This window comes from Coenobita brevimanus, chromosome 90, assembly GCF_032717465.1.
Source record: "Coenobita brevimanus isolate Jiangsu-jjx chromosome 90, ASM3271746v2, whole genome shotgun sequence".
Taxonomy (NCBI): domain Eukaryota; kingdom Metazoa; phylum Arthropoda; class Malacostraca; order Decapoda; family Coenobitidae; genus Coenobita; species Coenobita brevimanus.
Window position 1 is genome coordinate 34,421,519 of NC_137043.1, and position 128,863 is coordinate 34,550,381.

The 128,863-nt window shown below is 40.1% G+C and overlaps 2 protein-coding genes across 5 annotated transcripts in view; both read left to right on the forward strand.

Moving 5' to 3' along the window:
- LOC145411564 (galactosylceramide sulfotransferase-like) overlaps window positions 1-5,465 on the forward strand; it is a 48,266-nt gene extending 42,801 nt beyond the window's left edge. Inside the window, exons 3-6 of the mRNA XM_080281571.1 lie at window positions 381-483; window positions 1,753-1,842; window positions 3,792-4,019; window positions 4,402-5,465. Coding sequence (XP_080137697.1) covers window positions 381-483; window positions 1,753-1,842; window positions 3,792-4,019; window positions 4,402-5,010 — 1,030 coding nt within the window. The 3' untranslated portion in view covers window positions 5,011-5,465. The remainder of the gene's footprint in view (window positions 1-380; window positions 484-1,752; window positions 1,843-3,791; window positions 4,020-4,401) is intronic.
- A 27,077-nt stretch (window positions 5,466-32,542) lies between these two features.
- On the forward strand, window positions 32,543-120,849 carry Dhc64C (dynein heavy chain, cytoplasmic). Of its 4 annotated transcripts, XM_080281692.1 has the most exons (64): window positions 32,543-32,569; window positions 36,480-36,615; window positions 37,496-37,581; window positions 39,234-39,324; window positions 40,016-40,189; window positions 42,450-42,576; window positions 42,980-43,108; window positions 45,125-45,311; window positions 45,776-45,996; window positions 46,344-46,465; window positions 46,949-47,192; window positions 49,508-49,624; window positions 54,076-54,264; window positions 54,951-55,193; window positions 55,532-55,663; window positions 55,995-56,129; window positions 57,551-57,601; window positions 65,466-65,537; window positions 66,087-66,170; window positions 66,867-67,046; window positions 69,084-69,236; window positions 69,581-69,733; window positions 70,260-70,468; window positions 71,222-71,423; window positions 71,756-71,922; window positions 73,696-74,808; window positions 75,145-75,312; window positions 76,156-76,321; window positions 77,047-77,274; window positions 77,551-77,697; window positions 79,414-79,696; window positions 79,982-80,115; window positions 80,816-80,948; window positions 81,248-81,482; window positions 83,036-83,222; window positions 84,982-85,128; window positions 85,727-85,792; window positions 88,555-88,587; window positions 91,404-91,639; window positions 92,518-92,695; window positions 93,078-93,284; window positions 93,717-93,940; window positions 94,288-94,438; window positions 94,822-95,296; window positions 95,560-95,758; window positions 96,865-97,008; window positions 98,367-98,502; window positions 99,081-99,206; window positions 99,720-102,026; window positions 102,458-102,662; window positions 103,718-103,929; window positions 104,672-104,848; window positions 108,337-108,560; window positions 109,717-109,927; window positions 110,376-110,617; window positions 111,397-111,610; window positions 112,022-112,216; window positions 113,859-114,042; window positions 116,443-116,586; window positions 117,087-117,193; window positions 117,424-117,627; window positions 118,408-118,605; window positions 118,865-119,033; window positions 119,589-120,849. In XM_080281692.1, the coding sequence occupies exons 1-64, from the start codon at window positions 32,551-32,553 to the stop codon at window positions 119,846-119,848; spliced, it is 13,992 nt and encodes a 4,663-aa protein (XP_080137818.1). In that variant the 5' UTR covers window positions 32,543-32,550; the 3' UTR covers window positions 119,849-120,849. The 4 variants fall into 4 exon arrangements, with proteins under 4 accessions (XP_080137818.1, XP_080137819.1, XP_080137820.1 ...); XM_080281693.1 differs by lacking the exon at window positions 88,555-88,587; XM_080281694.1 differs by lacking the exon at window positions 57,551-57,601.
- Window positions 120,850-128,863: the final 8,014 nt, after the last annotated feature.

The window sequence follows — 128,863 nt, forward strand, 5'->3', positions numbered from 1 at the left end:
ACAGGGGTACGTCAGCATCAAAGCAAAAGTCACCACCTCGATTCCCTTTTTACCTGCAGCAACAAGGTATACGAGAGCAACGCGTGCTTGTTCTACTTGTTGTTGATTTTGTTCATGGAGAAAACTTTTATTTAAACCCTCGTCACATCCATACCAAGCTTCCCACCTTTCCTCAACTTCCCTCACTCCATTCCTTCACTTCTCTCTCGTCTTTCTCCCACTTCTCTCCCCTCTTCCATTTCCCTCCTTTCTTCCACTTTCCTCCACTTCTTGACCCTCTTTCCTCCACCTCTCCTTTCTTTCCTCCACTTCTCTCCCCGCTTTCCTCCACTTCTCTCCCCTCTCCTCCACTTCTAAACCCTCTCCCTTTCTCCCTACAGCGGTGAGTCTCTGTGGGGGGGTACCCCCAGGGCCCCCCAGTGCTCCCCCGTCAATCATGTCTTCTTCCTCAAAACTCACAAGTGTGCCTCATCCACCGTCCAGGTAGGTGAGAGAGAGAGAGATTTGTGTATTTTGTGTAGGTGTCTGTGTGTAAAGGTTATAGCTATTATTGTGTGTGTGTGTGTGTGTGTGTGTGTGCGCTCCATCTAAATGTCATGCGTTGTAATTCTAGAGCTGTGTTGTGTGTATTTTGTTGGAATATTAGTTAGATCATTTGAGCCATTGTAAAAAGACATGTTAGGTCAATATCCATATGACGTTTAAACGAAGAGTTAGACGGATAGAATTCTTTGGTGCCTAATAATAATAATAATGATAATTCGTACTGAGATTGTTGTACTTTGAATAACAGGATAACCAAAAGCAGATAAGTGTTTGACGGCTGTTCAAAAAGGGAAGGATTTTTATTTTTTTTATTTTTTTATTTTTTTGCTTAAGTTTTCTCAAGTTCATTCATTTATTATTGCTTCTTAATAACTCCTGAATTTAATGAAACGATATATGACTGAATCCGTAAGTAAATGATCAATTGCCTTTTTTTTTCTTTTCTTAAGTCAGAGGAAAAGGTGTGGGCACTGGTTCTTCAGGCCCTCTGCTCTAATCTTAATATTGATGATAAAAATAGAGATAAAAGTAATGAATAAAGGAGTGAAAGTAATGAATAAAGGAATGAAATTAAAGACTGGAGATAATAATGTAAACCCTTTAATACGATGACACTTTTTTGTATATTGTTCTCGCCATCTCCAGACGATTTTATTCAGCTTAGGGTAGACTTTTCGAACTAGAGGGGTTAGATGTAGCCTTCACTAACTCCCCCACCACAACGGGGTCTCTCCTAAGCTGAATAAAATCGTCTGGTGGTGTCAGGAGTAAGATAATGTAACTTCGTCGTACTAAAGTGGTTAAGGACGATTTTAATCATGATAGTTTTTAAGCTTTAGGTGGATAGGATTTCTCTCAGCTGAATAAAATCATCTGATGGTGTCAAGTAAACCAAGAGACGTCATTATTTCCAAGTGATTACAGATGGTATTAATCATGACATTTTTGAAGTTTTGAAGCTGAATAAAATCGTCTGTCAATCGTTTACAATCTCCTCCTTCGCCTACAGCTGAATAAAATCGTCTGTCAATCGTCTACAATCTCCTCCTTCGCCTACAGCTGAATAAAATCGTCTGTTAATCGTCTAACAACCCCCTTCCCGTACAGCTGAATAAAATCGTCTTTCAGTCTAACAACCCCCTTCTTCCCCGACAGCTGAATAAAGTCGTCTGCCAATCGTCTAACACTCCCCTTCTTCCCCACCAGAACATCTTCCTGCGCTACGGCTACCGACACAACCTGACCTTCGCCCTCCCCACCGCCGGCAACTACCTCGGCAACCCACAGCCCTTCCATGTACGTGGGTGGTGACAACTTTTGATTTATTGTGGTGTTTATTTTCTATATTATTAACACCTTCAGCACGGGGATGTCATTTTTAATTTATTGTTTTTTTTTTTTTGTTTGTTTTTTTTTATATTGCCCTCATCTTTAAATGGGTGTACGGGATGACGATGATGATGATGATGATGATGGTGATGATGATGATGAGTAGTAGTAGTAGTAGTAGTATTTTTTTTAATCATTGCCACTGTTATTTCTTATTTAGCTTTACCCGCTACTCTTACCTGCTATTTCGTATCATTTACTGCCGTGAACGCAAATTTAGATGTATTAACTGATTTCATCTTAGACGGGTTCATGGATTTCAATTAATCTTTTCTCTTCCATGACGTATTATGTAGTTTTTTTTTCTTTACCCCAGCCTTTATATGTGGGTATATGGCAATTCTCATTTTAATTTAATTGCTGCTTTTATCTGTTACGTAGAATTATTTTTTGTCGTTACTCTTACTTATATTTAACTGATGCTTCTTTGGATGATCTTAGAATTTATATAAAATCATTTATCGCCGACATTTATTCACCGTTGCTAGATTTACCCGGTATTTTCGTGTACATTTAACGGTAGACTTTTTTTTTTTTTTTTTTTTTTTTTTTTTGTACAGTATCTATCACCGCCACCACAGATATCACAGCCAGCAATTTCTTTTATTCTTTTACCTACGAATAGATGCCGACTTTTCACTTAACATATTGATTCAAAGGATGTTTTGTTTAATTATTTACTTATTTTATTTATATATTTTAGTCATTTATTTACTTATTTCGCAAACGAGCAGATGCCTACTTTACACTTTATATACAGAGTCCTTCTTATCCCCGATGTGTAATACAGCTGTCATGTGTGGGAGGGCTAACCACATGCATATCTTACGTAAACAGGATGAAGACCTTTTGTAAACAGGATGGCGGCAAAGGGGTTTTCTCTCTCTCTCTCTCTCTCTCTCTCTCTCTCTCCATCACATCTTAATTCTCTGCTGATAATCCCACCTAAAAAGTTGCTTAAGAAGAGTAGAGGATTTTTTTTTTTTTTCCTGTTTTCCTTGTACTTTTTCTGTGATGGAGGAGGGAGGCAAAAATTTCCATAGGGTACCGTAAAGTAGAGGAAGAGCAGACAGCCTTTCCTTCTGCCCTCAAAAATAGATTCCCTTTATATTCAGTTGATTTTCTCCTCTTATAAGACGGGCCCAACAGGTGTTGTAGGAGAGGTGATAGAACATGGCTTCATAGGTATAATCAGGTACCACATACGTAATAGATAGATAGATAAATGGGTAGATGGATGGATAGGTAGGTAGATTGATGGATAGATAGAGATAGATTCGGTAGATAGATATTTGTATAATTATTTAGTCTGAATCAGTTAATTATTCTGAATCTAGCGCTTGACTTGCTGACTCAGTACACTGCTCTCACTCCCCAGTTTGTATCCAAACTCGGTGTAGCGTGATGCACCGTGATTAAAATTTCTGCTTAACTTAATGCAGTGGGGTTGATTGCCCTTGTAGCTTAATATAGTGTGGTTAATTCTCTTTATGTAGACCATTTAGGAAAGACCGACTGTCGTGGTTATATACAGGAGTAGAAATTGAATGGTGTCAACTCTTCCAACACTAATACTTGCAATGTCCTGAGAAAGTGGGATGGTGGCAAATTGGTTGGTGTGTTGGCAGTATTGTTAAGATTGTCTGTGTTGTTTCGACAGTCGAGTATGTTGTTGTTTGGGCGGTAGATTAAGTTATTGTTTTGGCAGTAGAGTAAATTATTGTTTAGGCAGTAGAGTAAATTATTGTTTAGGCAATAGAGAAAGCTGTTGTTTAGGCAGTAGAGTATTTTTTTTTTTTAGAGCAAGCTTTAACTGAGATCAGTTCTTCCAACATTAACACTTTTGATGTCCTCAGAGTGGAATGGTGGCGAAGTGGTTGTTACCTGCCAGTGGGAAGGTGGATCTCTTCGTGCTACACACCCGCCTCAACCCCGGCCAGCACAGCACCGTACTGCACAATGACACCTTCTGGATCACCATCGTCAGGGACCCTGCTGCCCTATATGAGTCCCTCTTCAATTTCTTCCACATGAACTACGCCTACGGGATGCAACTCTCAGAATTCAGCGACAGACCCATACAGGTCAGGCACATGGTATTATAGATGGGTACTTTTTATGTTCTGTGCAGCTGAATACGTAATGTTCTGTTTATCAGTGTCAAGGAAATTATGAAACAGAGAGATGTGGGTGGGTGGGTGGAATTGTTTAATGGATATAAATTATGCATATTTTAACTGCGAGTGTTACAGTCAGAACTCTTCCATTGTATTGAATACTGTATGTACTGCCCCCTTGTTCTGTCATTCAAGGAACTGGCTGCTATATTTAAAACTCCTCCATTATTATTGTGACTGCTGCATAATATCTCCTTTGTTCCATATTTCTAGAATCTTGTTACATTCAGAACACGTCCATCTTTATTTTGATCACTGCATAAACTCTCACCCTGTTCTGTCTTTCCAGGACCTGATGGCATTGCCCCGATATGGAGGTAAATTCGGCAGGAACCAGATGCTCTTTGACCTGGGCTACCCTGACAACCTCTCCGTGGTGGACCTGAGACGCGCCATCGATGACCTGGATCGCCAATTCAACCTGGTCATGATCTCTGAACTCATGGACGAATCACTTGTCCTTATGCGGCATCTGCTGTGCTGGACCCCACATGATGTTGTCGTCTTCACCAAGAATGCGCGCCGACAGGAGGTGAAGCCCAAGATGGATCCAAGGACGCTACAGACGCTGCGGGAACTCAATAGCGCTGATGTCTTGCTGTACGATCACTTCCTAGCTCGCCATCGTGAGGCTGTTCACAAATTTGGACAGCAGAGAATGGCGGATGAGGTTGCAGCGTTGCGTAGCCTCAGAGACGAATACTATGAAGACTGCGGTGCTAGGAAAGTAAAGGGAAGGGACGCTTCACTAAAGTTCAAGGAATACTCTGGCCTTGTAAGTGGGTATGTCACGGATAACAACACAGACACCAACTGCCAAATGCTGTCCATGCCAGAACTGCCACTGATTGACACAGTGAGGAGACACCAGAAAATGCTGCTCGGAGTGAATTTATAGTACAGGCTCCACCATTGCCTGTGCCCTGTGGAAACAAGCTCAGGCTCCCAATGTTGGATCCTTGCGCAGTCAAGGCTTACAGTTCATCATTCCTAGGGGACAGTGTAGCATTATCCATAGCTAAGCAGCAAGTGTAAGATTGTTGCAAACATGCACACATGAAGATAATGGTTCTTAATCATTCCTAGGGGACAAAGTAGCAATGCCTATATGCAACAAGTGACCTGTCATTGGTACTGTCGAGGATAATGGCTCTTCATTATTCCCAGGGGAGTGTATCAAACTGGCCTGCAATAACACTTGGAAGAATGCTCATTAAGTTCCAAATACCAGGAAAATGTGAGTGAATCATACCGAAACTGCAAGTGCATTTTGGGTCCAGTGTTTTTGGCCCTCAGCATCCCTACGGGAGTGTAGTGAACCCACCTGGAAACAACTCTTCCCTAAAACAAACCTCAAACTTTTGAAGGCTCGCCTAAGAATATCGAGAGTGTTAGTGAAGTACAGTAAGTCAAGCTCGGCAGTGCAAATCGGCTCATGGGCATTCCGTTCCTTATACCAATGCTGACTCACGTACTTACCGTGCCATGGTTAACTGTAAATGTGACGTGAATTCTGAGACATTGTATATGCAGAAAAAAGATTAATAACAGGTGTTCCTCATTGTAGAGAGATAAAAGTACTATTGACTTGAACATTATAATTTAACTCAAGCTTCAAAGTACAATAGTTCTGTATATAGATTTAGACCAAATTATTATAGGCCAGTGTTCTCGTTGGGTTAGGAGGTTTTCTAGCACTTTTGCCTTAGTATTCTGTCATGCACATAACATCTTTGTATTCTTTTATGTACCGTATTACTTCTAACACTTAAATATCAGCATCATTTATACAAATATTGAAGAGAATATTAACACTTCCGGGATCAGACACACCAGTCTCATTATTTTTTTTTTTTTTTTTTTTTTTTTTAGTTTTTTTTTTTAGTTTCCTCAGGTTCAGAAAAGTCAAAATCGCATTATCTTAATTTCGTGAATAGCGTGGTCGGTTTGCTTCAGATATTGTCACCAGTTTTGTCCTGCCATGTTTCTGACCATAGATCAGGGATTACTGCCAACTTATCAAGGTACAGTGTCCGGAGTGGCTGTAGACTTCAGAGTGAATGAATGACAGCTTCTTGCCTGACTGGTGTATTTCATTACCCAGTCTTGGCGGAGCAACGTCAAAGGTCATTGCCGCCATTTAACGTGAATATAGTTAAAACCAAAAACCCCATACATTGAACAAACACTTTAAAATACATCCCAAGAGTGTATAACGTACTTAATGTAGGAATAAATGAGTAAAGAAAATGTGCAAATAAGGCCTCCTAATACAACGAGAAAGCGACCCCTAGACTCGTCGAGTGGCAAGTGGTGTGCAGTTACCGTGGATATGAAGGGTTTGCTCCTGCTCAGGTTTCCAAACTTCATTCCTACACTGACATTTTCCGTAGTGATAATGACAACTTCTGCCCACTGCATTTTCTTCATAAAGGAGTATGTATCAGAGTAGTGGTGATTGCCATGTTACCCCCTTGAATGTAAAGACGGATTTTATGTCTTATTCTTCCTGCCAGCAGACGACGTGTCAACTTGGGAGAGAGGTCTGGTTGTGGAGGTGTTAGAATTGTCTCCATTAAACCCTTCACTATTCGAGGTCTTTCCACAGCTGAATAAAATCGTTTGGCGGTAGTAAGAGTAAAATAAAAAAAGAGTCGTCATACTGAAGGGGTTAAATCACATAACAAGAAATACAGAAAAATATGATACAGGTGGTCCTCAATATAAGTTGGGCTTGCATTTCAAAATATCTCAACTTTTACCCTACAGGTTTCATGTCAGTTTGAGGAATTGGCTTATCTACTTTACAAGTAGCGATGGAACTTGAGACATTTTTTCTGTGATTATCTGTAGACTTAATACGTGCAATCAGATTACTTTTTTTTTTCTACCAACAGACGGTTTTGCCCAGCTTATCAGGGGCTTTTCAACTTCGTTGAGTAGGGTGTAGTCTTCATTTACCCACACCGCAAGATGTCTTCCCTAAGCTGAGTAAAATAGTCTGGAGGAAGCAAGAATATACCAGTAAAAAAAAGACGTCGCCGTATTCAGGTGGTAATACCAAAAGAAAGTTGGAAAAGAAAAAAGCGACTAGTATCGAAGACTTCCTGTTTTTTTTTTTTTTTTGTCACAAGTCATCAAAATCCCCACATCAGCCCAAGGGATCAGTATCAGTTTAGCAACATATCAGAAGAATTGACAAAAATCCCGAGGAAAAAAAAAAAAAAAACTTTGGAGGCATTTCCACAAACGTTTTACCCTAAGCAAACGATCGTCTCACCAGATTTTTGCCCTGTGATATAAAATGGCTGAATAAAAAAAAAAAAAAAAAGTCTCTGGATTGTCCGAGATCAAAAGAAGCTAAATATGAGTCAAACATTTTCTCATTGTCAGCACTTTACCCCTCCAAATAGTTATCCAAGATCAAAAACAAATTTAAAAAGTGACCCACAGATAGTTTTTACAGGGCCGTTGTTGACCTCTCCAAACGTTTGTCCAAGATTACAAACTGCTGAAAACAAAGTGAGCCACGGACGTGTTCTCGCAGGCAGATGTTCACCTGTCAAACGTTATCTGAGATCGAAAATATATATAAAATAAAGTGTCAGATAAACGTTTTCCCCGAGAAATATTCACCTCCTATCCAAACGGCTATCGGAGATCAAAATTTTTTAGAAAGGACACTAGTGCTTCACGAACGTTTTCTCTTAGTCAGGCATGCACCTCCCAGATGGTGATCAGAAATCCAAAACGTCTAAAGTCAAGAACGTGCCTCACAAACAATGTATCCCAGAATCAGAAAAGTCTTAAAACAGAAACGTGTCTCACAAACGTTTTTCTCCTTGACAAACGTTCACCTCTCCAAACGTTTGCCTCACGCACGCTTCCAGATCTTCACCTAACACCAAGTGACTCTATTTTTGTACACGTTGTTCATGATGTTGTTGTTCTTGTTGTTGTTGCTGTTTGCCGCTGCTGTTGTTTTTCACTACTACAGTATATGGTTGTGAATGAGTGAGAACTGAACCACCACTAAGTGCCTAGTTTAAGGATGCCCCAGGAAATGTAGGTCAGAGTTCAAGAGGATTATTCTTCGACGAATTTTAAAGTTACAAATGCTGTATCAAAATAGGTCAAATTCTCAACCGTAGGGAATTATAATTGTTGGCAACTATACGTAAAAATGGCCTCCTGCATTCTGGGTAATAAAGGCATTCCAACATTATATCATTTCTCAGCCGTTATTTTGTCAGCATTATATCGGTCATTATTTTGCCATCATTATTTCATTTACCAGCCATTACGGAACTACAATTACTGATAACATTATAGGCCAAAAATTGTGCTCCACATAAAGCATCCATAAGGTCATTAGAAACAACAGCTCCGTATCGGATATAATTGGACCCATATTGATACAGAATTTATTGCCCAGAATTTACCCAAAAATAATTTCTTGATTTTTGGCGCTCATTTCCCGGGCTATCCTTTATATCTCTTTAGAATGCAATGTTGTGACTACTAGGGAGATAGAAAGACGATGGATTTATGGATAATGTAAGTTTATTTTCGATTTACAGAATTTTTAGGGGGTGCAAGGAAGGATAAAAAAAAATAACCTGAAAGGGCCATATCCATGTTTAATGACATTTTTTTGTGTGTGAATTATTTCTAGAAAGTTTGGGGAAATGTAAGTGTGTTCTCGATTTACAAGATTTTTTCCAGCAAAGGTGATTTGTTAATATTATAGAAGAGTTCATTCGAGTATGCCGTGCATTTTCCAAAATGTGTTAAAGAAGATATAATGAAAAATTTAGTAGAGAATTCACATTTATTTTTTACTTTGCAGGACTTTTACTTTTAACTTTATAGGAGGGACGGATTATTTAAGAGATTATATTAAGTTTGTTGTTCAGTTTTCCAGGTTGCATTAATGGTTATGCAAGAAGTAATCAAGATGGTTTTGGTTCATGCTGTACAAGCCTAAATTCTCGTAGCCAGGATTTAACTAGTTTTCATTATTATTCTCACATCCTCTACAGACAACCAGGATGCTGATCTACTGTATCATGTTCCAGCCACCGTGTTATCTCTCTTTTGTTTTAGTAGTAATTTGTTTATACATTTTAGGGAGTATTTTCGTATTTATTTTGACCATTAATTTTCTTTCAATCAGACTTTTTTTTTTTATTTCGACTGGTAATTTTGTTGCTGTAATTTATATTGGCCGGCAGATTTGTAAATTTCTGTCGATCAAAAATTTATACCTTCATTTAGTCCAGTAACTTTGTAACAGACAATAACTTTGTTTTTAAATTCAAGCAGTAATTTTGTTTATTTCGACCAGTTTTTTCCGTGCTGTATTTTTTTTCGACTTTTCTATTATATCAGTATGTAGAGTTCGAATAATGAGCCATACATTTTTATATTTTGGTACCGGTACTGTTTTGTGGACCAGTGAAGATTTCTTACAGATATTTCTACCATTCTTTTTATTATTTATTTTATTTATTAATTAATTTATTTATTTTTGAGCAGGAATTTGTTGTGTATGTATATCAGTTACTGGTACCGTATTTTAACTCCAATTGTATGTACATATTTATAATCTTTCCAGTAATATCTTGTTTGAGGGAATTTATTTTAGCGTGTGATTTGTGTTAACCCTTTGAGGACGAAAAGCCTCACATAGCTTTAAAAAAAGATCAGTAAACTCTATGTAGCAAAAATAAAATAGTTAAAATTTCTTACGTTCTGAAAGGATTACTTTCAATAGGGAAGAGTGTAGGGACAAGGGTGTAGTAGGATGTAATATGATCCTCTGTTTCAGACTTTCTGTAAGTCACTCTTCAGCATCACCATCTGAAATTCTCCATCATCGTCATCATCATCATCATCATCATAACCCATTTATATGTAGTTTGGGAGGATCAGTAGGATTCGGCATTAGGAATACAAAATTAGAAGCCATCAACAGAGAGCCCAGGTACTGCGAATGTAAAGAAGTATAGAAATTAATAAGTATACATACATAAATATATGCATACGTAAATCAGTAAATAATATAAAACATTATTGGTGAATAAATAAATAAATGATGGAGCTTTGTAAAGTTGTAAGAACGTGGGATGACGAGGAATATATTAGCCATTTCAGTACGATTAATTTTCCAGAATAAAATTTTGAGGTGTTAGAAATTAAACCAAAATATTGAAGCCTATCTATTTACTTACCTATCTGTCTATAGTCAGACGCCATAATCCCGTAAGGAGTGGCCGTTTGACTTTTGAGTTATTTGTTTTACGGGGAGGGGCACTTACCCTCTGCCATCCCACCTGTTGACACGTAGGGAACACGTATGGGGTGGTTGTTTGGTTTCCACCGTCCGTTGTAAATGGTGAAAGAATTGAAAAGAGAGAAGATGGAAGGGAAGCAGGGAAAGGATACTAGGAATAGAGTGGCAGGGACCGAAGATGACGAGGTCGAGAGTTCGCGCCCTGCTCGGGTGGCTGCCTTTGCTGGGAGGGGCAGCGCACTGCTGTAACCCCAGGTGGGGTATATGATCTGTTTAGGTCTAGCTCATGAAATAATCCCTTAATCTTCTACCTACGTATGTATATAAATAATTAAAACATCAAAGGAGCAGAGCAGAACGTGCCTCATTGATGGCTGGTTAGTCCATTAGTGAATTAATCCTCTTAAGCCTTCATCTCTGAGTGGAGATTTTTGAAATATAATTTTCCTAGGCTGATTTTCTGTAAGTCTGATTTTGAGGTATAATGGAATTTTGGGTTTGCATTTGAATTTTGGTCTTATTCTGAGTGGCATGAGAAGCTTCATAGCACCTTTCTCTTAGCGATTTATTGTTCATTTTTCATCCAGCTTTTCTCTTTTGAGGTGCTGGAGAGTGACGCCTTCACGAGATGGCACCGATATGGCCGGGGGGGTGGGGGAATTACCTGGTTATACAAACGTCCCTTGACTTTCTCCCTGTCCCCAGAAAGGAGGATGGTGGATTGCAGGAAGGAGGGAATTTCAGCCTGCAGTCCACTGGGTTCACATTTAGATGAGCCTGGGTTTGAAACTACTGCTATTTTTTTTTCTCTCTGTTCACATTTCTAGCATCGATGTAATTTCGTCAGTAAGGTACAAAAAGATAAAAACATGTAATTGACAATGAATCTCTGAGGAAGGGATGTTATGAACCCTCCAGTGTGGCTAGAAATAAGGCCTATTGATTAATAATAATAATAATCCGGACAATGTTGATTTTTAAGTATAAAGAATTTTTATAGTATGGGAAGTACAAGTTGAGTTAGCAATTTTCAGGCAATTTTTTTCTTTTCTTTTTACGTTAAGGTATAGAATATGTACTTAGTCAAAACATCATCAATATTGTATCTTAGGGTCGTATTTTGAAACCATAAATCGCTATGCGGAATGGAAACTCACAAAATTTTGGCGGTAATTTGTGAAGCCCTTGAGGAGGATGCAACGTGTTTGGCTGTGCTGTATGGATGCTGTTTGCGCTTCGAATTGTGGCCTGCAGGCTGACCATCTCTACTAACCACAGACATCCCTTATGTAACAAAAGAAAAAATAAATGAAGAAGAAGAAGGAAAGAAAGGAAAGAAGAAGTAAAAGAAGACGAAGAAGAAAACGAAAAATGAAAGAAGAAGAAGAAGAAAAGATGAAGAAAGGAACAAGAGAAAAGAAAAATCAGGGGCTTGCATTCCACTTCGCATATTTCCGTCAGTTGTGGAAGCTCACTAACACTTCTTCCTGACTAGCATATTTCTTTATTTTATTTTATTTTTTTTTTTAATGTCTATGTTATTTATGCAGTAAAAAAAAAAGTTAACATACCACAGCATAAGAAGGTGTAGTTTGCAGAATAAATCGCAAGGGAAGAGGTGCTACAAAGCGTTCTAATCTGACCCAAGTACGAACCTTGATATCAAAGGGAAGATTTATGCCTAAGTTTAGAAAAGCTGTTGAGATATAACCATTTCTGCCCGACTTTGACCCTCTTTACGTATACAGTAAATTGGATCCAAGTCGGGCCGAAATCGTTCTCCCCAGTATATGCATCATCTGTTGCTGGAGATGGATGCCTCCAATATGGCAGGGCGATGGGGCTACCCGGCAAAAAAAACAAAAACAAAAAAAAACATGAGCTTTGAGTTGCAACAAATATTACTATTACTGCTGCCACTATTATTGCCACTACTACTACTACACAGCTTTTCGAAATGAGGTATAAATCTTCCAACAGTCATTTTCTACAGTAATTCATCCTTTTTTTTTTTTCTTCTTCTTTTTTCTTTTTTTTTTCCAGCGGTGGCAGCGGATGGACTTCTTCTCCCGTGTCTTGATTATAGATATATGCAGGTTTTGTATGTATCAACTCTGAATTGTGATATAGCAGAAATAATTGATATTATTTTGTGTGACTAACTCGTGTTTTGTTATCCAAGAAGTGTGTGTGTGTGTGCTATAATTCAGAGTTTTTAATCCCTTATTTGGTGCTAGAGAGTGACGCCTTCACGTGGTGGCACTGATACAACCAGTCGGAGGATCTGCCTAGTTATACAAACGCCCCTTAGCTCCGCCCCTGTCCACCGAAGAGAAGATGGTGGACTGCAGAAGTGAGCCTACAGCCTGCAGTCCACCGGGTTCGCGTCCATGTGAGCCTGGGGCAAACCAAAATAGTCCACCCTTTTACGATGACGTCGTTCATGTATTCTTACTTCTACCAGATTATTTTTCTCAGCTTAGGAGAATGGAGGGATTAGTGAAGGTTTTATCTATCCCCTTCACATAATAATAATAATAAAATCTCTGCTAAGCTGAATCAAATCGTCTGGAGATAGCAAGAATATAATACAAGTGACGTCACTACTAATAAGGGTTGATAAGGAAATGCAAGACAAAACTGTAAAATAGGAGTATAAAGCTAATCAATCTTTTGGCTCTATGAAAAGGAACACAGTGAGCCGAGGACTACTTACTTATTATTTTCTGAAGACATTATATCCTGACCATATCTTGTGTTTTACGAATATTTCATCCCAACCTAATCCAACCACATATTCTATTTTTCTTTATGTATGTTAGGTATATGTGTTACGTTATCTGTTTTGGTATATATATATTTTTTCTTTGTGTTTTAGGTACACATCTGCATCCAGCGCAGTCCAGTCACGCTTATTTTTCTGTTTGCGTTTAGATATACATATCTTCCTAGACACTCATCCTAATCACACTTTTTTATTGTGTTGCAGGCTCTATAATCTGCAACGTAGGCCTATCCAACTACACTAATTTATTCTGCCTGTATTTTAGGTTTACGACTCACACAACTACACTCATTTTTAATACGTTTCAGGCATAGATGACATTTTTGCAGCTCACTCCAGTCACTCTTATTTTACTATAATAAATGTATTATTCAGGCATAGTAATATTCATCACAACACAACCCATCCACAGTTAAAATTATGTTTCAGGAATATTTATCTACATCATAACCCAGCATAATAGTCTTCCTTACAACCCAACCCGCTCACATTTTTTTTATTTTTTAGTACCTGTTTTAGGTCTATTGTCGTAGGTGGGGACGCTCACCATTCACTCACTCGATGTAGCGCTGCCTTCGGGTAGCTCTACACTGAGTGACAAGCCAAATGGTTTCCTGTAAACCAGAAAACCATATACTGCGTTGGATGGTAACCATATAACCAAATGACAGCTGGTGGTTTAATGAATTAACGTGCTCCAACTGGATTGAGCCCACATAATGCCATTCAGGGGCAAGTGAAGCTGGTCATCCTCGCCTTAATGTCGGGACTGAATAACCAAGCCACAGACATGTACGCCTCTCGTGGGGTGTCGGGAATGGATGGTTTTAGGTATATTATCCAAACTCAGCCCCACATAATTTGTATAAGTTTTTAGGCATACTTATCAGTCCAATCACACTTATTTTTCTGTGTATTTTATGTATAACTACCGTATTTATTTCACAACCCAAGTAGTAGTTCAGGCATAATACATTCATCACAACCCCATTCACGCCACATTTATCGTTTTTATGAGTTTTAAGTATGATTATTTTCACCCATCCCCCCCCCAAAAAAAAAAAAATAGTAATAGTGGTCATCGTCAGTAACACTTATTTTTGTGTTTTAGGTATACTTGTATCAATTCCACAGTCGAAACACTTATTTTATTTATTTGCTTTAGGCTTTATCTTACCACACGTGCTTTCAACATGTGTTGTCCTAGATTTTTTTACTTCCTCACAACGCAACCCAGCCACTACTATTTTAATGTGTCTTACGCATGATTATCTCCACCACAACGTTAACCCAACTGCCTTATTTTTTCCCTAGCTCAGAGAAACATCGTGAACTATGTGGTAACAGTACGCAAACAAATTTACCTCCCCCTTTCCACATCATAAAGACTGAATCCACGAAACAAGATTACTATTACTCACTGGTTTTGGCAGAACTCATTAGGGTGGAAGCACTTTCGGAGGAACGTAAAGGAACTATTGACCCCTGCATTACGGTACATGAACCAGTCCAGGCCAAAATGCAATGCTTCTCCGCACGATTTAGGTCCCTATAGTCAACAGTTGAGATTTCAGGCTAACACATTTGGGTCTGTATTCTCTCCAGGTAAGGAAACTCCCTAACACCTATTCTTTAGCGATTTAGTTTTGGATATGGGTGGTTAATATCCTTTTCTACGTTATTTATGTACAGTATGGTGATGTTTGAAGGATATATGTAGCAAAGAGGACAGTATAAGGTGTGATAAAATGAATCGCATAGGAAAAGGTGTTACGGAGCATCCCCTGCCGATGAGAATACGGGCTTGGTTTGTTAGCTACTTTTTATGTATTGAACTCTGGAAATACTTTAGAGAATTTACTCCAAAAGTCCTATCACCTACGACACACCAACAGAGAGCTGATCCCCACAGCCCTCACGTGACACCAGACCATAAGTAACAGCTGAGGGAACCAGAGAAGTGTCTTAAAATTCTCCTTTAGTTACTATGCACTTTTCACATAAACTTTGCTCAGATATTCTACGTTTTGCTAAGTTCGCGTAGCTCAATGGCGGAAAAAGAGTGCTTTGGCTCTACATCCTTTCCAGAGCACTTATGATTTTCACATGCTGATGCCACGTTCTTGTTACGACTCGGCATTTAAGATGGAGCCATGCCAAGTTTGGTCACGTTAGAGTGGAAAGGGTATAGTCCCCAACTGCAAACAGTGCATGCTGTAGGGAGGATAGGGTGGTGTATATTCCGGATGCTGCTGGTTTGGGACCCATTCTTGCTGGAGTAGCGGCCGTATTCTAAGTAGTTTGGGAGATTCCGTAACGCCTCTCCCATTGCGATTTAATTTACATACTACACTTCGACTAAATGAATTAAGGAATGGGTGTTGGGTGCAGTAGCGCAGTAGTAGCACGCTGGACTTGTGATCGGGGGATTGCAAGTTCGAGCCTCGCCCGGGCTGCCGTGCCGGGAGGGGTAGCTCCCTCCTGTAACCCTAGCGGGGCTATATAGTCCAATACAGGGCTTAGGTCGGGGGAACTCCATTTCTCCCATTTCAGCAGTCGACATCACGATCTCTATTCTCGTCGGCTTAATAGATGCTTTAGCACTCGTCCTTAACGATTTATCCCACTTAATACCTTCAGTTCGAGAACGTATTATTTCATTCCTTGTACTTTCAGGCGATTTTTTTTTTATTCATGCTGAAGAGGGGTTTAGAAACCATTAATTTACCCCTTGAGTACAATAAGTCTCTCTAAATAAAAAAAAAATCGTTTGGAGATGGGATAGACATATAAGACGTTCTCAGGTTGGAGATTTTAATATTTTAACGACAACTGCTAATCCATAAGCCATGCACCTTCAAGGTATTTCATGTGTCCATCTTCCTGCATACTATATTATTGACTCATGCCTACCATGTCTCACTCTCAGCTGAATATCTCTCTGATGTCAGGTGGAATAGAATTCTAGAGTTCTCTTGGTCATGAGAGAGTAGCCTAGGTGATGGCAGTATTAACCTTCAGGCTCCTTATGACCTGCTCATAACTGAACTGCTTCCTCGTCTCTCGCAGTTTATCTTTTTCTGTGTTTATTTGTCTATCTCTGTCTATCTATCCTTTTGTCTATCTATCCATCCATCTATAGTCTATTTACCATACTCATCAATTATGTAGGCAGTCGAGCTTGAGCAATATTTACATTAGTTGATGCTAAAGTTATGCTTTCTCTTACTTGCCGTATTCAAAGAAAACTGGTAACTCTACAGAATTACATGAGTAACTGAAACGTTAGCAGATTCCCCTCCACCCCTCTCTCGCTATCTCATCTCAGTCAATTGGTGTTTAATGCTAAAAAAAAAAAAAAAAGCGTCACTCAGAGTTTTATTGAAACAGTGTAGGATGACATCGCTCCATATCTCTTCAACAAAGATTTATTAAAATGACATATATGACAGCTCTCGAGGACGTCACATTTCTATTTTTTGTTGCCAACGGACGATTTTCTTAGACTTTTGTAAGATCCTGGTGATGAAGGAGTTTATATATAGGACCTTACAACCGTAAACAATCAGTCGAGTCAGGACTGGACCACGGAGGGGGTATGTTGCGCTCTGTATTCTTTTGTGTTACTAGGACGGTTCCGCCTGTGGAGTGAAGACTTCTTGGCTGCTTCATGAACTTACTAATCAACCATACTGAGCGGACGTAAAAAGGCAAGTGCTATAAAACATAACAGGTTTTTGGAAGCAGAAAATGATACCAGGGAGAGCCGTTCCCGCAACACACGAGAACTGAGCTACGTAATGTGGCCTGTCTTTTCCCGTCGGTTAAGGAAGTTCCCAAATAGCTCTTCCTAAGCGATTTATTTAGCTTATTACACCTTGCCGTGCTCTTCTATGTTACGAAAGTGATTCTAAACATCGCCTTAGCACACATAACGTAGAAAACGATATTGGCCAGCTGTTTACAAAATAAGTCGGTGACAAACAGGTGCTATGGAGCTTTAACAGTGCGGTGTCTCTCCCAAGCCGAATAAAACCATCAGGAGATAGTACGAATTGATTATAAGACGTCTTCGTATTGAAAGTGTTGATAAGTGAATGAAAACACTACCTAACATTACAGTATAGTTTAGTGCAACCAGTGCTGCATTTGTGATTCCCCAATACGAGAAGATACAGTGTGGTATGGTACGTATTATGAGGGATGGTAGTGTGAGGTGAAAGTGACATTTTAAATCTAGCAGTGTGTAATGTGGCAGAGTGAGGTGTAGTAGTATGTGATGTGTGTGACATGTGGCAGTGTATGGTGTAGCAGTGTGAGGTGTGATAGTGTGTGGTTTGTCAGTGTGAAATATGGCAGTTAAAGGTGTAGCAGCAGTGTGAGGTGCGGTAGTATGTGGCGTTGTAATGTGTGTATGTGTGTGTGAAATATTGCAGTATAAAGCTGCACATTGTGTAGCCTATGTGGCAGTATGGAGTGTGGCGTTGAAACTGTAATCGCTCTGTAAGACAGAAAACTTATATACATTATGCGAACGTAAATAACTAAATGTAAAGAAACACAATTACATACACACTCAACAAATAAACATTGGTAACAAACTTCAGTAAATGATAACGCTCTCCATCTTTATTTAGTGATGACTATAGTTGTAAAAATTCATGATAAAAGAATGTGTAATATTTTCAGGCATTTTATCCCTAAAGTTGACAATTTCCATCACAAGTTAGGAACGGTGTTATTTATTTTTTATATATTTATATATTTACTTGTTGGTAATTGCCTGGTTCTCAAAATTTCTATTTTATGTTACTGTATTCTTTTTCTCATTGTTGTTATGTTAATATTTCTTCTTGCTCTTTTCTTCTTCCACGTCTTCGTGTTCTTTTGCTTCATCATCATCTATCATAATCATCTTGTTCTTCTTCATCACCATCTTCATTTGCATCATCATCATTATAAAAGCCCCCCCCCTCTCTCTCTCCCTCTCTCTCACGGAGCCACACAGTCCTCTCCGCCACCACCATTAGTTCCTTCGTTGTCGGGAAGAAGGCCTCTCTTAACCCTATCTGAAATACAAATACAAAAATAATGGAACAGATGGAGACAATTTTAGTTTCTGTGTTGAGTAGCTAAATTGTGCCTACCTTAGTAACCCCTTAAATACAAGAGCTTTCAAAAACAATTTTAACATCAATGGGCAGTGATAATAATAATAATAATAATAATAATAATGCATTTTATTTATTTCTGGACGATTTTGGCGACCTCTTGTGGTGACGCTGTTTACGAAGGTTACATCATTCACACTTCTCAGCCTCAAAAATCTTTCCTAAGCTGATTAAAATCGTCTTGAGACAGTGGGAAGAAAAAAATACAACGTCCTCGGGCAGAAAGGGCCAAGCACACGAACACACGGAGCATAAGGGAGATAATAACAAGTACTTTCTCGTTGGATAAAGGTCGATTTCTGCTTGGACAGGATTCGCTTCACGCTTTCCTTGTTATTTTCCATATTACGCCGGAATAATGTTTCGCATGTTATGTCGTTTTCATGTAACTCTAGTTTGCATTTGTAACATACAAGAAACTACTGAGATGCTACAATATATCCGAAGCAACTCCGAATCCGATTAAAAGAGTTTGGGTGAGAGGATTCTAGGTTTACAAAGATTCAGACGTTTATTCAGAGGGTAACGCACAATGTTGGGGAAAAGTTGGATAAAATGCAAGTCGATAAACTCCATTCTGTATTGAGCACAAAAACACAAGGAAAATCTCAAGCACTTACTCGGGGATGGAAGCGCCTTATAGAAAGTGAAGGCGTTGATGACATCAGGATTGCAAAGGTCCAGGTGTTTACACAGACTGTCATGCAGGGGTTCAAGGGGTCCAAGGAGGGGCTCAGTTAAGGGGTCAAGCAGGCCTGTAGTACTCGGGATGTCACATGATCGCGGGAAGGTCAAGCACGGGTAGCCGTCTTCTTGCTTGGGCCCCATGGCGAAGTACTTGCAACTCCTTATACTGCATATTGCTGCGCAGTGGATCCTTGTCCGCACCTGTAGATGAGAATTTTTTTTTTTTTTTTTCCCCGTCATATTTTCAGTGAGGGTTGTTTCCTCCTTTTGTCAAGTATTGTCTCATGTCCCCCCCTCCCCTTTGTCCCTTGAATCACCCTGAAATACAGTACAGTGATGGCTGATTGGTTAGGTCGTCAGCTGTTTGAAGTAATGTGAATTCGATCACAGACTGGAGCAGGGAACAACTTGAGGAACTGAATTTCGTTAAAACAGTCTTTATTGACCGTGCTCAAAACCCGCCGACATGTCACAAAAACACCCCCACAAATACCAATATACCAGTCCATTCAGTATGGACGATGGGCATCAGTGTCGAAGTAGTAACTGTGCAGCTGTGTGGCCTTAGGGAAGTGGTCGTAATAAGCCTATGCAGAGATTTAAAAAACAAAAAAGAAAAAACGAGAAAAGAAAAGAAAAGGAAATGGGAACCTGGATGTAACAGCAACGGTTGAATGTCCGTTCCAATTAGGAGACTGCAAATTAACAAAAACTGACTATAACTTCTCACCCACGATACACTATACAGTATTTGCATTCACTCAGTGTGTTCATATTCTCGTGTAAATTTGGTGCAAAATGGTGTGCTGGTAAGATAATGCTCTGAAGGAAAAATGAGTAGCAATCACCAATTTAAAGGAGTGCATGGTCAAGATAAGTACACCCTTCTTCTTCATCCCCTTCCTGTCCCACCTCCTTAACCCTCCAATGCCCTCCTTCTCAAGCCGCATGCCCCCCTCCTCAACCTCCCGTGTCCCCTTCTCATCCCCCATGGCCCCCCGCTCCCAACCTCTCCTTCCCTACCCATCCGCCCCTGGCTATACGTATGGCGCTATACGATGGTTTGGCTAATGACCTGTTTGCCCTCACTGATCGACCCAAGTACTTACAGATACGAACCCTCAGCAGTCGTTTAGAAAAATAAATAGATAAGTAAATTACTACGGGATTTCTGCCCCTAAATAAATATTAGGGTTATTAATTTTTTAAGTCTAATTGTACCATAAGCAGTTTCTTTAGGTCCAAAGATACTGTCCGTACAAAACTACGGGTGTCCGTGGTTTATCAGTACGTGTCAGATGGAGAGGCTGAGCGAGCGGAAATGTTTCAAAGGCTGTCACTGAAGTGGTTTTCAGTTTACCGCTGCAGCTACAGTATCATGATTTGTATGAGATCGGGGTCCATTACAAAGCCTCATCCCCGCCATTTACCACAACCACAACTCCCATAATGCTGTCATAGCACATAAGGCGCTTTGCAAACAGTCTAAACAGGTAAGGGCCAGTTTTTTTTAATTGAACAAACTTTTCAGCAGAAAAAAAATCAGCAAAGAAGTTTCACCATCCTTTCACAAAAATGTTTTTTTTTTTTTTTAATCGGTGTGATTTAAAAGAATCTCATATTCGCGTGATTATTACTTACGTACTTTTAATTGGTCTGGTATAATGTAGCTCTCTTGGGTCTTTTGGGTAAAATTTTCTGTTATGCTTCACAACCAAACGCACTTTAATGAAACGCACGACCAAACTATAATTAATCACTGCTGTTAAGATCCATTTAAGTACTTGTTTGTGTCTGATTATTGTGTTTAATTGTAGGTTTAGTGCTCTGCTCTACTTCATCGTATGCTCTATTGTCGCCGCTATCTTCACCGTGGAAGGCACTGAAGATCATGACTGGTGTTGATATGGTTTTATACCAGGTGAGTTGGACACCGGGGATGGTTACTTAGTTAAATGATTGACGTACTCTAAATCTTTGTAATGAGCATGAGCTTATTAAGCAATTTAAGTTGCTATTTCGGTTATCATATATTAGTGAATCACTGCCTGTCTGTGAAGTGAACAGATTAAATTGATTTCCATAAGTATGGCAAAGATATGTCAGCATATTTTGATGTGCAACTGATCCTTGTCAGGTGTTGGTATTGCCGACGACCTAACAAGACGTTCCCTTCCTGCTTGTGGTTCTGCCCAAGACTGCTGTACCTCTTGCTTGTTTGTACCATTTCCTACCAACACAAGACAGTTCCAGCTTGGTACGTCCTTCTTACTCACAAATGGCCTTGTACATCCACCTGCTGGATAAGAAGGGTCTTTAAGACGGGCCACGGGGGGCTGCGAATGGAAACAACACTGCCGGAGAGGGCAACACCACCTCATACCACAGGGAGACTTTACTTGAGAACTGTACATTATATAGTGAGTAATTTCAAATTCTGTTATATTAAGAGGCTAAGATATTTTCCATTAATAAAATCACGTTTCCCTGTGATTTACAGTGGGAAAAATAATAAAGGTCAGGAGGCAGGAATAGATGTAAGAGATGTGGTTGCATATTTGGTTTGACTATTATTTGTAAACATGTATTAGGTCAAAGATTTTAACCCTTTAACTTCGATGACATTGCTACTCATGAGGAATAATTTTACTTAACTTGAGGTACGTGGTAGAGAAGGGGATAAAAATAAACTACCACTTTCACTGCAATATCTCCCCCCCAAAAAAAATATTAAAACGGTGGCAGTATGTCTTAGTGACTGGGTTAACTTTTTGTATATTTAGTTATTTAGAGTGAAAGATTGTAAATATTTCTGTACACCCATTTAAGTGCAGTGAGCACCACCAGTAGCCAGCTTTATTGCACAAAAGAGGTGCACGTAGTCAGGTTCTGGTGGTTATTTATTTATTTTTTTTTTTTTTGGGGGGGAGGGGCTGTTCTTGTGGTTTTGTTTTTGTGGTTTTCAGGGTTCATTCTGGTTTTGTGTGGTTATATTCTATTTGGAGTTTTGTGGTTTTAATTGAGTATTTGTTTTTTGTCTTTTTTTTTTTTAAGTTGGGCTTTTAGATGTTTGTGGGTTTTCCCGTTTGGAATTTTGTTTTGGATGGTTCGTAATTCACATGATTATTGTGTAGCGGTCACCTTTCAGCATCAGTGTTGGCATCATGACATAACTTTTAAATCTACAATTAGTGGTCAATTTTTCGTTTTTATTTATTTACTTATTTTCTTTTAAGATTGATTCTCAAATGATCATTGCGTCAAAATGGATATGAAGCCTATACCGGGTATACCGCTATACTCAGGTTCCCTTTTTTGTATCTTAACATTATTGTATTAGTGCTGTTTTTTTTCTTCTCGTTTTTAATACTTGAACACAGTTGTATATTATGCACATTAAGAATTGGAAACTTGGTACAAATGTAACTCATGCTTGTTTGTGAAATTGAATGGCTACAGTAATAACATTTTTAGTGTTATGTATTTGACTCTTCTGTTTGCATCAGACTGCATGAAAGATAATTTGAACTCTAGGGAATATTGCATTGATTAAAGAATGGTCAGATGTTACAAGAATGTTTGTTAGTTATTTCTGTGAAAGGGCCATAAAATGTAAGCGTTCCATAAAACAGTTGTTTCTCACAGCGAAGTATGTATAGTATGCCAAACTGTTTCATTCATTGATAATTTTATTAAAGAAGTAGTTAGATGTTTATCAGGCCATAAAATGTAGGCGGTCAATGGAACTGTACTTTGGCACAGTAGTAATGTGCCAGTTTCATTAATTGAAGTTCGCTGTTAAAATAATTGTTGGATGTGTTCATATCGGCAACTGTAAGTGAAATGTTGAAAGGCAAAGTTGCAAAACTACAGGGGAGAAGGGGAGGCCCTAAAGTCTAGGCCTTTTTTTAACTGCGTGTAAAAGGTAATCATAAGCGCAGAGGATTAGTTTTTTTTACGTAATGACTATAAATGGTAAAATTTCATGTACACTTTGGAGCAATTGAGTCTGATAAGGAATACTTAACATTTTTAAATATAATGGTAAACATATATCGTATTGTTCAGTAGTATGCAGATTTTTTTTTTTTTTTTTTTTTTTTTTTTTTGTAATATTGAGATGGCGTGGGAGGTCATCAATTGGTACTGTGGCAGCAACAGGGTACATAACTGTATGCACGTAGTACTGGATTACCAACATAAATGTGGTATGGTGGGCTCTGGTTATATATCAGTTAACTTTTTCGCCTTGCAAGCAATATTCATGCAAAATATCTTGGTTCTTGGAAAGTTCTAATATCAACAGAGGCTGAACGTAAACTACACTGCACAGTTCTGGATATGCTGTTTTATTTACAAAATTCTGGACAGTCTGCATTTTTATACACGGTAGATTGTGAGAATCTAATACATGGCATAACTGCATTCAAATCTGTAACAGTGTCTCTTAAAGCTGAAGCAGAGAAATGTGCCGTGAATGTTGAATCACTGCAATGGTCTCAAACGCTTGCAGAAAATGGACTATATCGTACTTCCACCTGATACATTAAACGAGTGCCTTCTCGTCAGCAAAACTTAACCCCTTTGTAATACGCTTATTTTATTCCTGCCACTCACTGTTGTATTCAGTTTTGGAAAAACAAAGTGTTAAAGCAGCATATATATAACCTGTTACATTAAGCTGAATATAAGCGTTTGGACGAGTAGAAATAAGTCATTGGATTAAAGATGATAATGAGGTGGTTAAAGGGTAGCTGAATTCAGCTAACAGACCATCCTGATCGTTAATTTAGACAGAGAGCTTGTGCAGTTTGCTGTACGTGACAGTGGTGGGTGGTTATCGACCATCATCTCAACTTTTTTTTAGCACATCTCAATGTAGTGCTCTCATACTCCTTCACCTTCATCATTCGTACTTGTCATTTTCTTTTTCCACATCAGTCGGGGTTACACTGAGTTTTTCAATGTTTCCAGTAACACAACGCAGGATGGTAACCATATCACTAGCTCTCGAGTTAGGTGGAGCCTATTATGGCGGCACTGTTAACTGGGTGGAGATCAGGCATTCACCCAGGAACTAAAACATTGATTCATTGCACGAGATGGCCCCGCAGAGGCAGTTGATGGATCTGCTCGACCAGACAGAGTGGGGTTGATTAATAACAACTCTTGGTGACAAGCTACAACACAACCACTTTTATCCATGCTCTAATGCACTTAGCAGGCTGTTCCAGTAACCCTTTAACGATGACAAAATATTTAGTTTTGTTTTGCCACAAAACCAATCAACATACCCTTTATTATGATCCTTGTGCTGTTTATGTAGGTCCTGGTTCAACCTTAGTATAAATTCTTGCAGCTGCTGATGCGCACACGTCAGATTTGTACACACATTAAACGAACACACACACACACACACACACACACACACACACACACACACACACACACACACACACACACACACACTTTCTCTCTCTCTCTCTCTCTCTCTCGCAACCCACAAATTCAGCCACTTATCACAACAATCATGCTAAGTAACTGAACTACTCAACGAAGTATGCATGAAAGCGGGCATTACAGGTCGTTTTCTTTTGCATTTCTTACACACACTGAGGATAATTTTATTTTCCCCCTTTGGTACATAACCCTTTAAGCACGGTGATGCATATTTAGGTCTCTACAGCACGAGGCTTTGTGTGTGTGTGTGTGTGTGTGTGTGTGTGTGTGTGTGTGTGTGTGTGTGTGTGTGTGTGTGTGTGTGACGCCCACCTGTCACGTTCTATCAGATATTTTATGCTAACTTCAAATTTAGTTTAATTTTTGGTTTTCTCGGACAGGACGGGGTTTGGAATAGGGTACATAAACTTCACTATCTACTTTTTCAGTGCAAGGAAGGGGGAACCAAAGGCCAAAAGCCCAATAGGCTGTTCCCTCCCAGAAAAAAAAAAAAATAGGGATGTTATCCTCAGTTCCGATATATTCGTTTGATACCAGCAATATGACTAAAAACTTGTCTAGGCCTGATTATTATTATTTTTTTTTTTTTGGGGGGGAGGGGGCATGTATTTCGCGATTTTGAATCCGATGATATATCGTTATTGGTACTTGTAGACCCTTTGCTTCCGCTCTGGGAAGATCTTGTGTACTGAACGAGTTAAATGATAGCTGCATCTAACTCCTCCAGTTCGAAGTCTGAAGTTAAAATCGTCAGGAATTGGTAGGAATAAGCTAAAAAAAAGAGGGGAGGAGGAAGGAATGCGTCATAAAACAAGAAACTAACGCAAGTAGTGAAAAGGTTAATTACTCGTTTTTTTTTTTTTTTTTTTTTAATCATGACTTCTGACCAGTCTAGTGAGAAAACTCCACACTAACTGAATGAAATTGCAGATTATCGAGAAGTGGGTAAAATGAAAGTATATATATTTTTCTTCTGTACGTTGACTTTTTAATCGAGCATCCATGAGAAGAATTCCAGTAACAAAGGACTTTAATAGTGAATAGGTTAATTTCTTTTCTGTCTAACTCAGTCTCGTTCGAAATAAAAAAATATGGAAGTCAATAGAAGTATACCGCATTGTTTTCCAGACGTGTTTATTCTTTGTTTACCGCGTTGTTATGATTCGCGTGCGCCGTCAAACATACAGGGCAGCTGATAACAAGTCAAACAAACACATTTATCACAAATCATGCATGTTTTAAGCATGCACTCGAGTACAAAGGCTTTAGTTTCGGTTAGAGGGCGCCATTTCATTGATTTATTCATTTATTTTCACCGGGCACACGAATTAGGGAGCTGTAACAGTGAAGAGGTTAATGAAAGCTATAGGGTGAGGAGGTTAATGGTGTGTAGTATGGAGAAAGCAGGAATAAAATGAAATACGTTGCCAGGTGGAAAGGGGTAAATCAGGAATAAAATGCACTATGGCCCTGGATCCTTTTGGTACGGTAGCACTTGGTCGTGACTAGCATCATATTTTAGTGTTAATCGTGCAGTAGCTCACTAATCAAGTAGAGACGACAGTTTTACGCCTAGTTAATGGAGTATAGTAGTAACGAGGACACACACACACACACACACACACACACACACACACACACTTCCTGAAAGAATTAATGCCATGAATGCCATATGTATTTTGATTAAGTTATTACCAGACGATTTTGTTCTACTGGGAAGGACCTCTATAGGGTAAATGAAGGCCGTAACTAACCCCATTTTTTTAATCATTTTTTGATCAAATTCGTCTTTTTGTGCTTTTTTTTTTTATAGTCCTTTTTTAGTCTCTCTCTCTCTCTCTCTCTCTCTCTCTCTCTCTCTCTCTCTCTCTCTCTCTCTCTCTCTCTCTCTCTCTCTCTCTCTACTGTTGTTTCATTTTTACTGCCGTTTCTTCGTAGTATTTTTTATACAGTACATTTTTTTCCCCTGGTTTAAAAGGTTTATTTTTCCATTCACTTCTAACCCTATATCAAGCCAGTTCGATAAGTCACTCCGAAGTTACATAAAAAGTCAAATTGCGATAAGAAAACAGTATAAAAAGACGTAAAACAGCCCGTTAAAGATTCTCTGAGGGCAATTACGGAGTGGAATTCAGAATGGATATAAAACTCTGCGGTGTAGTCTGAAACGCGGCCATAAATAATCCATGTAGCACGAAGCTGCCATATTTTTGTTACTGACATTTTTTTTTTTTTTTTCATTTTAGCTTAGTGGCTTTTTAAAATGTAAGGGTTGGATATAGAATACATTAACACCCTCCTTTTTTTTTTTTTTTTTTTTTATTATTACACTGACTTGCTGCCAAATAATTTTATAGTACCCAGTGAGTAATATGTGAGGCGATTTGTTTGTGGCCACCCCGAACGGGATTGAGGCGTCTGGCAATAGATAGATAGATAGAGTAATATATGAAGTTTATGAAGCCTACCCATCCCAGGGGTAGGCCAGCATGCATCGGCAAAACACGTAATCGAAGTTAACCCCTTCACTCTGATGATGTATAGTAAAACAAGTATATTCCCTGAATTTGACGAATATATAGGGGAAAAGTCGAAACCATATGAGACACGTACTAGTAAAAAATGGGATTCTAGTAGTATTTCACTTGTTGCCCAGTTTTTTTGGACGGATTTACTGGCCACCTTTTATTTTAATCACCCTACCACAAGACGATGTAATGCAACGATTTTATTCGGCATTTATTTTGCACTCAGGCTATAGCTATCCTTTTCAGTTTAAATAGTTTCCCCTAAGCTTTACAAGACGATTTTATTTAGCGAATTTATTTACCCTCTGCAATGGAAAGAGTTAAGGGTATATACTTTTCACATTAAAATACTCACCCCCTAAGCTGAATAAAATCGTCCGGGGATGGAATACGTCATCGGACTGAAAGAGTTAAGAGGTCACCAGTGCTAGTCATCAGTTCGAATAGGACAGTAAGGCGCACTAAGCAGAATAAGTCACTTAGGAAATGGTGTTAAGGAGCCTCCGTAACCGATGAGAATACGGGCCTGGGTGATTGATGTAGGTTATTTCAAGACACGAAGGTAAGGTTTTCATGTTTTATATCAATCCATAAAAACGCTTAATATCTAGTTAGTAAATACCCACAAATACCGACACGTGTGCTGGCTAGAGGTTAATAGTCATGTTCCTGATCGACTGATTGGGAACGGTGTTGGTGTTTGTGGTGCCCCCTTTTTATCGTTTTTGTAATGGCTGGAAATTGTAATCCGTTCCACGGCATTGTTATTTGGTTTTGTGTGTGGTGTGTGTGTGTGTGAGAGAGAGAGAGAGAGAGAGAGAAGCTGAGCAGTTTGAGAGATGAAGACAAGTGACATTAATTATGTTATCTTCAAACCAGTAGGCTTTAGTCAGAACCTTACAATGCAGTACTTATCACAAGCTTATCCATTTAACAATTGCCGTATCATCCGCTCCACAGAAATAATGAAAATACACCTATACGTTTTTAATGGTTTCGGTGACAAATTTTTGAAATTCTAAAAATCTTATAATTTCCAAACTGTGCCAGCACGTAACTGTGGATATTAAAACATATTTAAAAATCATGTTAAGAAAAGAAAAGCATACGAATTTAGAGAACATAAAATATCCATTAATGATTCATACATTAATTCAGACATTATTATTATTATTATTATTATTATTATTATTATTATTATTATTACGGTACCGGTATTTTTCATTTTTTGTTATTCGTGTCTTCTTATGATTTTATTCAGCTTAGGAGGGAGCTTGTACTGAAAGGGTTCATGGCCGCTAAATCTAACATCTTCTAAGGTATCTTGTAAGGTGTATAAAATTGTCAGAGCATCAGGAAATAAGTAAATACGTCATTGGACTGAAGAGGTTAAACAGGCTGGTGACATTCTCGTAATATCTATAGTCATAAAACGTCACTCCTCCACACTTCACCCTGACTTACCGTACATCATTCCACTCCTTGCACCTTCTTACTCTACCCCTTTCATTTCCTGACCCCACCTCTTCCACCACCCTGTTCCAGTTTGTTCCCATTCCCAATTCACTCTACTCCACCACCCCACCTCACCTTATCCTTCACCCCACTTCATCCTTCCACCACCCCACTTCACCTCTTCCACCACCTCGCTGCCTCCCTTCCACGACCCCAGTCCACCTCTTTCACCACCTCAGTGCACCTCTTCCACCATCTCACTCTGCCCCTTTCACCACCCCAGTCCACTTCTTCCACCCTCAATGCATTACTCCCACCACCTTTCCCCACCCTATATTTCACCCCAGTCCACTTCTTCCACCACCTCCACACTCCACCCGTCCATCCCTTTCACCACCTCACTCCACCCTCCCACAACCCCCACACACTCTACCCTAATCCACCCAAAACTAACCTTAATGACCAGATCAGGTAAGTTAGTAGGCACCTCGCTCGTCAGTGCTTCGAATGATGTCACGTTTAGAGGGTACTTTGTCCCGCCTTCCACTCCTCCACTCTGACTCTCCACTGGGTTGCTTGTCACTTGTCCACTGACCGTGTTCGTCTCATTCCACACGTTAACCACCACCGCCGCCACCACCACAACAGAAGTAGTCACCAGCTGTCCGGGGAATTTATATAAAAGGTTGATAAAAACTCCCCTTACCTTTACTCGGGCATAAAATAGTAAATAAGCTTCTCGTGGCTCATTCACCCACCAAGCACTTCACGTTCAAATGGGAGTGAATATTAAAGTGCTAAATACGAGAAACGAAGTGATCTGTGCATGATTATAAGTGTAGATATTTATCGCTGTGGGATTGCAGAAGTGAGGCGTCGCGGGGATTGAATGGCGAGGGTATGTGTGGCTCATTTAGCGGAGAGACTTTGGGTTTCTCCTCTCTCTCTCTCTCTCTCTCTTTCCATAGGTGAGAGAAAAGGTCTAGATGATGATGGTGTTAAATAGTTACGGAGACAACGTTAAAACTAGTTAAGTCCTTAGCAATTTTTTTTTTTTAGCACGAAGAGCAAGAACCACTGGATGATTAGGCGCCCTCCTCTCTATGTTCTAATTACAGGAAACATAACTACAACGTACGATAATTTAACAGGATAATTTGCCTTTCGTTACTAAGATTTTGTTCTTGTAAGAGGGACGGAGGACGTGCGGGGACTCTTCTTTCCTTCCTGCACACACACACACACACACACACACACACAGATTGCTAGAGCCGAATTTTTACGTTCTTCTAAGCTTATAGGTCGTATTATAAGTGACTTGGCTTGTAGTGTTTCATTCTTGACGATTTATTTTCCTGTTACACTTTAGCATGCTCTTGTATGTGATTTATATCGTTATAATGTCAGTTCGCATCTGTAACATAAAAGAGGATGCCTAGGTGTATTGTGCAGAATTAATCACCGAGGAACTGGTGTTACAAAATATTTCTCTCTCTCTCTCTCTCTCTCTCTCTCTCTCTCTCTCTCTCTCTCTCTCTCTCTCTCTCTCTCTCTCTCTCTCTCTCTCTCTCTCTCGTGTATACATCTGTCTTCTCTCATACACCTACCATACACTTCACAGTCAGATTAGAATGAATAATGAAATGACAAAGTATGAAAAAAAGCAAAAGTATATGTGTAGGTGAAATCTTCGGACAAAATGCCAAAGATAAAACGATCTGCGTGTATGAAAATAAGAGAATACCTCAGTGAAAAGTGTGTAAAAGACAAGCTGTGTGTTTAAAATTAGTGAATTTTGGTGACGAAAAAAAGGAAAAACATAAACGGTCTGTTACTGAATTTAGAGTGAATGTTAATGAAAGAAAGTGTACTTAAAATTAGCGTGAATTAAGGCGACAAAAGGCAGAACATTAAACGATCTGTATGAGTTTAAAAAAAATAAAAATAAAAACAAATAATAATGAAGTTCGAGTGAATATTAAAAGGACGAAATACGAAGAAGAAAAAATTTGTGTGATGTGATGTGGAAGTTGTGCTGTACCTTCATGGTGTATAAATGGATGTGAATATATGATGGAAGGGAGGTGGAGAGAAAACAGCCCGCCTAGCTCCTCCAGTGCCTTACCCAGGAGTGGAGTTCGCATTGGACTAGCCCTGAGCCACCACCACCAACACCCTCCACTCTGAACTAAATCTATAATTCATCCGCTTGATTTGACGTTTATTTATTTATTTATTTTAGCTGTCACCACCACCCTCCACCTTGAACCAAATCTGTATTCATTTAAGGATTTCGCCCTTTGGCAAAATTAGACCACTGTAGCCCAGCATCTCTTCCGTAGTACTTATTCGTGACTAGCACCATATTCTAGTGTTAATTTCTTGTTGCAGCTTAGCGTTCGAGATGGAGACATGGCAATTTTACGCCTTGTTAAAGTGAAGCGAGTAACTATCACTACCATCCATCCACTTGGGGAAAGAGAGAGAGAGAGAGAATTTTGAGTTTGCTCGTGCCATTCTCTCCATCTGATGTAAAATGTCCTTGTTGCACTTTTATCGTGTTCTTTTCCTTTTTACTTTGAGGTCGAAAGTAAATTAAAGAGAATTTTGTCATAAGGTTCCATTGTTACGTGTAATTCTCGTTTTTCACCAAATTTAAAGGTCGTTTCGATGGAAAACTTGCATTAAAAAAAAAAGCCTGTTTTCATAGCACTTCTTCCTTAGTGATTTTTCCACATGATACCTCGGTATCCTCTTTAATGCTAGTGCTACTGATGCTATCTTTGTCGATATTACAGCTAAGTGCCATATAAGGGAATATTGAGGTGCGATGTGTATAATAATTGTTTAAAGAAATGTTGCACAGCAGCATCCTGTATTACTTATAACTCCGACCCAGAACGAGTTCTATCTCCCCCATTAAATCTCACATAGTTGGGATAACTCTAGTATTCTCTACCAGTTTAACATCTATCTTTTCATCTGTCAGTCTTTCTGTCTGTCTGTCTAACCTACTTATACTTACCTACCTACCAATCTTACCTACCCACCCACTTGCCCGCCTGCCTACCTGCCTTCTTACCTGTCTGTCTTTCAATCGCAAGGCTTCTTAATCCTGGAAAGGGTGGCTATACTGTACAGTTACACGAAATACTTACATGTCTTTCTCCTTTCTGGCATCAGGCAACTCTTTATCTAACTTACACCTCCTTACTCATATACTTTACTCCATTTGATATTATTTAGCCGATAGTGAGTCAGTAGCCTGAATGTTAACAACTGCTGGATCCATTCCTTTGTATGATAAAAGATTAAGGTTGATACCTGTCAACTTCACGAGGGTAATCATCATCCATACGAACGAGGAATGGGGTGAGGTAAAGGAAGTTCAAAGAGAGAGTGGGGGGGGGGAGAGAAGGAGTAAATGATGTTAAAAAAGTCAGCTAGAGAGAGGGAGAGAGAAATATATGATAGATGTAAGCACTTTCACTACGATAACGTAATTTAGGTTTTTATTCTTTCTGTCACCAGATGATAATACTCAGATTAGGGGAGACTTTATTGGAGATCGAATCGAGATATCGCATTCAGTATATTTACCGTAACCTCTTCAATACGAGACTTCATCCTAAAGTCACAGGCGGTTTTCAGTGACGGATTTCCTTCCTAGACATATTGGTGTCCTGCAAGTGGATTATTTGATTTTCCCGCTGTCTTTGCGCCCTCTATCTCCGGCATTTGTCGACAAACCTCTGGGAACCTCCCTAGTGTAGACGATGTAACATTTATAAATGTTTGCAGCCAGAAACAAAATCACATCGAAGTTTCGTACACAAGACGTTTTAGCTGCTTAATCTTAGTACAGAAACTTCGAATTGTAACACAGAAACTTGTATTGATAGAATCGAGTTCTTTCAAATCCCGTTTTACTTGAAGTTTATAGTGAGTCACCCACCTCTTCTCTCGGGTGACAGGTACGGTAGTTGCAGGGGATTAGCGGTTTTGCAGCTGTTGGTTGCTGACTTGATGCTGCGAGCTTGACGAGCAGCCAAGCAAGATGGATACGGGAGATGAAGGTATGTATGACCACTGATATAATGAAATTAATATACGACAGTTGTTAACAGTGTGATAATTGATTTGCTTTAAAGATGTACCGACGTCATGCAGCCGCAATGCAGTAACAAGCGTAGCTGGATTTTTGATAGGTTTTTAAAGTTACTTAAGCTGTAACATCTTCATGTACCCATTTTAAAGTTCCAAGTGCTGTTTAGTGCAGATTTCTGGAGATTCAGGAAGTTTTGGTTCATATAAAATTGCTGTTAGCCTGGGGTAGAGTATTACTTCAGGGGTGTCACTAGAAAGAACTTGTCTGCTGAGTATAATTTATTTAACGATTGTTTGTAGGATGATATAGTAGGTAATGTTTATTTTTGTTCCAGTTTGCTGATTCTGCCCCTAACAAAGTAGGTTTCATCACAGGTTATTTTTGTCATCAGTTTCATTTCATCGTGAAGTAGTTATTTGCTTATTTATTTTAGTTTATTTTAACTTCACAATATCCCTCCCTAAAGCTGTGCCTCATTGAGAAAGGTAAGACTGCCGTGACATGCTGAAGCAAATGAAATCCGGGAGTGGTCCAAGAAGAAATTAAATGGTGGTACAGATAAATCAACCTTATATGTCTTTGTGGCTCTTTATTATCTTTAGATCACGGGGTTCATGTTCGTATGAGCCTTGAGCTACAAAAATGACAGCAGCAGTCGTGTCCCTTCTCCCCACCAAAAGTTAGGATTATAATCTAGTTTTAACTTTTCAAAGGGAGGGGTTGCTGAGAACAGTGAATCCTGAGCAGAACATCTCAATCTTCATGCTTTTGAAAAAATCCATCACATAATGATTTCTTATTGAGTCATTTATAATGGTCAAGGGTCAGCCACTCTGCGGAGTTTAAAAACAAGCTTCTAGCTCACCAAAACTGGTAATTATTTCTATCTATCTATCTGTTGCCAGATGCCTCAATCCCGTTTGGGATTTATTGGGTGCTTGCAGCTGAAAATCTGTCTGTCTATAGGCCGACGCCCTAATCCCGCAAAGGGTGGCTGCAGACAAAACGCCTTCAAGTCACTCTGTCACCCACCATTTAACTGCTCTCCCCCCAGCTCACTTCCCCTTTCCTCATATACTGCCAAAAAATGGGTATCTGAATTAGTTTCTTACTCACCTAAGCTGGTAATTTCACTTAATTGTACCAGTACTTCACCTGTTGCCCCAGCTCCAAAACTGCACTATTGTTTGATCATTGACACTAACACACACAAAAATGACTGAGTTCAGAGGCCATCATAGAAGAGACAAATGACTGGAAGCTTGCATGTTGGTAATCGTACTTGAAAACTATTGTACATCAGTCATTGAGGCTTTTTACGGGATCATAATGATCATATGTTGGAAAAAAGGTCCTGTTGTTTTAGTCATTGCATAAACAGTTCATTGCACACCAGTTCATTGTAATGCTGGGGTTTGCTGTATTATGGTAGGTAAGTGTACAACTGCCATCCCTAGCCTGCTTTCTGATTAGCTCAGCCTGCAGTCCTGCAGCATTTGTTGGTTTAACAGTTTTTTTTTTTTTTTTCTGAGGATACATATTTTATAAAACCATATTCATATAATATTTACCCAAGTTGGGGGGAGGTAGTACCGTATTTATCACCCTAATCGTGGAGTCCTAATCACTTCAAAAGTGAAGTGGGCTTGGAAAATATGGGAAAGTGAAGGGGGGGAAAAAATGATAAGTGAGGATGGTTTTTCATCATGAAAGCCTATCAATGTTAACCAACCAGTGTTCCATTATAGCCTTAATGTTGATCCGTTAATAGTCCCCCAGTGCTGACCTTTCATGCCCACTAAAGACCCCTCTATGACCTTAATGACTGTAGAGATATGATTTCTGTTGGCCTAGGCAACTGTTTAGAAGTGAAGTAGACAGAAGAAAGTGAGATTGAGGAGTTTGAAATCATAAATTAATGGGAAAGCCCATCTTAACTGACAGTGATGGCTGGCTTGTAGAATAAGGGGGGAAGAGATCCAAGGCCGAGTTGAGACTGGTACTTGCCTCCAGCTGCATGCTGATGGTGCTGGTCCCCAAAGTTGAACCCCTCAATATCACTGGCAAGCATAGAAGGGCAGGCAAGGCAGGTTGGATAGACATTTCAGGTAGGTGAGGCGGGTCGGGCAGGTGAAGAAAGGGGAAGCTGGTGGGTTAGGCTGAAAGTTGGAGGTAATCAGATGTTGAGACTGCATGTTGATAATCCTGTTGAGGTTGGTCTGCACTGAGTGTAAAATGGTGATGATCTTTTCCTCTGACTCTATACAACATGCGACACCAAACAGATGTAGCAGCTGATCCTTGATCATAACTTTACTGGTGTGCAGCCCTGAATCACATTGTGTACCCTTATGATTCTCTCTAAAAGCTGTAGTGATTGATTTGTTCACATAAAGAAATGTAGCAGTGGCACACACAAATGCTCATCATTATCCCAGCACTGTAGCATTTCCTTCTTCACTGCCAGTGACAAGGGCTTATGTTTTCCACCCTCACGTGATGGCATATTTCCAGTCAGCACTTTACACAGGACAATGCAAGAGGTCAGTACTATTGAACAGGGAACACAGTCACCCAGCAAAGGGAAAATAGGGGTCGCTGAGTGGATCATCGTTGGATGAGAGAGCCATTGCATATTCCTGACTGAGTCAGGGAATGAGGATACATAGAGGACTGTGGGAGCATCATGGTAGCTGTAACATCACTGCATAGGCAGCTTAAGGTGTCTGGCAGCCCAGCCAGCCATGGGCATTGGTTTGATTCAGTAGAGACCCATTCACTTTGCAGGCAGTTTCCACTTAGTGATCTTTACTCCCACTCCCCTGCACTGCACGTGGAATTCGTGTGTGCATATCCCACATAAACAGGGAGTTTGTTGTCTTTTCATGATGCTGTAGTATTGGATGGTGGATGGAGGAAATTTGGTGATCTTTACTCCCCCTCCCCTGCACTTCACGTGGAATTCCTGTGTTTATGTTCCACACAAACAGGGAGTTTGTTGTCTTTCCATGATGCTGTAGTATTGGATGGTGGAGGGAGGAAATGTCTTTGCATTCTCTGTAGTGCATGGAATTCTTAGTTTTTATTTTTAGATATGCCAGCTTCTCATGGGGTGGCCTGGTCAGTCAGCCACAGTGTAAAGATATTCACATACAGTGTGCTTCACTAGCAAAGTCCATATCAAAGCACCACATGGCCTAGCATCCATCTACTACACCAGGCCCTCCACATTCATGGGGGTTAGGGGACACAGTCCCCCACGAATGTGGAATTTCTGCTAATGTTTGGTGCACCCTCCCGTAAATGCCTCTACAGCCACAAATCACCCCTTGTGAGCAAGTGTACACATACTGTAGCTACCTAATAAACCATATCTGGGACCTGAAAGCAGCCCACACGTGAGTGTGGGCAAGTCATCAGCTACATATATACCCTACCCCAACTTCTTGCAATCGTACCCATTAAATTCAGTCTAGGCTCCACAGAGGGGCAATCCACGAATCTGTGAGACCCGTGAAAGTGATTCCACGAATGTGGAGGCCCTGATGTACTTTTGGATTTGTTTGTGGTTTGGCAGGGAGGGGGGAGGTTGTAACATATAATGGATTGCATGAATTGCAATGATGGAGACTTGCCTTTTTGCATTTTGGATCCCATTGTTCATAGGCAAGGAAAAAAATATTGGCCTACAGTGCATCCTTTCCATGGCATTTTTTCATTTCCGTGGAATCATGTTCTGCTGTTAATAATTTGTCACAGTTCAGTAGTCAAGGTTAGGTCAGTTTAAATTGGGTAGAGTATTACTTATTACTTTACTGTAGTTGGGTAGAAAAATGCTCTTCCATACCCTGCATGTACACATGAGTGCCGTGTTTCAGGTGATGGGGGAGGGGGGTTGGAGACGGTGGTGGCAGTGGCGGAGGTGGACATAGTCGTGAAGTATCTCCAACGCCTGGCACTTGTTATGTTAGAAGATGACGATCAGCCATCACAAGAACTACAGATGGCCTTCAGGTATAGTAATGCTTTTGCCGATTTCATAGTCACCTGGCAAATTTTTTTTTATATAAATCAGATGAAATGATTGTTTGGTTCTCTGTTATATATCAGCCTCGTACATTTGAATTGACAGTATTTCACAGTGCCAAACATACCTACAGTAATACAGACTTTTCATTGATACAAATGAGGTACTGTACTGGGTTCTGAAACATGACCAGTGTGAACTTCATTTGACAGCATCATTCAGAGGGCTTAACGTTTTATAACCTCATGTGTAGCAGATGTTGAACGCCTGTCAGCTGAATTGTAAAACCCCCAAAGTAAGAAAATTCAAAGTAGCTATGCAGTAATGTAGACTATATAATAATACTCTGAGTATGGGAGAAATAATGCTGTCCACAGTACGTCACAAAAAGGTGAATGGAAGAGGTGGATGTTAAAGACTTGAAGCCAATTTATATTAGTGTTGGGAAATAGCAACCCCTTCCATCTAGCACTAATGTTGCAGGCAGTCTTATACCCTTAAAGTGGTCATTGTATAATGTACAATACCAGTATATGTATAATTTACTTGTTTATGGATGTATTCAGTTGCTTCTTCTGATTTCCTAATCCAAGTTTACTAAGGATGTTGTGATTGATGAATTTTCCCTGAAACATTTGATTGGATCATGACAACATTAGTTGTGCTGTAACTTTTTAGGGAGATGTAACCTTTTGAAAGTGACTGTACAGAGCATGTACTCCGTTACCTGTACCATGTTTTCCATATTTAGGTGGGGGGGGGGGAAGGTCAAGATTGTGATGATAATGATGATGATGACTTTTGTAAGTGTTGATAGTTGAAAATTTTATGCATAAATCTGATGTTAGCCTTTTGTGTCATTTTCAGGGCACCTCAGTATGTGGAAGTTGTACGAAAATTCATTGCTGACCCTCAGACCAAATCGCTTCTTGTCCAGCGCTGTTCCTCTAAGGGTATGTCTTGCTTTATTTTATTTTTGTTTATTTATTTTTAGCCAAAGAGCAGAAGGCACTTAATAGATTATTAAGCCTCCATTATTATGATTTGCTTTAATCCCAGTGTTACATATTTTTTATTTTATTTTTTTTTTTTTTACAGGTACATCAGCAATATACAGTACCCATATTTTAATGCATTGGATATGGTACTGTATGTTTTGTGTATTCTTGCTGCTTCCAGATGGTTTTGTTCAGTTTGTGGGATACTTCTTGTAATGGAAGAGTATTTGAAGACTATATCTAATCTTACCTGTCAAAAACTGAATGAAATTGTCTGATGATAGCAAGAATTCAGTACAGTGAAAAATACTATGTGATATGTTAAAGGGATTAAAAGTTGTCTAATCTTGCTTGATCAGTTGTCACTGTTTCTTTAAACTTGATTTTGTAAAATGCCAAGAAATGAAATCCAGATTGTGTATTTTTAAGAATGTTCATTCATTGGGAACTTATTTTACTTTATAAAATATGTGGTAGGTGGGAGCGCTCGCCATCCACATACTCGATGTAGTGCTGCTCTCAGGTGTGTGCCCTTTCCACTCCTCCCTCCATTCCTTCCTTCCTCTTCTGTCTTCCTTTACTTCATTCTTTCCACTTCTTTCTGCCAACGGATGACTTTACACTCCTTCTTTTGTTTTTCTTTCCTTCATTCTTTCGTCTTACTTCTGCCTGTGGGTGACTCAACACCGAGTCCGAGTGACAAGCCAAATGGTTTCCTGTTCACCAGGAAACCATTTACTGTGCTGGATGGTAACCATATAACCAAATTATGGCACCTGGTGGTTTAGTGGGTAATTACAGCACTCCAGTCGGATTGATCCGGTGAAGGTTTATATCCAAGGGGTGGTTGGGGTTATTTCTCACGTAATGCCACTCAGGGGGCTGAATGAGGCTGGTCACTGTCATCTTAAATGTCAGATCCAACTTGCCTTGCCTCGGGCTTCTACGCTTCTCATGGGGTGACGTGGGATTGGATGATGGATGGATGGATTAAAACATATATGGTCCTATGAATATTTTTTTAAATTTATTTTTAAAGTATTGAACAAGAAAGAATCCTCTTACGTTTGAATGGTAGAGTGATAATTGGACATGTCATTGGGTCGAGTCCATGCTGGGAGTGGACCTTGAATTGGTGCATGGTATGTCTCTTTATCTACCACCACATCGCTATTCAGTTCACACCTTGTCAGTACACCTCTTGCATTCCACGTGGCTACATGAATTAGCCTAACTGAGCACCTTTGTTTTAGGGCAGTGGAATATCCAGTCCCACAGTCATCTCTTCCTGCCCTGTAAACACATGAGTTATACCCATTTTAGCACCAGCTTATGCAACTACAGGGAATACATGGATAGCACACATAGAAATAAAAGTAATACCACATTCCATATTACAGTATTCCTTTCAGAGCATGATGGCCAGAGGCTAGTCTCCCATTCTCTAGAACATTTAAGCACTCAAACGTATGGCAGTGTATTGTTTTTAGAATAAGTGCTTTGCTGGTCCCTCACTGAAGGCTTTTAAGCGTATGGACAGAAAAGTGTTGTGTTTCCCTGGGTAATACAGTCAGCTTGAAAACTTTTTTTTTTTTTTTTTTTTTCAGATGAAAATGAAGAAGGGGGTGAGGAGGAAGAGAAAGAAGTACTGTATCATATATCAAGTGGAATCTACTTTACTTCAGTGAAAATGAACAGGTTTGTATTGAAATAAAAGCATTTTTCTGTAGAACCTAGCAGAGGTATCAACTGCAGCATGTGATCCGTAGAGAATTGTGCATTTAGAACTCCAAAACAAATAGTCCATGTTCATTGGATTGTTCAATGTGGTTGGTAGGTTAACACTAGCAGTTGGCCCAGTGATTTGAGACATAGTCATACATAGATGTGCATTCAGGAGCCCATGATTAACAGATGACATAAAATTGTTTCTGTGCTAGTTTTGATGGTGGACCCAGTCCGCAGGAGGTAATTTTGTGAATACATAGATGAACACTAACCTGGAAAAATTGTTCTCCTCCATCTGTGGTCATAGGCTATGCAGGGATGTAGTCATGTTGCATGTATTAATGGCAGCATTATAAGGTGCAGTCGTTGGTCATGATCTTGAGTTGAAATTAGGAGTCCAAATATATACAGATCATCAATGAAAATTATGAACATAAGTAGAAACCAAAAAAAAATTTTTTTTGTTTGCTTCAAGTAAATTACTGTATTATTAGTTTTTAGGTGCTATTACACTGAAGTACAGCATTTTGTAGTTAAAAAAAAGAAAAAAAAAATGCTTCTCACAAGTTTATATCTAGAAGTTCTTGAGTTAAAAAACAACTATATGTTTCTTTAACATTTGTATTATGTATGTAATAATCTTTCATCTCTGCACCTCCAGCTTGCTGTGCCTGAAGAGAGGGGGTGTGATTGAAGCAGATAAGCCAGTGTCGGCACAAGTTCGAACATGGAGTTTGAGTGAAGGTTCACCATATGAGACCCTCCATGACTATGTGGCAAATGCTTTTGCTCCGTATTTTAAGGCTTATGTAAAGGAGACCGGCAAGATAGAGCGGTAAGTAATTAACCATCTTAAGGAGCCAGTAATGAAGAGTTTGTGTTTTGTCTAGGTGTTCAAATCTGACATATGTTTGCTTATGGTAGCTATTATACTCTGTTGGTCAGTGAATGTTTTGAGTGATAATTTTTATTGTAAAATTGTATCATAAGATCATTCATCATGCCATAATGCTTTCATTTGTAATTTATGAAGCATGCTAATGTTGAAGGTTACTAAAACCAGTGACCTGTGTATCTCTTCCTGATGCCTTGCTCCCTTTTAGGAGTTTCTCTACAGTGGGTGGTTATGAGAGAATATCTTTAATGCCTCCTTCCTCATGGTTATCTTGTGTTCAATTAGGACCTCGTTGTCCTTTTAAAATTATTCAGCTTCTGTGTATCCTGATATCTTCCTCTTGCTACATCACTGATTAACAGAGCTACAATAGTACAAGCCATATTTTATTTTATTGTATTGGTTTATGCATACTACTGTAATGGGTAGGTTTACATTGACTGCATGGGACAGCTCTGTGGGGGCAGTTGCTTGCCTGCATTTGATGGGGCTGCTCAGCCAGAGAGACTAGTAACAACAGCATGCACCAGCAACACTTAACATTTGGAAACCTAAAACATAAAAACTTTTTCAGCTTGCTTATCTTTATGCGAGGTGGTTTTCATCCGTTCCACTATGTCACACTACATACCTTATGCTCTTTTGTCATGTGAGAGCTGGCTTATTTATTTATTATGTACTAGATATATATATAAATGAGATGTATGTCAGTATCTTGATTTTAGTGTGCATTTTAGCTGTTCTGCATCATGTTAGATAGCATGTACCTTCACTGGATTTAAGATGAAAAAAACAAACAAAATAACCATGAGTCCCTTGTTAAGCTGACCTGTCCATAGAAGCCCAAGGCTAGGCTATTTATAAGAAAATGTAAGGGCACAAATATACTTGCTATTGGCTGATATTACCGTGTTACATATTTCATACACAGGCTCGAGCAAAAGTTCACCAATAGTCCATTTCCATTATTGTGTTCTGTTTTCCATGTCTTTTTCTTTGTAATACCTGTATAGCCAAACCGAATGTTCTTTAGAAACGGACTCCCGTGGGAGTTGTTGTATGCTGATGATTTGGTGTTGATTGCAGAGAATGAAAGGGAGGCGGAGGAAAGGTTTAGGAAGTGGAGAGATGGTATGGGGCAAAAGGGTTTAAGGGTAAATGCAGATAAAACAAAAGTGATGATATCTAGGGTTGGTGGCGGTACTGTCAAAGACGAGGAAGAGTGGCCATGTGCAGTTTGCCACAAGGGCGTGGGAAGTAATTCCATCTTGTGCAGTGTGTGTAATAAATGGGTGCATAAGAGATGTAGTGGTATCAGAGGTAGACTGTGAGATAATGCTGATTTTATGTGTACGGCGTGCCGGGGTGAGCAGGTGGAGATCGTCAGGCGTGAAAGGATTGAACTTGCTGGTGAATCTCTTGAGTGTGTGGAAGAGTTTTGTTATTTGGGAGACATGTTGTGTGCTGGAGGTGGGGCCGGAGCTAGCTCTGTGGCTAGGGTGAGAAGTGGTTGGAAGAAGTTCAGGGAGCTCTTGCCTCTCCTGACATTGAGAGGGCTCTCCCTATGTGCTAAGGGGTCTTTGTATGCAGCATGTGTTAGGAGTGTAATGCTGTATGGCAGTGAGACCTGGGCAGTGAAGGAGGAAGACATTCGCCGGCTCAGACGTACAGAAATGACAATGATTAGGTGGATGTGGAGTGCGTCCCTGCGTCCAAGGCCTGGAGGGGCTGGGTTTACTACGGAAGAGTTGAGAGGTAGGATGGGACTGGAGTGTATTGGTGTTGTGATGAGGAGAGGTAGATTGAGGTGGTTTGGACATGTGGAGAGGATGGGGGATGATAATTGGGTGAGGAAGGTGAGAAGTGTTAATATTGGGGGTGGGGTTATGAGGGGTAGACCGAGAAAGACATGGGATGAGGTCATTAAGTGTGACCTTAGGGTTAAGGGACTGAACAGGGAGGCTGCAATGGATCGTGCAGCGTGGAGAGCCGCCATTAGGTGACCAAGGCCGACACATGCAAGCAAGTTGGAGCCTTTAAAAACGAAACGAAACGATATATATATATAGATATATATTTTTTGTCTCATAAATATATGACATGTTACACCTTCCATTAACACAGTAAGCAGAGATATCTGTAAGCTTTTTTTCATAGCTGTGCATATTTGCCCAATTGGTGAACTTGTATAAATCTATAGGGATGGAGACAAGATGGCCCCCTCTGTGGAGAAGAAGATTGCTGAGCTGGAGATGGGTCTGTTACACCTTCAGCAAAACATTGACATTCCAGACATCTCCCTCCCTATCCACCCTACTGTTGCCCAAGTATGGTTACTAACTAGAAGTGTTTGAATTTGTATTGACCTTGAATTATTATTATATTTATTTTTTACATAGGCTCCGTACCTTGACATTAGTTTTTTTTTTTTTTTTTTTTTTTTTTTTTTTTTTCATTACTGTACAGTTGGATGGGGTTCATATTTTGATTTCCATCGTTCTGTCCAGCAGATTAAGAGACACTAATAAGAGGATTATGGTGAAATATTGGGGGCTATTCTTATGGTCCTTAGGATTTTGTTATTAAATACAGTGTTAGTTTCTAGTACATCGTTCATAACTTAATTAACCACTTGCTTGCTTCAGTGTGAGAGTTTATATTTTACTCAGAGTCGCTCCCTCCCCCCAAGTGTTTGTTTTTATTCATATTTACAATGCTCAAAATTTTCAGGTAATTAAGAAATGTGCTGATGAAGGAACCCGGCCCAAGGTGGCTGATTTTGGAGAAAGGGTTGAGGACTCCAACTTCCTCAACCAGTTGCAGAATGGTGTGGCCAGATGGATCAGAGAGATTCAGAAGGTACGTAGTGATAGATAAATTGGCAACAGCTTTAGTTTTCATCAATTCATTTTGATTGATAATTGGAAGATTTGTTTTTCTCTCTATTTATCTGATGGAATTAACTCTTCCAGGAACCCTACTTTATAGAGGACATCCATGGTAAAAGTTTCAAGGCTGTTGTTCCTTTTGCACAAGTGACTAATCTTTTCAGTCATACAGGTTCTGCTACCCACTCCTTACTTATTTGCTTAGATTGTACTGTATATGGTTTTATTTGTTGATTTATATAGCCTGTGTTTGTTTGAGTGATCCACTTTGAGGACAAAATCAGATGGGGAGTTTGACTGGGGTGGTACGCCTGTCAAATGGTAACACAGGTGTCCTAAGGTCAGTTCAGCGTGGACAGAAACCTCGTGTAATACCATACAATATAGGAGTGCAATGTTGTATGGTAGTGAGTCCTAGGCAGTAAAGGAAGAGGATATTTGCAGGCTCAAACATACAGAAATGGCATTGATTTAGTGGATGTGCAGTGCGTCCTTGAGTGCAAGGCCTGGGGGGGGGCTAGGTTTACGATGGAAGAGGTGAGGGGTAGGATAGGACTGGAGTGTATTGTTGTGATGAGAAGAGGTAGATGGAGATGGTTTGGGCATGTGGAGAGGATGGGGGATTATAATTGGGTGCAGAAAGAGAGAACTGTTAATGTTGGGGGTATGGTAACGAGAGGTAGACCAAAAAATACCTGGGACAAGAGCATTGAGTGTGACCTCAGGGTTAAGGGACTAAATAGGGAAGCTGCCAGAGATTGAGCGGCATGGAGAGCCGCCAGTAGGTGACCAAGGCTGACGCATGCAAGCTTCTTGGAGTCTTCAAAAATGGAAAAAAACAAAAACGATGTTCTCCACCAGAAAATCCGCCATAAAAGGTAGACATGGCAAAAGTCCTGAGGTTATTGTTTCATTGTGTGTTCCTTAACCACATACCTCATTCCCAGTCTTTGCCTATTTGATGTACTCTTTATGATCCTTGCATCTTAACATATTTCCCTTGTTATGGTTGTGGTACTTCAGCCCAAGCTTGTGGGAGTTTGATATGGCATAAATATGAATTAATGAGTAAAAGCATTGACTCTGGGACTATTTAGGTGTGTTATGTTGGCATACAATAGAGAAAGTATTGGTATGTATGTAGAGATTTGAGGAGATGAAGTACGGAATTGGTTGATCAGAGGGTTGAAGTGTGTGCGAGCTTAGGTACAGAAAAGATAAATTGATTATGAATAAGATAGTAAAAATGGAATTGAATGGATCTGAAGTTAGGAGGAGACTTGGAAGGCCAGAGTTGAGGTGATACTGTAGATGGAGTGTTAAATAGTGAGATGTGGCAGTTGAGGAAGGAAAAGAATTGTCAAGTGGATGAATGAAACATATACAGTATCTATGGAGTTTGCACAAGAAAATTGTAACTCTTTGCCGACCTGGTATTTGACAGTGACTATCTCTCTTGTATTTGGTGATGATTGTGTAGCCTATTTCACTTGGCACTGTTGGTAGAACTGCTCTTATGATCTCGCTCATTTGTTGGATGTTATCTACCACACTCCATAGTGGAAATTAGTGCTAGGAAGTTGATGTAATTATAATTATGAAACTGCATATTCCTAGTCTGACCTATCGTGATAGCATTTACTGTCCTGTTATGGATGAGTTTTTGATGTCTTACTTTAATTGAAAGTTGATAAAAACTTGGATCAAATTGATAAGGCAAAGCTTGGTCTGTAAACTGCTTTCATTATAACTTTTGTAGCTGTCTAATGTGACTGTTGACAATAATTGAAGACAAGTAGGGTTCACCATGACCCCTCCAGGAACTGAATAAATATGCGACTAGTTAGTGCAGATTTTATGTTCACCATGACCCCTCCAGGAACTGAATAATTATGCGACTAGTTAGTGCAGATTTTATAAGTTTCGTAATCACTTTTTAGATGGCGTTGTGTGTAATGAATGACCAAGAATTCATATTATATTACAGGTGACAAAGCTAGATCGTGACCCCTCTAGTGGAACAGCTCTCCAGGAGATCAGTTTCTGGTTGAACTTGGAGCGTGCCTTACTTAAGATCCAAGACAAACGAGAGAGTTTGGAGGTGTCACTCACTCTTGATGTTCTCAAGCATGGCAAACGCTTCCATGCCACAGTTTCCTTTGACACTGACACAGGTATGTCCAGTATGGAAACCCAGGGCCCAGGAGATAGGAGGTTGTTCGTGGTATGAAAACACCAGGGCCTGGGAACAGGGAGGGGCCCAGAGAGCAAGGAAGGACCTTGCTAATATATAACAAATAGATTTTACTGTTGCCTAGTCTTGGTGTAAGAAGCTTGGTCATCTTTTATTTATAAAGAAAAGAATGTACTGTATATCATCAGAATTACTGTATATTTGTTTGTGGAATGAGGTGGGGAAGCTTCATGTCAGTATGGCTGAAAGTTAAGATCCCTGTAATGTTTCTTAACACCAGAGCCCAAAGGAATCTCTCCCAGGCCCTGTGCAGACCCATAGCTTAAGAACAGACTCTTGTACTGCAGTATGCCTTGACAGCTGCAGTCTGATTTTATAAAAATTATGATTAGATTCATTTTCCATTTTGTGTCCATTGATTCAGACTGTCACATTCTTTCTCAGGTCTGAAGCAGGCTCTGGCAACAGTGAATGACTATGCTCCACTGATGAAAGACTTTCCTTTGAATGACCTTTTGGCTGCTACTGAGCTTGAAAAAATTCGTGCAGCAGTGCAGGCAATTTTCAATCATCTGAGAAAGATTCGCTCTACTAAGTACCCCATCCAGCGTGCTCTTAGGCTGGTTGAGGCCATCTCCAGGGACCTTTCATCACAGATACTGAAGGTGAATAGCTTTGTTTGGTGATATTATTTGTAAAATGAAAAGTTGCTGTATTTTAATGTTACCATCTCTTTACTGTGTAGAACTCACACAAGCAGTATGTCTTCTTAGTGAGGAAGTCAAATATTAATGCAGAAAATAGTGTCGTTTACTACCGGTACCTTTAAATGCATAGAAATTTGTAAAAGAGCAGTGCATAATGAATTATTAATCCTTTATCTGATTTGGATTTCCCTCTACTGAATGGGACAGGAAAAATTCAGAAGTGCATCCATTGTCTGGAAGAATATCATTATGCATCTTAACGATAGGTAGCATCTTTAGCTAACAATTTATTTTTGTCATTCTAGGTTCTGGGGACAAGGCGGTTGATGCACATAGCCTTTGATGAGTTTGAGAAGGTGATGGGTCAATGCTGTGAGGTGTTTGTGACCTGGGATGATGAATATGAGAAGCTTCAGGGATTACTCAGGTAATGATAAGAATGGGAAGTATATAGCTGATAGAATTAAGTACCATGACTGTGGAATATTTGATGTATACTTCTGACATTGTAAGGAGTTGGGATCATCAGCATTGTAAGTTGTTGGAATCTTATGCATCAAACTAGGAGTAAGTCAGCTGTATTGCAATTCATTGCATTTTATGGAACAGGAATTGTCATCAGTTGAAACTGTGAGGATAGATATTTTCAGCATCATATTTTTGTATCACTAATGGAGCAGATTACTTGTAGCACCTATGTTTTGTAAATTGGAAGCATTTGAAAATATAATTTATATACCGGATACATTTAGTTGTGTCCCTCTAAAAACTGATCATATACAGCACCATATTTCAAGATGTAATGAAGTCTTATGCTGTTAGGTTGCTGGTTGCCGTACTTGATGAGGGTTGTTATGCAATTTTCTCCTAGTATATTATTTTATATGCTTAATTTGTTTGTCATGTCCAGAGATATAGTGAAAAAGAAAAGAGATGAGCAGCTGAAGATGGTATGGCGTGTATCTCCTGCGCACAAGAAGCTGCAGACCAGGATGGAACAAATGCGCAAGTTCCGACGTCAGCATGAGCAGCTGCGTACAGTTATAGTGCGGGTGCTGCGGCCCACTGTGGTCAAGACCACCACGTTAGCCGATGGGGATACTGCTGACCTGAAACCAGAGATGGATGCAGCTGACCTTAATGCAATTGAAGAGGTATGTTTATAGCTTACTGTTTTGTATGATTTTGCCGTCTCATCATTTTTTACATTTGTATCATTATCATAAACTGAACAGTATTAATGAATATATGCTGTAATTTATTTGCCCCATCATCAGATGAATCATGCTTATAGACAGTAACCTGACCATAAAGTGTTTATTGGGTGGACCACTGTAAAGGAAAAGTAAGGTAATATATGATAGGCCAAATGATGAAGGTTTGTGAGAGTGAAAGTGAAGTGACTAACAGTTTGTTGTCTTTTGTAGCAGTTGTGGTAAAGCAGAAATATGTGATCTTAAAGGTGTCATACTAGTAATTAGGGTTGTGGAATATAAGCCGGAGTTGTGGAATCATCTGTTTTTGGTTGGAGTCAGTAAAATTCCCACAACTTCAACTCTTGAGCATTTTAATTCAGAAGTGGTATCAATCATATCTTTTCAATACTTTATTCAATTTATTTTTCAACCATGCATAACAGTTTATTTGTTATTATGCAAGCACTCTAAGTAGAGAATTTAGAATAGAGATTTAAGAATTGCATCTATAAAAATTCATGAATATTATTCATTTACCTGCATCATGTTCATGTGCCTTATTATTAGTACAGGATACTGTATACTGAAGTCAGAATTGGAGTTGTACCGTGAACCGGGGTGACTTCGTACGATTTTGAAGGTTATTTCATCCTGACACAATTTATTTTGGCCAAAATACTGATGTTAAGTATTACATACGTACGTGAGCCAATAACCTGTAAGTATCTAACAGCCAGATAATCTCAGTATCTCCATCTAGACGTAGTAAAATATTTTATAGGTGTCCGAGGTCACCCCGGACTGGGGAGACTTCGGACTGCCTTGGGGTGACCCTGGACACTCATTAGAAATGCACTGAAATGGGCCCCTAGTAGCTCAGCTGAATGTTTGGACAGTTCTGGGGGGTCTTCGGACACTGCGCGACTTTTAAAAAAATTGCTGAAAAAAATACAAAAAAATACAGAAAAATTACAAGTAAATAGTAGTGATATATAGCAAAAATAGATGAAAAAATAAATTTTCCATTGACTTACAACCCCAGTTTAGTTGATTATACATATACATTATAGGGAGTACATTCTCACGCTATGCGCAGGTTAAAGGCACGATTGTGACTGACTGACCGGACGGTTTAAAGCATGCCGGCTATTTAAATGCCTAATTAAAGGGAACTTGGAATGGAGGAACAGAAGATAGGAAGGAAAGAGCTAAAGAGTGAAGGAGCTTGGGAAGGAATGAGAGAAGGAGCTTGGGAAGGAGAAACAGGAGTTAGGAATGAGGAACAAGAGGAGGGAGTGGAGACGAACTATAAGGATATCATACCGGTACCGTACCATATGGTAACTTAAATAATATGTGTTCTCACATCATATTTCTTAGCAGCAAAAACAAAGATAAGCATGCAGACTGTGTACATTGTACAAAATATGTTTTATTACATATAAAAAAAGCAAATTAGATATGCTGTCTGACCTCAACCCTTTAAATATCCATTGTCCGAAGTTACCCCTTTAAATCCCAAAAATGCGTACACATTCACTCATGTCATGTTTACATACATTTAAAATGCAGATTTTAACCCTTTCTCTGTTCCAATCTTCAAGTTAGACGTTAAAGTAAACCTCTAAATGTGTATAAGCGTGCGGTTTGTTATGATTCGTTCACACCAGACCAAGTTTTCCCGTTTTCATTTTTTCACCAAAAAATAGCATTGTCTTTATTACAATATATTCACCAGTGGAAAATAATATTTTAAAAAGATAATTATACATAACATTTTACAAAACCTATGGAACATTATCCAGTTTAAAGATATGCGATATCTTTCTTCGTTTAGCAGCTGCGTAGCATTTAATCTTTTTATGCAAATTTCGTCCGAAGCCACCCCGTGTCTGAATTCACCCCGGTTCACGGTACTTGTAAAATTTCTGGAGTTGGAGTCAGAGTCGAGAAATATCATAGACTCCAGAACCTCCTAGTAATGTGAATAGAAGATTTTGATAGAGCAGACTTTCATTAATGGGAATTTTCTGTGTTTGCTGAATTTGGGCGGTAGTAAAAAGATTTATAAGAGTGAGTCTCATAGGTCTTTAGGCCATGTATAGAAGAGGTTTACTGTTTCGTGATTATTCAGGTCCGCAGGTTTTTAAAAATTTAATTGCTGTGCTGATCTTAACCATGGTCATTGTCATAGTGAGAGTACTGGTACTTCTTCAATACAGGCAGTGAGTGTTTTTCTTTTGCCAGTTTATGATTTAATATTTATTTTTCAGGTGAATCTAGCTTATGAGAATGTGAAGGAAGTTGATGGTCTAGACATCAGCAAGGAAGGGACAGAGATGTGGGAGGCTGCATTGAAGCGTTATGATGAGAGAATTGACCGTGTGGAGGTGAGGCTTTAAAAATGTTTGCTTTACAGTTTATTTTGATTTTGTGTGGGAATTATTCATGGTGGACTGATTCCTCTCGTAGCAAAGAACACTTACTGATACTGTAACGTAATTCTTTCGTTCTACGTGTTGGCTATTATTCGATTGACTGTAGAATTAGATTTTGCTTAATTTCCAGTTTTTTTACATTGGTAGAGAAAGAGTGAATATTGATGAGATGCAGTTTGGGTTTATGCCAGGTAGGGGGACCACTGATGCCATATTCATTGTTCGACAGCTTCAGGAAAAATATATTGGCAGGAGAAGGGATCTTTATTTTGTTTTTGTTGATTTGGAAAAGGCCTTTGACAGAGTCCCTAGGGAGGTGGTGAAGTGGGCAATGAGAACGCTTGGCTTGGAGGAGTGGCTGGTTAGGGTGATTATGGCCATGTATGTGGGTGCTCACACCCAGGTAAGAGTGAATGGAGATTTGAATGATGAGTTTTCCGTGAATGTTGGCGTGCATCGGGGGTCAGTCTTGAGTCCCGTGTTGTTTATCATGGTACTTGAAGCCCTTTCACGTGACTTTAGAGATGGACTCCCGTGGGAGTTGTTGTATGCTGATGATCTGGTGTTGATTGCAGAGAACGAAAGGGAGGCGGAGGAAAGGTTTAGGAAGTGGAGAGATGGTATGAGGCAAAAGGATTTAAGGGTAAATGCAGATAAAACAAAAGTGATGATATCTAGGGTTGGTGGCGGTACTGTCAAAGACGAGGGAGAGTGGCCATGTGCAGTTTGCTACAAGGGCGTGGGAAGTAATTCCATCTTGTGCAGTGTGTGTGATAAATGGGTGCATAAGAGATGTTATGGTATCAGAGGTAGACTGCGAGATAATGCTGATTTTATGTGTACGGCGTGTCGGGGTGAGCAGGTGGAGATTGTCAGACGTGAAAGGATTGAACTTGCTGGTAAATCTCTTGAATGTGTGGAAGAGTTTTGTTATTTGGGAGACATGTTGTGTGCTGGAGGTGGGGCTGGAGCTAGCTCTGTGGCTAGGGTGAGAAGTGGTTGGAAGAAGTTCAGGGAGCTCTTGCCTCTCCTGACATTGAGAGGACTCTCCCTATGTGCTAAGGGATCTTTGTATGCAGCATGTGTTAGGAGTGTAATGCTGTATGGTAGTGAGACCTGGGCAGTGAAGGAGGAAGATATTCGCCGGCTCAGACATACAGAAATGACAATGATTAGGTGGATGTGGAGTGCGTCCCTGCGTCCAAGGCCTGGAGGGGCTGGGTTTACGATGGAAGAGTTGAGAGGTAGGATGGGACTGGAGTGTATTGGTGTTGTGATGAGGAGAGGTAGATTGAGGTGGTTTGGACATGTGGAGAGGATGGGGGATGATAATTGGGTGAGGAAGGTGAGAAGTGTTAATATTGGTGGTGGGGTTATGAGGGGTAGACCGAGAAAGACATGGGACGAGGTCATTAAGTGTGACCTTAGGGTTAAGGGACTGAACAGGGAGGCTGCAATGGATCATGCAGCGTGAAAAGCTGCCATTAAGTGACCAAGGCTGACACATGCAAGCATGTTGGAGCCTTTGAAAACGAAACGAAATGTAGCTGGGGGCACTCATCACCCACATATATACTCAGTGTAGTGCTGCTTTCGGGTGACTGCCCATTCCTGTCTTCCTTCCTTCTTTCTTTTCTTCCTCTTGTCTTTCTTTACTTCATTCTTTCATCTTCGTTCTGCCAATGGCTGACTCTATGCTCTTTATTCTGTCTTTTTTCCTTCATTCATTCCTCTTCCTTCTGCCTGTGGGTGACTCTACACTTAGTGACAAGCCAAATGGTTTCCTGTACACCAAGAATCATTTACTCTGCTGGGTGGTAATGATATAACCAAATTATGACGCTTGGTGGTTTAGTGGGTAATTAAGGCACTCCAATTGGATTGAGCCTGTGTAGGTTTATATCCAAGGGGTTGTTGGGGTTTATTTCTCACGTAATGCCACTCAAGGATAAGTTAGGCTGGTCACTCCCATCTTAAATGTCAGGACCAACTTGCCAACCCCAACTTGCCAACCCCTGGGCTTCTACCCTCATGAGGCAACACAGGATTGGATGATGTATATAATGTACTGTATATTAATACCTGTACAGGTAACTCGCACGGAACACGATCTCACGGAACGCGCTCGCAATTATACACGGGAAGGGCTGGGATACATATAAGACAACGTAAGATTAAAAAACCATTATGAAAACTACAAATTAACGCAGGAGAAGCCTTTGAAAGATCAAATCCTCGAATGTCACCGCAGTGCGCGGTTTGTTTTGATTACGTGACGATCTAGGCGGGAAATTAGTGAGTGAGACATTCCCGAGTACAGTAACACAGTATTTGTAAGTTAAATATTTACAGTACTGCACTGTTCTGGTAAGTTTATGTGCAACTTAAAGTACTATTAAATAACGTTAAAGCAAGAAATAAAGTCTTATAACCAGTTTACCTGATAGGCGTCAGAATATTGCCTTTTTTATTTGTTCGTTTTTTCCACAATACTGTACAGTATTTGTAAATTAAATATTTACTGTTCTCGTATGTACTGTACTTGTAAGCACTTAAATAAAGTTAAATCATTAAATAAAGCCTTGTAACCAGTTAACCCGAATTATATGATTACCCATGATCGGCGTCGGAATATTGCCTTTTTTGTTTGTTCGTTAAACTCTTACTGTACTGCTTTTCTACAGTACTGTATTTGTAAGTTAAATATTTACTGTTCTGGTATGTACTTGTAAGCAATTAAAGCATTAAATAAAGCCTTGTAGCCAGTTAACCTGATTTATATGATTACCCTTGATCGGGGTCGGAATATTGCCTTTTTTGTTTGTTCGTTAAAGACTTATAATAAAAGAAAAATACATTTTTGTCTTGGTATCTTTACGTATTTGCTCAGGTTTGCTGTAATGGTTTGGATCATTTGATGCAATGCAACTTGTAGAAAACTGTGAATAAACTTTCGGGAAGTGAACGAAAATCTGGGACATGAGACTGACCTTGACTTCACCCTCGGGCCTCTCATGTATCATCTGTCAGTTGACCACCTGCTATCGTGATGAGTGGATGTACGATTTTTTCGCTCGTGGCCATGCCTAACCACACACAGGTACACCCATTATCTCGACCCAGACAGAAAATACAATCTTTTTCCTCTCTTGCAAAACACAAACAACCACCCTGTTTACGAGACAGCAATATATATTGCGAAAATAACAAGGTAAAATGATAAAGATGAACGTAAAATGATAGAGAAAGATGAACATGTTATGACGGAAGAAGTACGTTTTCCCCGTCTGTAAATGTATTTATTTCTGCTTTGTATCTGTATTCGTAATAATTAGACTTATTGTTAGTTCTGAAACTGCATTACGATTCTATTTTTAGCCATTCTCGTGGTGTGGGAGCTGGAAGTTGTGACACAACTTCTTTATTGCTAATCGGACTGACCCTCCACTGTATTCTCCCGTGGCAGAGTCTAGCCTTGGAAGACGTGCAGTTTTCTCATTTAGGACTGAAAATTCAACTCTTTCGCTCCCTTTTCCAAGCATGGGCACAACGATAACGTAAAAAAATAACTCGAAACTACCATAAATATATATCTAAAAAGTGAAAATGTATTCATAACATTTTCTTTTTTTCAGCCATTCCTACCAGATTATGTACTGAAATCATTCGATATCACAGTACTGCACTTCTAAGTTAAATATGTACTGTTCTGGTATGTACTTGTAAGTTAAAGCACTGGTACCAGTTAACCTGATTTATATGATTACCTATGATTGGCGTCGGAATGTTTCGTTGTGTTTACGTACATTATTTGTGTGTTGAAGTTTTGCTCTGGAGTACTGTATTTGTGAGTTATAACATTAAATAAACCTTCTAACCACTTAAAGTGCTTTCTAGTGATTACCAGTGACAGATAACAGCAAAACAACACCTTTGGGGGGTCTAGGGAGCAAAATACGGAGTAGTTTAAATATACGCGATTTCGCACGGAACACGGCACGGTAGGAACGAAACCCACGTGTTCCGTGCGAGTTACCTGTACTGTAAAGATAATGAGTGAAGGTAAAAGTTGTTACTTTCCAGTAGGGGTATACTAGTATAAATCCAATTTTGTCAGTCATGTGCATTTTTAATGATCGTCATTGTAAACAAATAATAATAATGATATAAAATATACTCTGCATGAAGATAAAACTAAGTGCAGATAATTCCACAGCCTGTTTTTTCCTCCATCCATCCCTCATCCAATTCTTTTTGCCCCATCAGGAAATTTTCAATGCTTGAAAGATGATACCAGATGCACAAAACCTGCAATACTCCCTTACCAAAGCAGGGTAATGGAAGTGAAAGCCAAACTTGATATTTATTCTGAAATTTACCCATGATGTTGCATTCCTTCACAGACACGCATCACAGCACGCCTGAGAGATCAACTGGGAACAGCCAAAAATGCAAATGAGATGTTCCGTATTTTCTCTCGCTTCAATGCGTTGTTTGTTAGGCCACACATCCGAGGTGCCATCAGGGAGTACCAGACTCAGCTCATTCAGCGAGTGAAGGATGATATTGAGAGCCTGCATGAGAAATTTAAGGTAATTTTTTTATATATACTGCATTTATTTACTTATTTACCCTTTATTTATTATTATTATTACAGTATTATTATTATTATTATTTTTTTTTTTTTGAGGGTGAATGACTATCGTGTTATATGATGTTGTGTTCATGGTTGGGTAGTAAAAATGAAGTGGCTCTGAAAACTTTTGAAGGGCCAGTGTAAGGTACCAGAAGTTAGATGGGGTCTTGTGTGTTTGTGATGAACAATATTTTTTTGCATAATTTTACTTGCAGGACATGGAAGGTATTGTCAAATGTGAGCTTCAGTCAGTTTGTGATAATTAAATTGAGCCTTAAATAGTCCACTGGAATTTAATCAGATATTGCAGAGTAATGTTGTTATATTTTAATGGACTGTTCATCCATGGTTAAACCATTTTAAGCTGATTTACATACACCCATGCACCTTGCTTTATTATAATAGGTTATCAGTATATATAGTACAGTAGATGATGCCTACTGCATTACAATCATGTATGCACAACACTGTGCACTTCCTGCTTTAGGAGCTAAGTTGTTGTCCCTGAAAGGAGACCTTTGTTGAAGTGTGTACCTAGTGTATACAGTGTTTTTTATAGGGTGCAGTTTGTAATTCAGTCAGTCATTCAGTTCTTTTCGTCTTTGTACAGTCACCTCATTCATCTTCTCATCATGTTTGCAGGTTCAGTACCCACAGAGCAAGTGCTGCCGTATGAGCCATGTGCGAGACCTTCCACCAGTATCGGGATCTATCATATGGGCCAAACAAATAGATCGGCAGCTGACAGCGTACATGCGGCGAGTGGAGGATGTACTTGGCAAGGGTTGGGAGAGTCATGTGGAGGGGCAGAAGCTGAAGGCCGATGGTGACTCATTCAGGCTCAAGTTGAACACACAAGAAATCTTTGATGACTGGGCCAGAAAGGTATGATTGTAAATTTTGCATTCTCAGATTCACACATTGTTTTTTGGCATATATGACTGAAAAAACTTTGTGTAGAATGAACAGAGATATTATTGATACAGTGCTGGTTTCTGTTTTTCATGTCTGCAGTGTATTAAATTTAAGAGGAACTAATGAGCTTTGAGCAAAATGGAAACGATTGTGTGGATGATGGTATATATACTAGTAATATACAACTACATGTCTTATTCATCTTTTATAAAAGTCATCTGACACCAGTCATATTCCTTTCTGATGAATATTCTTCTGCAGCTGGTTATCAGTAATGAGGTAGACTTCCTCATACTTTTTGTCATCAGGTTCAGCAGAGAAATCTCGGCGTGTCTGGCAGAATTTTTGCCATTGACACACACCGTTCCAAAACAGGGAAAGGCAATGAATGTAAGCTGAGAGTCAACTTCTTGCCTGAGATCATCACTTTGTCCAAGGAGGCAAGTACCTGGAGTGTGTATATAATATAGAACTAACATTGCTTTCTGGATATAGCTTTGTATGTGTGTGTGTGTGTGTGTGTGTGTGTGTGTGTGTGTCTAACTGAAAGAGTGAGTTAATTTTGTGAAAAATAAATTTGACATAACAGGTCTTTAACTAGAGGAGTCAAATGGTTATCTAGAAAAAAAAAGGACTTTCTTAATCTTTCACACTTGAATCCATAAAGGGATATGCAGTTATACTGGAAGCTGATTTGGGCCATGCCAAGTGTCTGAAAAGTAAATAAATTAAGAAAGTGTTTGATATTTCTCTAATAATGAATATGTGCAGGTGCGTAACTTGAAGAACCTGGGCTTCCGTGTGCCGTTAGCCATCGTCAACAAGGCTCACCAGGCCAACCAGCTCTACCCTTTTGCCATCTCCCTGATAGAGAGTGTTCGCACATATGAGAGGACTCTTGAGAAGGTAAGGCTCCCTTCACTGTGCATTTATCAGAATATGTGCCTGGTGTTTTGGCTGCAGTGCCCAGGCATGTGTAAAGTCAAATGCATTTTAGTTAGCCATTTAAAGATGGGAATTAAAGACTTACAAAACACAAGACTGTCTTGTTTTGTTTTGCTCAGTTAAGCACATATCCGGTACTGTCAGATGGTTTTGATATACTTAAATTAGTGATACATTAAAGTATTAGTTCTGAAAAATCCCTCCCAAGCCTTTTGTAATTATATTTATTTTTATTTACCATACAGTCTAATTAGTCTCATCTTTAGAGGGCTTTAAGAAGAGTGTATCTTGGAATATTTCAGTTTTTTATTGCAGTGTTGACAAAAGTATTGTAACAACTTGGAAAGGACACAGCATGGTTTTGCTGTCTTGGAATAAAGTCACTTCAAATTAATTTTTACATTGCTTGAGAGTGGCCCTTTTGAGGAGTTACAGGCATGCTTTTGCTGTATTAAATTGCTACCTACTGGTGTGTGTTTGTGTGTACAGTGTTTGAAGTGGCTTTATTTTCAGCATCAGGAACACTCTTCCTGTGATACTGTATGGTGGAATTACTGTATAGGTAACATTTCTCATACAGACTGGATGTTAATACTGTAGTTTAGCACAAAAGTGTCATAATGATAGTTGATAATGCAGGGCTTACCAGGGAATATTAAATATTAGTAGTGTGTAGTAGCTCTGACAGCCATATTTAATCTTGTTTATATCAGTTTGAACAGTTACAGTTTTAGGAAAGAGATATGCTGATATACATAATGCTTACAACAATATTGGTACTACGTAATGATTAAGTCTATGAGCTTAGACTGTCCTAAACTTTGTAAGAAATAGTAGTAAGTGAGGATGGACTATTAATATTAGGAGTAGGCTACTGGTACCACTAAATTAGTTTTTAGGTTGTAGAATACAGTAATATCAAAAATATGTCTGGGTATGGGGCAATTTTTATTTTTTTCTTTTCACCTGCCCCCTCTCCCTTCCAAAAATATATTTTTAAGAAATTGAATACAGCTAATTTCTGTCACTAGAACCATTACCTGCATTGTTAGCAGTGTGAATGACCTCATTTGAGCATAACGCCTTCAGTCTGGTGATCTGTTTCTTTAGTTTATTCTTACTATCTTCAGGTGATCATGTTCAGAAGAGACTCTCTGAACTGGAGGGGTTAGAAATAGCATTCATTAATCCTTCCAGTACAAGAGCTTTCTCCTAAGCTGAGTAAAATGTTTAGGAAATGCTCCAATAAAATTTATAAAACATGTCACAGTATTGAAGGGTGTCAGCAGTAATGAAGCAGTGTAATGGCACTATTGACCTTGACATACCCGTATCCCCACCCCTGTTTGTTATGACCACTGACAACACTGGTGGCACCACAGCTGTTGTCGCGGGGTGGACCACACAGCCCCGCCATCAAGGCCTCTTCGTTGGTACGTTGTTGTCTTGCCAGCGTCTGTGTGGCTTCATCAATGTAACTTTCGCCATAACTCCCCCTCCTGTCAGGCTCCCTCGCCTCCCCCTCATCTGACACGGCTACACTTGCTCATAACCAGACACTTAACCTATTAGACTGGAATCCTCAAACACTTCCTCATGCCAACTACTCTTGATTTACAATATGACAGAATTGTTCATAGGATTTGTATTCTAGAAAAAATATCTCGGTGAAATAGTACAGTAAATTTTAGTGATAAAACATTATTTAATCATATGAGTCTCAAACTAGTTTACATACATACTAGTATTTTTGAAAACCAAGGCTGTCTGAAAGAAATAGTCAGTTTTAAATTTTATGGAAAACTGTTTTGAAAGAAAGTCCAATTTAGAGTGAGGTAGTGTTTTGTGGCTGACAGGCCCATTGTAAGTGTCTGTGAACATGCCTGTGGTGAATGTGCCTCAAGAGCTGGCAGCATGGTCATAATAACATTAAGGCCTGTATTATAGTCAGCTTAGGAGGTTCTAGCACCCTTTCTTACCAGTTTATTTCTGCATGTGTGTAGTGTAGCCTAGTATAAACTTTAAAGAGTAACCTTTGGGTTGGAAAGAACAAACAAAAGGCTGGGATGATGGTGGTGTTGATGATTATGCAAAATAAATTGCAATGAAGGATGTGCTAGAAAACCTACTAATTGATGAGAATACAAGCCTTGCTGTAGTGGTCGTGTCAGGTGCGTGTCCAGTGTAAGTCCCTTTGGAATTCTCACTGTTTCTTTCCTTGTTAAATCTTTATGAATATCATTCTTTACCTAACATTAACTTTACTGTGGACATTATGTAATGCGCCTATTAGTACTTACTTACACTTCATTGATTTTGATTAAAGTCAAGGAGCAGGTATTTCATGGTAAGGTATCTTGCCTTAGACAGCTAAAGCAAGTGGAATGGTATCTTCAGGTCTTGTTCATTATTTGGTGTTTAGTGTAAGTTATAAAATAAATTACTGTACATATGTATGTCTACATGCAGTATTTACATTTGAGAAATGCATGAGATATTGCTATATGTATATATATCTTAAGAACTTCTTTAAGCAGAAACTTATTTGTTTCCAGACTAGCTGTAAAATTTTGATACAAATGTACTGAATGGCTTATGTATTTTAATTACTAACTGAAAATTTATTAAACAAATTAGCCAGTTTTCATATAGTGTAAACTTAGCTGTTGCTTCCCCCTTCCCCTCTGCTTCCCTGTGTTAAGACCCTGCAGTGTAAGAGACTGGTCAGCTCTGCCTCTATGGCTTGAGATTTACTGAACCATAAGGCTTGTACTCTGAATTTTAACCCCTTCAAGCTGGTGACTTTTCTTGCCACCACCAAACAGTTTATTCAACATAGGAGAGACCTTAAATTGAAAACTCTCTTTATGGTAAACAAAATCATGTGGTCATGTCCTGATTAAGAAAAAGTATATATACATCATCAGATTGAAAGGGTTCATGTATGTCACAAGTCATGCCAAATCTGAGAGTCTGAATGGGGGAATTGCTCAGTTTCTCACAGAGTAGGGTGTTGTCCTCCCAGTGGCTATGATTATCTTGTAGTGTTCCATTCTAGAGTAACTAGCTATTGTATCATGGTATCTGCTATATTGAATTGCAAAATTTTATCAGTGATATTTCCAACCTAGACTTAGAATTCACCCTGTGGACTCTGGAATGGTGAACAGTATTGCTAACTTTTCTACTGCTGCAGTGTGAAGGTGCTGGGTGAAGCACTGAGTGGAGTGATAAGTGCACCTGGTGTGAGGAAAATCTGGGTTATGCAACATGGAAAAGCTATCTTATCACTGGTTTATTAATGTTTAACCCTTTCACCAGAGAGGTTATGCTGTCTCCCACACCCTCGCATCTCCTGTTATTTTATTTTGAGAGTATATATATATAGATAGAGGTCAGTTGACAATATGAGGCTATTTTGCTTTATAGAGGATTAAATATAAGAAGTAATAGAAATCATGGGTCACTAGTTTTCAACAAAGTTCTGAAAAAAAGAAAAAAAAAAATGATAGTGTCTGCTGGTCAAAGGGTTAAGATGGTAGGCACTGGACACAATTTTCTAATATGGTGACCTGCATGACGGTGACCAAACTAACTTGTGCATGCCATACTAGATTCGGGGTCTGAACTGACCACAAAGCACTGATTTCTCACTCCTTGTGAGTGTTGTATGCTTTTGGAACAAATAACATTAACCCATTCTGATGCTGCCTCATCATTTTTTGTCTGACAAGGTGTAGTCTTTTCATATGCCATTCTGATTTAAAGTTAAGGTTGCACCAATACTTAATTCAGATCATCATCATGATCATCCAGACCTCCTTTCCCACTCTAGGGCGGGGTGAGGAGTAGCAGCGTCCAAGTACTTGCAGGATATGTATATACTCAGTGTCAGTTTAGTTATCAGATTGTGTATCTGTGTCAGTAATTAAAAACTGTTCATCTCTGCATCCAGAATTTATCTAATTCTGTTAGTGATCCTAGTTTGCATAGTCACACATTCCTGTCAGTACTTTGGCACTGTTTTTATTGTTTTTCACTAGTACAGTAAAACCTCGATATAGTGGACTTCAATAGACTGGAATTCACTTTTATTGGAATTGAGGAGCTGTCGGACTAAATTCTCATATAGTATGTCGGAAAAAGTCTGATAAAGTCAGAAGCAGTTTGGACTGCCTAACCACTTGAGCTATGTTCACCACACTAAGGTAAATAAAAGATATGTTTATCAGCGTACAGTATAGTATTATTGTATATATTAGATAATTTGATTTTTGTAGTGAATGTATAATATAGTACAGTACTGCAATGGTAGTGAAAACAGTTTAAAAACTGTTGGTATGATCCGGACTAATGTCAGAGATATTGGAAAAAGTCTGGGTTAGCAGAGGGAAGTCCAGATGTCACCTTTTACCAGAGTTTTGCGTTTATTGGAATGGCTTTGGCCCCAATTAGTCCGTTATAGTGAGGTTTTACTGTACTTCATTACTATGCTGTTAAAACAGTAAGCGTGTTGGAGATGAGCTTTAAACACCGTAATTATACAGCTGATAGTGGGTAAACTTATGAGTTGGAGCAACATGAGCCAGAGAATGAAATTTTTTTTTTATTGATATACTGTATTTCTCAGAACAGCATTACTAATGAGGATCTAGATGTTTCATTCTACATTGCATTTTTTAAGATCTTTTGGAATTGTCATACTGTACATGCTGATATTTAGAATACAGTATAGACATAGTTCTCATAACCAGTCCTCAGGTTTATATCATGATTTCAGCATGGATACAGTACATATACAAAAAAATAATAATAATATAAGCTTAAGAAATTCATGTTTTTTGGAGGATGAGTGATCTTTTGTCAAACTTAGTGCAACTGTAATCAGCTACATAAAAGCCTGCATAGCCTGGTTGACAAGTGGAGTGCTGTTAGCTAAGTGGTTGCATCTTGGATTCATCTTGCAGGGCTTGGCTTTGATTGCTGTCTTAGAATGGGATTAATTTGTTTTACTTCATTTCAGTTGATACATTAGTGTCAGTGATTGAATATGAGGTTAGACTTGGTTTCCGTTTTGTCTCAGTACAGTCCATGGGTGAGCTGGCCAATGTCCTTATCTTAACATAGGTTCTGTCACCAGGAAACAGAATCCCTAATGGTGGCCTCCACCACTAGACTGTCATGTTGAATGTGTTGAAAACTCACAGATAAATCACTGGGAGAGAAAACCACGGTATATTGAGCTATATAAAGGCTGTATAACCTGTTAAGTAAATTGATTTAATCTTCTTGGCCCACTGGTTGCCATGCAGATTGAAGTCCCAGGTAACACTGATTCCACTCTACCTCTGACAGTAATGAGTTTCCCAAGCTTCATTTCATTTATTAGATGGACTGGACAGGTGTTATATTAGACTATATCAGCCTTTCAATTAATGAAAGAAATAACCGCACAGTAATTAGATACCAAGGAAAGTATGTGAAAGTGACCTGTGAGGTAACATTGCAAGAGGAAATTCATCTTACTTGGTATTTAGTAGTAGTAGTAGTTGGTGGTGTTGTTTCAGCCCCAGGTTCATCTGACTGAGTCCAGTAGACTGCAGGCTGAAGTTACCCCCTTCCTGCAATCCACCATCCCCCTTTGAGGGAATAGAGAGGGAGTTCGGCATTTGCATAACCAGGCAGCAGAGCTGCCTAGCTGTGTCATTGCCACTGCACAAAGGTGCCCCTTTCCAACACAGTTTGCTTTAAAAAAAAAAGAGCAGAACAGAGATTGGATGATTGTGGAGGAGGAGGAAGCACATTATTGGGCGAGAAATGAGTGAAGATGGTGGAGCCTGTATTTCATCTTACCATGGCAGTCCACAGTTGAAAGGGTCCCAGGAGAAAGTAAAAACATGGAGAGAATGATGATGAAAGAATTGCAACACAGCATAGCTAATCTATGGGTACATTAAAGGCATTGATGCCACTGGCTCATAGTACAGTATACTTATAGCTTTGTTTTGATTGCTGCCCAGTATTCTCAGACTGACTTTAGCTCTCAGTAGTTTAGGCCTTCAGCCTATAGTCAGACCACTGAATTACTTTCATGCATTGTCTTTAACATGTCTTGATAAATATACACCAGGCTTAGATTTCAATGATTGTACTGTGCAACCTCAACTTTAACAGTAGAGAGCAGGGCCTCATCTACTGTACAGTCTTATGTTCTGGCTACTGCCTCACAATTTTATTCAGCTGAGGGAAGCCCCAGCCCTGTAAAAGGCTTAAAGCCATGTGGTGAGGAAATCCCACGATATGAAATAAGTACAGGCGCTGTTGCATAGTAAGAGTAATAGCAAATATAATTAACCCTTTGACCGCTAGAATATACATTGAGCACATGGAGTGGGGAGGTATATGAGAGAAGGGGGTGTGAGGTGGGGGGAGGGCAGTGAAATGGAGGGGGAAAGAGAGACATGAAGGCTATTTGTTTGTGGCCACCCCTTTTGGGATTAAGGCATTTGGCATTAGATAGTTTAATGAAAAAATGTATTTAATTCTGTCCAGTAGAGTGGAAGATATAATAATATAACGTTATAAGTTACTTCTACATCATCGCATGAGTATGTATTATTGATTGTTTCAGTACTGTAATTACTTGATTTTTAACACTTCACATTATCTGGCATTCATTTGATGTCTGATCAGAGTGGGTTAAATTAACAATAATGGGGTGCATTGTATATATTCACTGAGGGTCATTTTTTTAAGCACCTAGAGCAGTCAACACTAGTCATCATTAAAGAACACTTGTTGACTGGTCATCATGCATTTTAAGGAGAATTTACGATTACAGTATATTAGAACAGTTAATTTTAAGTACTGTAAAATAGGGCATATGAAAAAAGATTTGGTGAGGTTGTTTAAAAGAATTACCATATGCTATAGTAGTTAGAGTAGTAACTTCTTGTTTAATGATATAGAAAGTCTGGGGTTAATCTGCCCATGTATTTTTAATTCACACCAGAGAATTATCATATACAGTACTTTTACTCTGCATAATAGAATGTGCAGCAGATGATTGTCTGTGAATGTTGTTTTGTACCATTATCATAAAAAAAAAAAAAAAAAATGACCCATGACATGGAAATGAGAATGTTGCTGCTTTACTGCTTTTGCACTATTATCATAAGAAAAACAAAAAATGACACACATGATATGGAAATGTGAATGTTGCTGCTTTACTGCAGGTATTCGGGAGAATTTTGTATCATATGGAAGGCTTTGACAACTAATGATTTAGCAGGTCATGGTTTCATATTCCTATGGGCTGGAGGCTACAAGGCATCTTTTTCATAACATTTGTTTTGCATATTTTCATTTAGTAATGTCTGTATGTTATTTATGTCCTGGCTTCAACATGGCTTGCATAGATAATGTACAGGAAAATATTAATGTGCATTATTCTGAAATGAATTCTTCGCTGATTCTCCCTAACGATGGCATTTGTATTCTGTTCTTGCTACCTCCAAAGGTTTTGTGTCAGTCTTAGAGATAATTTTTTTTTCACTGGAGAAGTTACGTAGAGCCTTTGTTAACCCCTATGTGCCGGCTTTTATTTTATTTTTTTTTTTTTTTTGCACAGCCACCCTCTCACAACAGAAGTATGTCCCTAAATAGCGTGTTTTCAGACTTTCATATCTGAGAAAATATAGCAGTTAGGGGAACAAATTAAAGACCATTTTATTCATCGACTGTTCTTCTTGCGAATGAAAGTATCACCAGGTCTGCAGCTGGCCGCGTCAGTGAGTTAAAGACGTGAAGGAGATGAGTGACTTCTGGCGCTCAAAGCATGATGTATTAGTGCATGTACGTACAGCCCTTACTTTGGCTTTGCCCTCAACGTGATAACTTCTCCACTGCTAGATAAACTAGACTCAGAAGTGTCCAAGGCATGCCCTGTGGCACAATTACTGGGCCTTCCTAGTATCCTTGGAAAGAGGCATGGCAGGGGTGGATTAGGCAAGAGGTCTGAGTGAGGGGAGAATGGAGTCGGACGAGAAGTCTCGGAAAACATCATTCAGCACCTGGCTGAGTCATAGCGAAGACCAAGGTACACTTGCGTGAAATGCTGGGAGTCTCTCCCTACAATTTGGTGAAGTGTTTAAGTGGCGGCCACTTTGAAGTGTGACAAGAATACGTTTGCGGTTCCTACCGTCACCCGGCGGGCTCTCTCAACCTATTTTGCGTCAGTCCTGACTGATGTCCGGCAGGTAGGGGTTAAAATGGAGAGAAAATATTGTTTGGAAGTATTCCTGTAGTTCAAAAAGAAAAAAAAAAATAAATGACTGAAAATAAAAATGGATTCAAAGGGTTAATTAAAAGATGCCTAGGAGTTTCTTAGTCCACTAGAGTTCAGGTTCAGGGCCGCCTAACAGCAGTCTTTGACGCATCAGTACTATTAACTATCCCAGCCTTGCAGGCCAGCTTATCATATCTGGTTGAGTTGGTTTTTAATCTTTAACCTTTTGGCAGCTAACTTAAAACTAATACTTTATTCTTGCTGTTGGTAGAGTACTATATTGAGTTTTGACAGAGACTGAAGTTCCAATCTCTGTTTTATTTGTGCTATTTCCAGACAGTTTTATTTGGGATAGGAAAGACTTCAAACTAGAGGTGTGTATTTACCCTTCATTAAACCCCCCAGTATGAGAGACTTCTGTCATCAAGTGTCTGAAGATACCAAAACAGTGATAAACAGGGCATATTCAGTCTTAAGTTGTTAAAAGTTGTCACAACCATTTTTCAGTGAATGATGAACTCAGCTGTATTTTGACTCATGTCAGATAATTTTGTCTTTATGAGACCACCTAGCTGCCAAAGGGTTAAGTCTGTCAAGTTGTATATTATGGTGAAGAAAGCACTTATAACCCATAACTTAAAAATTATCAGTGTATTAACTGTTAGCCATTTAGTATTGCTGTAATGTGAATATACCAACATACATGTGGATTGCAGCTTTTTCTTAATGAAATTAATAGATATACGATTTGTTTATAGAGCTGTACATTCATTCCTGTAAAGTTTGAAGTTAAATATGTAGAACTTATAATATGATTGTATAATACTGTGAAGAGTTTAAAGAAACAAATTTTTATAACTGTGCTTAAAGGCAGTTCAGAGAATACTTATAAGTCTACCCTTTTTATAGTGTGAGTGTAATTTAAGTTCAGGTATTCTTTGTAGTCAGGCAGCTAATGTTATATATTCGTAATGGTGCAGAGATTAATTTATGACTTACAACTACTTCAGATGGAGGACAAGACTAACATTCTCTTGCTGGTTGCTGGGATGCGCAAGGAAGTGCAGGGTCTCGTCTCAGAAGTAAGATTTTGTTTTGTCTTGTTAAGTGTTTCATTTGTTACACAGGGAAATCATTATAACTTAGAATTGTTGAACAGAGTTCCTGTTGCATAGAGGAACTTTTTTCTTAAATTTATTTCAGAGTATGTGAAATTAATTTTATTAATGCAGTACTGTACTAATTGCAGATCAGCAATTCAGAAAGTATGGACTTTTGTTTAACATGGCCATATTTCACAGTTTTATGGAAATTTAGAAAACCAAAATAGTTAGAATGATTGAAAGAAAAGTCCTGTATTGGAAAGGCATCCTTATTAATGACGATACAATGACGTATAATAGGTATACTAAGATTTTCGTTATGAATGTGCTTTATCTTAAGGATCTATTTTTATATACAGATTTGGTTTTATCAAGATAACAGAGCCAGTTACTGGTGAATAATCTTTAACTTTTTACTTCTGTAACTTGTAATCTGAATCCTGCTGGAGCCATTGTAAAAGTTCAGTGTAACCACCTTGTTTTTCTGATATTGTTCGTAATTACTGAGCAGTTGATATTATATTGCAGGGTATGTCGCTAGTGTGGGAGTCATACAAATTGGATCCATATGTGCAGAGACTGGCTGAGTGTGTCTTCAGTTTCCAAGAGAAGGTATGTTGCTTACTCATGATATATTGGACATGATTTGTTGTATAGAATTATCCAGTTGTTAAGTCAGTGCAGGTTTTATCCAAGGGCTGGTTGGGGTTTCTTGCCCATGTAATGCCACTTAGGGATGAGTGAGGTTGGTCACTCTCACCTTCAATATAAGGACCAACTTGCTTCTGTGCTTTTCATGGGGCAGCACTGGATGAGATGAATATATGAATGAATGTTAAGAATGGTAACATTGTGTTTGATAATGAAATATTCTGTGGGATGAATTACATGGAGTAGGGCTATTATATTTGTTGTTTATGAGTTGTTTTAAATTAACTCATCCTGAGATAGTGGTATTGCTGAAAAAGCTGTATTAACTAAATTCCAAGACTTCTAGCAAGTGAAAAACCCATCTGTGTTTCCATTAGCTTTTTATAGCTTATTATTACATTGTAAATGTTCAGAATACTGTATTGTTTTATACTTTTTGAGTTCATTATCAAGGAAAATTTAATAACTTATTACAATTGACAGAAATACTTTGGTGATTTATTGGAACATTGCCTTGTGAGTCAGGTATTGACATAGGTTAGTTTTGTACGTTGTAAGTGAATTATTAGAAGAGTCGCACAAAATATTGATATTTGTTGAAAACAAATTCTTGGCTTGATATCAGGCAGTTTCCTTAAACATTTTTGTCCTCAACAGGTTGATGATCTGCTTGTCCTGGAGGAGCAGCTGGATGTGGATGTGAGGTCCCTAGACACATGCCAGTATGCACACTCTACAATTGCTGAGATTCTAAACAAGATCCAGAAGGCTGTGGATGACCTTTCACTTCACCAGTACTCCAACCTCCATATCTGGGTTCAGCGCCTGGATGATCAGGTGAGTTGTTAGGTAAAGTACAGTGAGATGGTAGGCTGGTGAATTAGTCCTAGTCTCATATTGGTCAAGGAGTCAAAATTTAGGTAGAAATTTTTTGATACACTTCATTGGGCTGCCTTTTTATATATTTATTTATTTTTATTTTTTCTTAGATGTGTTCACGTGTAGAAACAAATTCTCAGTTGTCATAGCTCTTGACGAAAATTCAGTGAACCATTTAGGCATGCAGTGTTGTCTCTATCAGTCTGTTGCCAGATGCCTTAATCCTGTTAGGGGTGGCCACAAACATATCTCCATGTCGCCCAGCCCCTGTTTCACTGCCTTTCCCCCAGTTCACACCCCCCTGTCTCATATACAGTATCTCTCCACTCCATCCCTTCATCTCATCCTCATCCTCCCTCTGCCTCCCCTCCCCTCCACTGCACTCACATACACTCTCCTCTTTAGTCTCTCACTCTCCATCCTCTCCACATGGCAAACCACCTCAGTGTATTTCTCCTAACAAACCACCTTGGTGTATTTCTCTTAACGTTTTCTGTCATATCCACATTCAAACCATGAAACTCCTTCACTTCCTCATTTGACAGTCTGTCTCTCCATGTGACTCACATGCACCTCTGAAATAACTTATTTCCACTGCTCTCACTCTTGACTTGTGTCCTTCCAACAGGTTCAAGCTTGACTTCCATACATTGGAGTTGGTATCACAGTACTGTCATGGGGTGACTTCTTAACTTCCATGCTCACTTCCCTGTTTCTTATTATGGCCTTCAAAGAATCAGCGACCTTTCTCCCCTGTTGTACCCTTTCACGCACATCGTCCTTCAAACTTCCATCCTTACTCATCACACTACCCAAGTACTAGCACTCACATTTTCCATTTCCTCACTATCCAACCTCGCTGTACATCCAGTGACTTCATTTCTCTCGAAGACAATAACTTTACTCTTCCATTCATTCACCTTTGGCTTCCACTTTACACACACTCCCAGACTCATTCACCAAGCCTTGCAGTTCCCTTTCATCTTCACTTAATAAAGTATCATATGCAATCAACAATACAGGAAGTTTCCAAATGCTGCCCTCTCGCATTAGGTCTGCACCAGCATCCACTGCTCTACCCTGTATCTCTTTTATAATCCCATTCATATACAAATTGAACAACCATGGAGACATAACACATCCTTGTTTTAATCCAACAATCAAATACAAAAATTTGCTTAGTTCACTATCCATATGCACTGCAGCCCTAGCACCCTCATACATGCTGTTCATGGCATTCAATAGCTTCCCATTTACCCCATGTATTCTTAGTATTTTCCACATTCCTTGTCTGTCCAGTCTATCATATGCTTTCTGCAAATCTATGAAGGCTGCATATAACTCCTTTCTCTTCTCTAGAAACTTTTCCACTAAAGACCTAAGAATTAATATCTGATCTACACAACCTCTTCCTTTTCTTAAACCTCTCTGTTCTTCTCCAACTAATTCCTCTCTTATTTCCAAGAGGAATTTGTTGGAGAAGAACAGGGAGGTTTTAGGAAATGAAGAGGTTGTGTAGATCAGATATTCATTCTTAGGTCTTTAGTGGAAAAGTTTTTAGAGAAGGGAAAAAAGTTATATGCAGTCTTCATGAATTTGGAGAAAGCTTATGATAGAGTGGATAGATAAGTAATGTGGAAAATAATATGTATATATGGAGTAAATGGGAAGTTGCTGAATGCCATAAAGAACATGTATGAGGGTGCTAAGGCTGTAGTGTATATGGATAGTGAACTGGGTGAATTTTTCTTTCCGAATATTGGATTGAAACAGGGATGTGCCATGTCTCCATGGTTGTTCAATCTGTTTATAGGTGGGGTTGTAAAAGAGATACAAGGTAGAGCAGTGGATGCTGGAGCAGCCCTAATGAGTTAGGGCAGCATTTGGAAACTTCCTGTATTGTTGTAATGCCTTTTCTTGTCTTTAAAACCTGTGTATGGATGGAGAGGAAGCTGGTTGGGCATCTGTTCAATGTCATTAAACTTTTGTGTACAGGTGGAGAGGAAGCTGGCTGGACGTCTGCAAGCTGGGCTTCAGGCTTGGACAGCAGCATTGGTGGGTGACAGGCAGAAGGACGAGGACCTGGACATCCCCATGGACACTGACACCCCAGAAAAGCCCACCCACAAGCCAGGTGGTGACCCTAAGGTGAGACTATACTACTGCAGGTTTTTGTTGTCCTTGAATTGTGTACCGTATTGTTAAATTTGTAGTTTTGAGTCATTCACCCTCATGTTAAGGCCTTGAATCTGGTGACAGCTTTATAGGTTATTTTTACATATTTCGAATTATTTTATTGACCTTGGAAAAGTCTTCTGTTGAAGGGGTTATTGGAGATTAACCTCACCATTTAAAAAAGTCAATTGTAAAACTGAATAAAACAATATGAGATAACTAACAGTATTTACTGATTGAAGAGGTTGACCTGTTCAGTCACTTAATTCCTACAGATATGGGCAGTATAATTAATATTATATATTGTGCACCTTCAGATCTCACCAATTGTTCAAGAGGTGCGCATAACCAACCAAACGATGTACATGCACCCTGCCATAGAGCAAGCACGCCACCAAATAATGGAGCAACTGTTCAGCTGGCAGGCCATTGTAACTAGCCAGACTCGCATCCAGAGCACCCGTTACCAGGTTAGTCATGTAGTGGAGCTACTGTTATCAACAGACTGAATATTTCTTACTGTATATTGTATATAAATGGGGTTTGTCTGAACCTTACTGACTCAGTACATGGAATAGTTTTGATAGTAACATGATCTGCATTGTCAGAGTGGAATCCTGAAAAAAAATAATAATAATAATAATAACCCCTCATGGGGCAATGTAGGATTGGATGATGGATAATAAAATTGGTGAAGCAGCTTGACTTATTCTCATAGCATTTTGATAAAGTATGACAAAGATCCATAACCCTCTTTCAGCTGAGTTGATAGCCAGTTGTTGTCTGATTGGAGGATCGATTAAACTGATAACCAAGGAAACTAAATTTTACTTCATGACCAGAATTCACCAAATTTCATTCATCTGTGACTTAGTATTCAAGTTTCAAGAATGGCCCACTTTTGTCATGTGAAAACAAACTGACTGTACTACAGTACTTGTATTTGGTTTTGGTTATAGTTGTGTAATAAAGGTACATTCTCTCTAATCCATGCAGGTAGGGTTGGACCGACCAACAACCCAGGTATACAAAAACCTGCTGACCAAACTCCCTGACAAGCATGAATACATCAAGGCAGCATACGCCGCCATCAACATGGTGGTGGCTGATGTGACCAACTACGTAAAGGAATGGCTGCAGTACCAGGCCTTGTGGGACCTCCAGCCCGACCACCTCTATGGCCAGTTGGGAGATGATGTGGCAAAGTGAGTCTCTCCTTTGATTAGTAAACATGGGATATATATATAAACTGTCTATGGCATATGGCTGTTAACTTCAAATGCAATAACAACATGGGATTGGTTGTTACCATTTCTGACTACGTATGACACTGGTTATGTGTAGGTTGTGTGTGTTCAAAATTAGGTTTAAGTTTAACAACTTCAACAACATGCTTCTGGCCTGTTGTTGAGGGATTAGGAACTGCATAAAACCACATTCTGACTCTCATAAAACTTTACAGTGCTTCATGACTGATGGTAAAGATTATATTGATTCATGAGCAACTTAATAACAGAACTACTTTAAGGAAAACAGTTTTATGTGGCAGCTGTTTAGAGAGATGCAAAAGAGTACTGTGGGTTGGCAAGAGATTTTGCTCAGAAAATGAGAGATGTGTTAAGACACATACAGTACAGTAGTTTGGTGATTTCTGTTGATGCTACTGCCCTCTGCAGCAGAGTTCCATGGAGGAAACAGGTTGTCAGTGATACTCATTGTATTATTGATAGTGAAATTTGTCTGGTTTCTATCTGAGTTGAGTCATTAAAGAGAAGCTTTTCCTGTCTAGGTGAAACCACTTGCCATGCTGAAGCTGTCATTAATGATATACAGAACAGTATGTTTTTAGTACAATTATAGAGTAGCAGTTGCAGCATACTTTAAATGCCATGTTTGTGATTATGTTCAGGCATATGCAGGTACAGGTATTCCTCTAATATAATAACTTTGATGTTCAGGTGGATGAAGTTGCTGCAGGACATCAAGCAGTGCCGTACCACATTTGACACTTCTGACACACGGCGAAACTTTGGACCGATTGTGGTGGATTACACGAAGGTCCAGAGCAAGGTGTCCCTCAAGTATGATTCTTGGCACAAGGATGTACTTAGCAAGTTTGGACAGCTGCTAGGCCAAGAGATGACACAGTTCCATGCTCAGGTCAGAAGTGTGACTTTTAACTACAGTACATCCTTGCTATAAGTAGCCCTTTTTTGATCCTCATTATAATTAGCCCTTTTTGACATTCTTGTTATGCACCTAAGCTCATGGTAAATTACAGAAACATTGGTTATTAAATTTTTATTGCTGCCTGTAATGCTGATTTGTAGGTATTTTCTATCAGCAATGTGTGTGTATGCCTTTGAAGTTGAGAAATAAGTATGGTCTGTTTTGTAATTATTGTAGCAATTAACTTTTACTAGTATTTCATGTTTTTCTGTTTGCCTTGAGAAAAGCTGGTTATAAAAGTATGTTTACGGTATACATTATAGGTGTCAAAGAGCCGCAGTGAATTGGAGCAACAGAGCATTGATGCAGCCAGCACGTCAGATGCAGTGACGTTAATCACATACGTCCAGTCACTAAAACGCAAGATGAAGTCATGGGAAAAACATGTCGAGATGTACAAGGAGGGTCAACGTATCCTAGAGCGACAGAGGTCAGTCAGCTTGCATTGTCCTTATCTCGTATGTATGTAGTAAATGAGTTTAAGTATGAATTGTCATCTATATTGTAGTGTTTCCTTGAATGTTTATACTTAAGTTGATAACACCATGTTCCCTATATAACAATACTGTAGTGCTTGGGATTAACACCCACATCCCCATTTGCAAGAAATTTTGAATGACCCCTTATATTCCAGACTGTAGTATAACTAAATTAAAGTACCGTACTGTAATCCCTCCACTATCCGATGTAATAGAGCCAAAGGCATGTCCGGAAAGTGGTCCCGTCCGGAGTGTTTGCCCCTGACTCCTGGACTGGTACTTAAGGACCCTAACCCAGCCTAACTTTGAAAGCCACCTAAATAACTCCCTACCGGACATGCATAGCACTTATTTAAACCTATTTAAGACCCTATTCACACCAATAATGGACATAAAGCATGAAATAAATGAAAAGGAACCAGAGAATGAGGAATTAGAAGTATGGAAAATACTTAGGCTTAGCAGTGTACAGGGGACTGTACTTACAGCACGTCTGTTGCCGTCGCCTCTAACTCTCTGAGGCTCTGGTAGTTTTGAAAATGCTCTTGAAGCACGTATAGTAATCCAGTGTTGTGCTACACTTAATTCTTTGCACTGTGAGTTATAATTCTTTAACACTGCACATTCTTCTTAATTGCACCATGCCAGTTTCAACCGCCACTTTGCACTCCACACTCACTCCACACTGAATCCTTTGCACTCTAAATTCTAATTTCTTAACACTGCAAAACACTGTAAATTCCCATGTGGTCTAGTGGCAAGGTACTGCAGTTTATTCACTGTTTATTCATAAAAATGAGCACGTGTGGCATCAACTGCAATGGGTGTCTTCCCTGAACAAAGGTTAGGCAGCAACTGGGGATAGAGTTGCCAGATCTGAACTCGGCCACATTACCAAACCTCTCAATTTTCATTACCAAATTTAACTTTTCATTACCAGATTCTTAAAGGAAGCTTTTATTCTTCACTAATTATATGAACAAATGGAAATAATCACTCTCCTTATAATCAGCAGCATGTTTATTTTTACGCTATGTATGCTATCAGATTGGTCAAAGAAAGCAGACAGGCCACCGTCTCCATTCTTTATATCTTCATACATGTGAAAAATCTGTTTGGTAATGGATCATGCTGATTCACTACCAAACGAACTTTTCAGTACCAAATTGGCCTACATTTGGTAATGAAAAATACCAAATGGCAACCGTGACTGGGAAGGGGGGAGGGGGGAAGAAGGAAGGGGTAAAGGGGCCGTGGTGTAAACTGCTGCTTGGCGCCGTGCAGCTTGCGGCAATTTCAAATTATGAGTGGTAACAAATTTGGATTTGGGGGGGGATTTTATTCATTTTTTGGCCATTTTGGGGTTCCGAAGGTCCAGGCCCACAATGTCTGGTAAGTGGAGAGTCCGGAAAGTGGGCGTCCGGAAAGTACAGGGATTACTGTATGTTTTATGGTAATGTAATGCGATAGTCATCTTGAATTACTGAAAGAAAAAAATCAGCTTTGTGAATCTGATATTAATAAGAGTTAAATGATAGAGAAAGTAAATTACAGTACTGTATTATGATATATATTTTTTCTTTTTACAAATGTTTTCTTGTAGATTTAATAATATTGAAGTGAATATTTTTGTGTTTGTATAAGTGTATTTCTGTGTAACATCACAAGCCACATGAATGAATCATAACTGGGTGAACACATTACTAAATCAACCATTATACCAGGTTCCAGTTCCCAAATCAGTGGCTACACGTGGACAACATCGAGGGTGAATGGGGAGCATTCAATGAAATAATCCGCCGCAAGGACTCAAGCATCCAAACTCAGGTAGCATCGCTACAGTTGAAGATTGTAGCAGAGGACAAGGCTGTTGAATCCAGGACCAATGACTTCTTGCAAGACTGGGAGGGTGGAAAACCAGTGGAGGGTCATCTACGCCCAGATGAAGCCCTCCAGCGCCTTACACTGTATGAAAGCAAGTTTACCCGTCTGAAGGATGACAGAGATAATGTAGCCAAAGCCAAAGAAGCCCTGGAATTGCAGGAGCCTGGAGCCCTCAACACTTCAGAGGACAGGATGACTGTGGCTTATGAGGAACTTCAAGATCTCAAGGGAGTTTGGGCTGAACTGGCCAAGATATGGGAGCAGATAGATGAGATGAAGGAGAAGCCTTGGCTGTCCATACAGCCTCGCAAACTGCGCAGTCAGTTAGACCAACTGTTGACCCAACTGAAAGACTTGCCAGCACGACTGCGGCAGTACGCTAGTTATGAGTATGTCAAGCGCCTCCTGCAGGGCTACACAAAGGTCAATATGACGATTGTTGAACTCAAGAGTGATGCTCTCAAGGAGCGTCACTGGAAATCCTTGATGAGACAGTTGCATGTAAACTGGGTGCTGAGTGAACTAAGCCTTGGCCAGGTCTGGGATGTAGACTTACAGAAGAATGAGGCAGTGATTAAGAGTGTCATCATCACAGCTCAGGGAGAGATGGCCTTGGAAGAGTTCCTTAAACAGGTTAGGGAGTCTTGGCAGAGCTACCACCTTGACTTGATAAACTACCAGAACAAGTGTAAGCTGATCCGTGGGTGGGATGATCTCTTCAACAAAGTCAAGGAACACATCAACTCTGTTGCTGCCATGAAGCTGTCACCTTATTACCGTGAGTTTGAAGAAGAAGCTCTGACATGGGAAGAAAAGTTGAACCGCATCAACTCGCTGTTCGATGTATGGATTGATGTCCAGAGACGCTGGGTTTACCTGGAGGGCATCTTTTCAGGTTCATCAGACATCAAGGCTCTCCTCCCAGTGGAAACTTCCCGCTTCAGTAGCATCAGGTTCGTCCTTGATTTGTTTTTTAATTAATTGTAAAGTGGGATTGCATGATAGATAGGCTGATTAGCAGCAGCTGCTTTTTGTACAGACACTGGTTGTTGTTACTTCATTTCAAAATACATTGTGAAGTATTATTCATTTTTGTTGCCCATAAATCAGTATGGTAATGCATCATGTGCTTTAAGTAGTAAGTTTTAGCAAAAGGGAAAAAACTTTCCATTTCATTTTTATAAAATATCAAGGAGTGTCTTCAGCTCGTCACATTTTTAAGTGAGAAAAAGGTTCATGCTGGTAATGATGATATGCATCAACGGCAAAAATATTCATTTCTCTGTTAGCACGGAGTTCCTGAACTTGATGAAGAAGGTGAGCAAGAGCCCGATGGTGATGGACGTGCTGAACATCCAGGGAGTCCAGCGATCTCTGGAGCGCTTGGCTGACCTGCTGGGCAAGATTCAGAAGGCACTTGGTGAATACCTGGAGAGAGAACGATCATCCTTCCCCAGGTTTGAAAAGAGGCTAAGTTGAGACACACAGGGTCATAATTTTGTCAGCTTAGGAGGCTTTGTTATACCTCATTCTTAGTCATGTATTCTGAGTACAGTATTGTAGCACATAGTTCTGTAGTAGTTTCATGATCTCATACATACTGAATTAGATTGCAAAAAAAGAGAGGGGGGAGGGCAGAGTAAGAATATACCAGAATTTATGTAACACATAATTAAAATAAACTGGTACAGAAGAGGTGTCATGGAGCCTCCTTAGCCAACCAGAACATAGGTTACAATCTTACAATGCTGTAATATTGAACTAATGCATTGATGTATTCTGTATTCATAAGAGTAATGATAGTAACCAGGTGTGAAAGTATGCTACGATGAATAAAAAAATAAGTCTGATTTATGTCCTTATTGAAAAAACTAGTTAGTATTGTTTCTTGGCACAGGTGAATGTTGTAATCTCACTTCATGAGTATATTAGCTACTTATTGTTGTTGCTTGGCACAGGTGAATGTTGTGGTCTCACTGTATGAACGTATTTGAGTGGTACTAAAAAATGAAAAAAATTTCATGGTGGTAAAGAGCCTCCATTCAACCTTTCATATTATTCCTTACATTTATTACTGTAATGATTTCATCGTATATATGTACAATATTTTTTATTTATACCAAATCCTCATAGTCTGTGTGAAATAAGGTAGTGTTTGTGTACCTGTGCTGCTTTTGTACAGAAGTTTAGTTTTTGTAAGTTTTTCAGTGTAATTTCCTTCACCTGGTCCACATCTTTATTTTAAGCCTTATCACTGTCTTTGGATATGGAAAGTCGTACTCTAATGAGCAAATATGTAGGTTCTACTTCGTGGGAGACGAGGATCTGCTTGAGATCATTGGCAACAGCAAGAACATCCCACGGCTGCAGAAGCATTTCAAGAAGATGTTTGCTGGTGTGACTGCCATCATCCTGGATGACACAGAAACAATAGTCACAGGCATTGCATCACGAGAGGGTGAAGTGGTATGTCTGAACTGTTAGAAATATATACTGTACTGTAGCATCTCTATTAGAAATGTGTAATATTCCATTATGAGTACAGCTGTTTTCATTATATGTAACTTTTTTTTTTTTTTTTTTTTTTTTTTTTTCAAGACCATGGTAAATCACAGAAAATGCTTATGAAAGTTCCATTTCTATTTATGAAACTGATAAACCAGTTTCACCCAGTTCTGTACCAGTTGGCTGGACAAGGTAGTGATATAATGGAATACTGTATATCCCTTACTTATAATGAGGACTTCCTGTACTTCTGTTGACAAGGACAGAAACGGTTGGATGAAGTATGTGTGGAGCTGATCTAATAGAGGTTTCACCCCTTTATTAACTCGGTAGTTAATAAAGGTTCTTTCCTGCAGGTATTTTTGAAGTGAGCATGAAAGAAAAAATTTGTACTGTACACTCAAGAATGTTTTTTGTTAGTGAGGTGGAACCAAGATTTTGAATGCTGGAATGCAGAATGAATGTCAGTACCGTACTGTCGTTCCGCTTGTTTGATTTCATTCCATTTGGGTATCATACCAATCCCCCTGGAAATAAGAGGTAGAATGATGACTAGTAATACAGTAGTGCCATTGAAAGGCATTTTTTTTTTTTTTTTTCTCCCCAGTCATTGTTCAAAGTTAGTAGTATCATGGAAGAAGTATACATCCATTCATCCATGTACTTATATAACTTATCTGTCACAGGTTCCCTTCAACAAGAATGTCATAACAGTAGACTGCAAAATCAATGAGTGGTTGACCCAGGTGGAACAGGAGATGCGGATGACACTTGCACAGAACCTGGCCTCGGCTGTGGCTGACATTCGGCAGTTCAAGCATGGACCCATCGACACACCCAGCTACCTGGCCTGGTGTGACAAATACCAGGCCCAGCTTGTGGTTCTTGCTGCGCAGATATCGTGGAGTGAAGAGGTGCAGTGTTTATCATCACTAGTTATGTAGTTCTGTGTGGCATAATACAGTAGTAGCTTTAAAAGATCTCTCTCTCTCTCTCTCTCTCTCTCTTACAAATACTTACTTCCAGGAAAGTTACATTTTCTGTGTTTTAAATTACAATCTTTTAATTGTTACTCTGATATTCACAGTGACATATCTGGAATGGCAGTTATGAGTAAACTTGAGAGTAAATATTGCTGTAGTCCATAATTTGTTATTATTATTTATTTAATATTTTTAATCTGTGAACAGGTTGAGGCAGGTCTTGCAGCAGCAGCCAGTGGAGATCACGGGGTGCTTCAACAGACACTAGCTCAGGTGGAGGCAACACTTACTGTGCTGGCTGACTCAGTACTCCAGGAGCAGCCTCTACTGCGTCGCAAGAAGCTGGAGCACTTGGTGAGAAATACTGCTGAATTTGGTGTTTATAGAGGTGAGGTGGACAGTAGGAGGGGATGTAGGAGAATGGAAGGTAGTTTTTGTGAAGTGATATGAGGAGGAGTGGTGGGGTAGATGGTGCTGAGTAGTGATAGCCATGAAGGGAAAGAGGAGGGGCAGTGCTAGTGAGTGTTGGGTGGGTAGAAGCTCGTTTCGTTTTGTTTTCGTTTTTAAAGGCTCCAACATGCTTGCATGTGTCGGCCTTGGTCACCTAATGGCGGCTCTCCACGCTGCACGATCCATTGCAGCCTCCCTGTTCAGTCCCTTGACCCTAAGGTCACACTTAATGACCTCGTCCCATGTCTTTCTTGGTCTACCCCTCCTAACCCCATCCCCAATATTAACACTTCTCACCTTCCTCACCCAATTATCATCCCCCATCCTCTCCACATGTCCAAACCACCTCAATCTACCTCCTCCTCATCACAACACCAATACACTCCAGTCCCATCCTACCTCTCAACTCTTCCATTGTAAACCCAGCCCCTCCAGGCCTTGGACGCAGGGACGCACTGCACATCCACCTAATCATTGTCATTTCTGTACTTCTGAGCCGGCGAATGTCTTCCTCCTTCACTGCCCAGGTCTCACTGCCATACAGCATTACACTCCTAACACATGCTGCATACAAAGACCCCTTAGCACGTAGGGAGAGCCCTCTCAATGTCAGGAGAGGCAAGAGCTCCCTGAACTTCTTCCACCCACTTCTCACCCTAGCCACAGAGCTAGCTTCAGCCCCACCTCCAGCACACAACATGTCTCCCAAATAACAAAACTCTTCCACACACTCAAGAGATTCACCAGCAAGTTCAATCCTTTCATGTCTGACGATCTGTTTAATAGATATGATCCTAGAGGTAGACCATGGATAAAATGAAGTGACATTTCCAGATTGTGCTGTATTGAAACATATCGTCACCCTCATAAAAAAAACTGCCTAAGTCATTTTTTCTACTTTTTGGGAAATTGAAAAAACCTGTTTCATTTTTTACATTTTTGATGACTTAGGCAGAAACTTGAGATGCATATTAGACCACTCACACCCTAGACCTGACAAAGGCAGCTATACCAATAGGTGCACCACATGATGAAGAATTGATTTAGGCAAAAATCCAGAAATCGCCGAATAATGACTTAGGCAGTTTCTTTATGAGGGTGACGATATGCAGAAAAAATACCGTAGTGATGTTAGCCTGTCATAATATATAGGTGATTATAGTGGTAGGTGGGGGCACTCACCATCTGCTCACTAGATGTAGTGCTGCTCTCGGGTGACTGCCCTTACCTCTCTTCCTTCTTTCCATCCTTCCTCCTGTCTTTCTTTCCTTCATTCTTTCCTTTTCCTTCTGTCTATGGGTGACTGTACAGTGAGTGACAAGCCAAATGGTTTCTTGTACACCAGGAAACCATTTACTACGCTGGATAGTAACCATATTACCAACTTATGGTTCCTGGTGGTTTAGTGGGAAATTAAGGCTCTCCAATCAGATTGAGCTTGGACAGGTTTATATCCTACGGGTGATTGGGGTTTATTGCTCCCATAATGCCACTCTAGGAATGAGTGAGGCTAGTCACTCACCTTAAATGTCAGGACCAACTTACCTAGCCCCAGACTCCTACGCTTCTCATGGGGCAATACAGGATTGGATGATGAATGAAAAAAGAAATTTATTTCAGATCAGTGAGTTTGTGCACAAGCGGACAGTGACAAGGAACCTCATCAAGAACAAGATCACCAACCCGAAGTCCTTTGACTGGTTGTGTCAGATGCGTTTCTACTTCGATCCCAAGCAGAATGATCCCCTGAAGCAGCTGAGCATCCACATGGCCAACGCAAAGTTCAACTATGGGTTTGAGTACCTCGGAGTGCAGGACAGGCTAGTTCAGACACCACTGACAGATCGCTGCTACCTCACAATGACACAGGCATTGGAAGCCAGGCTGGGAGGATCACCATTCGGTATGGATGTATAACAGTGTGTCTTCATAACCATTTGTTATTTATAAAGTAGACACAAGCATGCACACACAGACACTGACTGGAAGTACTGTAATTTTAATATCTCAGAAGAAAGTCACTGGATGTAGCTAATAAAAGAATAACATTGTAGTAAAAGGGGTAGCATTTTGAGGGAAATTTTATATATTGCACATGCATATTATCATCATTAGTAGCTACCTGTGGTTGTATGGATGTGATGTTAGTCTCAACACAATTTTAGTGAGAATAATTTATCACCTGCAGGTCCGGCTGGTACAGGCAAAACTGAATCTGTCAAATCTTTGGGCAACCAGTTGGGTCGCTTTGTGCTGGTGTTCAACTGTGATGAGACCTTTGACTTCCAGGCCATGGGGCGCATCTTTGTTGGTCTCTGCCAGGTGAGCCTGTTGTCAGCTACACCTATTAAAATATTATTCAGCATCCCTGGGTGCGATGAGCTTTGAAATGATTCATAGAAATGAAACTAGTCATTTGGTAGTCTTGGTAATTCAGAACCATTGGTCTGTGTGTTACAATGTATCGCACCACAAAGGTGCTAGGTAATTTTTTTTTTTAGTGGGTGTATAATTCATTCTTGTATTTATTTCTCCTGAAGTAGTTCCAGTATTAAGTTGCTGATGGACCAAGAGCTTTGGTTCTCAAGAGTTTCTCATGATTCCTCATGAAGTTATTTTGAATCCAGGAATGTGCTCTTAACCCTCAGGCATAAAACCAGAAATATGTGTCAGTCATTTAACTCGGAATATCATTTTACCAACACCCGTCTTAAATATTGAGGAATGACTGTGGTCTAGCAGTTTGCTGCCTAGTCAGGTGATGATGATGGTGGTGGTGGTGGTGATTTTTTGTTAGCTGATCATGGCTTTTATTATGTCACTGTCATCTTAAATGTCAGGACCAACTTGTGTAGCCCCTTCTATGCTTCTTGTGGGGCAGCACTGGATTAGATGGTGAATGAATGAAAATTGTTGTTATTATTGTTTTTTTTTTTTTTATAAACTGTTGCACATTATATAAAATTGTTTATAAAATTTCCTTATACTCAGTGAAGTTACTATAGCCACATAACACTACTAGGTTGGAGCCTGGGGTTGCTTTGATGAGTTCAACCGGCTGGAAGAGAGAATGCTGTCAGCTGTGTCTCAGCAGGTGCAGACCATCCAGGAGGCTCTCAAGGAGAAGGCTGGTTCCAAGACTGCAAACTCTCAAAGTTAGTATATTGCTGTCCCATCTTGTCCTTACATCTTAAAAGCTTCTCTTGGTAACTCTCCAGCTGGGTGACAATTTCTGAAAGCTGGTAATGTATTTTTTATATATTTTTACTTCAACTGTACCACTGTTTCATCCTACATAGGATAGACTTCAAACTGGAAAATAGGTCCAGCTATCAATAACCTTTCATTAACCTGTAGAATAATAGATATGAAGTAAACAGGGGACTTTCAGCTGAGTGATTTCCTGAGTAGTTGATGTGGACTAGTGCTGTACTGATAAATTATGGTTGTCCAGTGCTGACAGTGGAGCTGGTGGGGAAACAGGTGAAGGTTTCCACTGACATGGCCATCTTCATCACTATGAACCCCACATATGCTGGCCGTTCCAACCTGCCGGATAACCTCAAGAAGCTCTTCCGCTCCCTGGCCATGACCAAGCCTGACCGACAGCTGATTGCAGAAGTGATGCTCTTCAGTCAAGGCTTCCGTTCAGCCGAGAAGCTAGCCAGCAAGATTGTGCCATTCTTCAAGTACGTATTTTTTGTCTATCAGAGCATTGGTTTTAGTAGTAGCAGAATACCTGTCGTTTTTAAGCCCAGTGGTCATACTTGTATAGTTTAGTCCCATATATGTATGCTTGATGTACTGTATTCACCGTGTCTTATTTGAGTGGTTAATGCTTCATTTAAATGGTAACAGTATTAATCAACAACAACATCTCTAATAAGGACATCAGCTGACAAACAAGGAAAAGAATCGATAACTGGTACAACAAAAATGACAGAAACCATAAAAAGAAGGATGACAGACCTTTACTACAGAGACACCTTCTTAACAGCCTGCAAGGAAGATGAAAGAATTATAAAACAAATAGTGAGGTGAAATGTTTAGCCATTAAACCCCCAAAAGAGACATAACCTGGCAGTACGGTATACTGCAAGAGTAAAAAGACCAGTCACCTGCTATTAAAGAACAGCCTCCCCACCAGGAGACACACACACTTCAGGAGTCACTTGTTGTACACAGGTTTACATGTTAACGAGGGAAATGTGAGGCCCTCCTGTCTGCCTGTGTGGGCTTGACAGCCGTGAAATTGTCTTGACACCTGAGTTACTAACTTACATCTGGAGTATCTAAAAACCACCTTAAACAGAACCACGGAATTGCCCATCCATGAAAAATATTGCAAGAAAATACAGAAATTTTAACTATGTGTGAAGATGTAAGATACCTCCCCTTCCTGGAAACATTGCATATCAAAGAACTAAACCCCCAAACTCAATATACAAGCGGAGGATCTCCAAGCCCTCCCAGGCCTACGGTGGGCCACACCCCAATTATAACAACCAGTCAGGATCAAGTACGCGCAGATGTCCGATGCAGGACACTGATTAAATAGTGCCCACCTCACCTACTCAGTGCATTCTCACTTCAGTCACTGAGGAAAAAACATCTATCTATATCAGTGCTGCTAAAGGAGGGTTAAGGGACCTGAAATCGCGATCTAGCAAGAAATGAAATGAATGGAACAAACTATGGCAAAATCATACACAACCTACCATACAAGACTAAGGCACTCCTGAGGTGTAAAGAAAATATTCATTGCAGAACATTCAATCACTGTTAGTGAAATATTTACTGGGTATGTGTATCTATATATATATATGAGAGAGAAGGGTATACTTCTATCTATCTATCTATTGCCAGACGCCTCAATCCCGTTTGGGATGGCCACAAACAAATCACCTCCAAGTCGCCCTGTCCCCTGCCATTTCACTGCCCTGCTCCCAACTCACACCCCCCTCTCTCATATACCTCTCCACCCCATCCCTCCATCTCATCCTCGGCCTCCCCCTCCCTCTTCCCCCCTCCACCTCACTCACATACACTGTCTTCGTCAGTCTTTCACCCTCCATCCTCTCCACATGGCCAAACCACCTCAGGGTATACTTGAGTCCTTCAATTTATGTGTCAAAGAGATCAGAGGTCCTTACAGTGGATGTCTTTATTTACTTTGTACAAACTTGAGAAATTAGCTAAGATGATTCACTTGTACATACTGATTTTTTCACACCATTCCCAGGCTGTGTGATGAGCAACTGTCCAACCAGTCCCATTATGACTTCGGACTGCGAGCATTGAAGTCAGTGTTGGTGTCTGCTGGCAATGTGAAGCGAGACCGCATTCAGAAAATCAAGGAGGATATGAAGGCTCGCCAGGAAGCTGCGATTGATGAAGGCACAATTGCTGAGAACCTTCCTGAGCAGGAGGTACGTCACAGTGAGTTTTTTCTGGGCACAGCTGAGTCGTTTCGTCTTTAAAGGCTCCAACATTCTTGCATGTGTCGGCCTTGGTCACCTAATGGTGGCTGTCCATGCTGCTTGATCTCTGGCAGCTTCCCTCTTCAGTCCCTTATCTGTGAGGTCACACTCAGTGACCTCTTCCCAGGTAATTTTTGGTCTACTTCTCGCAACCCTAGCCCTGACATTAACACTTCTCACTTTCATTACCCAGTTATCATCCTCCCTCCTCTCCACATGCCCAAATGCCCAAACCAATTCAATCTACCTCTCCTCATCACAACACCAATACACTCCAGCCCCATCATACCTCTCAACTCTTCCATCATTAACCTAGCACCCCCCAGGCTTCGAACTCAAGGACGCTGCGCACGTCCACCTAATCATTGTTATTTCTGTACGTATGAGCCTGCAAATATCCTCTTCCATTAGTGCCCAGGTGTCTCTGCTATTCGGCGTTATACACCTAACATATGCTGCATACAGTGATCCCATAGCATGGAGGGAGAGCCCTCTCAGTATCAGGAGAGGCAACAGCTCCCTGAATTTCTTCCAGCCACTCCTTATTCAAGCCACAGCACATAACATGTCTTCCTAATAACAAAACTCTTTCACACACTCAAGACTTACCAGCAAGATCAGTCCTTTCACACCTAACAATCTCCATGTGCTCTCCCCGGCACACTGCACACATGAAATCAGCATTATCTCGCAGTCAGTCTACCTCAAATACCACTACATCTATTATGCACCCACTTATCACAAGCACTGCATAAGATGGAATTACTTCCCCTTCCCTTGTGGCAACTTGCACATGGCCAATCTCCCTCATCGTTGACAGTACCGCCACCAGCCCTCGATACCATCACTTTTGTTTATCTGCATTTACCCTTAAACCCTTGTGCCCCATACCATTTCTCCACTTCCTAAATCTTTCCTCGCCTCTCTTTCATTCTCTCTTTAATCAACAAAAGATCATCAGCATACAACATATCCCATGAGAGTCCATTTCTGAAGTCACATGAGAGGGCTTCAAGTACAGTGATAAACAACAAGGGGCTCAACACTGACCCCTGATGCACACCAACATTAACGGAAAACTCATCACTCAAATCTCTATTCACACTTACCTGGGTGCAAACACCCACATACAGTACATAGCCACAACCACCTTTACCAGCCACTTCTCTATCCCAAGCTTTCTCTTTGCCCACTTCACCACCTCCTTAGGGACACCATCAAAGGCCTTCTCCGAATCAACAAAAACAAAGTTCAGATCTCCATTCTTTTCTGTACTGTATATTTTTCCTGAAGCTGTCGAACAATGAATATGGTATCGGTGGTCCCTTTGCCTGGCATTAACCCAAACTGCATTTCATCAATATTTGTTCTTTCTCTAATCATTCCTTCTGGCACCCTCTTTATTACCTTCATTATCTGGTCCAAAAGCTGCATGTCTCTATAATTTCCTCTTTCCAGGACATCACCCTGAGTCATTTAAATTGATTGTTATGAAGGTTAGTTGCAGCCATATTTGATTCATTCTGAATCATACTATCACCCAGGGTTGTCATATTTTTTGCATGATACTGTATGGTTCTTTGAACACGTACTGAGTTTACTAAAACTCTTGTAGCAAGGAAGACAGCACCTGTGTCCTTCAAGTACTTCTTGTCAGATATCCAAAGTAATGCTTTATGAACTAAGCTAAGCCATCCCTTCCATGCAGATCCTGATCCAGAGTGTGTGTGAGACAATGGTGCCCAAGCTGGTGGCAGAGGACATCCCATTGCTGTTCTCCCTCCTGTCTGATGTGTTCCCTGGCATTGAGTACACCCGAGCTGAGATGACTGGACTCAAGGAGGAGATTAGAAAGGTAGGCCATTCTTTGTTGAAGAAATATGGTTTCTAGGGTATGGAGTGTTGATTTGAGGTTGGTCAGAGAGGAGAAAGACAGGTTCTGGGGCTGGAAATATGACAAAATTATAGCCATGCAGGGCAGGAATGCCATAAGAAATATCCAGGAAGATTTTTACTTGGAAGTGTAAGGCACCAAGTAAGAAAGCTGTATATACTGTTTTATATGTTGATCAAACTGTTTGACAGGCTTAGCAGGCCCATGAACTGCAGGCAAGCTTTTCTCTGGTTAATTGGTTACCACTTAGTGATGTAAATGGTTTCCTGGGTTACAGGAAATCATTACACATGTCACTCATTGTAGAGCTGCCTGAAGTGGAAAGAAGAGTAATAAGTGACTGGAGGAAAGAAAATGATAGGTAGAGAGGAGGGCAGACATTTCTAGGGGGAGTGAACATTGCATGCTTTTTACATGTAGCTGTTCTTTTTAACAGTTCCTAATAGTGGTGGTACTACATTGAAAAGAATGTTAATATTCCCCTTAGGAACTGTTAAGCATTTGACACTAATATAAGCCTTGTATATACAACTACAGTGATATTTTATTTTTTGGCTAGGTGTGTGCTGAGCAGTTCCTGGTGTGTGGTGAGGGCGAAGAACAGGGATCACACTGGATGGACAAGGTAAATAATTTTCATGTTTCTCTTGTGTTTGTTTCACACCTGATATATTATGCTGTAGATATAATTGTTCACTAAGTGCCTAGTTCATCAGTAGCTAGGAAGTGCTGTGATTGCTGATTGGTAGATGATATTTATAAATGTTTACAAATTCAGTTTTATATTCAGTGTAATACCTATAGTATTTTAATTTGCTGGAGAGTGGAGACAGCCATTCCAATTGATGTAGAATTATCATAGACCATGTTTATTGTTGCATCAATAGATACAGTAAGATGATACTAAGTACTAGTAATGAGTCAAGCTCTTTATGTATGCTGGGTTTTTGTTAATATTATGTTTGTATTATATTTTTATTCATTTTTTTAAGTTAGCCAATTTAGTTTTTGTAATCAGTTTTAATTATCTGTTGTGTGGTATTGAAATGATAGTGGTTTTATATATGCAACAGAAGTTGGTTTTTGCCTTACAATGTTACCGTATAAATATAAGTGGTCAGTTTGTGATTGTAGATTGACTACAAGTGTCTGAGAGATCTTAAATCCTGTAAACTTATTGTTTACAACTATATCTACATAGCACTTTAAACAACTTAGAAGGTTAGACACATATCTTAATTCCACTTTATCATATTATTTATAACAGAAGCACTACATAGTACGTCAAGGTGAAGCAGCCTGGAAAATTATGCTTCTAGCAGGTTGTTGTCAGCACTTACTTATTTATAAAGTATTGTATGTTATAGGTTTTAAACTAGATTCAAGATGCAGTTTTAGGTGTCAGGATACACGTGGAACATAGTGTATTTCAACGAGGATATTATGGGCTATATTCCTGTGGGCTTAGGTTCTATAGCACTTTTCCTTGCCAGTATACCTGTATTTTCTTGTCTCTTGTACATTTTTAATACAAACTGTGCCCATGAGAACTGTAATATTAAGGTGCAGTATTGTATGAGTTACTTGAGAGGAGCATGTGGAGTGACGTGGAGGGACAGGTTGACGAATGAAGAAGTGAAGGAACGCTGTGGGGTAGTTGTGGATGTGGTTGAAAAGATTAGGAGAAATACACTGAGGTGGTTTGGACATGTGGAGAGAATGGAGAATGAAAGACTGGCTAAGAGGGTGTATGTAGGTGAGGTGGAGGGAGGGAGAGGGAGGGGTAGACCGAAGATGAGGTGGAGGGAGGGAGTTGAGAGGTATATGAGGGAGGGAGGGGTGAGTTGGGGGGAGGGGAGTCAAATGGTGGGTGACAGAGTGACTTGGAGGCGTTTTGTCTGCGGCCACCCTTTGCGGGATTAGGGCGTCGGGCTATAGATAGATAGATAGATAGATAGTATGGGAAAATTTATTTGCAGAGGAAGCAGAAGAACCTTGTAAGCTCATGAGAATGTACCTTTTTATATCAGTGCCACCAAATAATCAAGATAGAAGCAGCTTTTCTCTTGATAGTAAATAGGTCATTGACTGGATAGTGCACTTCCTTTGGCGCTGAACATCCCACCAATTATGTGATTTTGATTCTTGCTATCATTTAGGCAGGTTCAGTTGTTTTTATGGTAATTCTTATAGTAACATATTTATGTTAGAAGTATCACCTCAAAGGAAGAGATGTATATTGATAATCATCTTTGTTTTGTGATTGAAATTAATTGTCATATTGTACTGAATTTAAAGCATGTATCATGAAAACTTTTGTAATTGGATATTATTGTGTATTCTCTGTTAAACACTAATTCTTATTCAAGTTTTAATTAGCTGAGAAAATGATAAAATCCCTCATTCCTCTTGTATGTTTAGCCAAAAGTACATAGTCGTGTTTTTAAGGAACATTAGGATTTTTTTTTCTTTCTCTCTCTCTAACAGTTCAAAGCCAGTTTAATCAGTTATTCAGTAGTTACCAGCAATGTATAGAACTACTGTTTATACTGTCAGACCTAGAAGTTCACCTTAAAAAATGATATGGTTTATGATTTAGAGTAGTGCATGAACACTCTGAAATGAACATCAAGAGGGCTGTAATAGTTTAGAATGATACTGTATTCATATGTATTCACATTGTGCAAGTAAACCTAAGTCCTCAGTTTGTTGATCAGAAGTATATAATTGGTGCTTTTTATAGTATGGTGGTAATGATGAAGTCTGGCGTGAAGCAAAACACATGAAGATGTATATGTGAAGGGCCAGGGTTTATTGTAGCCACTTTTTATTGAAATAATAGCAGCAATAGTCACAGGTTACAGCCTCCTAGCCTCCCTAAAAGTGCTATGTATATACATAATGCTGTGTAAGAGTGAAGTGTGAGTCAGATATTTATTTTCACACCTCAGAGATCACTCTCAGGTCTGTCCTATAGCACTTTCACTCCCACAGCCCTGTTTAAAGATATTCCAGTGAGGTTGTTAGCCATTAAGCATTGCAGCATGTCAAGCTTGGCACTGCATTTGTTGTACCATGTGATTCTTATTAAATACTGCAATTGAGATGTCAGTTAATGTGAATTTGGGTGACTTGTTAACATTCTGTGATCCACAGTATTTCTTATATTCTGATGATTCATCATTAATTTTACAGCTCTTGCAGGCAATGTTTTATGGTCAACAATACAAATGCTTATCTGTAAACATGGCTGGCATGGACAGTGGTCATGCTGTGTAGCCAGCCACAGTATTATTACCTTTGCACTTATGTTTTGATATCTTTAATAATCTTTGTGGCTGGGTCATATTCATTTATGCCTGACTCTATCCCCATGTCTGCCAAAAGGGGAGTTTCCCAGGGGAGGGCTGGTGCCAGAAGGTAAGGGCGCCCCTGGCCGAAGCTGGGCAGGTCTGCTCCTGAGCTGCTCTCCCACGCTCACTCTTCATGTCCCTGCTTCATGCACTCTTCTCAGGGGTCTCCCTTAACTTAACAGATTTGGTAGCACTGTTGGGGAGGGAAAGGAAGAGATTTTATTTTGGGGGTACCAGCTGGCACAGTCGAGGGAAAAAAAAAAAAAAGTTTACCTACTATACTAATGTTCATTTCACACTTGGGACATGTATGTCACCTTTATTGCTTATGTATTGTATCAGTTAGTCATCAAGGTGTTGAGAAGTATACCACACCTCTCCGTATTTTTCTCCAGCAAAGGAAGCTGAGAAGCAGATTATTTTAACTGGTAGGTGAACTTTTAACTCAGACTGTACCTCATATTTGAGAGCTGAAGGATTTTGCACTTTTCAGAGATCATTAGAAGACACCAAGCATTCTAGCAGTAAAAAGAAAAAAATGTTCTTTAGACAGTATTGAAATACATCATGTTTATTTTGTACATGGCAGATTCAGACCCTTCTACTTTGTGCTGATAGTTGTAGGATGGACATATGGTGCACAGCCTCTGTTATGTTCTTTTGGGAGACCCCTGTTTCTCCCTCAGTAGTGCATTTGGTGCTGTATACTCTTGCAGTCGTTTCAGAAGAGGCTCTTTACTTTTGTGAGAAATTTTGTCATGTCAAGAGACGTTAATTTAACCCCTCGACTGTATTTGGCGTCAGTCATTACAACAGGCCCAGACTGCCTGTGGCAATGATTGATACACCAATACCAAAACTATATGTTAAATCCAAGGGCATTATTGCCGAATTATGTTAACCATTATGTACGTGGGTTAATTTGGATTTTTTTCTGTACCAGTATACCTTTCACCACACTTGAGAAAGTGTGAATTGCCAAAAAGCTATTTTTCCATTTTGAAAAGTCTACTAAATAAATTTAGTGTGAGATGCACAAGATTTCACAAGGGTATAGGCAGTGAAGGGGTTGAATTGTGGCTGCAAAGTTCTTAGCTCCACCCTCACTACTGCTGCAGAAGTTTTCTTGAATAATCACAAATCTATCTTTTAAACTAGTATATTTTAGCTTTTAGCACACTCTTGCACAGTTTTTAAGTTATTTATTGTATGTTTACTAAGTTTATATTGCATATTTACTGAATGTTTAAAACATCTGAAATTGTATTGCCTCCCTTTTCTGGGAAAAAAAAGATATAGGAATATGGGATCCTCTTATCACTGGTTGTTGTAGAATAACTTGATAGCTTTTGTGTGTAAGGAAGATAAAGTATATTGTTTGAAATAATTACTTCCTCTACCTTTATTCTAGATTGTGGAAGGTACAGATCTAGGTAGTAGGAACTGCTTCTTTATTTCTTTTAATTTTTTATGATCTTCATGATTTTTAAGGTGTAGTACTGAGATATTAGGGTAGCTGGAGGGAAAAAAACTTGTGAAATGCACAGTGTTAACTCAAACACTGGTAGTAAGGCCCAGCTTTGTATTGTCAGAATGGGAAGTTATAGATTCATAACTCAATCACAAATAAAAGGGAGTGGGTGCAATGTAAAGCACACAGATTGCATTATATAGCAAAACATATCGGTAGTAGACAATTCCTAAACGGTAGTTTAAGTACAGATGTGAACAGTACCTAATTAGCAGTAATCAGAGCATAACAATAAAGCTCTTTAGCCTCACCCAATTAGTAAAACTGGATTGTTGTAAATAATGGTATACAGTATATATTCAAGGCTGCACACCACTTAGTTGAGTATAAAAAATCTGTTTCTTCAGCATGCAGCCTCCTGTTGTCTATGTATGTACAAAACCATTGATAATTAAATTACTGTGCTAACCTTCTGAAGAGGCACTGAGGAGATGGAGTGAATGTTTCATTATAATGCTTGTCAGACAAAAATTTAGGCAGAAAAACCAGTATGTCATGCAGATTTCAGTGCTCCAGTGCAAAGAGTTAAATGCAGTCTGGATTGTTTACCAGTAACTTGTTGTCACCAGTATTTTATGCTCTGAGTTAATTTACATAGTTCAGAGGGTCTTTTTGCCTCTTGAGCTTCCCTTGTGCAAAGTATTTTTATATTTAGGATTTCGTGGAACTTTATTTATTTGTATTGGAATGGGTAGCTGGGACAATACTAGAGAATATTGTGATTTGTGGCATTGTTTAGATGACATTACCAAAGCTTTGTTTAGATGAAGGATTTTGCTGATTTTGACCAACTGGTAAAAGTCTTTAGTCTGTAGCCACATTTTACCTTCTGATATTACAGCAGAGGTAGTTTTTATAATAATTTTTTTTTGCAACACATTGTATCGCTTGATATTTGTATGCTCTGCTTGCAAAATTTTTAAGGTTTGTGAATATTCTGATTTTCTTAAGGAGTAACCTATAGAAGTAGGGAAAGGATGAGAGAAGAAAGAGAGTACTGTAATTAGAGTCTTGAGCTCTTCTGGAATGTCATAGAGGATGATACTGATAATAGTAATAGCTAATCATGTTAAGTAAATGCTGTTTTGTGATATGGGTAATGTGGTCAGTGATAGATAGTAAAAAGACTAGCAGTACAAGTTCTGTAATGGTAATGGAAAACACAAGATTGTCTTTTGATTTGTAATATAATTATAAATAAGAGAAATGCAAGCAAGAATAATGTAGGAATTGTATTAATAGGAGAGAGAAGTTGAGCCAAAATATTATACTGTACTAGCAGTACATATACTGTAATACAGTAGGGATGATGGTATAGAGGAGAGAAGCTGACTTTTAATTTAATATAACAGGTGCTACAGCTGTACCAGATCAGCAACTTAAACCATGGCTTGATGATGGTGGGTCCAAGTGGCTCAGGCAAGTCCAGCGCCTGGCGGGTGCTGCTGCGGGCGTTGGAGCGGTACGAGGGTATTGAGGGTGTGGCACATGTCATCGACCCCAAGGCCATGAGCAAGGAAGCACTCTATGGTGTGCTGGATCCCAACACGCGTGAATGGACTGATGGGCTCTTCACACACATTCTCAGGTAAGGCTTGCACATGTAGGCTGATTTCTTGATAAATGTTTGAAAATACAGTGTCAGTTCGTACTTACACTAGCAACTGTAAGTTGGAGGAAACTAGCAAACCAGTTTCATATGTTACAGTGAAACTGTATTAATCATTTTTCTTTGTTCTACTGAGGTCTTAACAGCACAAAAAGATGTCAGATGGGGGACATGATTAAGACTTTACTTACTGCAAATCGTTGCTTTTGATCTGATGCTTTCACCCTGAGGAACTCTTATTCTCTCCAAGATGGAGAGCATGTTTTCATCCCTGTTTGTTTGTTAGTTTGTTTGTCTTACCTGGATTACTCAAAAACTGAGAGAGAGATTTGGACCAAATTTGGTGGGTAAGATAGCCCATGTCCCAGGGAACAGTTGATTAACTTTTGGGACCGATCTGTATTGTATCACGGATTGTGGATCCAAAAAACATTTTTTTGTGAAACCCTAATCATTGCTGAGAAAACCTAACCCATTATGAAGAGTGGTTTGGAAATTGTTACCCTTGTCAGAAAGATGTCCTTCACTGAGTGCCCCTCTAGTTTTAGTTTTGCTTTATCCAGATGATTTTATTCAGCTTTAGGTAGACTTTGTAACTGGCTGGGATAGTTATAGTCTCAGTTAACCCATTCATTACTGGAGATCATTCTGAAGTTGAATAATATTATCCATTGGCAACCAAGTATAAGGGAGAACTATGTCTTCAGGCAGATTTTGCTAATGGAATTGACTGAGCAATCAAAGTCCAAGAATATAATTTTTGGTTAAGCACTTGAGTTAGATTGAATGAATAAGGAACATGAATAGTATACATACAGCACATCCCTTATTTTCTCCCTCTCTTCCTGGAACAACAGGAAGATCATTGACAACGTGCGCGGTGAGATCAACAAGCGTCAGTGGATCATCTTTGATGGAGATGTGGATCCCGAGTGGGTGGAGAACCTCAACTCTGTGCTGGATGACAACAAGCTCCTGACACTGCCTAATGGAGAGCGTCTGTCTATCCCGCCCAATGTCCGCATCATGTTTGAGGTCAGTGGTTTTCATAAACAGTACTGCACTCATAATATTTGAGGAAACATTTTCTGGTATCTGAGAGATGCAGAAATCAGAGACAGATAACCAGTTCCAGTTCCTGTAATTTTACTGTTTGTTGGAATTTCCTCTTCCCTGTGTCTGTTTTCTGTATGCTGGATATTGCAGTTAGCTACTCATGACTTTCCCAGTGACCTGTGTTGTTATACTTTCAAATGAGGTACAATAGAGGGGAAAGGAGGTGGAGCTTTGTGGCTGAGAAGAGATTCAGAGTAGAAGTATTTGTAGATGTTAGAATGTTAATACGTGCTGTGAGTAAAGCAGAGTGTATTTATACAGAATATCTGGGGGAAAAAAAAAACAAAATTTACCCCCACAGGTGCAAGACTTGAAGTACGCAACCCTGGCCACAGTATCACGATGCGGCATGGTCTGGTTCTCTGAGGATGTACTGTCAGTGGAGATGATCTTTGAGAACTACCTGTCCCGCCTGTGTAACATACCTGTGGAAGAGACAGAGGAAGATGTGGCTTTCCTGAAGAGCACTGAGAAGAAGAAGGATGATGAGATAACACCAACATTACAGGTGGGTCTGGTAGTATTTCACTGTTCTAGGAAGTGATTCTGATTGGTGGAGTTGTGGTATTTTGAGCTAGAAGAATGAGGCTTTTTTAGAGTCAGGAGAAAGATTGACAGACAAATGAGGCAAAGAAGCAAGCTGTTGGAAGATATGCATGAGAAGACTGAATAACTTGGAAAGATGGAGTAGAAAGAGGGTGGTGGTTACATTTTTGTTTGGATATAAATGTTGTGCTTGTGATTACCCAGAATTAGGCATTTAGCAATAGATACAGTGGTCAACATTGTCTACAGCATACAAGCGGTTTTAAGCTAAAAAGACTTATCATGCTTGGAATGTCATGTGATATTGATTAAAGACTTGACATGACAGTTATAACAAATTTTTAACCACATAGGCTTGTTTACCAAATGTGATTGTACTTCCATCCCCCTTCAGGTGCAGCGAGATGTTGCAGCCATCCTTGCACCACACCTGACTCCTGATGGACTGGTGGTGAAATGCCTGGAGTATGCTGCCAGCAACCTAGAGCACATCATGGACTTCACACGCATGCGAGCCCTGTCGTCACTCTTTGCTCTCCTCAACCAGGCTGTGCGCAACATTGTTCAGTACAACAACACCCACCCAGACTTCCCTATGCAGTCAGACCAGCTGGAGAGGTGTGTATATTTTGGTGTTGTAGGTTATTTCAGCGTAACCTTGGCAGTAGATCATGTTTGAAATTTTCCTGGAAGGAGACTAGGTAGGCCACAAGTGAAGAGGCCTACTTCAGAGAGTTTTAGAAGAGTGCACAGACAAGGGAGTTTGAGGTGAAAGATTGCAGTTGAGTCATAATAAAGCTTTCTCCCCCCCCCCCTCTTGTTTCCCAATATGAAAAGCTGGCATATTGTACTAGGGCACTAGGCAGTAGCTAGATCAGTAAGTATATTGAGTGTGTATTTGTTTAGTTAACATCATGGCATAGTACTTTGAAAGTAACTGTTATATTAATGTTATGCATTATCAGATACATCCCTAAGGCACTGATCCACTCACTGTTGTGGAGCTTTGCTGGTGATGGCAAGTTGAAGGCTCGCAGTGATATGGGTGACTTCATCCGCAACTCCACCACCATCCCTCTACCTCCAGGCACCTCCAATCCCATCATTGACTATGAGGTATGTAGCTTGGTTCCAGTCTTCATCACTGATTTTCAAAAACTGTATCATATCAGTCAGTTCTTTTCCTTTTTAATTTACATAGTTGATGGTAGTTTTCACACTCAGAATGTTTATTATCACGGCAGAGGAACAGTAACTATAATGATTCTCTGTAACATTAAGAAATGTATTTATTTTTCCTCTTAGTTACTTGCAGTATAGATGTTTGCCATTTGATGCAATATAAACTAAATGTATAACTTTATCTTATTTTCTTGTAAACCTGTTAATTAAATGAAGAATACTACAATTAGACCTGGATCTTACCATTGTATATAAGTTTCAGGTTAGGAATTCTGATTGTACTTAGTACTTAATCTTAACTGAATGTCTCTCCTTAGGTGGCAATCAATGGTGAATGGATGCTGTGGTCAACCAAGGTGCCAAGCATGGAAGTTGAGACCCATAAGGTGGCAGCACCCGATGTGGTGGTTCCAACAGTTGACACAGTGCGACATGAAGCCCTGCTGTATACCTGGCTGGCAGAACACAAGCCCTTAGTGCTGTGTGGACCTCCAGGCTCTGGCAAGACCATGACACTCTTCTCTGCATTGAGGGCTCTACCAGACCTTGAAGTTGTGGGGCTTAACTTCTCTAGTGCAACCTCTCCAGAACTACTGTTGAAAACCTTTGATCACTACTGTGAGTACCGCAAGACCCCTAATGGCATCATTCTGTCTCCAGTGCAGCTGGGCAAGTGGTTGGTTGTGTTCTGTGATGAGATCAACCTTCCTGACATGGACAAGTACGGCACTCAGCGCGTCATCAGTTTCCTTAGGCAGATGGTGGAGCATGGTGGCTTCTACAGAGTCTCAGGTTAGACCCTTCATCCTCTTTTATATTAAGTGACATCAATATTTTAAGTTACCATTACCAAACTGTTGCAGTTGTTGCTTTGTGGTTCCTGAAATATGCCAGTAGTTTTCTACGATTTATTGGCCAGTATCTCGTAAATAATATATAAAATGTTAAATTATGCATTGGAAAATTATCGGTAATATGATTTTATTTTCCCAGAGGAAGCTTCTCTCCTTTATCAGCATTGTGTTTTTATATCAAATTATTTTTCATATTTTCAGACCAAGCATGGGTGAAGCTGGAGAGAATCCAATTTGTGGGAGCATGTAATCCTCCAACTGACCCTGGCCGAAAGCCTCTCTCACACCGATTCTTGCGTCATGTGCCAGTGGTGTATGTGGACTACCCAGGGGAGACCTCACTCAAGCAGATCTATGGCACATTCAACAGAGCCATGCTCAGAATCATACCACCACTAAGGTTAGTAGGACTGACGTGGTTGCATTTATTAACTGTTTTTGTTTTTACCTAGTACATGTTTTGTATTTTAGTCCAGAATTACTCGCTGTGGGATAGTAGTGCAAAAATGCATCAGCCACATACATAGAATACCCTAAAAAAAGAGTATAAGACAGAGCCGTAGAATAATTACGAGGTGCAGTTTGAGGAAAGTTTCACACTGTACACTCAGCCACCAGTTTGAACTTCTGAATGTGACAGGTACCTGTGAAGCAGTAACCAAACACCTGCCTGTTTGGTAGCTGTGTGAGAGGCAAGTTATGAGTGGGGGAGGGTTAGGTGAACTAATGGATCCTACCTCATATCCCCACCCCTCCCTCATGTCCGTACCTAGTGTGTGGCTGATGTTTCACCAGCACTAGTCTCACATTCAGTGGGTTGAAGAACTTTCTTCAAGTGTGCGTAGAACACAAATATAAATCAGCTTAAAAGGAGGGGGGGGGGGAATCCTTTCCGTGAAGGATCACATGACATTGAGAGGTACACAGTTCATTGCTTTGACTCAGTATCCAGCCTGTCCTTGTTACTGAATACTGGTATTGCACTACTTTCACCATAAATGGACAACTGAGAAGTATAAGCTGAAATTCTGTACTGTACAAAATACCATAAAAACATCTACCTCATAACACTGCAAATACATGCTAACACAGAGGTACCAGAGCCATCCAAATTCTTCACCCAGATCCATCTCCCTTCTCTGCCTCAGTACCAACAGAAGCTACAACACAGAGGCAGTTCATTCTTCTCTCACTGTAATCCTACCATTCATGCTACTTCATGAACAGTACAGTATTTAGTTTTCATGACATAGGTTTTCAGTGTAACGTCAACAAAATGTCTGAGAGTATCTGACTGAAGTGGCTGAAAATCTGCTGTCCATAGGATACACATTACATTATCTAGAACACCAGTAAGGAATGCACAAAATGTACAGTATGCTGGTACATTGTACATGGTAGAGAATTGGTAATTTGCTGAATCTAATATTTGCCTGTTCATTCAGTGATTGATTGCAACTAAGTTATATCTGTACTCCATTAATAATACAACAATTTACCCTACAGGTCATATGCAGACCCACTGACAAACTCAATGGTGGAGTTCTACTTGCAGTCTCAGGAACGTTTCACTCAGGATATGCAGCCTCATTATGTATATTCACCTCGAGAAATGACACGCTGGGTTCGAGGCATTTGTGAGGCTATCAGGTATGTTCCTTCTGCCTGTGGGTGACTCCACACTGAGTGGCAAGCCGAATGGTTTCCTGTACACCAGGAAACCATTTACTAAGTTGGGTGGTAACCATATAACCAAATTGTGGCACCTGATGGTTTAGTGGGGAATTGTGGGCTCCAATCGGATTGAGCCAGTAAAGGTTTATATCCAGGGGGTGGTTGGGGTTTATTGCTCACGTAATGCCACTCAGGGATGAGTGAGGCTGGTCACTCGTCTTAAATGTCAGGACTGATTTGCCTAGTCCTGGGTTCCTATGCTTCTCATGGGGAAATGTACTGTAGAATTGGATGATGGATTGATGGATCAGGTATGTTGATGCTGTGTTTAATAATACCATTACTGTGTAAGTTTATGAGACTGGGGCAGTTCACTGGGGTTATAACCATGTGAATTGAGGGAGGAGAATAAAAAAATTAAAAAGTCAAGTAAAATGAGGTACAGTACTGGTAGCAATATAATAAGGATAATATGGAAACCTTTGTAAACATACTAGTTAAGATGATTTTATTGAAGTGGTTGGATGCATTGAGTGCATACATTATGAAAGATTAAGAGAGTGTACAGTATTGTATAGAAGCAAATTTCATGGGAAAGTGAAGAGCGAGCTGTATAGAAGCAAATTTCATGGGAAAGTGAAGAGCGAGCAAGCCAGAAATTACACGAATTGCTGTATGTGGTGAAAGAATAGTACAAACCCAAAATTACGTGAAGAACAGCTTTATGTGGTGAGAGAAATTATTGAATTTTGATACCTGTTGGAGGATCACACTTGGGGTGTTTGTCAGGAACCACTTCGGGTGAATCGTGGATAAGTTTTCTTGGCAATAGACAGGTAGATAGCATGAGCCATCTGCCATTGCTGTCACTTGTTGGGGTCGGGGTTGGAATGGAACATGAAGTTGGAGTTACTCTGTCAACTGATGAATCCTGACATTTTAATAATAATATTAATGATAATACAAATGTATGTGAATGTGAAAAGTTTTATTGTACTCTTTTAGTTGTTTTTTAATATATCCGGTGCTGTCTTTAATCCTATGACTTTAAACCGTCATTATTAGAGAGGCATAGTGCATGCTTACCTAAGTAATTTGTCTGTTTTGTTAAAATAGTGTCTTTCTGAACTTCCCTATATATATAGAGTGACCGCGATGGAGGAGTCTCCAGGTTCCTTTAATGTATCTTTTATATGGGTGTAGCATATTACTTTCACACTATCAGCCTTCACCTCCTTCTGGGTGTCTCATCTGGGACATTGAATATCATTAGCTCTTGTAATGCTTCCTGCCATATATATTATCCTCAAGTCTCATTTGTAAACTTTCTACAGACCCCTGGAAAGTCTTGATGTGGAGGGTCTGGTAAGACTGTGGGCTCATGAGGCACTGCGACTCTTCCATGACCGCCTGGTGACTGATGAGGAACGGAAGTGGACCAATGACAATGTGGATGCCATTGCCCTCAAGGTATAATTATTGCTGTTGGTACATTAGCCATTAATTATTAACATTAACCCATTGAGTCTATGGCTGTAGTTTATATTATTTCATGCATCTCCTTGACTATTTTATTCAGCTTGAGAGATGTGGGACTAGAAAAGTTAGATATTCCTTCGTTATAATCGTTCTTAAGCTAGATAAATGTATCCTGTGGTTGCAAGGGTAAAATTCAGTCAACTTGATCAAAAGGAGGAAGTTTAGATCATCATTATCAGTTCCCTCCCTCTAAAAGGTATACCATTGGCTACAGTCGTGTTTTCTGTCTATGATGACAACTACTACTTTTCCCTTGCAGGGTTTGGGGACCATAGTTTAGAACATTTAAGGTGATGTGACTCACCGGCACCTGTAAAGTTTTAATATCCGAGGTTATATCTTGCCAATTAAGGATAAGTTTCTCTTGTTTCTAGATATCTTGTTTTTCGTATATCTGGCATCGTATTTCTTTGTAAGAAGGATATATCTCCCTAGTAAGTTGCAGATCACTGCACATGCATATACTGTTCATTATGCAAGTTTACATACAAATGACCTCTGACCTACAGCACTTCCCGAACATTGATCGTGACCGCGCCCTGCAGCGACCCATCCTTTACTCCAACTGGCTTTCCAAGGACTACCTCCCTGTCAACCAGGAGGAGCTCAGGGACTATGTCAAGGCCAGACTGAAGGTATGTATAGCACTGGGACTTCCACTGTTGGTGTTTAATAAGTAAATGTTATTCTTTTAAAGATAGATGGTATTGAAGAGTCATATAGTGCTTACCATTTGTTCTACCCTTCTGTTATTCACCACTGCAGATTGCAGTTATGAATAGATGTATCTTGTAATGTGGTTGTTAGTTTAGCATTTGTAATAACTAAAACCTAAAAACTTTTATTTTAGGAATTAAAGTAGGCATAAACTAATTTGCAAATGTCAGCACTGGTTGGATGGGGTAAATATTATCTTGGTTTGTTATATAGGTAATTTCATCATTAAAGTGTTTACATTTTAATTTGATCTACAGCCCAGTTAGAGATAGAGCAAGAGAACATTATTGTTTTCATATTGCGCAACACGTTTAAGTAAAGCAGTACTCCAAGGCAGTGCCAAAATAGAATCTCAAGAGTTAATCCAGGTGGTATTTTATGTAGTAAAATTCACGTTACAGTTTTTAATAGCAGTAATGTTTTCCCTGCAGGTGTTCTATGAGGAGGAACTGGATGTGCCACTGGTACTGTTCAATGAGGTGCTCGATCATGTGCTGAGGATTGACCGAATCTTCCGCCAGCCACAGGGTCACCTCTTGCTCATTGGAGCCTCTGGTGCCGGCAAAACAACACTGTCACGCTTTGTGGCTTGGATGAATGGTCTCTCCATCTTCCAGATCAAGGTCCATAACAAGTATACCCCTGAAGACTTTGATGAGGACCTTCGAGCAGTTCTGCGTCGATCTGGATGCAAGGATGAGAAGATCTGCTTCATCTTGGATGAGTCTAATGTCCTGGACTCATCCTTCCTGGAGCGCATGAACACACTGCTGGCTAACGGAGAGGTGCCTGGACTGTTTGAGGGTGACGAGTACACCACCCTCATGACCCAGTGCAAAGAGGGTAGCCAGCGTGAAGGTCTCATGTTGGATTCCAGCGAGGAGTTGTACAAGTGGTTCACTGGCCAGGTCATGCGTAACCTACATGTTGTCTTCACAATGAACCCCTCTGCTGATGGACTCAAGGACCGTGCAGCCACTTCACCGGCGTTGTTCAACAGATGTGTCCTGAACTGGTTCGGTGACTGGTCCAATGGTGCTCTGTTCCAGGTAGGCATGGAGTTCACCAATCGCATTGATTTGGACAAGATGAACTGGACGGCACCAGACTACTTCCCAGTGGCTTATGAGTGTCTCCCAGCACCACCAAACCATCGTCATGCCATCATCAATGCTTTTGTGTATGTCCACCAGACTCTTCATCGTGCCAATACTCGCCTGGCCAAGAGAGGCAGCACTGTCATGGCTATCACACCACGACATTACCTGGACTTCATCAACCACTTTGTCAAGCTGTACAATGAGAAGCGCTCAGAGCTTGAAGAACAGCAGCTTCATCTCAATGTGGGTCTGGGCAAGATTGCTGAGACTGTAGAGCAGGTGGAACAGATGCAGAAGTCACTGGCCATCAAGAACCAGGAGCTCCAGGCCAAGAATGAGGCTGCCAACCTGAAGTTGAAGCAGATGATCAAGGATCAGCAGGAAGCAGAAAAACAGAAAGTGGCCAGCCAGGAACTTCAGGAGCAACTAGAAGCTCAGACTGAGCATATTGCCATCAAGCGAGAGGAGGTGATGAAGGACCTGAGCAAAGTAGAGCCAGCAGTTCAAGATGCACAGAATGCTGTCAAGAGCATCAAGAAGCAGCACTTGGTGGAGGTGCGATCAATGGCCAACCCACCACCCATGGTCAAGCTGGCCTTGGAGTCCATCTGTCTGCTGCTAGGTGAAGCCACTTCAGACTGGAAGGCAATCAAGTCTATCATTATGAAGGACAACTTTATCAACACTGTTGTCAACTTTAACACAGATGACTTGCCTGATGAGATCCGTGAAAAGATGAAGAGCAAGTATCTGAGCAACCCTGACTACAACTTTGAGAAGGTTAATCGTGCATCTTTGGCCTGTGGCCCCATGGTTAAATGGGCCATTGCACAGATTGAGTATGCTGATATGCTGAAGCGAGTTGAGCCTCTGAGGAATGAACTGCGTAGCCTGGAGAATATGGCTGAAGAGAATAAGAAGAAGCACGAGGATGTCAAGTCTCTCATCAGTAGGCTGGAGCGTTCCATTGCTGCTTACAAGGATGAATATGCTGTGCTCATTGCCCAGGCTCAGGCAATCAAGACAGATCTGGAGAATGTGCAGGCCAAAGTAGATCGTTCCATGGCTCTGATTAGGAACCTAAGTATTGAAAAGGACCGCTGGGCTGCTACCTCCGATACCTTCAAGTTCCAGATGTCCACAATCATTGGTGATGTTCTACTGTCCTCTGCCTTCCTGGCATATGGTGGGTACTTTGACCAGCAATTCCGAGAGAATCTGTTCACAAACTGGTGCCACCATCTGCAACAAGCCAGCATTCAGTTCCGTGGAGATATTGCACGTACCGAGTACCTCTCAAACCCAGATGAACGACTGAGATGGCAGGCCAATGCTCTCCCAGCAGATGAACTCTGCACGGAGAATGCCATCATGCTAAACAGATTCAACAGGTACCCCTTGATCATTGATCCTTCAGGACAGGCCACAGAGTTCATCATGAATGAGTTCAAGGACAAGAAGATCACCAAGACCTCCTTCCTTGATGATTCATTCAGGAAGAATTTGGAGTCAGCCTTGCGATTTGGTAATCCTTTGTTGGTGCAGGATGTAGAAAACTATGACCCCATATTGAACCCTGTACTGAACCGAGAGCTACGTCGCACTGGAGGCAGAGTACTCATCACCCTTGGAGACCAGGTGAGGGCTATTGAATCTGGGTAATGTCCTGTTTAATTTATTTTTCCTCCCATTTTCTGCAGCGATTAATAAGGCTACATGCAACCCCACCAGTTCACAAAGAGTATCATAAGGTAAATAAAATATTCTGAACACAAACCCAAAGAGCTAATTCCAGAATGCTGTGATATATAACACAGAATCATGTTTCATGCCTATTTAACAAAGCGTAAAGTAAGTTTTGTCCCTCGAGCTTTTTTTATATAAGGTGTAACCGCAGCGTAATGTAATATTGGAGACATTTGTCATTTACGTAGTAATTTGTAATCTTTTTTTGTGGGCTTTCATTGTCTTTGCTTTTTTTTGTCATATTTCAATCCATCCTAAGGTAGGGAAAGAAAAGGGAATAATAATGATGATGTAATGGTGGACCTTTGTCATTGACTTTACAGGACATTGACTTGTCACCTGCATTCACCATCTTCCTGTCAACTCGAGACCCAACGGTGGAGTTCCCACCTGACATCTGCTCCCGTGTCACCTTCGTCAACTTCACAGTGACCCGGTCATCACTCCAGTCACAGTGCCTCAACCAGGTCCTCAAGGCTGAGCGGCCAGACATAGATGACAAGAGGTCCAACCTTCTGAAACTGCAGGGTAAGAGACTGAAAGACATAAGAGGCCTCATAACACCTCTTCCTTTGTGATTTATTTCGAGGACTGTATCCAAGCTTTCTCTTGTTTGTTATTTACATTGTGGTAGGTGGGAGCACTCGCTGTCCACTCGCTTGATGTAGTGCTGCTCTCGTGTGGCTGCCATTTCCTCTCTTCCCTCTTTCCTTCATTCCTCTCATGTTCTTCCCTTCATTCTTTCCTCTTCCTTCTGTCTGCGGGCTACTGTACGCTGAGTGACAAGCCAAATGGTTTCCTGTACACCAGGAAACCATTAACAATGCCAGATGGTAACCATATAGCGAAACTATGGCACGTACTGGTATAGTGAATAATTAAGGTGCTCCAACCGGATTGAGCCTGTGTCGGTTTATATCCAAGGGGTGGTTGGGTTTTATTGCTCATGTAATGCCACTTGGGGATGAGTGAGGCTGGTCACTCATCTTAATGTCAGGATCAACTTGCCTAGCCCCGGGCTGCTATGCTCCTCATGGGGCAACACAGGATTAGATGATATATGCATGTTTGTGTAAATGTCAGCTTAGTTTGCATGCAGCAGTAACATACAAGAAAATCTCCAAAGCCACATTGAATACAAGCATAAGTTTTATATGCTTTTAACTTTGGTCAAGAATGGGAAGGTAGCCCCATTATTTTTTACAGATATTATTTTAACTATATAATTGATGCATTAAATCTGTCTGGCAAGTACAGTTGAAGCCCATCAGTTAAAGAAAAAAATAAATGTGCTGATGGTTTGACACGTGAGGTAGAACCAGGATCCTGAGGGTTTGAATGGTTGTTGAATGAGTGCCTGGTCCATTTCACTGAGATACCTGGCATCAGTAATAATTCTTCACCTATCCTGCATTGTCTTTGCTTTATTATGTGGATCACTGCCTCACCCTATCCGTAGGTAGGGGAAATAGATCAGGATGACAATGATGAATGAATGACAAAACCTAGATTAGTCCAGATATTTTATATTTAATTTAGGTTTGAGGTAATGTACTTTTGGCTAAATGCACTTCCGCCTGCAGGAGAGTTCCAGTTGCGTCTGCGTCAGCTGGAGAAAAACCTACTGCAGGTGCTGAATGATGCCAAGGGTCAAATCCTGGATGATGACTCAGTTATTACCACTCTGGAGACTTTGAAACAGGAAGCTGCAGACATCTCACTCAAGGTGCAGGAGACTGACAAGACCATGAATGAGATAGAGATGGTGTCCCAGCAGTACTCACCTCTCTCAATGGTGAGTACATAATGAATGAAGGTTGCATTAATATGGGGATTTTACTGATGTTGGTTTGCTAATTGGATAGTGTCGTGGTGACCATACCATTTTTTCCACTTGTATTACAAAAGATTTTCACCATACTTCATCCCTTTTGGGAATATTGCACTTTAGATACTAACTGGTACAGTATTTATAAGTTTATGTATTGATCAAGCATCCTAATGATTGGTAGTTGTTTGTAAATTATGCTTATGTGTTACAAGGATTGTTTAATTTGCTGAGAAATGAAATATTGATATCTGTGAAAACAGTGCCTAATAACTATATGGAAAGTTTTCAAGTTACTAAATTGATACTTAGCCATTTGCATTCACTTGTCTTAATCACTCTAAGACTATGGATAGCTACAGATCCCAGTAAATGAACTAGTAATTATGGTGTGACACCCACTTGCTATCCCAAGAGAGAGTATATGGGATCTAGAGGAGGACTAGGGGGAAGATAAAAATATAACTTTGTTTAATGACATGAGGTGGACTTTCTTTCCCCTCTCTTGAAGTTCAGACAGTTGATATCAGATTAAAAATCAGTTAAACTGAAACTTGGTCATGGAAAATGCTGATCTTCGATTGTCCATTTAACAAAAATGTTATCATGTTAATATGACTGCATTTAAGGTCACCCCACCAGGATTAAGATACTTGGATGTAGATAGATAAAATTAAAGCATAAACTGACTGACTGTGGCTTATCACAGGCCTGTTCCAACATCTACTTCACCCTGGATGCACTGCACCAAGTGTACTTCCTGTATCAGTACTCTCTTCACTTCTTCCTGGATGTGTTCACTGATGTGTTATCCAACAACCCCAACCTCAAGGACCACACTGATCCTGCTACACGCCTTTCCATCATTACTACTGATCTGTTCCAGGTTTGTACAGTCCCTTCACATTTTACTCAGCATTAATCATTCTTCTCTCAGGTAATTACCACTGGTCTTCTCCAAAACAAAAAATATTTATTGCAGCAGATTTTATATAGTGTGGGGAGTATGTAAAAGTAGGCAAATCATTCTCTGAATATTTATATATTTGCATTAACAATGTAGTTTTGATTGAAAGCTGGCATTACAGTACAGCTCAGTCTGATGTTACAATCCATTACAGTAATCACTCTAATATCCGGACGCCCAATAACCGAACATCCCCACTAACCGAACCTTATCGTCCTGGGATCAAACATTCCCAAAATGGTCCGAAAATCCAAAAAAATTGGAAAAAAAACCGATTTTTTGCCGTCCGTAATTTGAACTTGCCGCGCGCGCCGCGTGAGAGCATTGTTTTGGTTCGTCATTCCTCCGACGTCCGATAGAGCGCCGCTGCATCCTCCCCACTTCCCGCCTGTCTCTCACCGCGACTGGACCTGCGCTCTTCGTAATGGCTGCCCACGTGCTCGCTTGTGGTGGTGCCGTACTTGCTGCAAGGCCTCCTGCTGCTCTCTGCCCTACTCTTAGTGTGTGTGATGATGGCCCCGCCTCCTGAGAAAAGGAAGAGAGTGGTGTTGACTCTGGAGAAGAAACGGGAGATATTGGAGAAGGTTGATGCGGGTTGGTCTTCCTCTCGCATTCTCCGCGAGTTCAACCTGGCCCGGTCGACTTTGTTTGATATCAAGCGTTCCCGAGACAAGCTCATGCAGTACACGGCTGACTTCTCGTCGAGAAGCAAACGCAACGTGGAGAGGAAGGTTATGTTTACTCCCAAGTATGCAGAGATCGACCGCTCCACGTTGATTTGGTATCGACAGCAACATGCAGCTGGTGTGATGGTACGTGGAACGGAGCTGAAGGCTGCTGCTGAGAAGTTTGCAAGGCTTCACGACGCCCTAGACTTCAAGGCATCCGAGGGTTGGCTCTTCGTGTTCAAGTTGCGACATGGCCTTACTAACCGTAAAGCACATGGCGAAGCATTGGACGCTAACGAGGATGGAGTGGACGAGCTCGGCACAAGGTGAAAGGCTTGATCGACAGGGAGGGCCTCACTCTCGGTCAAGTCTATAACGCTGACGAAACTGGCCTATTCTATCGCTCGGGTGCCAACGAACACTCTCGCCGATGAGACGGAGAAGCGTGTACCTGGCCGCAAGCTTTCTAAGGAACGGATATCTGCTTTGTGTTGTGCCAATGCTAACGGCATGCACCGGCTTAAGCTCCGTTATTGTTGGCCGTGCAAAGCAGCCTCTCGGTGCCTCTCGTGGGGTGATGGATGTCCTTCCTGTCGTATGGTACCATTCTTTGAAAGCATGGTTCACAGCTGTGATTTTCAAAGACTGGTTTCACCATCACATCGTCCAGGAGGTCATACATTACCAGACGAAGACACTGGGAATACCTCGCGACCAGGTAAACGATCTCCTTCTCCTCGACAAAGCACCTGCCCACCCTTGCGACAAGGACATGGTTGCTGAGTATGGCCGTATTAGGTGCATGTTTCTGCCACCTAATACGACTGATCTCATTCAACCAATGGCCCAAGGTGGGTTGGTGGCTACAAAGCGCCTGTCCCGTCGGAAGTTCCTGGTCGAGGTGATGGTGGTTCTCGAGGACGAGGACGGAGCGCAGGGAAGGACGTGACACTCGAGGCAAGCGGACTTTGGAAAACCTTCGCTACAACATCAAGTCTGCGCTGTACAACTGGGCTAGTGCATGGAAGGAAGTCCCTGTGAAAACTCTTGAAAATGGTTGGTCTCGTCTGCTTCTCGGAACAGATGTGGAGTACGATTTCCTAGGGTTTGACGTGGATGACTTCCATGCACGGCTGCGCACGCACGGCGACGATGTTGATGTGGACGATGTTCGTGAGTGGTTGGACGACGACGAGGGCGATCCTGGGTATCAGACGTTGTCTGATATCGAGATCGCGTCTTCGGTTGCTGGTGTCAGTCCCGAACTTGAAGATTCCGACGACGAAGGCGATGATGATGCAGACTCCGCCCAGCAGGACACTACTCCAGCCATCCCCAAGCTGAGCGCACTGGAACATCTAGAGTTCGTCCTAGACTACCTGGAACACCCGGACTGCGACAGGGAGATGGGGCCCTTGGGACTCGTGGAGGAAGTGCGTGCTTTCCGGCAGCGCATCATCAATCGCCAGAATCGTCGGTCCTTGCGTCAGTCAACGATTGACAGTTTTTTCAGGCCCGTGACCCCGCTGTGCCAAGCCCTGGTTCCACTCCGTTGCCTCCCCAAGACAGGCCCTCATGCTCCGAGCCACAGCCCAGCACATCAGCTACAGTGGAGTCACCGCCGACGTGAGTTTGCGGCTGTCTTCAGAGTCTTCTGTAGTCGGTACGCCATCACCACTACCCACCGATGCACCCCTTGGACGCCTGCCAGTGATACTCTCGGGCTCTGACAGTGAATAAACAGCAAGAACTTCTCCACTAGACCACACGGGAATTTTGAGTGTTGTGCAGTGAAAAACGGTTTGTTGTGTTATGGTTTACTAGTTGGGAGAAATGACTTTGTAGTAAAGAAACTTATCGTAACTAACCTTTCTTTGTTTTGGCTTTGGAAACTTAAAAAAACTTGGGAAAAGTTAATGTGCAACACTTAAATTTAATGGAACATTATTTGGACTAAAGTGAACACTGTGAAAAGAACGGACTTCTGTGTGTTAGTGACTAAGTTCAGTGCAAGACTTCAGGAAGAGTGTAGTGCAAGTGCTTCAGGAAATCGTTCTTACTGTCAGAGTCCGAGAGGAGGCGGTTATTCATCGAGGTGGCCAGGGACTTGCTGTAAGTAGCCAAAATGTTTCATGTTGTACTATTTTCCATACTATATTTACCAGAATGTTTCATATTGTATTTTTTTCCCATACTATACTTACCAGAAAGTGTCATACTGTACTTCTTTCCATACTAAACTTACCTCATGCATGTGCAGTAGGAATGGGTTTTTCAGAGTTCGGTTAGGTTCGGTTAGGTTAGGTTCGGTTAGAGTCCATAAGTACCAGAATGTTTATTAATGTATGAACATACTTCTAAACCCACATTTTATGTGTCTATTGCATTTATTTCAGTCATTTATGTGCCTTATTGGTGTGATTTGGGTGTTAAATAGGTGCTATGCATGTCCGGAGGGAGTTGTATAGGTGTTTCTCTGTGTTAGGGTCCGTAAGTACAAGTCCATAAGCTGGGGCCCAATATCCGGACAAAACCAATATCCGAACCTACCGATGGCTCTATTGATCCGGATATTGGAGTGATTACTGTATATGGTTATGGTCATATACAGCATATACAGTATTACATATATTGAAATTGGTAAAACATACATCCTCACTACTTCCCTAGATAAGAAAAAAATGTTTGGTTGATCAAGTTTGAGAATTTGTCTAACTGTTGTGGTCTTGCGTGGTGCAGCTGACCTTCAAGCGTGTGGCCCGAGGGATGCTTCACACAGACCGCCTGGTGCTGGCAGTGCTGCTGGCACGCATCAAGCTACGTGGGGTGACTTCTGAGCCTTCCCATGATAGCGAATTCCAGTTCCTCCTGAAGAGCAAGGAGGGTCTCCTCAATTCAACCATCTCTGCAATGCCTGGACTGACACCTGAGCAGACTGACTCCATGCTTAGACTCAGCAATAAGTATGTCATAGAAGAGCATTATTCTATTTTGGTATGAATGGCATTCTTAGGGCTTGAGTGATGTGTCATGGTTATATGGTCTGTACTACATCAGGAGCCTTCCTGCTTTCTTAACTTTGTGTTTGACCCATAGTGTAGTTAGATACATTAGTTATAGCCCATCTTATTGCGGTCTTGAAAGGACCATTAGGTACGTTGCTGTTTGCTCTCCTCTTTATTATATATACTTTGATGGTTATACCACTACTGACCATTTATTACTTTTTTTTAGATCCTACCTCATCCCATCCTTAGTTGGGAAAAAGGGTTAGGGTGATGATGATGATGGTAATAAGTAATTATTGTGATGCAGAGGAAATATCTTACTTGTTTAACTAATTTTTGCATTTTCCAGGTAAACTGAATCTCATGCCCTCAAAATCAGTAATGGTTAAACTCTGTACTTACATATATCATAACAGGTTAAGCAGGCAGATAGTGCTGTGATGTTAGTGCATTGAAATTAACAAAATCAGAGTAAGTAATAGTGACCATAAAAGTGTATTATTTACCATTAACTTGCCATTTCCAGCATACCTTACGTTGACCCTGTAATACTTATTAATTTGGAGGGTCAGTGTTGCAACATAAAAACACATTTACCATGTATTATAATAATGCCAATATTTATGTTCACACTGCCTAAAATGCTACCTTTCCAGGCAAGTACTGTACATTGTAATTTAGTCCCATAACTTTGGCAAATTGATTTTTTTTTTTTTTCCTCTGCCACTTTGTTAGAAGTAGTTGAGTGAAATAAAAAGAAGGGATTGAAATAATCTAATTCATATTCGATAATTTGTGAAGAAAATGAATTGTCAATTTGACTAATCAGTTAGAACATAGCCTGTTCATTGACTACTGAAAATATAAAACCATGTGTGGCATGGCCCTAGGCTCTTGCACTTCTGATGAGGCAGTACTGGATTGGATGGTGGATATAGTGATTACTAATCGTCTCGATAGTTTCCGTATTACAGTACTGCATTCTTTCATTTTTAATACCCATGCAGTACACAATCATACTTTGATAAATTGAGATCTGTTATGTATTCTTCAACTTGGATAGTGTATCACTGACATTAAGTACTAATTCTTTCATTTCCCTAATTAACAGAGTGGCAGCCTTTGCCAATGTGGAACAGGTGGTTGGAGGTAAAGACTTCCAGAACTGGCTTGAGTCTGCTTCACCTGAGCTGAATGTACCAACAGTGTGGCACACAGAGAAGCCATTGTCAACAGTTGGCTTGTCCATGTACCAAGTGCTGGCAATACAAGCCTTCAGGCCAGACAGACTCTGTGCTGCTGTCGGCAATTTTGTCAACTCTGTAAGTTGTCACAATGGGCTGGGTTATTAAAATAAATATTCAATATATACTGTATGTGTGTCTATACTTTATATATAAAGTTTATTTAGGTTTAGTAAATTTTTGTCAGTTGATTTTACCAATACTTAAACACTTGGTTTTTCATGTTTTACTGTATACTGTGCAGTTCCTTTCTGAAGGCCTTAGTCATTACGGTACCTCATTTATAAGGCTTTATTAAGGCATGTAGCATTTTGCAAACAGATACCCTTTGTGGCATCATACAATGGATATTGGATAGGATTGACAGTTGAAGGTCGTTAGCTTATATCGAAAATTTCTGAGCTGTATAAGAAGAAGTTGCCTGCATGCCTTTTGATGAATTTTTGTTTTTATTTTTGCATTATACCAGAGATGAAGTCATGAATGGGTTCATGGTTGAATGATGATAATCTTTCCTCCCTTGTAGGTGCTGGGTGAAGGATTCCTTGCCATTGGAGAACGTGAAGTTGACATGGCAGGTATTGTTGAGGGCGAGGTGAAGGCCAACACCCCAGTGTTAATGTGTGCTGTACAGGGTCTTGATGCCTCCTCTAGGATTGATGACCTCGCTGCAGAACTGAACAAGCCCATCACTTCCATCGCCATTGGGTCTGCTGAAGGCTTCAGTGAGGCAGACAAAGCTATCAACTCTGCTGTTAAGAATGGCAGGTGAGTTAGATACAGACTTCAGTTGCTATTGCAATATGTTTTGGCTGGTCACTGGTATATATCTATCTGTATCTATCTATATACTTATTATATATCAGCTATCGGTATGTGTGTGTGTGTGTGTGTACAGTATATATATATATATATATATATATATATCTATATATATATATATATATATATATAAAGTACTTGATGAACTGTTGAACTGTTAATCCCTTTGCCACAGTGACATTAGTATAATTTGTGTATGTTACCTCCAGATTATTTTGTTCAGATTAGAAAATTTAAGGAAAGCATTATATGCTCCTCCACAAAAAGTAATATCTAGCTGGACTGAAATCACCTAGGGATAGCAAGAGTTTTATATAAAAAATTGTCCTCCAGCTGACAGGGATAATGATAGACAGTCATGAATTTGTCATATATTCTGAGGATATCTTGTATCATATACAGCACTATATACACTCCATTTCCTGTCATTAATTGTGCAGAGCATGGTAGACTATATACCATGTTAATTTGACTATGATGGTAGATAATACAGGGGAAGGATTTGGTTGTCAAGATGGAAATAAAAGGTCATGATGATGATAATGATTTGTCAGTCATACACATAAAAGGGTTTGGTGGGCAAAAGTGAGAAAGAAAACAAGGATGATGATGAGATTATCATAATATACAGTATTTGTAAGCCATGCAGAGAAGGAGTTTAAAATGGAGACACACAAAAAATATAACCTTCATGTTAATCGCCAACCATTCTTCACGAATATCAGGTGGGTGATGCTAAAGAACGTACATTTGGCACCTGGGTGGTTAGTTCAACTGGAGAAGAAGCTACACTCGCTACACCCACACCCACAGTTCCGGCTGTTCCTTACCATGGAAATCACACCCCGTCTTCCTGTCAACCTTCTCCGTGCTGGACGGGTCTTCGTCTTTGAGCCACCCCCAGGAGTTAGGGCCAACCTCCTTCGCACTTTCAACACGGTAAGCTGGTGCTTCTTTAATTTAAAATTCCCTTCACAGAGCACTCTGTTGATTGTTAGGTCTGCTACTTCATTATTTTTTTAGTGGAAAATAGAATGAGTTAAGTTATTGACCAGGATTACATGTTTCTTGTGAAAGAAATGAAAAAATGTGTGATGCATGATGATTTTGGTGTGAGTAATGATAGTCCCAGTCAGTATTCCCTCGTGTGTATGCAGCTGTGAATAAAATGAGATTCCAGCCCATGTGATTAATGTTGATTAACAAGCTCTTGTCAGACTGTGATGTGTTTTTGCAACTTTTTAAAGCAACTTTGCAAGTGTATGAGTTGAGCTTATCAGAGTTGAGATTTGGATGATCATTTACCAGAAATATCAGATTTAACCTGTATGTCTCCCATTTATCCTTCAGGTGCCGGCGTCAAGGATGATGCGAGCACCAAGTGAACGAGCACGGCTGTACTTCCTCCTGGCCTGGTTCCATGCCATCACCCAGGAGCGACTGCGCTATGCTCCCCTTGGCTGGGCCAAGTACTATGAGTTCAACGAGTCTGACCTCCGTGTGGCCTGTGACACACTTGACACATGGATTGAGGCCACTGCTATGGTTAGTTAGCACATAAGGGAAGAAGTAGTTAAATGCATAGGGAAGTGGTCTACTGTTTGAAAGGACTGTAGTTTGATCCCAGCCTGAGGCATTTTTATTTTGTTTAAACAGACTTTATGATTTGCAAGACCCACCACCATGTCATAAAAACACCCTTGCCAGTACCATCACAAGTCATGAATGACAACATAGGCATGTACAGTATTGTGTCTGGAAGGTGGGTATGATTGTTGAAGTAGTGAAGTGTGAAAGTACAGCAAGCTCGCCCCGAATGTGTGGGTTTCGTTCCAACCGTGCCGCATTCAGCGCAAAACCGCGTAAGTTTTAACTACTACTTATTTTGCTCCCTAGACCCCCTAAATGTGGTGTTTTGTTGTTATCTGCCATTGGTAATCAATATGAAGCACTTTAAGTGGTTAGAAGGTTTATTTAATGTCATAACTTACAAATACAGTACTGCACAGCAAAACTTCAACATACAAATACATAAAAACAAGGCAACATTCTGATGCCGATTGGTTTCGGGACAACATGCCATCAAGTCAGTTTGCTGTCACGACAATAACAAGATAATTCGCCATCATTAATGAAGACAGCTATGGGTGACGCTAGAATAATATTCAAAGGTGACTACAGCGAGGAAGAAACAAGTTAATTATTAACTAAAGGTGCGAATTTCCCTGACGGGGAATCATCCATGTTTTGACGGGGAATTGTCTCGCGGCAAATTGACGACGGCAAATTGTCTCAGAACCCACCGATCATGGGTATTCATATTAATCATGTTAACTGGTTACAAGGCTTTATTTAATGCTTTAACTTTATTTAAGTGCTTCAACTTACAAGTACATACCAGAACAGTAAATATTTAACTTTCAAATACAGTATTTGGAAAAGCAGTACAACAAATCTTGAACGAACAAATAAAAAAGGCAATATTCCGATGCATATCAGGTAAACTGGTTATAAGACTTTATTTCTTGCTTTAATGTTATTTAATAGTACAGTACTTTAACTTGCACAAAAACTTACCTGAACAGTAATGTAAATATTTAAATTACAAATACAGTACTGTGGAAAAGCAGTACAGCAAACCACGTGATCAAAACAAACCGTGTGTGCTGCGCTGATGTTCGTGGGTTTGGCCTTTCAAAGACCTCTCTTTTGTAAATTTATAGTTTTCGTAATGGTTCTTTAATCTTAACGTTGTCTTATACGTATCCCAGCACTTACCGAGTATAATTGCAAGTGCGTTCGGCGAGAACGTGTTCGGGGCGAGATTACTGTACATGGTGTTGAGGAGGACTCTTGTGCCATAAGGAATGGCCTGTCAGGTCTGTGTTCAGAACCAGACACAAAAGGGGATGGTTGGGAGGAACCTTCTAAGGTTGCTGATGTCTGGATTTAGGATAGAAACTAGAATGGATTAAAGAAGAAAGATTTTTTTGGTGTAAGGCTAGTTGAAACTACAGTATATTTCATTGATACAGTGATGTCTTATTATACTGTTATGGTAAATTGCTACTGGCAGACAATTTTATTAAGCTCTCATACAGTGAAAGGGACTGTTAAAAGCTGTTTAGAGATTTTGAAAAACTTCTGATAATTTTATCATGTATTAATTTAAGCCACCATATCTCAGGGCCGAACCAACCTGCCCCCTGAGAAAGTGCCATGGGATGCTCTGGCTACTCTTATGTCACAATGCATCTATGGTGGCAAGATTGATAATGAGTTTGACCAGCGGCTTCTGACATCATTCCTTAACAAGCTGTTCACTCCTAAGAGCTTCGATCCAGAGTTCCCACTTGTTTCCAGAGTTGATGGTAGGTTGATTTGATGTTGAATAGTTGTTTTTAGTGTCATTGTTGCTCTTGTTTAATTGCTGTTGTTGATCAAGGCATTATTTATATGAAGGAATTGTACACTCACACCAAAAACTATCAGTGCGTTGTGGGTCTGATGCCATCCGGAATGATTCGATCATGTGGCAGTGACAGCCCATTAATACCTGTATATATTATAACAATTACTGCCATTCCCTACTCATTATGGAGGACACAGGAGGTATTTGAAATAACATTCATCTGTCGTCTGGGATGCCTGCGTGTGGGAGGACAGAACTGCAATTTCCAGTTACCTTTGTTCCATGTGTCATAATGTTTAACACGTATTGAGCACCGATACTTTTTGGTGCGAGTGTGCCTATGTTTAGATGTGCCATAACCCATTAGCTCCCAGGGTTTCTGTGTAAGGGACTGTGCTGGAAGGGTACTAAGCATTCTGCCCCTCTGCCTATGGACTCATCATCACAAAGCTCATAGGTCCCTACCCTGGGGTTCCCCTTTTTATTAACTTTTGAAAATGTCCAGTTCTGTCCTATACTGAGGACACTGGATGTAAATAGGATAATGTGGTATGGCTTCTTTGAGTCAGGGTTGAATGTTGTGTAAGTTATTGCAATTAGTAGTTCTGGTTGCTTATGGAGAGGGTTTGAAGCATTTGTCACTGCCACTTGGAAAATTTTGGGATGAATATTGTCACTAAGTGTCTGAAAATAGATAAGATATTGTATTTGATTTATTATCATGTGCAATAGGCCTAATACTGAAGTAAATGATTGGAGTAATGGAACAACTCAGTTTAGATTATACAGATAAAATAAGGTGTGTCCTTAAAGATTAGTGAGCAGTAGTACTGCCTTTGCATTGTAACTTGGTTTATTAATTGAGAAAGAAGGTAAACTTGTGTAGGACCTAATGGTAAATGCAGCCATCTTGTCAACTCTCGCCAAGCTGGAGAGCTCATATAAGGCACAGTGAAGGTCTGCACAGGCCAAGCTGCAAGCCTCAGATGAAGTACTGTACAGTTTACAGTGGTTATAAAACAGCGACTCAGGGGAGGTAAACTACTTAAAGAATAAGCATGGCAGGGTTTTAGAGATAATCAGATTATACCTACTTAAAAATGTACATAGACCTGTTAGGCCATATTCTGAATAGTGTTATTTAACCCCTAGACACCGGGCTATATTTACTGTGGTCATTCTCCCAGTACGACCAGTTTCCCCAAAATTGCTTGTTTTCAAACCTTTATGTGTCAGAAAGTAGAGCAGTTGGGGAAACAAATTAAAGACCGTATTCCTCTACAACTCTTCTTCTTGCAAATAAAAGCACCTTCATGTCTGTAGGTCGTCACATCGATGAGTAATGACGTGATGAAGAGGAGTGATATTTGGCGCTTACAGTAGGATGTATAGTATTCATGCTTGTGCTCGCGGCTAGGACATTGGATTCGCTCTTAGTGTGATAACTTCTCCATTACTAGATAAACTAGACACTGTTGTATCCAAGGCGTGCCCTATGGCACTATCACTGAGCCCATTCCTAGTATCCTTGGAAAGAGGCTTGGCAGGTATGGATGAGGCAGAAGTCCATGTGAGACAGGAATGGAATCGGATGAGAAGGTTTAAGAAAATATCGTCTTGGACTTGGCAGTCACAGAGATGACTTGAGGCATGGTTGGCTAGGCTGGTGGGACTCTCTTCCTAGCGTTTGGTGACGAGAACAAGTGGTGGCCACTTCAAACTGTGGCATAAAAACAATTGCGGTTCCTACCGACACCCGACAGGAACCTAGTGCCTCTTTGCAGTTGGTCCATACCATCACCTGGTGGTTACAGGTTAAACAAAGGACATACAGCTAAAGTATTTTTACATTTTATAGTATAAGTATTGTGTGTGTGTGTGTGTTTATATATACAACGTTCGTTTTTAAAGGCTCCAACATGCTTGCATGTGTCGGCCTTGGTCACCTAATGGCGGCTCTCCATGCTGCACGATCCATTGCAGCCTCCCTGTTCAGTCCCTTAACCCTAAGGTCACACTTAATGACCTCGTCCCATGTCTTTCTCGGTCTACCCCTCATAATCCCACCCCCAATATTAACACTTCTCACCTTCCTCACCCAACTATATATATATATATATATATATAATATGTATGTATGTATGTATTTATGTACTGTATAGTATATGTACTTTATGTGTATCTTTTTTGTACAGCTATTCAGTATTGTGCTATTGTAATAGTTAATATTGTACAGGAATAGAATTGTAACACTGGAGCAGTATGACGTTCTTATATAGTGAACTGATAATTTATGTGGTATACTATAAGCTTGGTGAGTTATGATGACATACTATGAACTTCATTTGTGCTGTTTTAGGCATTGAAGGTCAGAACATCACTATGCCGGATGGTATCAGACGTGACCAGTTCCTACACTGGGTGGAGTCCCTTAGTGACCGTCAGACTCCATCTTGGCTTGGCCTTCCTAACAATGCAGAGAAGGTCCTTCTCACCACCAGGGGTATGTTACTTAGTTTTTTTTTTTTTTTTTTTTTTTTTTTTTTTTTTTTTTTGAGAAGCAGATATATTTGTAAATTGATCAAAACAGCAAGATAGATCCATGAATTGTCTGCATATCATGCAGTATTTTCAGAATATTAGGGTGGAAAGTCAAATACAGTCAGTAGTGATATATTTTCCAGAAAGTGTCATGTATATATATATCCCTACGTGTTAAGTGGGGTTGGTGGAGGATTAGTGCCCCTCCCTGTAAAACAATTAACTCTGAGCCCTTGGCCACTCCGTTTGGGATACATGGCGTCTTGCAATGAATGAATGAATTATATATATATATATATATATATTTTTAGGGGAGGGGGCACTACTGTTGATAGAAATGAGCTTTAGCTAATTAGTGCACATACATAACAAGCAGATCTTTGCAGTGTTTAGTAAAAAGTAGCTACAGTTACTGTATTAGATTTTTATAGATGTACATAGTTAGGGTGATTTATTTCACAGGGACTGACATGCTAAGCAAGATGTTGAAGATGCAGGTGTTGGAAGATGATGATGAACTGGCTTATGGTGGTGATGAGACTCCTGGCACTGAGCGAAAGGATATTGAGGTCGGCCACTTCACTTGTTCGATTCACATGTTCTTTTTGATAATGGTGACAGTTCTCACATTAAACAAAACAGCACTATTTTTAAGTTGTTCTGTGGATAATGTATGGAAAAAGAGTAGACTGAATATCAAACCAGTGTGCAGACAAATGGAATTGATACCCTTATCACATTCTTGTGTTACTTGCCTCAAGTGCTGTTCAAATAGTGTAATGTACATCTTTGTGTCTAGGGCCGACCATCATGGATGGTGACACTGCAGCAGTCAGCCATCACCTGGCTCTCACACCTGCCAGAGGCATTAGTCACATTGCGTCGCACTATGGATAACATCAAAGACCCACTATACCGATACTTTGAGCGCGAGGTCAACTCTGGTGCCAAACTCCTGCGTGTCGTCAAGAGTGATCTTAATGATGTCCTTCTTATCTGCAAGGTTAGTACGGTTATGCTTTGCTTTGAGCGTGGTAGATTGTAATGAAGTGTTTCTGGTGATAGCACTTATTTTTTGGAAGGAGATTGAGATTTTGTCACCATGGCAGTCATTATCATCATCATCATCTAATCTTGTGTTGCCCCCATGAGGAGCGTAGGAGGCCTGGGCTAGGCAAGTTTGTCCTGACATTTAAGATAGGATGACCAGCCTCACTCATCCCTGAGTGGCATTACATGAGCAGTAAACCCCAACCACACCATGGATATAAACCTGCACAGGCTTAATCCGATTGGAGCGTCTTAATTACCAATTAAACCACCTGGCACCACAGTTTGGTAATATGGTTACCAGCCAGCATAGTAAATGGTTTCCTGGCATACAGGAAACCATTTGGCTAGTCATTCAAGTGTAGAGTCACCCATAGGCATACCATGGCAATATTGTGTTAAGTTTTTGGTAAAACTTTGGGAGTAAGATTGTCATTAAGCGATAAGACAAAAGATAATGCATTATGTTATTTTGGACTGCCAACTATCCATTCACCTGTGGTGCTACCTTTAGGTTACCACAGAGTGACAGGTCAAATTGTCTTCTGTTACCATCAGTTTCCAGCAACTTATGGGAAGTAATAGCTTCTTTTGTTCCTTGGTTAAGCTCCCAGTCCATAGAAAACTTTGTGTACCACAGTCAGCACCAATATGTTTATTCCATAAAAGGAAGCTTGATGTCATCTGATTTGGTTAAATTTTTGATCGACTGTAAATGTTATGTCGCTGACAGGGAGAGAAGAAGCAGACGAACTACCACCGCATGATGGTGAGTCAGCTGGTGAAAGGCATCATCCCTGACCAGTGGAAGGCATATACAGTGCCACGTGGAGCTACTGTCATACAGTGGATCACAGATTTCTCTCAGCGTGTTAGACAGCTTCAGGAGATATCCAAGCAGGTGGCCCAGTTTGGTGCTGGTGAGCTCAAGGTGGGTAGTTTGCCTTATTATTGTGTATATTGTCATTTATGTTAGTTTCATATGTTTTATTCGTTTCTGTAAATTTTCATTAGATTTTTCATTACTTTTACAGTAGTAGTTGTTTAATACCACTTTTTTTTTTTTTTTTAGCACTTTTAGGGGAAACTTTTTGAACTGGAGGGATAAGATGTAGCTTTCATTAATCCCATCTGTATGAGGGATTTTTTTTTTCTTAAGTTGGATAAAAAGACCGCATCTCATATTCCAGAATGTTACTGTATGGCTTGGTGGACTGTTCAACCCTGAGGCTTATATCACAGCTACTCGCCAGTGTGTTGCACAGGCCAACTCATGGTCCCTGGAAGAGCTTATGCTGGAGGTCTCTATTGCTGATGCAGAGGGACAGGTCACATCAGGAGGTGGCTTTAATGTTAAAGGTAGGTGGGGGATAAACTTGGTGTAATATCAGGATTCAGAGGGTTTGAATGGTAGGTGAATGAACATTGAACCCCACTTCTGTTGTCATGCTGTTGATCACTTCCCTCCAGTCATGCTTATCTCTACCCTTGCTTTCTGAACCCTATGTCATCCATGCTTAGGTGGAAAAAAGATGTCGGAATAATGTGATCGAATGGTCAGAGGACTGTCATTGTGTTTTGTATGTTAATGTTTTTGAGATTCAGACAGTTAGAAGCACATCCAAGCACCTATATACTGCATGAACTTAAAACTTAATGCAGATAAGCAGATTTCTAGAGTATGAAGTTAATTACATTGTCCTAAGCAAGATGAGATGTATGAAAAAGACCAAGTGAAAGTAATTGATAGTGTTGAGGCCTGTTTTCTCTGGGCATGTTGTTGATATTTTTACCACTTATTTTCTCTTCATTTGTTTCTGGATCCTACCTTACCCCATTTAAGATGGGAAAAAAGGTCTCGATGATCTTGGCAACAGTGATGATGTTAATAGTGACCCTTATTTGTGCCCTCAGGATTGAAGCTACAGGGTGCAGTATGTGTCAGCAATGAACTGCAGCTGACCCCCACCATCATGACAGACCTGCCTCTGGTAACCCTTAACTGGGTGCATGTGGAAGTCACTGAAGGGGACAAAATAACACTTCCAGTTTACCTCAACGCCACACGTACAGACATTCTCTTCACCATTGATCTGAGTGTGGCCAAAGATCAGAGCCCACACAGCTTCTATGAGCGTGGTGTGGCACTGCTTGCATCCATCAACCTCAACTAAGGTTTCACTTTATCCTCATATCCCAAGCAAAATACGAGGCCTCATGGTAATGAGAGAGTATTTTATAAAGAAAGTTCTCTAATTTAACACTGCACATTCAGTCTCCCTAAAGTAATATAACTTGATCTTTCTCATTCCTTGAATTGTGATAATTTGTGTAAACTTTTTAACATCATTTTCAACCAAATTCTTTACCTGATACTCCTGAAAATACTGGTATCATGTACTGCTAATTTGCTGCTCTGGCCATCCTAGGGCTTAAGAAAATAAAAAATATCATTACAATATTGCATCTACAACAGCAGATAGTTAATATGGTATTATGATGTAGTTAATATGGTATTATGATGTATCTGTACTGATATATTATTTTAGTATTGTAGTAGTAGTAATAGTACTGTAGTACTGTACTTAGTTTGATCAGTAGCATCATTGGTAGTTATTATCATATATTTTGTAGATTATTTGCTAATATACCTGGCCCGATCTTTAGCTTGGAATAACGGTCAGGACGATGACAGTAGAGACTGAGGCCTGGGTTTTTATGATGTTTATATCTAATAGGAAGAGATGCTGTTGCAAATAGAATAAGTATATGTGCTTGTTTCCAGGTTTAGGGATGCGTTGAAGAAACTTGAGAGTCTCATATTGTGCCATGACAGAAATTCGTGTGTATAGAACATTGGTTTTAAATTGGGTAATCTGTCTGTTTTTCAGTATTGACAGTCAGTGTTTTTCAGGATTCTGGGTCTCTTAGTTGTCCCATCACCGGAGAGAGTATAAGCTTTAGGTGGCTTTGTGCTGGATGTCATACTAGCAGTGCTCATGATTGGCTAAAGACGTAACCTGGTACATTCTGCGTATTTTGAATTAGATTATTTTATCTCCCTCTGATTTTATTTTGGCATATTAATATGTATATATAATAAAGTATCCTTCAAATTACATTGTGGTCCAGTGTAATGCCTCATGCTTTGCATAAAGAAATCCAGATCACTGTGATCGTGTTTGACAAATGAGCAGCAGATAATAATAAGTGTTGGAAAGAAGAGCAGATCCTTTCTTCATATTTTTGGGTATCGGTAGGATGGACATGAACTAGTGAGAGTCATCAGCTTGTTACTTTAATCAGAAAGAGTAATTCATTCATTCATTTATTCATTATCTAATCCAGTGATGTCCCATGAGGAGCCTAGGAACCTGGAGCTAGGCAAGTTGGTGCTGACATTTAAGATAGAGTGACCAGCCTCACTCATCCCTAAGTGGCAATACATGAGCAATAAACGCCAACCACCCCTTGAATATGAACCTGGGTTACAGAATTACTACTCAGCATTGTACATGATTTCCTGGGTTACAGGAAACCATTAGGTTTGTCACTGAAGTGTTGAGCCTTCTAAGGAAGGAGGAGACAACACTACATCATTAATGGATGATGGTTGCCACCACTTACCGTCAGGTACTGACAGAAAAACAGTATCATCTAATCCCTTGTCATCCCTCTGGGGGAGTTGGAGGGCCCAGGGCTAGGCAACCAAGTCCATAGAATGCAAGCTGTTGGATACTACTCTATGCCCCTGACAGCATTTTCACAATTGTAAAACCTCCATCCACCCCTTTGCGTTGGACTGTGGCACATTGGTGCATGGCTTCCTATGACCATAACTCAGCTGTCCTGGTGCTTCATTGCAATGACATTATAGACTTTAGACACATGATTTGCATTAGGCCACCCTACGGAAGGGTAAATTTTGGCCATCTCTGTCATATTCTCGAAGAACATCTGATCTTGCAGTGGACCTCATACAAAATGAGGCAGGTATTGTTATATACTCAGCTGGTCCCCTCCCTCCAGTATGTTCTACAGTATCTGAGTTTTCAGATCTTAAGGTTTGACCCACCAGATACACATTTCTGGGGTAGCAGTAGATGGTGCTTAATCCACTGAATTTGAGATGGGTGGGTGGGGGATGAGGGTAAAGCAAGGATTGGGTTGAGGAGAGCCAAGAGGGATGGCTTTGCTGGGAAACAATTTTTTTTTTTGTCGTGGCCTAAAGTTTTTCTGTCTATAAACCCAGTGGGCTGCAACCTGAAGTTACCTTGCAGCCCATCATCATCCCTCTTGGGGGATGAGGAAACTGATGGACATTTCTATACAGTTATGTCGGTGTCTCCACATGAAAGCATCCCTCTTCAGCACCATAAGCTGATGTATTAAGGCAAATGTCAACAGGTTGAAGTCATTTTCAAAGCCCTAATGACTTCATATTAACTATCACAATACTGTAGTTTAATACAATCACATTTAATTCCATGTGTTGAGAGACACCAGGTTTGTCAGACCATCACTTTCATGCTATTATTGTTTTGGGTGAAAACTTTGGAATTAATAAGTACTGCCATGCCCAAACCAACCATCCGATATCACACATTTTTTCATGTTGGTTGAATGGTTAGAGCACTCCAGTTGGAGTGACAGTCTAGCCAGGTTTACAGTAAAGGTTTGTTCCCCAAGAGGTGGTTAGACATTTACCAATAATATACTGCCATCAAAGAAAGTAGGCTGGTTAGGCTGTTTGCCCGTTAATGTATGGTACGGGACTACAGTTGCATACAGCTGACAATGATTTTTTAATGGAACACTGCCTTGCCATGGTAAAGCTTATGCATCCCAGTGATAGTGGAACTATATATGTAAGCTGCAACCAAGGCAGGTTCACCGTTGGAGATCATAAACGTTCCCCTCACAGTAAATGCCTGAACAGGCTCTGCAGGGTACCAGCTCAAACCCAGATGACAGTACTTTGACAGGTTCTACCAAGCCATGACCCCTAGTAACCAACAGTGACAAAGTACCAAGAACTGACCATACACAAAGGTTAGATGTACTCCAGGAGTAAGGGGTGCTAAGAAGCTAGGAATTAAGTTTAACTATCCATTTGTCTGTCTATTGCCAAACGCCTTAATCCCGTAAGGGGTGGCCACAAACAAATCGCCTCCATATCGCCCTGTCCAACACCATTTCCCTGCCCTGCTCCCAGCTAACATCCTCCTCTCTCATATACCTCTCCACTCCATCCCTTCTACATTGGAAATTAAATCTCGGGATGTACATAAGTCCAGACTTTAGCTACTGAAACTAATTTGGCTGTTCTTTTTGAAGGACCAAAACATATAAACTGGGATATAATCTGCCTTAAGTCGTTAGACTAAGGGTGGCCAAAGAATTGTCTGATGGTCACATTTTGTACTGTAGAGGCAAGCACAAAATAGATGGAACATGAAGAATTTTTTGCTGAAGAAACACGAGTGGCAATTTTGAAGAATAGGTATAAATGAAACAGTAGCTGGGCTATTTATAGAGAGAGATGAATGCGAAATTAATGTTTGTAGTCCAGTGTCAGATTTCGATAGAAACTTAAAACTTTTTGATGTGGAAAAGCTCAAGACCCAGTATATATTTTTGATGGAAGACCAATGCAAACGTAAGGCAAGGAAAATGTAGGGTGAGACTGCAATACGGCTTTTTGGAATATGTACATACTCAGAATGAGAGGGGAAATGCTATTGGGCTTTTCTGAAAGGAACAATGGTGTGGTTTTATATATATAAAAAGCAAAGTAAGGAAGTGAACTTGGAAACAAAGGATTAAACAAATTTCGTCCTTCCTGACAAATCATGTGCTGGTACAGTGAAAAACCGCATTGAAGAGTGTAGGGTGCAGCCACAGAATTTTGATGAGTAATGCAAGATCTCAGAAGGGAGATCTTTTTCTGAAGGAAACACCAAAATCTTGTTGTAGGGTAAGAGAGAGAGAGCAGCAGAGAATATTTTGTCAGTTTGAAATAAGTACAGGTTATGAATGGGATAGATAGTAACTTTGAGCAGATGAATGGAAACTTGATGACCATAGTAAATGAAGCAGTTCTTAAAAGAAGGTGGGAAACCTCAAAACAGTAGCATAGTCTGAGAGGGCAGTGAAATATCTAAATAAAAGAAGGAACTTGATCATAAGGACAAGGAGAAATCACAATGAGCTGAAGTAAGGACAGCCTTCAAGGAGGAAAAGAAAATCGACCAGATGGAAAGGAAAATGGAAATTATGATGAAAACAGGGTCTTGGTGACGGCAGAAAGGAGTGGGATAGAGAGCTTTGAGCAGAAGGAAAAGAACTATAAATGGGAAAGAGAAGGAGCCAAACCGACTTAAAACAAGGTAGGTGACGGTAGTAGGATGCAGTGGCACGAGGAAGGTGATGGAAGGGAGTTGAGACTAGGTCAGTAAGAAGGGCAAGGCTTGGAGCCACCATACTGTAGATGGGAGAGGAAAGGAAGAGAGAATCTTAGAAGGAAATGAGATGGCCAACAAGACAATGCGAAACGTAGGTACGTGAAGGAAAGGTGTTTATGATGGAATGATGGTGTGCAGCAGGAGAAGGTGAGGGTGAAAATAGGATTCTGAAATGAACAAGGAGTGCAAAGATAGAAGACAAAACTGGGGAAAAAAAAATGCGTTGGCATGGTAGGTATCGGAAAGAAGAGGAGAGGATGAAGATAGGGGTGCCTTGAATTTAGAAGATGGAAGAATGACTGAGCCTCCAACTGTAGAATTGAAGGCATATGGCCACCTGGTGAAGGGAAAAGAAGGGATAGAGCCACCCAGCGGTAGAAGGCAAGACATGGAAAGTGAACATGACGAGGATTTTGATAGTCTTTGACGAACGTTGTGATGGACATGGTAATATACAGCTGTGTTAAACATGCCTGATAGTTGTTAATCAACCCTAGTCTAGAGCAGACCCATCCACCGCAGGCAAACAACTACCCCTGCAGGACCATCCCGTGCAATGAACCAAAGTTCCCTTACGGTTGACGGTGTCCTGCGACAACAAGGCATGGGGAAAAGTGAGGAGCTTTTGGGTTCCTGGATAGACGCCGCAGTTGTGTTGCATCACGCAGTTATCAGGGACACTATAGCAGACTCCACATCACCCCATATCTGGGTGTATGGTTACCAACCAATGTTACTGGTTTCCTGTATTACAGGAAACCATTACTCTTGTCATTCAGTGTAGAGCCGCCTGAAGTGGAAAGAATAATAAAGAGTGACAGGAAGGTATGGAAGAAATAGGAAGAGAAGGGAAGACAAAGATAAATGTGACGGAAGAAAAAGGTAGCAGTACGTCGAGTAACGGAGTTGAGGACATGAATTACGAGCACTGGAAGGGAGTCATCGGAAAGATAATAATTCACTCCTAAAAGGAGACACTAATACAGTACGGTGCAGTTGTGAAAGAAATATATCTTCAGATGAAGGCCATGACACATGTACTGTGTCCAGTGACACATTCTTACATAAATGTGATGGATAGACCAAACTATTTCACCAACTTGTCAGCCACACCTTGCTCATCCCGGCATCTGTTGTATGATGATGTGAGAGTGACCTCAGCTGCACTTCCGCTCACATCCACTGCTGAAGATTATGATGTAAAGCGGGAGAGGTTAGGGGGGGAGCTCGTGTCTAATGTTTCACTCCCTTGACATTGATAACCCTCACCCATATTAATCTTATTTTGTAGTAATACTCTTAACCCATTAAATTAAGAAATGTAACATCATATGTATGAACGCCTAAAGTGGCCTAAGTGGACCTGAAATGGCCTAAGATTACTAGATCTGTTGTGACATGATTCGCCCTGAATGGATTAGCCTGAGGTTTCGTGAATGAGCTTGCACTGATCCAGTTGGATCTTATTATTATATGACCAGAATTGGTCTGAAGGCTCTTAATCCTATATGGAAAATTGTAGACCTGAAGCATCATTAAAGCATGTGTGGTTAAATCAAGATTTTTGACATTATAGCCAGAGGATAAGGAAAGGTATGTTGTTTTCTTGCCTGAGAGGATAACCCTGCTAATACTTTGGTGTAGTCTCAGACGACTTGCAGGGGTATATTCCAATTGGCATTGGAGATTTCATAATACTTTTTCTAAACTGCTCATCAGTCATGCTACTGAAATTCGAAGCACAACCTGAGGACCTCCTGATCAACAGTGCTGTAATGCTACAGACATTACTTCTGGTTCCGTCCAGGTGCCTTTTAGGAGCAATAGAATAGGTCACTGAGATCAGAGGCCAGCGGATAAGAAAAGACTGACACAATAAGCAGATGGGTTACTTGTAAGAAGATAAAATATTAGAACTGTCAAATATTTGTTAAACAACATTTCAGAACGAAACTGAATGAAACGATCATACTAAATAGCCCTAGGCCGTATGGAGAGAAGAAATACAAACTTGTACTCCAAATAAGTCAGTGAATGACGAGGGGAACCGTGGGTGGCTGTGTTCTGTATACTAATTTCCCCTTCAGCCCCCGCGGATGGGGGAGAAATAATACTAACCACACATACTCTGTCATAAGAGACAGCTAAAGAGCAGGAGTAGGGACTGGAACCCATTTCTCTTATACTGTAATAGAGTACGAACGACCGACGTTCGCACTGCAAGCAACCTTGTGGCTCTTGTGACAAAGGGACTGGGGAGATAGAGTACCTGGAACAGCTTTCCTCATGAAGCATGTTTCAAAAAGATAAAGGAGCCGCATGCTTATATAGTAAATATGATGGTGATAGTGATATGATGATGATGATGAAATACATTTCTTCGTGTTTATGCTGAGTAAATAAAAAACCTCATGGATCCATGTCCAACCTACTGATATCCGGAAACTGGAGGACTTGTACAATTCTCTGTAACATTCACTGTTATGTATTCCACGTTTGTCAAGAATGACGGGAGTTATTTGGATTTCTAGATGCAAGCGAAGCAGACAATGCGCAAGACAATATTTTGATGTCTTCATAAACAGATAGTCTATAAAATGATGTAACTGAAAATAGTACCTTCTGTTCTTTAACCAGCCACAGTCTGTTCACTACATGTTAGCGAGGCAGAGAATTAGTGAATAATTCTTATAACAAAACAGCGCATTCCAACTAATGAAGCAAGCCGCAGTCCTGTGTAATTATTGCTGTTGGTTTTCATAAACTTCACACTGCATGATGCTTTCCACATCTTATATTCTGAAGTGATGGGACGACTACAGAACCGAAATCCTGCTGAGTCTTCCGGTCGTATTCTCGTCATGCAAGGAGGTTCCCTAACTCATCTTCCTTATGAAAGCATTTCTCCATTGACATGTCCATAGTCACATGTAAATTGTTAATGCTAAATGTGTCGACAGTAGAATGATATTGATACCGTAGATTAATAAATACATTGAAGTTAAATAATCGAAATAAATAGCAAAAGAAGAGGGCTAGAAATCTTCCCAAGCTTACAAGAATATGAACAGTACGAGTAAATTATCTGTTATCGTACTGAAGAGCTCATGATGACCACGTCCAACCCCTTTTCAGCTTGAGAACATATCCCCTAAACTTAGTAAAATCGTCCGACAAGAAACACAATATATAACATCGCACTGAAGGGATGAAGCGCCTGCGTTTCAAACCTCCCTTGTGGCCAGATTATTTTTGTATACTTTTAACCACTTCAGTACGAATAGTTTTTTTTTTTTTTTTTTTTAGGGCGATTATATTCTTCTTAGGACAGACCTCTCGTTGTGAAAGTATTCAAAGAGATGTCTGACATCGGGCGAGTAGATTTGTTTGTCCTGTGTGTGTGTGTGTGTGTGTGTGTGTGTGTGTGTGTGTGTGTGTGTGTGTGTGTGTGTTAGAACTAACAGATTTTGTATTCAATTTGGCTCATCCTTGGTGGAAGGGTTAAGGGTTAGGTAAGCGTGAAATGGTTCGATTTTGAGAACAATCAGTTAGAAGTCAGGGTCACAGGGCAAGGTCAAACGTTCTCTCTCTCTCTCTCTCTCTCTCTCTCTCTCTCTCTCTCGTTTACATTTTTTTCCAGCATCGATCGTAACATTTTCATACTTTTCTGCAGAAGTTTTCCATTTTAGCAGAAGTAAGCATTTTAGTTTCCTAAACACGCTCGCGCCCGTAAAACTTTCCATTCGATTTTCCTGTTTCTTATTTCATTCCAGCCACCACCAAACGATTTAATTAAGGCTAGGAGAGACATCTGGCAGTGAAAGTAAATAGAGAGAGAGAGAGAGAGAGAATGCAAGTCTCCAGTTTCTTAGGGTTAAATGTGGAATTGTTGTAACTTTGATATGGGTAGCCTAAATGCCACGCTATAAAGCGCATTCAGCAGCGAGAGAGAGAAGCCAGACATGCTCAACTCCTTCATGGGATTTACAAAGGCCTGTCAAATGAGGACTTGTCTACATTCTTGTTATCGCATATTTTAAGAATACGAATGTTGCTTTGGTTTGTCTTTAGTTTGGATGGTAAATATATAATCTCTTTGCCTACTTCCCCATCTGACACTTTCATTCTTGTCCACATTGTTGCTACTCCACTTTGACCCTCCCAGGAGAACCGTGGCTCGCATGTGTACTTTTGTTCGTATTTGTTTTATCGATGAACAGATTCAGCCAGGGCGCTTTGAACGTTCACAGGTCAGTTATTGGACAGGTGCCGGGTCAGGGGGTGAGGAGGGGGAGGGAGGGCACGCAGAACGTCAAATCAAAACATTGTTGACGTCAGACTGACCATCTCGCGCCAGGGAGTTTTATTGCGTTAACACCTGTCCCTCTGCCTTGTCTCTCACCTGCCCCGCACACACGCATCCATGCACATACATGTATGGTGTCTCGCACACACGCACGGACACGCAGCCATATATATATATATATATATATATATATATATATATATATATATATATATATATATATATATATATATATATATATAAAGAGAGAGAGAGAGTAATCCTTCCGCTGAAGTAAGCTACTTTGGGCTGTACTTTTGAATATATATAAATATCCTTAATCCTATGACTTATATGTTGTAATGATATCAGTGGTGGTTGTGGTAGTGGTGTGCACGATGCTGGTAGTGTGGTAGTGATAGTGTTACTGTGGTTTGATG

What these genes read in the sequence shown, in the direction of transcription:
- Dhc64C (XM_080281692.1), top strand. An exon ending in CAGTCAGACCAGCTGGAGAG is followed by an intron (nt 93,941 to 94,287) that starts GTGTGTATATTT and finishes ATGCATTATCAG; the next exon opens with ATACATCCCTAAGGCACTGA. An exon ending in GGTCCTTCTCACCACCAGGG is followed by an intron (nt 116,587 to 117,086) that starts GTATGTTACTTA and finishes TTTATTTCACAG; the next exon opens with GGACTGACATGCTAAGCAAG.